Genomic DNA, 128,084 nt, shown 5'->3' on the forward strand with positions numbered 1-128,084 from the left:
AGAGTAAAAGAGAGGCAAGAGTGGATATCGGACCACTGGAAAATGATGCTGGAGAGGTAGTAATGGGGGACAAGGAAACAGCAGATGAACTGAATAAGTATATTTTGCATCAGTCTTCACTGTGGAAGACACTAGCAGCATAGTGGAAGTTCCAGGTGTTACATACCTCAAGGAGATCTTGTGCCTTTCTTGTGTGAATGATGTAATGATCTTTTGGAGGTCACCTGATATAATTTTCCCGCCGATGTGAGGTCACGTGACAGCATGTTCACCACGGGTATAAAAGGGAAGACCTCTGGTGACGCAGTTAGTTTTCCAGCTAGAACATTCGTCAGTGTCTCCGTTCCGTTGCGTATTTGTTTTACGACGCAGTTTCATTTTTACAATGGAGTGTTACGTTCTGTTGCAAGGTACAGTAGTGCTGGACTGGAAATTTCTGCCAGATTTGTTGATGTACCTTTTCTGTAGTATTGGAGAGTGAAGACTTTATCAAAGTACAAGACCTGAAGGACTAAGAGAAGTCTGTAACGTTTGGCAGTTTAACAAAGGATCGACCTTATTGAGTCTTCATTGAAGAAGTAGCAACCTGCATTAAGGATAACTCCTGCCAAAACAGCAAGGTAGTTCATGCAGGATTTACTCTCTAGAAACTAAGGTCAGTTGTTTTAAGCCGTTTATCTCCTTCATCATGAATCCTTTGGACAGAACCAGCAGAAAAGTCGCGTCTATGTAGAAATCCTTCTCCAGAGAAGTCTCTCCCAATTGAATGTATAAATCTGTTGGACTTTCAAATTTACCATTTTAAGAACTGTGTTTGACTTTACCGCTTTAAGAACTGTTTTCGCATTTATCACTTTAAGAACCAGTACCGAGTGACAATTTGTTGAACGGCCGCATAGTGGTTAACTACCAGTTAAGGTTTTCGTTTGTTTTTTATCGTGTATCTGTGTTTAATAAAGGTTTGGTTGTTTTTATATAACCTGACTCGATTGATGTTCACTGTTGCCAGTTACGTAACACAGGTATCATGGGGCCCTGAAGAATGTGAAGTTACCATAACTAGGGAGAAGATCCTTAGGAAACTAGGAAAGATCTGAAGGTAGCTGGCACCTGGACCAGATGGTGTACACCCCAGAGTTCTGAAAGAGGTGACTGAAAAGATTGTGGAGACATTAGTAACGATCTTTCAAGAATCACTAGATCCTGGAATGATTCCGGAAGACTGTAAAATGCAAATGTCACTCTTTTCTTCAAGAAGGGAGAGAGACAGAAGAAAGGAAACTATAGGCTAGTTAGTCTGACCTCAGTGGTTGTGAAGATGTTGGAGTCGGTTATTAAGGATGAGGTCTTAGGGTACTTGGAGGCACATGATAAAAGATTTCCTCAAGGAATTTCCTCTTGCTTGATAAATTTGTTGGAATTCTTTGAAGAAATAACCAACAGGACAGACAAAGGAGAATTGGTTGATATTGTGTACTTAAATTTTCAGAAGGCCTTTGACAAGGTGCCACAATGAGGCTGCTGAACAAGCTATGAGCCTATGGAATTACAGGAAAGATTCTAGCATGCATAAAGCGTGGCTGATTGGCAGGAAGCAAAGAGTGGGAATGAAGGGAGCCTTTTTTTGGCTGGTTGCCAGTGACTAGTGGTGTTCCATAGGGGTCTGTGGCAGGACCAGTTCTTTTTACATTATATGTCAATGATTGAGATAATGGAATTGATGGCTTTGTTGTAAAGTTTGCAGATAATATGAAGAAATCTGGAGGGGCAGGGAGTTTTGAGGAAGTAGAGAGGCTACGGTAGGACTTAGACAGATTAAGAGAATTGGCAAAAAATGGCAGATGGAATACAGGTTGGCGAGTCTATGGTCATGCACTTCAGCAGAAGAAATGAAAAGATTGACTATTTTCTAAATGGAGAGGAAATTCAAAAAACTGAGGTGCAAAGAGATTTAGAAGTCGTTGTGCAGGATTCCCTAAAGGTTAATTTGCAAGTTGACAAAGAACAATGGACAATGCGATGTTAGCATTCATTTCAGGAGGACTAGAATATCAAAGCAAAGATGTAATGTTGAATCTTTATAAAGCACTGGTGAGGCCTCACTTAGAGTATTGTGAGCAGTTTTGGGCCCCTTATCCTGGAAAGGATGTGCTGAAACTGGAGAGGGTTCAAATGAGGTTCATGAAAATGATTCCAGGATTGAATGGCTTGTTATATGAAGAGCGTTTGATGGCTCTGGGCCTGTATTCTCTAGAATTCAGAAGAATGAGGGGTGACATCATTGAAACCTATCGAATGATGAAAGGCCTTGATAAAGTGAATGTGGAGAGGATGCTTCCTATGGTGAGCGAGTCTATGACCAGAGGATACAGCCTCAAAACAGAGGGTGTCCATTTAGAACAGAGGTGAGGAGGAATTTCTTTAGCTAGAGAATGGTGAATCTGTGGAATTCTTTGCCACAGGCAGCTGTGGGGGCCAAGTCTTTATGTATATTTCAGGCAGAGGTTGATAGATTCCTGATTGGTCAGGGCATGAAGGGATACGGGGAGGAGGTATGAAACTGGGGTTGAGCAGGAAATTGGTTTACCCATGATGAAATGGCAGAGCAGTGGCAATCGGCCAAATGGCCTAATCTGCTCTTATATTTTGTGGTCTTATGATCTGATCAGAATCAGGTTTATCATCACTCACATATGTCATGAAATTTGTTTTTCTTTTGTGACAGTAGTACAGTGCAATACATAAAACTACTACAGTGCTGTGCAAAGACTTAGACACCCTGTGCCTCAGACTTTTGCACAGTACTGTAGGAGCAGGATTGGGCCAGTCAGTCTCACGAGCCTGCTCCGACCTTCACTCATGGCTGACTTACTTGCCTTATTATTGCTTTCTGCCCGTAACCTCTGAGGCCCTTACTGTGCCGAAGTTGCCCATTAGCTCTGTTCTGTTCTCCTCGTAATCAGAAGGATGTGAAAGCTTTAGAAAGGATGCAGAGGAGTTTACCAGGATGCTGCCTGGATTAGAGAGCAAGTCTTATGAGGAAATCTTGAGCGAGCTGGGGCGTTTCTCTTTGGAGTGAAGAAAGGTGAGAGCTGACATGATAGACATGTGTAAGATAATAAAAAGCTGGGATAGTCGGGGACTTTTTTTTCTCAGAACAGAAACAGCTAATACAAGAGGCTATAATTTTAAGGTGATTGAAGGAAGCATTGTGGGTGGGGGGGGTGAGGTTGTTAGTTTTTTTTTGCACCGAGAGTGGTGGGTGTGCAGAATGTGCCGTCAGGAGTTGTGGTAGAGGCAGGTACATTCAGGACATTTAAGAGGCACATGGGTGATAGAAAAATGAAGGGTATGAGGGAGGGAAGGGTTAGATTGGAATACATTAAAAGGTTGACACAACATCAGGGGCCCAAGGGCCAAGGGCCTGTCCTGTGCTGTGGTGTTCTATGTTTACCCACAACCAATGTTGGAAAGAGAAGGAAACAAGCCTGCAGAGGGAACGCACATGCAAGAACATGACAATTCCACTCAGACAGCGCCGTACCCAATACAGTTATTCATCCCTTCCTGGCTTAAGATGGCACTGGTGAAGCCTAGTGACTACTTACTGGTGGCGAACAAAACAAGAAATACAATGAAATACTTTATTAAAAAGACCTTTTCTTATAAAACTCATGGTAAACGATTTCCACAAACAATGGGGAGGTGAGGGTAGGTGAGGCTGAGTTGAAGGTCAAAGCGTGTGGATGCAAAGTGAAGTCGAGGCATATTCGAGGCCCGCCCACCTAAACCAAGAGTGAGGTTCGATCAAGAAAAGCGCCAGGCTGATTTGGAAAGGGCAGGTGCACTCCAAAACGTGGAGGCGGGGCCCAGGCCCAGAGTGTATCGACGCGACAGGGCCTGGGTTCTCGTGCGAGGAACAACCCGATGTTTGGTCAATTTAAATGCTGGGCCAGGTGGATTGAAAAGGCAGGGTGTCGGGCCAAGATGTGAGGGTCAGTCTAGATCTGCTCATTGAACTGAGGCTGAGGTTGGGACCTGCTCCGGGTTCCATGTCTGGGGACATTTACTCGGCTCTGCACTGAACCTGCTTTGGCTGCTCCAGGCTTCATGTCTATGGATTCACTTCAGTTCTGAATGGTATTTGCTTCCTTTCATTATTTGCATGATCTGGTTATTTTTGTTCTCTCTGCATATTGGGTGTCTGACGGCCTTTTCTCAATGGGTTCTTTTGGATTTCATTTCTTTGTTTTGTGGCTGCCCGAAATTAGACAACGCATTATACAATGACAAAAAATGTACCTGGAGCTCTGAAGTCACAAGAGCCATGAGGCAGTAGTGCTAACGTTTGACCTGTCATGCTGTTGCCGCAGTCAGCCAAAAAGGGACATTTTTCCTCCAGATTTGGTAAACTTCATAGAAAGAAAAGCCCTATTTGCCAACACATCTGAGTTTACTCACAGGCGTTGCTGGTAGCAGAGTCTAGGATCTTGGTATTAATCCCTGGAAAGTTAGCAACGTCAAACTATTGAGCTTTGCTTCCAACCCAGCAGTACTTAGAATTTGCTGACCTGAAACATTATGACTAAGTGGAAAATTATATTTGACTTTATGTGTCAAGTTGTTTGAAAACTAAAACCAAAATTGTCAGTTGATACAAGATGCACCTCACCATTCACAAACCACAGAGCTATTAAAAGCATGATGGCTAAGAGAGATGACCGCCACAGGAAGGGACCAGTACTGACAGCCCAGGCTAGATAAATATTTTTTCCTGTTTTGTTCTGTGGTTTTATCGAATCTTTAATTGTGTGGGTGGCGGTAGAAAATGGATATTTGGAGTGTAAATTGGAAGGATTCTCAGCTAAATTCAGGAGCATCAGATTTGGGCAGACTCTTCAGTACAGTAACATGCAAACCCAGTGGGTCAAGCAGCATTTTAAAGACCATAAGACATACAAATAGGCCATTAGGACTATTAAGGCTACCCTGCCATTCCAGAATGGCAGATTTATTATCTCGCATCTTCACATTAGTTATTTGAAGAGACAGCTCTGCAAAAGGCCCTTCCGGCCCAACAAGTCTATGCTGCCCAGTCACACCCACATGACTAAATAGCCTAATAACCCTTACATCTTTGGAATGTGGGAGGAAACCAGAGCATCCAAAGGAAACCCAAATGGTCATGGAAAGAACGTACCATCTCCTGACAGACTGAGGCGGGATTTGAAACTGGGTCACTGCTGCTGTAAAAGCATTACACCAACCACTACGCTGGTCGATGACTTGGCCTTCACAGCAGTCTGTGGAAATGAATTCCACAGATTCACCACCCCCTGGCTAAAGGAACTCCTCCTCATCTCTGTTCTAAAGAGATGTTTTTGTAGTCTGAGGCTGTGTTCTGTGGTCCTCGACTCCCTGGCTATAGGAAACATCTGCTCCATGTTCAATCTATAAAAGAAATGGACAGCTGGCATTCTAGGTGTCTCGACAAAGTGCCCCAAGCTGAAACATCGACTGTCCAATTTCCTCCACAGTTGCTGCCTGAACCATTGACTTCCTCCAGCATTTCATGTGTTACCGTACTGAAGTGCCTGCACTAATCTGATGTTCCTAAATTTAGCTGAGTTTTTTTTTCCAACTAACACTGCAGATATCCATGTCCTGCCACCAACACTTGTTCAAAGGTTTTGTGTGTTGATCCACATACCAGACTACAGTCTGTAGTGTCTACTTATCAGTACAATAGCATAGGACTCCTGCATGGTTAGTTTTGCATTCCCATACATTAGGAGGCCATTCCGCCTATTGAGTCCATGCTAGCTCTCAGAGCATTCTCACCAGCCCCACTACACTCCTTCCCTGTAACATCTTCTCTCATCTCACTCATGATCATGACCCCAATTAATTTTCCATCCACCTACATGGGTACAATTAACAGTTAACTTAAGGATGTGGGAGGAAACCAGAGAACCAGAATATCACTTGAATATCTCCAGAAGTTTGTTATCTTTGCAACAGCAGCATAATGTAATATATAAGAATAGAAAAAAAACATGATGTACATACCGTATACATTAAAAAGTTAATGAAATGAATAGTACAAAATAAAAGTAGTGAGGTAGTGTTCATGGGTTCAATGTCCATTCAGAAATTGGGTGGCAGAGGGGAAGAAGCTGTTCCTGAATCATTGAGTGTGCGCCTTCAGGCTTTGTACCTCCTTCCTGATGAACAATGAGAAGAGGGCACGTCCTGAGTGATTGATGCCGCCTTTTTGAGGCACTGCTCTTTGAAAATACCCTGGATGCTATGGAGGCCAGTGCCCAGCATAGAGGGATCAGAAGTGGAGAGAGTGAGCAGTTTCAAGTTCCCGGGTGTCAAGATCTCTGAGGACCTAACTTGGTCCCAACATATCGATGCAGGTATAAAGAAGGCAAGGCAGTGACTGTACTTTATTAGGAGTTTGAAGAGATTTGGTACGTCAACAAATACACTCAAAAACTTCTATAGATGTACAGTGGAGAGCATTCTGACAGGCTGCATCACTGTCTGGTATGGGGCCGTGGGGGGAAGTGTAGGCTACTGCACAGGACCGAAAGAAGCTTCAGAGGGTAGTAAATTTAGTCAGCTCCATCTTGGGTACTAGCCTACAAAGTACCCAGGATATCTTTAGGAAGCGGTGTCTCAGAAAGGCAGCGTCCATTATTAAGGACCTCCAGAACCCAGGGCATGCCCTTTTCTCACTGTTACCATCAGGTAGGAGGTACAGAAGCCTGAAGGCACACACTCAGCGATTCAGGAAGAGCTTCTTCCCCTCTGCCATCCGATTCCTAAATGGACATTGAACCCGTGAACACTACCTCACTTTTTTTTAAATGTATATTATTTTTTGCACAATTTTTAATCTATTCAATATACATATACTGTAATTGATTTACTTATTTATTATTATTACTTTATTTTTTTCCTTCTTCTGTGTTATGTATTGCATTGAACTTGAACAATACAATTGTACCTGCCTCAAATATTTTCTCTGGCAGCTCACCATCCTCTCTGTGAAAATGTTGCCCCTCAGATCTCTTTTAAATCTTTCCCATCTCACCCAGACCTATGCCTTCTAATTTTGGAGCTCCCTACCCTGGAGAAAAAAACCACTCGCACCCACCTTATCTATGTCTGGCATAATTTTAAACACTTGTACAAAATTGCCACTCATTCTCCCATGTTTCAAGGAATAAAGCACTAGCCTGGCCTACCTCTTCCTTTAATAATTACTGGTTTTGACATTTCATTACACAACTTGTTTTATGTGTAAAACCAAAGCCAATTGTAGTGGCCAAAGACCAGAAGATCAAAATAAAATTCCCAATTATTTAACACATTAGTAGTGTGGTCACTTGTAATGTTAGGAAATGTGGCAGCTAACTTGCACACAAGCCCCACAAACTGAAAAGTCACAATGACCAAGCAATCTGCTTTAGTGGTGCCGACTTTCCATCAGAACCTGAAAAGTTACTTGGACAATCTAAACCAGTGCCGCATGAAAAGAGCTACTTTTTAATCAGGACAGCGATCAAGATCTCAAAGGAAGAGTTTCATGGCAGTTTTTCCTGAGTTGAGGAGTGACCGATCAGCAAAAGGGATTTCTGAGAAAGGGCCAATGAGAATAATTCAAGCACAAGCCGAGCGGCCATTTTTAGAGTGGCCATTCATTTGGAGAGTGCCAGTGTTTAGAGTGGCTTTGGGTTATCAGGCTTGGGTGAGATACATTGTCTTGTAAGTTTCTCTCCCTCTGTTCTTATTTGTTCCCTCCTTATTTGTTTGGGCATAGTAGATTAGTGAGAATGGCTCCAGGAACTGTGTTTTGTAGTGAGTGTGGGATGTGGGAAGTCTGGGAGATCTCCAGCCTCCCAGTTAAACACATCTGCACCAGGTGCACCGAACTGCAGATCCTGAGAGAATGAATTAAGGAACTGGAGCTGCAGCTCGACTATCTTCAACTCATACGGGAGAATGAGGAGGTGACAGACCAGACCTACAGGGAGGTAGTCACCCTGAGGTTGCAGGAGACAGGTGACTGTCAGGAGAAGGAGCAGAAATGCACAGCCATTGCAGAATACACCTGTGGCCATTCCCCTCAATAATTAGCATACAATTTTAAATACTATTGAGAGAGACGATCTACTGGGGGGAACCACAGTGACCAGATCTCTGGCACTGTGGCTCAGAAGAGCAGAGAGTTGAAGAGGTCTGAAGTGGTGATAGAAGATTCTCGAGTCAGATGAATGAGGCGAGGTTCTGTGGGCATGACAGAGACACCTGGATGGCATGTTGCCTCCCTGGTGCCAGGATCAGGGATGTTTTGGATCACGTCCATGGCATTCTCAGGGGTGAGGGTGAGCAGCCAGAAGTCTTGGTGCACATTGGCACCAATGACTTAGGTAGACAAGGTGAGGAGGTCCTGAAGAGAGATTTTAAGGAGCTAGGTGGAAAGCTAAGAAACAGGACCTCCTGGATTGCTGCCCGTGAGGGTAAGAATAGAATGATTTGGCAGGTGAATGCCTGGCTGAAGATCAGATGCAGGGGGCAGAGTGAAGATTTATGAATAATTGGGATCTCTTCTGGGGAAGATATGACCTGTTCAAAAGGACAGGTTACACCTGAACCTGAGGGGGTCCAATATCCTTGCAGGCAGGTTGGCTAAAGTTGTCTGGATGGGCTTACACTAATTTGGCAGGGGGAACTGGAGTGATAGTGCTGAAGATGAGGTAGTTGGTTTACAAACAGAGGCAGTGTGTAGTGAGACTCCTAGCAAGGAGAGGCTGATGAGAGGGTAAAATTTCAGTCAACAGGATGAGTTGCAACATAAAAAGTGGACAAAATCAAAAAGGACGAATACAGAGCTAAAAACGTTATATTTGAATGTGCGCAGTATATAGAATAAGGCAGATGAATTTGTAGCAGTTACAGATTGGCAAGTATGATGATGTAAATTTCATTGACTGCAAGATTAGGATTGAAAGAAGATTATAGCTGGGAGCTTAATGTCCAAGGATACTCATTGTATCAAAAGGACAGGCAGGAAGGCAAAGGGGGCAATGTAGTTCTGTTGGTAAAAAAAGACAAAATTAAATCATTAGAAAGAGATGACATAGGTTCAGAAGGTATTGAATCATTATGGATAGAGCTAAGGAACTGCAAGGGTAAAAAGACCTTGATAGGAGTTGTATAGAGGCCCCAAACAGTAATAAGGATGTGGTCTACAACCTACAATGAGAGATAGAAATTGCATGCCAAAAGGGCAATGTTACAATTGTAATGGGGTCTTCAATATGCAGGTAGATTGGGAAAATCAGGTTGGTGCTGGATTCGAAGAGGGGGAATTTCTAGAGTGCCTGCAAGATGGCATTTTAGAATAGGTCATGATTGAGCCCACTAGGGGATCAGCTATTCTGGATTGGGTGTTGTACAATGATCTGGAATTGATTAGAGAGCCAAAGGTAAAAGAACCTTTAGGGGAAAGTGATCATAATATGATCAAATTCACCCTAAATTTTGAGAAGGAGAAGCTAAAGACAGATGTATCAGTATTAAATGGAGTAAAGGAATTACAGAGGCATGAGAGGAGAGTTGACTAGAATTGATTGGAAAAGAACACTGACAGGGATGAGGGCAGAGCAGCAATGGCTAGAATTTCTGGAAGCAATTTGGAAAGCACAGGATATTTTCATCCCAAAGAGGAAGAAGTATTCTAAAGGAAAGATGACACAACCATGACTAACAAGAGAAGCCAAAGCCAACATAAAAGCCAAAGAGAGGGCATATAATAGAGCAAAAATTAGTGGGAAGTTGGAGGATTGGGAAGCTTTTAAAAACCAACGTAAGACAACTAAAAGAAGTTACTCAGAATGTAAAGCTGGGATACAAAAGTAAGTCATCCAAAAATATTAAAGGGGACACCAAAAGTTTCTTCAGATACATAAAGTGTTAAAGAGAGGTGAGTGGATATCAGACCACTGGAAAATTATGCTGGAGAGGTAGTAATGAGGGATAAGGAAATGGCAGATGAACAGAATAAGTATTTTGCATCAGTCTTCATTATGGAAGACACAAGCTGCATAGTGGAAGTTCCAGGTGTCAGGGGTCATGAAGTGTGTGAAATTACCATTATTAGGGAGAAGGTTCTTAAAAAAACTGAAAAATCAGAAGGTAAATAAGTCACCTGGACCAGATTGTGTACACCTCATGATTCTAAAAGTCGTGGCTAAAGAGATTGTGGAGGCATTAATAATGATCTTTTAAGAATAACCAGATTCTGGAATGGTTCCAGAAGACTGAAAAATTGCAGATGACACTCCATTCTTCAAGAAGGGAGGGAGCCAGAAGAAAGGAAACTATAGGCCAGTTAGTCTGACCTCAGTGGATGGGAAGAAGTTGAAGTTGATTTCTAAGGATGTCGTTTTGGGGCACTTGGAGGCATATGATAAAATAGGTCATGGTCAGCATAGTTTCCTCAAGGGAATCTTTCCTGAAAAATCTGTTGGAATTCTTTGAAGACAATACATGCGGGATAGACAAAGGAGAATCACTGGCTATTGTGTACTTGGATTTTCAGAAGGCATTTGACAAGGCTGCTTAACAAGCTATGAGCCCATGATATTACAGGAAAGATTCCAGCATGGATAAAGCAGTGGCTGACTAGCAGGAAGCAAAGAGTGGGAATAAAGGGAACCTTTTATGGTTAGCTGCCAGTGACTAGTGGTGCTCCACAGGGGTCTGTGTTGGGACCAATTCTTTTTACATTATATGTCAATGATTGAGATGATGGAATTGATGGCTTTGTTGTAAAGCTTGCAAATGATATGAAGATAGTTGAAAGGGCATGGAGTTTTGAGGAAATAGAGAGGCTACAGTAGGACTTAGACAGATTGGGAGAATTGGCAAAGAATTTACAAATTGAATACAGTCTCAGGAAATGTATAGTCATGCATTTTGACAGAAGAAATGAAAGGGTTGACTGTTCTCCAAATGGAGAGAAAATATGAAATAACGGAGACGAAAAGGGACTTGGGAGTCCTTGTGTAGGGATTCCCTAAAGATTAATTTGCAGGTTGAGTCTGTGGTGAGGAGGGCAAATGTGAAGGCAGCATTCATTTCAAGAGGACTCGAGTATAAAAGCAAGGATGTAATGTTGAAACTTCATAAAGCACGGGTGAGGCCTTACTTAGATTATTGAGAGCAGTTTTGTGCCCCTTGTCTTAGAAAGGATGTGCTGAAACTGGAGAGGATTCAAAGAAGGTTCACGAAAATGATTCCAGGTTTGAACAGCTTGTCATATGAAGAGCATTTGGTGGTTCTGGGCCTGGATTCATTGGAATTCAGAAGACTGAGGCGGTGACCTCATTGAGATCTATCGAATGTAGAAAGGCCTTGATAGAATGGATGTGGAGAGGATGTTTCCTACATGGGAGAGGCTAAGACCAGAGGACACAGTTTCTGAATAGAGGGGCATCCTTATAGAATGGAGATGAGGAGGAATTTCTTTAGCCATAGAGTGATGAATCTGTGGAATTCGTTCCCATGGCAGCTGTGAAGGCCAAGTCACTGGATATATTTAAGGTAGAAGTTGATAGATTCTTGATTAGCTAGGGCATGAAGGGAGATTGGGAGAAGCCAGGAGATTGGGGCTGAGAGGGAAAACAGATCAGCCATGATGAAATGTCAGAGCAGACTCTATGGGCCAAATGGTATAATTCTGCTCCTATCTTATGGTTAGCTGTAACTACTTCCGCAGAGACAAGTAAGGAGGTCATGGCTGGAAGGGCATATGAAGAGCTCAGAGGACTAAGAGTTTGTGAGTCTGAGCCAGGGACAGGAGGTCAGAGCTCAAAGTTTGAGAGGCTAGGGCCAAGGTCTGGTGGTCAGAATTCCAATGTCTGTGAGCTTGAGTGTCTGGGACCAAGAACTGGTGATGGAGGTCCAGAAGTGGCCTGTCCTGTTGGAGCGAGTGAGTGGGTGTGTGTAGGAGGGTGGGAAAGAAGCTTGTTTTGCTGTTGTTGTTTTTGTTTGTGTTGTTCTGCTGATCATGGTGGGTATGTCATGTTGGCACTGAAACATGTGGTGACACCTGCAGTCTGTCCCCAGAACATCTTTACATTGCGTTGGCTGTTAATGCAAACAATGCATTTCACTGTATGTTTCAATGATCATGTGATAAATAAATGAATCTGCTTCTGACCTGATGAGTGTAACCATCATTTTTTGTTTGTGTTTCTTTCAGGTTTTCAGCAAGTGCACAATTTTACTTCTCTTCACCTGCATTTCACTGACTGTAAACTCATCCACCTTAAAAGTTGCAAGATAACAAACGATTCAAAATGTTCAAGTTTGCTTTGGACCTCAAAGTCCTGACAACATTGCCTTTGGGTTTTCCCAGGACCACTGCAGATGTAGAACAAGGAGATGAATACCAGAGGCATGGAGAAAAATGCATCAAGCAGCATTTGAAGGGAATGGCATCAAGGAACTGAAATCAGTGGATTTGCAGAGAATGGATGGAATGATTGGGAAATGATAATCGTCCCTGGAGATCAAGTGTCCCGTCACTTCAGGAGATCTTCAGGTGCAAAGATTTACAGTTGTGTCAGCATTGATTTTCTCTCTGTGAGTCAGAACATCTGATTTCAAATATCAGAATCAGTATTAGGCTTATCACTGACATGCGTCCTGAAGTTCGCTGCTTTGTGGCAGCAATAAAGTGCAATACATTAAAGTGAATGGAATGTTAAAATAAGAAATTGAAAAGAATAAATAGGTAGAGTAAAAAGAGAGCGAAATAGTCCATGCTCTGTTCAGGACTCTAATGGTGGAGGGGAAGAAGCTGTTCCTAAAGCATTTAGTGTGGGTCTTCAGGCTCCGGAGCCTCCTCCTTGATGGTAGCAATGAGAAGAGGGCACGTCCTGGATGGTGACGGTCTTTATTGAGGGATGCTGCCTCCTGAGGCATCACCTTTTGAATATGCATTACTCAAGTCCATTTACAACAGAAAAACAGGTTAAAAAGAACAATCTATACCTGCATATGGCAAGATCCAAGCAACATTTAGACATGGACATAAATACTGGACAGCATAGCAGTGTAGCAGTTTTACAGCGACAGAGATCAGAAGTTTGGGGTCCTATTTTCACCGGTCTATAAGACAGTACATTCTCCCCCTTGACCACATGGGTTTCCTCCCACGTTCCAAAGATGTACGTGTTAGTAAGCAACAGGCATGCGATGTTGGCGTGGCGCCGCCCATGGGCCGTGTTGGATATTGATACAAAGGACACATTTCACTGTATGTTTCAATGTACATGTGACAAATAAAGCTAATCTTTATAGATAAGCAACAATCACTCACCTGTACATCAAATTTTATAACCACTCATCAATTAACAGTTACTAACTCTTTGTTTAAGCTCCCAGATGCATGAATGCCATCTCCAATACCCACCCATCTTGAACTGGATATACCATAACATCATAAAACACAGGAGCAAAATCAGGCCATTTACCCCATCGAGTCTGGCTGATTTATTTTCCCTCTCAAAGCCCCTCTCCAGCCTTCTCCCCATAACCTTTGACACCCTTACTAAACAAGAATTTATCAGCATCCTGTACCCAATGACTTGGCCTCCACAGCCATCTGTGGCAATGATTTGCACAGAATCACCACCCTCTGGCTAAAGAAATTCACCCTCATCTCTGTTCTGAAGGGACGTGCTTCTGTTCTGATGCTGTGCCCCTGGTCCTGGACTCCCCCACTATAGAAAACATCCACTCTATCGAGACTTTTCAATATTTGATAGGTTTCCATGAGATCTCCCCTCATTCTTCTAAACTCCAGCAAGTACAGGCCCAGAGTCATCAAACACTCTTCATATATTAACCGTTTCATTCCTGCAAACCTCTTCCTGACGCTCTCCATTGCTAGCACATACTCCTCAGATATGGGGTCACAAACCTGTAAGAATGCAGGATATCCTACAAATTCTGGAAATCCAGAGCAACACACACAAAATGCAGGAGTAACTCAACAGGTCAGACAACATCTATGGAAATGAATGAACAGTCAATGGTTTGGGCCAAGATCCTTCATCAGAACTGAAAAGGAAGGAGAAAGATGCCAGAATAATAGGATGCGGGGAAGGGGAAGGGGACAAGCTAGAAGATAATAGGTGAAGTCGGGTGGGTCTGGGGTGGTGGAGGATGAATGTGTTGGTCAGTCTTCATTTCAAAGCCTCAACATTATAACCTTGCTTTTATATTCTAGATCTTTGGAAATGAATGCTAACATGGCATTTATCTTCTTTACCACTGATTCAACCTGCAAGTTAATCTTTAGGGAATCCTGGACAAGGACTCTCAAATCACTTTGCACCTCTGCAAAGGGACTTGGTGAAGAGCCAAGAAACAAGACATTTGAGCAATAAAATCACAATCAGAGACAAGACCATTGTAGTGCAAGAGGCGGTCTAAAGTGTTCTGTTACTCAGGTAGGGTTAGGGTAGTCCAATCACAAATAAGAGAAAATCTGCAGATGTTGGAAATCCAAGCAACACACACACACAAAATGCCGGAGGAACTCAGCAGGCCAGGCAGCATCTATGGAAAAGAGTACAGTCGATGTTTCGGGCCGAGACCCTTCAGCAGTGTTAGGGTACTGGCAGGTCTGTTCAAAAGCTGGTGGATTATTGGATGGTTGCTGTTCTGTAATTAGGCTCAGATTAAATAGGAAGGTTGCTGGCATCTCAAAAAGCCAGAAGGGCCTAATCCACGCTGTATCCCGATAAGTAAATCTTTAGGGAATCCTGTACCATATATCCCCACTCCTTCCTGGACACTGGGCCAGCCTCTGGCACGTTACTGCTCTCTCCTGTGGAGAACCTTCACTAGGACTGTAATGGCTTGCCAACATCTTCTGAAGATGACTCAGTTACCAGCTTGCTAGTGGCGCCACATCCTGAAAAATGACTAAAGTGGTGGCTGTCTACCACTGGGGTTTGGTGTGAGATTTCTTACAACAATGGGATCTCCCCATTTTTCTCCAAAGAGAGCCACAGTTAGTCCTTCATCCTAAGGGTGTTGACAGTCATTTGTCTATCTTGTTTCCAGTTAACTGAGTGGCTACTTTATTACGTACCTCCTGTACCTAATTAATCGACCACTGACTATATACGTGTTGTAGGTCATCCACTTCAAGGCTCGACATGTTGTGCATTTTGAGATGCTCTTCTGCACACCTCTGTTGTAATGTGTGGTTATTTGAGTTACTGTTGCCTTCCCGTCAGCTCGAACGAGTCAGGCCATTCTCCTCTCACCTCTCTCATTAACGAAGTGTTTTCACCTACACAGCTCCACTCAATTATTTTTTTCCTTTTTCTCACTTTTCTCTGTAAACTCTACAGCAAGGGTTCCCAACCTTTTTATGCTGTGGACTCCTACTGTTAACCGAGAGGACCATAGACCCCAGGCTGGGAACCCCAGCTCTAGAGACTGTTGTATGTGAAAATCCCAGGAGATAAAGAGTTTATGAAATACTCAGACCACTTTGTCTGGCCCCAACAATCATTCCATGGCAAAGTCATTTAGATCACATTTCTTCCCCATTCTGTTGTTTGGTTTGAACAACTGAACCTCTTGACCATGTCTGCATGCTTTTATGCATTGAGTTGCTGCCACATGATTGGCTGATAAGATACTTAGTATTAACAAGTGGCCACTGGGTGCATTTACATATTGCAACCTTACAATCTTATTCTTATGTGGTTTACCAGATGAAGCTGTAATCCTGCCTGTCAAGTTATCTTAGATCATTTCACGAGTAGCACGTGTTACAAGGTGCTAGTTACACCAGGAAATACTTCAGTATTTATTAGGTGTTTCTCAGAATACAAAGGAAACAAACACCACACGACTGTCTAAGTGCCAGAATTACCAACTTTCAAGCCAGGCTTCACCATTTGCATGGCTGTATTTGGCAGTGGTGGATGAGGATCCTTTTTGCTGGATCGCCAATAACTCATAGCCACTCTCACCTTAAACTTGAAAACAGACAGACATCTACCCTCAGGTCAGAACTGGTTATTCACTAACACCTGCCATCTGTGCCCTACTTACGAGCAACAATGGAAAAACAGTAAAACAGTAAAACCTCAGTGTAAATATAGTTTGAATATAGTTTTTTTAATGTGTTGCAATGCACTGTTGCCACATAACAACAAATTTCACGACATATGTCAGTGATACTAAACCTGATGCTGATGCTCGAAAAGATGCCATTAAGCTGGAAAGAGCACAGAGGGGATTTGCAAGGATGTTGTCCTCTCATGGGAATGAGGTATGCAGAGAGGTCGAACAGGTTGTTACTCTGATCAGTGGAGTGCTGGAGAATGAGGGGTGACCTTATAGAACCATAGAAAACTACAGCACAGAACAAGGCCTTTTGGCCCTTCTTGGCTGTGTCAAACCATTTTCTGCCTAGTCCCACTGACCTGCACACGGACCATATCCCTCCATTCACCTCCCATCCATGTATCTGTCCAATTTATTCTTAAATGTTAAAAAAGAACTCGCATTTACCACCTCATCTGGCAGCTCATTCCACACTCCCACCACTCTCTGTGTGAAGAAGGCCCCCCCTAATGTTCCCTTTAAACTTTTCCCCCCTCACCCTTAACCCATGTCCTCTGATTTTTTTCTCCCCTTGCCTCAGTGGAAAAAGCCTGCTTGTATTCACTCTATCTATACCCATCATAATTTTATATACCTCTATCAAATCTCCCCTCATTCTTCTACGCTCCAGGGAATAAAGTCCTAACCTATTCAACCTTTCTCTGTAACTGAGTTTCTCAAGTCTCGGCAACATCCTTATAAACCTTCTCTGCACTCTTTCAACCTTATTAATATCCTTCCTGTAATTTGGTGACCATAACATTCCAGCTCTTATACTCAATACTTTGATTAATAAAGGCCAATGTACCAAAAGCTCTCTTTACAACCCTATCTACCTGTGACGCCACTTTTAGGGAATTTTGTATCTGTATTCCCAGATCCCTCTGTTCCACTGCACTCCTCAGTGCTTTAGCATTTACCCTGTATGTTCTACCTTGGTTTGTCCTTCCAAAGTGCAATACCTCACACTTGTCTGTATTAAACTCCATCTGCCATTTTTCAGCCCATTTTTCCAGCTGGTCCAAATCCCTCTGCAAGCTTTGAAAACCTTCCTCACTGTCCACTACACCTCCAATCTTTGTATCATCAGCAAATTTGCTGATCCAATTTACCACATTATCATCCAGATCATTGACATAGATGACAAATAACAATGGACACAGCACTGATCCCTGTGGCACACCACTAGTCACAGGCCTCCACTCTGAGAAGCAATCCTCTACTACCACTCTTTGGCTTCTTCCATTGAGCCAATGTCTAATCCAATTTACCACCTCTCCATGTATACTAGCGACTGAATTTTCCTAACTAACCTCCCATGCGGGACCTTGTCAAAGGCCTTACTGAAGTCCATGTAGACAACATCCACTGACTTCCCTTCATCCACTTTCCTGGTAACCTCCTCGAAAAACTCCAGTAGATTGGTCAAACATGACCTACCACGCACAAAGCCATGTTGACTCTCCCTAATAAGTCCCTGTCTACCCAAATGCTTGTAGATTCTGTCTCTTAGTACTCCCTCCAATAACTTACCCACTACCAACCTCAAACTTACTGGCCTATAATTTCCCAGATTACTTTTCGATCCTGTTTTAAACAACGGAACAACATGAGCCATTCTCCAATCCTCTGGCACCTCACCCGTAGACACCGACATTTTAAACATATCTGCCAGGGCCCCTGCAATTTCAACACTGGTCTCCTTCAAGGTCCGAGGGAATACCCTGTCAGGTCCTGGGGAATTATCCACTTTAATTTGCCTCAAGATAGCAAGCACCTCCTCCTTTTCAATCTGTACAGTTTCCATGATCTCACTACTTGTTTCCCTTAATTCCATAGATTTCATGCCAATTTCCTTAGTAAACACAGACACAAATAACCCATTTAAGATCTCCCCCATTTCTTTGGTTCTGCACATAGCTGACAACTCTGATCTTCAAGAGGACCAATTTTATCCCTTACAATCCTTTTACTCTTAATATACCTGTAAAAGCTCTTTGGATTATCCTTCACTTTGACTGCCAAGGCAACCTCATGTCTTCTTTTAGCCCTCCTGATTTCCTTCTTAAGTATTTTCTTGCACCTTTTATACTCCTCAAGCACTTTATTTACTCCGTTTCCTATACATGCCATACAACTCTCTCTTCTTCTTTATCAGAGTTGCAATATCCCTTGAGAACCAAGGTTCCTTATTCCTATTCACTTTGCCTTTAATCCTGACAGGAACATACAAGCTCTGCGCTCTCAAAATTTCTCCTTTGAAGGCTTCCCACTTACCGATCACATCCTGTCCCAATCCACGTTTTTTAGATCCTTTCTCATTTCTTCAAATTTGGCCTTCTTCCAGTTTAGAACCTCAACCCGAGGACCAGATCTAACTTTATCCATGATTGAGTTGAATCTAATGGTGTTATGATCACTGGAACCAAAGTGCTCCCCTACACACACTTCCGATACTTGTCCTAACTTGTTTCCTCATAGGAGATCTAATATTGCATCCCCTCTAGTTGGTACCTCTATATATTGATTTAGAAAACTTTCCTGAACACATTTTACAGACTCTAGCCCATCTAGACCCCTAACAGTATGGTTTATAAAATCATGAGGGGTGTAGAAAGGGGGAAATGCACTCAGCCTTTATCTCAGGGTTATAGAATCAAGATCAGTTTATGGAATGAGCTGCCAGCGGAACTGTTTGAAGGCAGGGACATTAACAATATTTCAAAGGTATTTGGACAGGTACATGGATAGGAAAGGCTCTAGGGGATGAAAGAAATTAAAGAGAGAGATAAACTATTTGTCACGTGTACATCGAAACATACCGTGAAATGCATTGTTTGTGAATAATCAAATCAGTGAGGCAGCCCACAAGTGTCGTCACGCACTGGTACCAACATAAAATGTGTACAACGTACACGCACTGACCCATGCATTTTTGGAATGTGGGAGGAAACCCATGTAGTTACAAAGTCCTTACTGGCAAGAATCATTGATTGTTGGCACTGTAAAGTGAATATGCTGCTACTCTACCATGCTGCCCTACATGATATGGGCCAAACATGGGCAAATGGGAATCTTAACCAGCATGGAGCAGTTGGGGCAAAGGGCCTGCTCCTGTGCCTATTTCACTCTACGAGTACTGTTACAGTGACTATTGAATGAAAGAATTATAGCAAGTGTTCGTAGAATGATCCACATACTGTAGAAAATAGACATTTCTTAGTTACAGACAATTATCAGGAGCTGAACTCTTACAGCCCAGCCCGGATTGCCAGAGGGTCAGACAGTACATTTCCAATTCAGGACAGTGAGACAAATTCCGAACTGAAGCCCTACTTGTCCTTCTCTATGACATTAGGTCAGGGTTCAAGAATTGGAAAGATAGCCTGCACATTTCTCCATAAGGGGGACAAGAGGGATGAGAAAAGACCAATAAAATGACAGCTCATTATCCCTATTTCATTATCCTCTAACACAAGAGGAAATACCCAATCCAATCCTCTAAACCAATTACCCCTGTTTCATTAACCTCCAAGAACACAAGAGTTAAGACTGGATCCAACCCTCTAATATCATTCAATAGTTTGGTCAATCCTGCACCTCAGCTCTCATCCTATCTCCACATCCCTTCATTCACCAAGGTACAAATGGTCTATTGGTCTTGGCCTAATGTGCTTGGTAACTGAGAATTTATAGCCCGCTAGTGGTTGAGAAACAGTTAGTTTAACAAAAAATGAAAATAAAACTGCAGATTCTAGAATTCTGAAACTATACAAAATACTGAAAAGTTCAGCAGGTCAAATAGCATCCATGGAGAGAAATGTTTATAATTTCAGGTCAAAAAGACTTCATCAGAACAAGTGATAGTACTTACATTAGCCTCCTATCAAGCACCGCAGAGATTTAGAACAGAGACGTGGAGGAATTTCTTTAGCCAGAGGGTGGTGAATCTGTGGAATTCATTACCATGGACAGATGTGGAGGTCAAGTCATTGGATTAACTTAAAGCGAAGGTTGATAGGTGTTTGATTAGTGAGGGCATGGAAGAAGAAAAGAGAATGATGTTGAGAAGGAAATCAGCCATGATGGGATGTCAGTGTAGGCTCAATGGGCCAAATGGCCTAATTCTGTTCCTTTGCCTTCTGATCTCAGAAGTCCAGTGTTCAAGAGCCCAAATAGTAGCCAAAGCAGGAGGGTATTTGTCCTGATGTTGTTTACTGTTCCTCTCAAGGACAATGAAGGCAAAGTTGTAAGGGACAAAGCTGATTGAACAGCGCGAATATTCTAGGGGATCTCCTGCCATTGCTTCTGAGCTTCTTCCTCTCTGCCACCAGATTTCTGCATGGTTTATGTATTGAGATACGGCTTGGAACAGGCACCTCTGCCCAGCGCCCCCTAGTCTAATCACAGGACAAATTACAATGACCAATTAACCTTCTGAGCAGTGCAATTTTTGGATTGTGGGAGGAAACCAGAGCACCCAGAGAAAACCCACACATTCCACAGGGAGGAGGTACAGGCTTTTTATAAATGACATGAAAATTGAACTCCAAAATCTGACGCCCAAACTGTAACAGCATTGCGCTAACTGCTATGCTTCTAGGCTAAGCTGCAGGATGTATATAGCTGGGTGACTGTCAGGAGAGGGTAAGTAATGAGGACAACTACCAGGGTGCAGCCACGGTGACTGGGTCTGTGACAGAGTCTGGGGTGATGGCTCTAATGGAAAGGCGGGCTGGGGAAGAAAAGGACTGCAGTAGTGATAAGGGATTCCATAACCAGAGGAGTAGACATGAGATTCTATGGACGTGACACAAACACCCCGATGGTGTGTTGCCTCCTAGGTGCCAAGGTCAAGGACGTTTCGGATTGGGTCCACGGAATTCTAAAAGGGGAGGGTGAGCAGCCAGAAGTCTTGGGCATGAATGACACAGGTAGGAAAAAAGAGGAGGTCATGAAGAGAGAACTTAGGGAGCTAGATAGAAAGTGGAAAAGCAAGACTCCAGGGTAGTGCCACCTATGATTTGGCAGATGAATGCACAGCTGAGGAACTGGAGCAGGGGACAGTGTTTCAGATTTCTGGATCGTTGGGATTTCTTCTGGGGAAGGCATGACCTGTACAAAAGGGATGAGTTATACCTGAACAAGAGGGGAACTAATATCCTTGTGGGCAGGTTTGCAAGATCTGGCGAGGAGAGTTTATACTAATTTGGCTGGGGGAGGAGAGGTAGGGCTGAGGATGGCGCAGTTGGTATACAGTACAAGCAGCCGTGTCTAATGAGATATCAGCTAGGATAAGCAGAGATAGGGTAAATTTGCAGTTAGTGGGATGAGTTGCAAGGGGGACAAGATCAAAAGTGGGGACAAATACAGAACAGAAAGTGTTTCATTTGAATGCATGCAGTATAGCGAGTAAGGTAGATGATCTTGAGGCACAGTTACAGAATGGCAGGTATCATGTGGGCATCACTCAGTCATGGCTGAAGGAAGATTATAGTTGGGAGCTTAACTTCAAGGATACACATTGTATCCAAAGGGCAGGCAGGTAGGCAGAGGAGTTGGCATCACTCTGCTGGTAAAAAATGAAATCAAATCCTTAGAAAGAGGTGACATAGGGTCAGAAGCAGGGATGATGGCAGAGCACCAATGGCTGGAGTTTCTGAGCGCAATTCGCAAGGCACATGCCAAAGTAGTAGTAGTATTCTGAAGGCAGGATGATGTGACCGTGGCTGACAAGAGAAGCAAAAGAGAGGGAATATAATAGAGCAAAGATTAGTGGTAAATTAGAGGATTGGGAAGCTTTTAGAAACCAACAGAAGTCAACTAAAAAGAACCATTAAGAAAAAGGTAAAATATGAAGGTAAGCTCATCAATAATATCAAAGAGGCCACCGAAAGATTTTTCTGATATATAAAAAGTAAAAGAGAGGCGACAGTAGATACTGGACCACTGGAAAATGATGCTGGTGGGGTAGTAATAAGGACAAGGAAATGGTGGATAAATAAATATTTTGCATCAGTCTTCACCATGGAAGACACTAGAGGTGGAAGTTCAAGAGTGCTAAGGGGCAGAAATAAGTGCAGTTGCGATTATTAGGGAGAAGCTGCTTGGGAAACCGAAAGGTCTGAAGGTAGATAAGTCACATTGACCAAATGGACTACACCCCAGGGATCTGAAAGAGAAGCTGAAGAGATTGTGGAGGCACTAGTAATGACCTTTCAAGAACCAACAGATTTTGGCATGGTTCCAGAAGACTGGAAATTTGCAAATGTCATTCTGCATTTCAAGAATGGATGGAGGCAGAAGAAAGGAAATTATAGGCCAGCTACCCTGACCTCAGTGGTTGAGATGTTGGAGTCAATTGTTAAGGATTAAGTTTCAGGGTACTTGAAGACTCATGATAAAATGGGCCAAAATCGGCATGGTTTTCGTAAGGGAAATTTTTACCTGACAAATCTGTTGGAATTCTTTGAAGAAATAACAAGCAGGATAGACAAAGGTGGTTGTTGTGTACTTGGATTTTCAGAGGGCACTTGACAATGTGCCACATGAGGCTGTTTAGCAAGATAAGGGCCCCTTGAGATTACAGGAAAGATACTAGCATGGATAGAGCATTGGCTGATTGGCAGGAGGTAGAGAGTGAAAATATTGACATATGGTTGAATGATAATTAAAGGTAGCCTTATCTGATTGGCTGCAGGTGACTAGTGGTGTTCCGTGGGGGGTCGTTTGGGACGACTTCTTTTTACGCTGTATGCCAATGATTTGGACGATGGAATTGATGGCCTTGTGGCCAAGTTTCCAGACGATATGTAGGTGGAGGGGCAGGTAGTGTTGACGAAACAGGGAGGCTGCAGAAGTAGTTAGACAGAATGGGAGAATGGGCAAAGAAGTGGCAGATGGAATACAGCGTTGGGAAATGCATGGTCATGCACTTTGGTAGAAGGAATAAAAGCATTGACTATTTTCTAAATGGGGAAAAAATTCAAAAATCTAAGGCGCAGAGGGACTTGGGAATTCTCGTGCAGGAGTGGTTAACTTATAGGTTGAGTTGGTGGTAAGGAAGGCAATTGCAACATTTGCACTCCAGAGGACTAGAATATAAAAGCAAGGAAGTACTGCTGAGACCTAATAAGACACTGCTGAGGCCTCACTTGGAGTATTGTGAGCTTTGGGCCCCTTATCTAAGAAAGGATGTGCTGACTGTGGAGTGGGTTCAAAGTACGTTCACAATTTCAGGAATGAAAGGCATATGAGGAGCGTTTGATGGCTCTGTACCTGTACTCATTGAAATTTAATAGAACGAGAGATCTCATTGAAACACATCAAACGTTCAAAGGCCTAGGTAGTATGGATGTGGAGAGTATGTTTCCTATAGTGCTGGAATCTAGGATCATTGGGCACAACCTCAGAATAGAGGGATGCCCGTTTAGAATGATGATGAGAATTTCTTTAACAGGATGGCAGTGAATCTGTGGAATCCATTGCCACTGGTGGCTGTGGAGGACAAGTCACTGGCTATATTCAAGGCGAAGGTTTGATAGGTTCTTGATTAGTCAGGGCTTGAAAAGTTACAGCAAAGCCGCAGAAGAATGGGGTTGAGAGGGAAATGGATCAGCCATAATCCAATGGTGGAGCAGACTTGATAGGCTGAATTCTGCTATGTCACATGGGTCAACCCCATGGGCACCACCATACTATTCCGCTTTTTCACAATTTTTTTGAAATGTATCACATTCTTGTCTTGCACTGTGCTGCTGCAACCCAACAAATTGTAATGCATATGCCAATGGCAATAAACCTCACTCCAACCAGGTTCAGTGTGTATCATCTACAGGATGTCCTGTAGTTATTGGCCAAGGTTCCTGTGAAAGGACCACACAAACTGATTATTTCTATCCTACCACCCAGACACATAAAACATGACAGCTGTACATTGTACATATGAGTGTAGCTGCTTTTACGTTATCACGGGCTCCGAATCCAGAAACTCAGCACTCACCAATAACATGGGAGTGGATTCATCATCAGCTCTTTAGAAGATGATGGTAGGGACAAAGGCAACAGGATCAAACTCAGTGTAATTAGAAAACTAGGATATTGAATTTGACTGCTGGGGCAGGCTAGACAGGGAGTCAATCTTGTATCTCTGCCTTGGTCAAACCTAGTCTGAATGGAATTTGTCAATGTGGGTGGCTAGGGAGACTGAGAGCCATATTTCTGAAATGTCTCTAGCTGTTCAACTGCCATGGATACTGTACATCCACATAAAGTTTTAGACATAAGCTCAAGAGGTTCCGCAGCAGGTATTATTGTTTGTAAAGAACAGAGATTTTTAGATCAAGCAGGACACACCAGGATACTTGACATCATTTTCGTCAAAGATGGAAGAAATTGTCAGAGATGTACACGTTTCAATTCCCTTGCAATAAACCCTGTAAATATTGTCATCTGGAACCAATCGACAAGGACAATTTAGATGTCTAGTCTTAGGTTTCATCATCATGGAGAACTCCAAAGTCATGAATAATACACACAAAATGCTGGATGAACTCAGCAGGTCAGGCAGCACCTATGGAGGGGAATAACCACTCAATGTTTTGAGCCGAGACTCTTCATCAGAACTGGAAAGGAGGGGGGAAGAAGCCAGAATAAGAAAGTAAGGTTGTGCCACTAAAACAACATGGTCGAGAATTTCAGTCAATAAACCAAGTTTCAGGGCAAATTGTTAGCCAGTGAAGTGGAAGACTGTGGTAAATTTCAAGAAACTTTACCTTGTACCACACTCTGGAGGGAAGGTGCAGCAGACAAAGGTAGAAATGAGGCAACCTTGCAGTTTTTCCCTGTGAATCACAAAGGCAGCCGATTTGAAAACATAATTATGTTCTCACAGTTCCATTGAAATCTTGGAACCCCTTTCCTTGAGCACCACAAGAGAACATTCATCACAGGGGCTCCAGTGGTTCAAGGGAGCTCTAATTATTACCTTTAGGAGGGCAGTTGTAAATTGTATTAAATGTTAGCTTTCCCAGTGATGCCATCACCCCACAGAAGAATTCACCAAGAACCACATTCCTACACATCACAATATAAAACGTACAATTAACTCCCTTCAGCACCAATCTACTAGCGGAACTCAGCGGGCCAAGCACCATCTGTGTGAGGAGGGGAACTGCTGGCATTTTGGATTAAGACCCTGCATCAAGGCGCACCAAAACCTCAATGATTCCTTTCTTCCCACAGATGCTGGACCAATGAGTTTCACCAGATTATTTGTTGTTCCAGATTCTGGCATCTGCAGCTCTCGTGTCTCCACTTAAACTTCTTGGAGTGCAAGTATACAAGTGACTGAACACTACTAAATCCAGGTGGAAGAACAGGGGCTTTGCAATGAAAAGTGGCTGTTTGAAAACAGCAGACTAAGTTGAAGAAGAGGGGAGCCAGAATAGGGAATGGACAAAGAGAGAAGTGGGAGGGTAGAAGTTGGAAGCTGAAGTAATTGCTGTCAGGTTGGAGGCCATCCAGGTAAAATATGAAGTGTTGCTCCTCCAACCTGAGAGTGGTCTCATTGTGGCAGTAGAGGCCATGGACTGGTGTACTGGAATGGGAATACCATGAGGAAATTGGCATTCCTCCAGGATCCTCAATTCCCTTCCTCGCCTTTCCATCGACAAGATTCATGCAGCAGAGGTCTCTGGAGAACTTGGGAAGCCTCGATATCCTGTGAAGATGAAGTGCAAGTGCTGTGGTGTGAGGACAATATGACAGTACAAGTACAGGGGGCAGACTTCACCAAAGGACTGATTACACTGGACAACAAAAATCTTGCTTCCTGAATACTTCTGGGTGTATCTTATAGACTTCAGGCTGCTGATCAGGAAAATCACCATGAAATTTCCGTATCATGCACTATCTTTTGAAATCACCTACATATATTTGCTATTTCAATTCATAATTCAAGTCAGAATAACTAATGCCAGGGTTAAGGAAGGTATTTTTGTTGGTCCACAAATCAAACAGGCCATCAATGACAGGCTATTCAAAGAACTACTAGTGGGACCAAAGAAAATTGCATGGAAGGCATTCAAGAATTTTGCTGAAAAATTTCTTGGCAACTGCAGAGCACCAAACTACATGCAGCTGGTTGGCAACATGCTTCAAACATGAAGTGCGGCGTGTCACTAAAGATTCATTTTCTCCATTCCCATTTAGACTTTTTCCCTGTAAATCTTGGTACCATAAATGACGAGTATGAGCATGGTGAAAGGTTTCACCAGGACATTGAGGTTAAGGAAAAATGGCATCTGGGCAGCTGGAATCCATCAATGTTGGCTGATTATTGTTGGACACTTAAGAGAGAAGACTCAAACACCAAGTACAAATGAAAATCATCAACAAAACATCTTTAGCTTAGTTGAACTACTGCAAAGTGTCAGCTCGCTTACTCAATTAAATGCATTATATTCAATAAAGAATTGTTTTGTTTCTCCAAATTCCTACGTGATACAAGTAGTCTCAAATTGTATTTGTGTTCAGCTGCACTGTAGCTCAAGACCAAAGGATTCTCAAGCCAACAGCAGGCAAGGAGCCTCACTATCTCTACACAGACTTCAAACAGAACTGTGCTCCTTACCTCTGATACGATTCGTTTTCTGTTGGTGCTCTCCCTGTATTAGTAATTCCAACATTTAACTTTCTTCAAAAAATTTTGAGAGAAGGATCGTCCAGGAACAGAGAAACCTTTAATCTAGATCAATCCCTTTTATATTGCTCGGAGTCCTCCAGCAGTTTGTTGCTACAGATTCTGGCACCTACAGACTCCTGTGCCTCTGTTTAACTTCCCAAAGTGTAAACATACAAATGACTGAAAACTATCAAATTTAGGTGAATGATCAGGGGATGATCATTTATTTTTTATTGCATTTTTTTTTAAAAGCTGTTTGATTTTCTGTGTAGACCTCCTTTTCACTTGATCACAACCTGTTCTGGTCTTCTCGATGAGGGACGACTGGGAGGCACCTCTGAGCAGTTGAGAGAGCATGGGGGAGAATTGCAGGGTGATCTGGAGGGACGAGGCCAGGACTCTGGCTGCTCCTGCTCTCCTCCCTGAACCACAGGCCGGTAAACTGCGTTCACTGACCAGCCAAGCCTGAACTGTCAGAAAGCACAGCTGGAACAGGGCTTCTAATAGATTACTGACAATCTGTACACGTCTGTGGACATCTGCAATGCCCGGAGACGGACTGATTTTTGACTGTCTCCAGGGAGGAGTCTTAAGGCGCACGGCTGGGTGGGTAGTCGGGCAGCGGACGGTGGGTGTGACAGGGAGCGCACGGTAAACACACTCATTACCTTGTTATTTTCTGCTGTTGTTGCAGTGAACGTACACACTTTAATGTCTTCCCCGGTACGTTCTCATAATGAGTCCTAAAGGGTTTAGCTTTGTGGAATTTTTCCCACCATACATAGCGAAATATTCCATATCATACACATTCCCATTGCTGAAATGCATTTATGTTATTTGAATACTGTACTTAAGGTAGACATTTCTCTTTATGTTGTAATATGATTGTAACTACATTGTAGGGTGCATCGTATTCTGATTCATGTGCATTCTTACGTTAACTTTGTAGGTAATTAAAGATGGTACATCCTGGTGCCTAATAAACGGAGCTCATCGCTCTCAGCAGGAGAGAGACAGAGAGAGAGAGAGAGAGAGAGAGAGAGAGAGATCAGGGCTGCTGGGAGCTCACACTGGACAAAAATAGTATGGAGCTATTTATTGTGTTTTCTTGTAAATATCTTTTTGTAACTTTGGCAGTTTTCTTTTCACTATTTTTTGATAATTTGAAAGTTTGATTTTTGATACACCTAATAAACACCCTTGCACTGAAGGGTGCAGGGGAGTGCTCCGGCCATTTTTTCCCTTGGTCATTGGACAGAGTCCGAGTTGTACAGTGGGTGGATGGCGGGGGGGGGCGGGGCACAAAGTGCTCAGTTGGCTATGAGCCAAAGGCTGATGTGCCAACAGCTGTAGCCCAGATGTGGAGTGGCCTGAGCACTCCCCTGGTATTTTGCAAGCGACATTCACTGCAGCTGCATCAGGAATTCCATCTCAGATGCCCAGTTATGCACACAGCAGTCAGGCCCAACGGCAGTGGCAAAAAGCAGCAGGTGGGAGCAGAGACTTCAGCCGCGCGCCACCTGCCTGCCTTCCACGTGGGTGAAGCAAGAGACCAGCTCAAGGCACGGCCGAGAAACTGTGACATGAGCCATGTGAAATTAACCATTTGGGGACTGCAGCACTTAACCCCAAGTGCACTGGCAGATCCGAAATTACCATCCCCACACACAGATTCCCTCATTCCTCCCACTGTGTCTACTCCGACCCTCCCTCCACTCGGTGCTTGCAGACTGCGGCGTCTGGCACTTTCACACCCACCCTGCCTCGCCCACACACAAGAACAACACACAACACTAAGAGAGGTTGACACAGGGATTGAAGAAAGTACTAAATTCTTTACAGTGATTTTTCCAGCCTCCCTCCCTTTCATCACTCCTGGACGGCCTGACACAATTGCAAGTTCAGACACAGCTGGACCTAAGCAACACGCGGCATGCGGGAGACGTATGCTGGTTGATGAGTGGCTCACAGACCACTCATTCCACCGAGGCCGAAGCTCCCCGCTTCCTTCCGTCAATATCCAGGAAAACAAAGAAAGGTTCAAAAAGCTCCGAGAACTGATGAAAAACATGAAGCAATACGAATAAAAGTGCAAACTGGTGTCCGGATTCAACATCGGCACCAAAGCCAAATCGCTTCCGTCTGGCGCTGGTCCTGGCTCGCACGGGGAGAGTGACCTGTGGATGGGGAGAGAGTGGGGAAGCCGTTCACGAGCGTTCGAAGCATCGCTCACACAGGACAGTAGGAAGCAATCTGCTGCACCTTGCCCAAGTCTGCGAGGAGCTGCTTCATCCGGTTCTTGAGCTGAGGCAGTCGTGCCAAAGGATCAGGAGGTTCCAGCTCTCCAGAGTAGTCCAGCCAGCTCTCCAATACTAGGGGATCAAACAGAGGAGAAGGAATCACTCAAAAGGAAGTGCTTGCTCCTGCCTACAATCTATTCCCTGGTTTCATCTACACTCTCACATAAGATCTCTTCAACAGGATTGGTTTACTATTGTCACATGTACCAAGCTGCAGTGTATACTGTTCATACAGATCCAGTCACTAAGCATCACACTGAGGTAGACCATAAGACATAGGAGCAGAATCAAGCCATCTGGCCCTTCGAGGCTGCTCTGCCATTTCATCATGGTTGATCTACTTTCCCTCTCAGCCCCAATCTCCTGCCTTCTCCACAACCCTTCATGTCCTCACTAATCAAGAATGTATCAACCTCAGCCTTAAATATACCCAATGAGCTGGCTTCCACAGATGCCTGTGGCAATAAGTTCCACAGATTCATCACCTTCTGGCTAAAGAAATTCCTCCTCATCCCCTTTCTAAATGGACGTCTCTATATTCTGAGGCTGTGCCCTCTGATCCCAGACTCACCACCAACAGGAATAATCCTCTCTACATCCACTCTGTTGAGGCCTCTCAACATTCAATAGGTTTCGATGAGGTCACCCCTCATTCTTCTGAATTCCTTCTGAAGGTAGAACAAGGTAATTTGATGGACTGAAAGGCTTAATTCTGCTCCTACACCTTGTGGCATACAGAAAGCAGGAAAGAGAAGTGCAACAGTTACACAGAAAGTGCAATGCAGGTAGATAATAAGATGCAAGATCTCACAAGGTCAAGAGTCCATCTTGTCTGTTTATTTATTTTACTTAGAGATACAGCATTGTAACATGCCCTTCACAGGCTTCCCACACTAAACTGTGGGCAATTCCTTGCTGCATTGTCAAACAATTCCCAGCACAGTACTGTAGTAATTTTATGTATTGCACTGTACTGCTGCTGCTGCAAAAAAAGCAAATTCCATGACGTATGCGAGTGATGATAAACCTGATTCTGATATGGGTCTCTATTGTGGTCTAAGAATGGGAAGGGGGCAGGGAGAGGGGAATCATGGTCCAGAAAAGGGGAAGGGAAAGGGTAGAGAGTGGGGAGCACCAGAGAGACATTCTGTAATGATCAACAAACCAATTGTTTGAAATCAAATTATTTTATCTGGTGTCTCAAGGCTGGGTGTGTCTGCACCTATGCCACCATCCCCCCCCACCGGGGCAGTCTTTCTCTGACACCTGCCCCACACCCCTCCTGCAGCACTCCACCCTCGTCTTTCAAAACATCCTTTGCTCACACCAGATTAACAAACTCGCTCTCTGCTCCAGATTGACAAATACAGTACTGTGCAGAAGTCTTCGGCATCCTAGCTGTATGTGCCTCAGACTTTTGCACAGTAGTAGCGGGGGATAGGAGTGGCCCTCCTGTTGCTCATTTATTTATATTATTGCTTCTTCTTTTTGCATTTGCACAGCTTGTTGTCTCCTGCACTCTGCTGGAAAGCCCTAGTTTAGCAGTCGTTCACTGACCGTTATATTTACTGTTCTATAGATTTGCTGAGTATGCCCACAGCAAAATGAATCTCAGAGTTGTATGTGGTGCCGTAGATGTACTTTGATAATAAAGTTACTTTAAACTTAGAGTGTAACCTGGCCTCTGGAAAAACAGCAATGTCAGAAATGCATCCCACCCTTTACAAAGCTAGAATGACCCTCTATTTCCTCTCTTTTTGCACTTTTTAAATATATACTTATTGTAATTTAGCTTTTGTTTACATATTGCACTGTACTGCAGCCACAAAACAATAAATTTCATGGCACATGGCAGTGATTTCAACATGGTTCAGATCCTAGCAATGATTCCATAGTTCCCTTATTCCTGCCATATCCTGACCACTGAGTCCACAAGTGCATCATGACTGCTGAACAGAAAGCTGGACAGACTGACTTCTCCGACGTTAAGGGAACAATGGATGTGAAGCTGGTGCAGGAAAGTGTCCCTGTGCCTAATGACGGACTTGAATAGAAGAGCAGACACGAGGGATCAGTCTAATCCTGCTTCTGCAATGTAACTACAATTTCCTGCAGTAAACTGGAGTCTTCAAGCATTACAACACACAAACAGGCCCTTCAGCCCATCTAGTCCGTGCTGAGATGTTATTCTTCCCAGTCCCATTGACCATCACCTGGACCATAGCCCTCCATAACCCCATCCACATAATTGTCCAAGCTTCTGTCAAGTGTTGCAATCGAACCTGCATCCACTGTTTTCTGTGGCAGATCGTCCCACACTTAGTGAGGTTCTAGTTCCACCCAATCTCAGTGGAAATAGCCTGCCTGCATTCACCCTGTCTATACCTCTCATAATTTTCTATATCTCTATCAAATCTGCTCACATTCTTCTATGTTCTAGGGAATAGACCTGACATATTCAACTTTTCCCTGTAACTTAAGTGCAGGTGGAGTAGGAGGAAGAGTATCAGTTTGGGGATTATTCTTGACTGATACGCTAGTCCAACTGATAGGAGTCTGTAACTGCGCAGCTGAATGCTGGACAGAACCGGAAGGGCCAATATTTATATTCCTCAGCAAATACCAAAACTTGGCCTTTAATTTCACCTACAGGCACAATTAAGCCAGATTCCCATAAAGGGATGCCATCTCTGAGCAAGAGAAGGGAGAGGAAAGTGAAATTAATACTAATGACATTGAAACAAAAAATAAAAAAACCTAATTTTAGATGAATGATTTAATCTGGAAACATTCAGAATGTGTACAATGATGGAAGCCTTTTGAGATGGGGAGAGGCATGGAGAGGGATCTCCTACAGCACAGTTCCTCTGAACATGTCCAAAAAGTCTCCCAGAGTCGGTTCTGAGGAAAACAACAGCAGATGCCCCAGTTGAACTTCCTCTTCCCTGTCCTCCAAGCTGACACTGGGCCTTGAAGACACCTCATTTCTCACTCGATACTGTTGGTCATGAAGGAATTAAAATATGGAACAAAACATTTAACTGGAATGAGTCAAGTTCAGCGGAAGTAGATAAACCAAATGTCTTTGCTCTTGCCATGAAAGCTGGCAGCTGCTCTGCAGCCACCATTTTGTGAACTATCTTGTGAACTGGTTTTGCTCAGGAATAACTGGATAAAACAACTTAAAAGAGGACACAATGAGGGCCCTACTGATCATCTGCTGAACTGGAGATCATTTTGAAGAAAGATGTCATTTTTGAGATATTCTTTGGTAAGAAAGAAACTGAAGATTTATGAATGGGACAGTCCATATCTGTGACCCAGGTAACCTGAGCCTAACAACTGGCCGAACTGCTGTCAGTCAGGGAGAACAAAGGAAGAGACATTAATAACAAGCTGTTACTTGCGAGAAGGGCAATAAAATGATGCTGACTTGGACAAGAGCCAATGAGATCACTGGAGACCAACTCGCAAAGAAGGTCCCCATGTGAGGGGCAGGGAGAAGGAAGATCAATTGTTTGGTCAACGGGAGATCCCCTATCTCAGTGTTTTAAGTTAAATGAATGTTGGTACAAAGGTAACAACAAAATTCATGACTTAAGTTAATGGCCTGGGGTCAACATAGTTACGTTGATATTTGTGCAGAGGCAACGAAGTTCAAACTTTGATTAATTAAGAGTCGTGTAGTGAATTGACTAACCTAGATCAGTTGGCAACAGGTCATTAATACTTTCATTTAAAAGGCCAAGGATCTTGAACAGATTTTCTTTAAACCAGTCACTCACTGGAGCACAATAGAAGGAAAAGTAGGCCACTTGGCCTCTTAAGAGTCACAGAAAACTACAGCGCCGAATCAGGCCCTTTGGCCCATCTAGTCTGGCCCAAACTATTAACTTGCCCGTCCCATTAACCTGCACCTAACCATTGCCCTCCACACCCCTCCTAGTCACATACCTATCTTAAGTTTTGAAATCAAACTTGCATCCACAATTTCCGCTGGCAGCTCATTCCACACTCTCAGTGAAGTGGTTCTCCCTCATGTTCCCCTTAAATATTTCACCTTTCATCCTTAACCCATGACCTCTAGTTCTAGTCTCACCCAACCTCAGTGGAGAAACCCTGCTTGCATTCACCCTATCTATACCCCTCATAATTTTGTATACTGTACCTCTGTCAAATCTCCCCTCATTCTTCTACACTCTGAGGAATAAAGCCCTAACCTGTTCAACCATTCCCTACAACTCAAATCCTCAAGTCCTGGGAACTCTTGAGTCAGCCACATTGTTCAATATGAACGTGGCTGACCTACCCCTCTACTGTGCCAGTTCCTCATCATCCTTAGTTCCCCCAAACATTTAAACGTTTTCCACCTTCACTTTAAATACTTCACACTAGAGTCAAACAGCATAGAGATGGGCCCTTTGGCCCAAATGGTTCACGTTGACCAAAAGACCCTGTCCAAGCCAGTCCCATCTGCCAACATTTGGCCCATAAACTTTTAAACTTTCCCCATCAATCTGTACCTGCCTCAACAACTTCCTCATTCCACATTCTAACCACCTTCTGCGTAAAAGAAAAAGTTGCTATCGGGTTCTCATTATCTCTCTCTTCTCTCACCTTTGTTGACTATTCATCAACTGATCTGAGTTAGTCAGCTCTCTACATAACTCTTAATTAATCAAATCTTGCACTTCATTGTCTCTGCATAAAAGACAATATAACTATGTTGACCCCAGGCCAACAGCCTAAGACACGAATTCTACTGTTCCCTCAGACCACTTTTCCAGTTTATAACACCAAAATAGAGAGCTCCCATTGGCCAGATGATCATTTCTTCTCCCAGACTCCGGCCTGGGGCTACTCTTTGTGACATTTAGTCTCCAGAGTGCTCGCCGTTTTGTGTTTGAAGCCCCTAATTCTTCTACTCTTCCCTATCAATTGAAATGTTGCATTTCAATCTCGTAGGCTCGAGCTCATCTGACTGACCGGTGTTAAGATTCCCTCTGGATGTAATCCAAGGGTTACACAGCTTTGTGTCTTAGATAACTTCTACCCCATTGAGTCCTCTCAGGAACCTGTCCCATCTCATTCACTGACACTTGAAAAGTCCATCAGACATAGGAGCGGAACTAGGCTCTGCCATTCGATCCTGGCTGATTAAATTTCCTGTCAACCCTATTCCCCTGCCTCCACACTGTAACCATTGACACCCTTACTAATCAGGAACCTATCAACGTCCATTTAAATCAGGGGCCTCCAATCCTTTTTATGCCATGGACAAATATCATTAAGCAAAGGGTCCTGGTTTAAATATACCCAATGAATTCTACAAATTCATCAACCCCTGGCTAAAAAATTGCTTCTCATCTCTGTTCTGAAGGGATATCATTCTATTGTGAGGCTGTACTCTCTGGTCTGAGACCCCCCAACTATAGGGATCAACCTCTCCATCTCTACTCTATCTAGGTCTTTCAATATCTGGTTGGTTCCAATTAGATATCCTCTCATTCTTCTAAACTCCAGCGAGTACAGGCCCAGAGACATCAAGCTATACTCATATATTAACCCTTTCAGTTCTGGGATCATTCTCAACATAGAACAGTACAGCCCACAGTATCTGTGCTGGTCATTTTGCCAATGTATCTGCCAGAATATGGCCTCTATCCCTCCATTCCCAACTCATTCCTCTAAACTCCAGTAAGCACAGGGAAGGATCAGATCAGGGGGAACTGTTTCTCCTGTTCTGTGTGCTTCATTCCCTGTTGGTCAGGGGAGCTGCTGACTGCCCTCCCATCCACACTGTACAAGCTACGACAGACAAACACCTCTGCTCACCATCCAGCTCCCTCTCGATGAAGTCCATCCGGTGGCATACTTCGTCCTGCAAGGACTCGATGTGTGCCAGCAGGTTGACCTGCCACTGAAGCTGGGGGTCACTGTCTCCCCCATCCTCGGACTCCTTCGGCCCCCGGCTCTCCTCACTCTGCACTTCGGTTGTTGACTCAGTACCCCGGACCTGAGAGGAGACAGAGAGATGAGCTAGAGTGGCAACAGAGTGGAATCATAACAGGACCACAACATTGTTCAGAACTTAGTAAAACTAGTAATTAAGTGCTAGTTAGGGCGTAATGGTTAGTGTAATGATCTACAGTGCCAGTGATCTGGGTTCAATTCCTGGCATTATCTGCAAGGAGTATATATGTTCTCCTCTGGTTTCCTTTCATATTACAAAGACATACAGGTTAGGGTTAGTAAGTTGTGGGTGTGTCAAGCTGGTGCCAGAAAGATGGTGATACTCGAGGGCTATCACCAGCAGATCCTCGGACTGTGTTGGTCACTGATGCATTTCACCATATGTTACAAATAAAGCTCATCTTGAATCTTCTTTCCCTTCTGCCTACTATAGGGTCTTTCAGCACACTCTATGAGCCTTTTAAACACCTCTAGTGTGTCTATCCCCTCTGGTAGAACATTCCATGCACCCACTCTGTGAAAAAAAACTTCCCCACTCATCTCCTTTGAATCTCTCACACTCTTCACTTTTAATGTATGCCCTCTAGGCATTTTGGCCCTGGGCAAAGAATACTGGTCGTCTTCTCAAAGTTTAAAGTAAACTTATTATCAAGGAACATATATGTTACCGTATACTACCCTGACATTCATTAACTTGAGGACAATCACAATAAATACAAAGAAACACAACAGAATCAATGAAAAACTACAGACAATGAAGATGGACAAAGGACCAAAGTGCAAAAGACAACACACTGTACATTTGGCCAGTTTAAAAGTTCATTCATTCATTATGTTCTGTGTCGTATGAAGTAGGTGATCATATATCTTTCCATGACCATGATTGTTCTTGGAAAATTTTTCTGCAGAAGTGGTTTGCCATTGCCTTTTTCTCTGAACAGTGTCTTTACAAGTTGGGTGATCTCAATCATTATCAATGCTCTTCAGAGATTGTCTGCCTGGTGTCAGTGGTTGGATAACCAGGACTTGTGATATGCACCAGCTGCTCATACGACCATCCACCACCTGCTCCCGTGGCTTCACATGACCCTCATCCGGGGGGGGGAAGGGAAGAGTGGGGGGTAAGCAGATGTTACCCCTTGCCCAAGGGTGACCTGCAGGCTAACAGAGGGAAGGAGCACCTTACACCTTCTTTGGTAGAGACATATCTCCACCCGACCACCCCATGATTTAAAAGAACATCACCTAAAGGGAAATTACAGGCTGCATATTGCAGCGATAGTACGTCAGAACAGTATATCCAGAAGTTTAGTGAGATGACGTGTATCATGAGCGCCATCTTGAAATCTCTCTGTACCTCACGTTGGGGCTGTATAGTAGTGTAGTGGTTAGCACAATGCTTTACAGTACCAGCGACCCGGGTTCATTTCCCGCTGCTGTCTATAATGAGTAGGTTCTCCCTGTGACTATGAGGGTTTCCTCCGGGTGCTGTGGTTTCCTCCCACAGTCCAAAGATGTACGGGTCGATAGGTTAATTGGTCACTGTAAATTGACTGTGATCAGGCTAGGGTTCTATCAGGGGAATTGCTGGGCAGGGCAGCTTGAAGGGCCAGAAGGTCCTATTCCACACTGTTTCTCAATCAATAAATACATAGTAAAGCTCCCCTCCAAGATTCTCCCACTCAGCTGCGTATGAAAGGTAGCGTACAGCAGCCGATTAACCTCGCAGCCCGCATGGTTTTGGGATGTGGGAGCACCAAAGCAAAGCTAATACCATTGTTTCTTTAGCTGCTCAATCTCTTGATGTAATTAAGAATCTGGCCTTTAAATATTTGGTAATGAAAAGCAAAGCCCGATTCTGTTTGCCTGCAGCCAACTGAGTCGCTGAACTGTGGCCGTTGTTTTGTTTACAACAGATGCTCGGTTATTAGAATCTGCATCTCTTGTTAATCTCCTGAAGCGACAGGCGGCAGGAGCTACTCATGTAGAACAAATCTCAAGATTTGTTGCCTCAAATCTATTGGCAAATCTCTTACTTGATGTAAACACATTTGCATCCTGTCTGATTTGATCACCGCCTGTGTGCTCACTGACCCACACTAGCTCCTGCTCCAGAAACGCTTTAATTTATTAAATTTTGTTTTTCAATCCCTCCATTGCTACTCCTGACCTCATTCTGTACCTTCCCATGCAGATTCACAAGTCACAGCCACCCAACTTGGCAAAAGGCCCTTCTGCCCAACATGTCCATGCTGACCCAAGACCGTTGAACAAGATGACCATCTAAGCAAATCTCGTTTGACTGCATTGGCCTTATATCCCCTCAGCCTTTCAACTTTCGTTTACCTGCCGAAACACCTTTCAAATGTCATAAAACAAAGATAAAAATTAGTTTTATTTGTCCCATGCACATCGAAAAACTGAAATTTTTGCATCAAACCAAATCAAATCAGCGAGGATTGTCCAAGTGTCGCCACACATCCGGCATCAACAACCGGCAAGCCTTTGGAATATAGGAGGAAACCACAGCACCCAGAGGAAACCCACACATTTGCACAGGAAGAATGTACAAAGCTCCTCACAGAACCCCGATCTTACAGCTGACATTGTAAAGTGATCGTGCTAACTGTTACACTACTGTGCCTTTTAGGTCACTGTGTCCATAGCTAAATGCCCAATTCCATTTCCCGGCACTCAGCACTTGTCCTTATATGCCTTAGTATTTCAAATCAATTGTTCTTGTTTGAGATACAGCACGGTAACAACTCCCTCTGGCCCAATGAGCCAGTGCTGCTCAATTACACCTAGGTGACCAATCAACCTACTAACCCGTACGTGGACAGCATGCAGCGGAGCAGTTAGCGTAATGCTTTACAATGCTAGCAATTGTGATCGGGGTTCAATTCCTGCCACTGTTTGTAAGGGCACACCCTCAGACTGTGTTGGTTGGTAATGCAAACGATGCATTTTACCATATTCCATGTACATGTGACAAGTATAAGAGATGTATAAGATGATGAGAGGCATTGATTGTATGGATAGTCAGGGGCTTTTTCCCAGGGCTGAAATGACTAGCATGAGAGGGCACAGTTTTAAGATGCTTGGTAGTAGGTACAGAGGAGATGTCAGGGATAAGTTTTTTATGCAGAGAGTGGTAAGTGCGTGGCATGGGCTGCCTGCGACAGTGGTGGAGGCGGGTACGATAGGGTCTTTTAAGAGACTCGGGGACAGGTACATAGAGCTCAGAAAAATAGAGGGCTAGGGGTAAACCTGGGTAATATCTAAAGGTAGGGACATGTTCGGCAGAGCTTTGTGGGCCGAAGAGCCTGTATTCTGCTGTAGGTTTTCTCTGTTTCTAAGTAATGCTAATCTTTATCTATGAAACAGGAGCATCTGGAGGAAACCTATGGGGTCACCGGTTCAAATCCCACCGCTGCCTGTAAGGAGTTTGTACATTTGCCCTTACATGGATTTCCTCCGGCCATTCCAGTTTCTTCCCACAGCCCAAAGACCTACCGGCTAGTTGGATAATTGATCACTGTAAACCGTCCCGTGATCAGGCTAAGATTAAACCAGGTGATTTCTGGGCGACGCAGCTCAAGGGGCCTATTCCACGCTGTATCTCAATAAATAAATAAATAAACTTCTTGCAGCATCGGAATTGAAGCCAGGTCACTGGTGTTGCAGTGTTATTCTAACCATCCACACTTGCATGCCGCCCTAACACCGTTCGTAAACACTGTGAGTCTACACACCTTTATCACCACCTCCAGCACTGTGTTCGAGATTTCAACCAACCTCTGGGTGAAATATTTCTTCAAATCCTCCCTAAGTCTACTTACCCATCCGCTCTGTTTATGGACACCTTTGTTATGGGGAACAGTTTCTCATAACCTGCTCACACCATAATTCTGTACACCTCAAGTCGGGTCATGGTAAAACAAGAAAACAAATCCAATCCCCCCTCTTAGCTGGAGCTTACTATCCCGGGTGATAATCCGGGGAAACACGCTCTCAGCGCAATCATCTCCTCCTTTTGTTGCAGTGAGCTGAAGTGTATCTGTGACCGCACTGTGGCTTAGACACATGCCATCACGAGGTAATGAGGGGTTCCATTTTTACAGACACTCATAATCATAAATACACAAAAAACGGTCAATATGGTAACCATAGCTCCACTGTCTTGTTATAGAACAGCATCATACCACTGATAAGTAAGGGCAATTACTAAACAATTTCCCCAGGGGTGATAACTTGAAGGTAATCTAACAAAAGGAGTTAAAGAGAAAGTGGCTGGAAAACAGAACATGCTAATCTCAGGGAATAAAATGGATCCAAAGGGGATAAAAGGGGATCCACAGATTTTTTTTTTTAAATGACACAAAAAGAGTATAACTATGGTCCTATGTGGTTAGTACTGATGGGCAAATTGGATAGCATGAACTAGTGGGCTGAAGGGTCTGTTCAGGGGCAGGTAAGGTTGGCCGATGGACTCTTACCTTGCCAGTGCCGCTCTCACCCTGTAAACAGATAAAGAGCACATCAGCATCTGCTTCAATAGATGGGAGGAAAAAGCCCAGTAACATCATGAAGGATCCCACCCAGCATGCATTGGACTGTTTAGACCAAAGCCATCAGGGGGAGGCTACAGAGCATCCACGCCTGGACCACTAGACTCAAAAACAGATACTGTCCCCAAACAGTAAGGGTGATCAATACCTCTGCCCACTAACCCAGTCCTCCACCTTCCCATCACCATCACTTTATCATTTCTTGTCAGTCACCTTATGTACATAAACTCCTGTGCCTAGTGTTACTTTAAGGACATATCTATCTACACAAGCTATCTTATTGTGTTTTTTTTATTATTGTATTCTTTATCTTCATTATGTTTTTTTGTGCTGCATCAGATTCAGAGTAACAATCATTTCCTTCTCCTTTACACTTGTGTACAGGAAATGACATTTAACAACCCTGAATCTTTCAATAGAACATGAAATAAAGATCCCCCCAGGGGTCACTGACCTTACAGAGGCTGTCTTGCTCTCGAAGATCAAAGTCAGTCCGCCCTGAATCTTCATCAACGTTCCTTCCAAACCTCTCCGCCAGCGCCTCGTCACCATTTTCCCGCATCCGGCCGAAGCCCTCATCCAAGGAGGAATTCCTGGTCTCCACCACCAGCCTCTGCTCCGCGGCAGGGTAGTAGGCTCGGGGTTTCTGGTAGCAATGCTCACTGGTGATATAGGACTCCTCGATAACGGGCATTTGACTCTGCCGCTCAGCCGTGCCGTTAGGGGTCCTTCCCTGCGTGCTCATGCTGGTGCTGAGGCCGCTGTTGCTGTCCTCGCTGGGAGTGAGATGCCTCTCCCACAGCTTTTCGATGGTGGAGGGAGAAACGTGCCAAGGCTTGCACCAGAGTTTCAGGTCTGGTTGATCTTTATTCCTGGGGAATGATTCAGAGAACAGGGCCATTTACAACTCTCTGTATAAAAAAGCCTACCTCTGCATTTCCCCAATGAGTTGGGAGTGAAGTGAGCAGGACTTCTAACAAGAACCCGGCCGTGTAGCATCTACACCAGGACCATCACACTCAAAAACAGTTACTTTCCCCAAGCAATAAGGCTGATCAACACCTCCACCCACTAACCCACACATCCAAGACCCCCCCACCACTACTTTATCACTTCCTGTCAGTCATCTTATGTACAGACACTCTTCTGCCTAGCAACACCTTATGGATATACAATCAATGCATACAAGCTAACTTATGTATGTATATATATATTTTTTTTTAATTACAAGTTGAGCACCACTTATCACAGCTGAGTCTCTGTGGGTGGAAGTTAGAAACAGGAAGGGGTCAATAACTCTACTGGGTGTTTTTTTACAGTAACAGTGACATCAAGAAGCAGATAGGGAGACAGATTCTGGAACTGTGTAGTAATAACAGGGTTGTCATGGTGGGAGATTTTAATTTCCCAAATATTGACTGGCATCTCCCTAGAGCAAGGGGTTTAGATGGGGTAGAGTTTGTTAGGTATGTTCAGGAAGGTTTCCTGACACAGTATGTGATAATCCTACAAGAGGTCAAGTGGTTAAAGCATTCATCTAGTGATCTGAAGGTTGCTAGTTCGAGCCTTGGCTGAGGCAGCGTGTGTGTCCTTGAGCAAGGCACTTAACCACACAATGCTCTGCAATGACACCGGTGCCAAGCTGTAGGGGTCCTAATGCCCTTCCCTTGGACAACATCGGTGGGGTGGAGAGGAGAGACTTGCAGCATGGGCAACTGCTGGTCTTCCATACAACTTTGCCCAGGCCTGCATCCTGGAAACTTTCCAAGGTGCAAATCCATGGTCTCACGAGACTAACAGATGCCTATAAAACAAGAGGAAAGTCTATACTTGATCTGCTATTGGGAAATGAACTTGGTCAGGTGCGAGTCTCTCGGTGGGAAAGCATTTTGGAGATAGTGATCATAATTCTATCTCTTTTACCATAGCATTGGAGAGGGATTGGAACAGACAAGTTAGAAAAGGGGAAATTGGAGTTAGGGGAAATCTGAAACTATTAGGCAGGAATTTGGAAGTATAAATTGGGAACAAATGTTCTCAGGTAAACGTATCGCAGAAATGTAGCAAATGTTCAGGGGATATTTGCGAGGACTTTTGCATAGGTACGTTCCAATGAGACAGGGAAAGGATGGTAGGGTACAGGAACCATGGTGTACAACAGCAGTTGAAAATCTAGTCAAGAAGAAAAGCTTACAAGAGGTTCAAAAAACTAGGTAATGATAAAGATCTATAAAATTATAAGGTAAGCAGGAAGGAGCTTAAGAATGAAATTAGGAGAGCCAGAAGGGGCCATGAGAAGGTCTTGGCAAGCAGGATTAAGGAAAACCCCAAGGCATTCGACAGGACCAATCAAGTGTAACAGTGGAAAAGTGTGTACGGGACCGGAGGAGATAGCAGAGGTACTTAATGAGTACTTTGCTTCAGTATTCACTATGAAAAAGGATCTTGGCGATTGTACGGATAACTTACAGCAGACTGAAAAGCTTGAGCATATAGACATTAAGAAACAGAATGTGCTGGAGCTTTTAGAAAGCATCAAGTTAGATAAGTCTCCAGGACTGGACAAGATATACCCCAGGCTACGGTGGGAGGCGAGGGAGGAGATTGCTGAGTCTCTGGCAATGATCTTTGCATCATCAATGGGGACAGAAGAGGTTCCAGAAGACTGGAGGGTTGCAGATGTTGTTCCTTTACTCAAGAAAGGGAGTAGAGATAGCCCAGGAATTTACAGACCAGTGAGTCTTACTTCAGTGGTTGGTAAGCTGATGGAGAAGATCCTGAGAGGCAGGATTTATGAACATTTGGAGAAGCATAATATGATTAGGAATAGTCAGAATCGCTTTGTCAAAGGCAGGTCATGCCTTAGGAGCCTGATTGAATTTTTTGCGGATGTGACTAAATACACTGATGAGTGTAGAGCAGTAGATGTAGTGTATATGGATTTCAGCAAGGCATTTGATAAGGTACCCCATGCAAGGCTTATTGAGAAAGTAAGGAGGCATGGGATCTTCATGGATCCAGAACTGGCTTGCCCACCGAGGCAAAGAGTGGTTGTGGACGGGTCATATTCTGCATGGAGGCCGGTGACCAGTGGTGTGCCTCAGGGATCTGTTCTGGGACCCCTTCTCTTTGTGATTTTTATAAATGACCTGGATGAGGAAGTGGAGGGATCAGTTAGTAAGTTTGCTGATGACACAAAGGTTGGGGGTGTTGTGAATAGTGTGGAGGGCTGTCAGAAGTTACAACAGGACATTGACAGGATGCAAAACTGGGCTGAGAAGTGGCAGATGGAGTTCAACCCAGATAAGTGTGAGGTGGTTCATTTTGGTAGGTCAAATATGGTGGCAGAATATGGTATTAATGGTAAAACTCTTGGCAGTGTGGAGGATCAGAGGGATCTTGGGGTCCGAGTACATAGGACACTCAAAGCTGCTGCGCAGGTTGACTCTGTGGTTAAGAAGGCATACGGTGCATTGGCCTTCATCAATCGTGGGATTGAGTTCAAGAGCAGAGAGGTAATGTTACAGGTATATAGGACCCTGGTCAGACCCCACTTGGAGTACTGTGCTCAGTTCTGGTCACCTCACTACAGGAAGGATGTAGAAACTATAGAAGGAGTGCACAGGAGATTTACAAGGATGTTGCTTGGATTGGGGAGCATGCCTTATGAGAATAGGTTGAATGAACTCAGCCTTTTTTCCTTGGAGCGACAGAGGATGAGAGGTGACCTGATAGGGGTGTACAAGGTGATGAGGGGCATTGATCGTGTGGATAGTCAGAGGCTTTACCAGGGCTGAATTGGCTAGCACGAGAGGGCACAGTTTTAAGGTGCTTGGAAGTAGGTACAGAGGAGAGGTCAGGGGTAAGCTTTTTTAAACGCAGAGAGTGGTGAGTGCATGGAGGCGGAAACGATAGGGTCTTTTAAGAGACTCCTGGATGGCTACACGGAGCTTAGAAAAATAGAGGGCTATGGGTAAGCCTAGGTAGTTCTAAGGTAGGGACATGTTCAGCACAGCTTTGTGGGCCGAAGGGCCTGTATTGTGCTGTATGTTTTCTATGTTTTTAATAATGAGGTGACCAGAACTGAACACAACATTCCAAGTGTGGCCTAACCAGGTTAATTGTTAAAATTTCCAGAACCTGCAGAATATCGTGTGTTTAATAAAAAATGCAGTGGTCAGGCATTTTGGACAATAGATCCTGACCTTTCCTTCGCATAATGATCCACCCACATGACGGGAGGCTTTGCTGGGTTTAACACGGAGCCACGCCTCTACTCACTGTAGGATGTATATCTTCAGCTGCAGCCCATGCAGCAGCTCGATGACCTTGTGAACGTCTCCCAGCAGCTGGTGTGTTGCCACTATCTTGCCGCTGTTCTGGTGGGAATAATTCTCTTTGAGAAAGGCCAGGCCATGCATGTGGCCACTGGTCAGCCACTCCTTGTCGTACCAGTAGCGAGAACTCAAGCGGTGCTCTAGGGCAGAAAGGACAGAACTATTAACCACAACAGGGGTAAGTCAAGAACGGAACATATTCCGCAGTCAAATGGGCATGCGAAAGGTCAGATTCATGGTTAAGTTCTTTACAAACAGCACACTGACCTCTGTTGAAAGAAGGTGCCCCAGTAGCTCGCTGGTTAGTACAAAACTTTGCAGCCCCATCGATTTGTGTTCAATTCCTGCCATTTGGAGTTTGTACACTCTCCATGAGACGGCATGGTTCCATCACACTTTGCAAAGAGTGCAAGTTAGGGTTAGTAAGTTGTTGGCACGCTACATTGGCACTGGAAGCTTGGCAACACTTGCGCGCTTCCTCCAGCACATCTGCACAGTGTGTTGGTGGTTGATGCAAACGACACATTTCACTGTTTGTTTCTATGAACATGGGACAAATACAGCTCATCTTAGAAATGAGCAAGTGTTGTAACAATTGTACAGACGATATCAAACTAGGAGTACTGTTCCTAGTTCTGGTCGCCTTATCCAAGATCTACTGGTATTGAAGGCTCACTAGGTTGTCCCATCGCAGGCAGCTGAAGAAATTAAAGCTATATTCTATAGCTTATAAGAATGAGGAGAAGTTTTAACGCAACATAAAAAGATCTTGAGGGCCTAACAGGGTAGCTATCGAGGTCATAAACACAGAGATGCTGGAAATCCAGAGCAACACACAAATGTTAGAGGACTCAGCAAGTCAGGCAGCGTCTATGGAGAGGAATGAACATTTGATGCTTCGGGCCAAGACTCTCCATCAGGACTGGAAAGAAACAGGGGAGAAGCTAGAATAAGAAAGTGGGGAAGGGCAAGGTGTACAAGATGGCAGGTGATAGGTGAAACTAGGTGAGGGAAGGGTGAAGTATCAAATGAAGGAGGGGATAGGTGGAAGAGGTAAGTGGCTGATAAAGGAAGAATCCGATAGGCATAAGGGTTCAGGAGAGTAAGCCATTGACTTTGAGAAGGAAGTAGATACCTCCCATCCTTTTCATTTGGTAGAAAATACAAAAGCCTGAAAGCATGTATCACTCTAAACAAACCTATTGATGATTCAAGATCCATTTACACCATCCAAAGCACAGCAAGTCTTCCTGTCTAATAATCTTCCCTCAACTAATACATCTACCACAGGTGAACCTGATGCCAGACTAGTTAGGGCTCAGCCAAAGGGTTGCTTACTGTCCACTCTGTTGGACCAAGAAACTAAACTGTTACTTTTATTGCACTTAGCTTACTTTATGCTTGTTTGCATTTTTATATAGTCACCTGTTTGTCTGTAATTGTTTAAAGAATTTTCAGTAATTGTAGTGGTTAGTTCTGTATTTTTCTAGCCATTTCTCTGCAGTCTGAGGAGGGGAGGGAGGGAGGGGGGAAGGAACGTCGACTCAGACCATGAGAGGCCTGCTTCAGGCATTTTCATGCCCTCAAGGTGCAGATTGGAAGTCTGTGTGGGGCGCCACTCCTCGCACAGAGACTAGAGCAATGTGTGGTTAAGTGCCTTGCTCAAGGACACAAACACACTGCCACAGCTGAGGCTCAAACTAGCAACCTTCAGATCACTAGACGAACGTCTTATCCACTTGGCCACATGCAGTCTGAGTCACACTTAATCTGTCTCATAGATTGTTCCTTATCAATGGAAGGTTCCTTATTTGTCTAGCTCAAGGGTTCCAACTTTTTTTATGCCATGGAGCCTTACCATTAACTGAGGGGTGGACCCCAGATTGGGAACTCCTGGTCTAGTTTGTATTAGATGACCAGGACTTCTTGTGTTTGCACACTTCCTCGTTCTTTCTCCACTCTCACACTTCACTCTCCCTCCCGACACAGTGGAGTGAATTGGCTATTATTTCTTTATTACGAAGACCAAATACAATGACTATAACCACAAGTTTTATGTCCCATTCTTGACTTCTGAAGAACCCCTGGATTATAAACTCTCCAGATCCAACAACGCCATCCTCCATTCCTGTGCATTTAAGAGGTTTATGCGAAACAAGCCACTTGGCAGCAAACACTCACCTGGCGGTTCACGGCACATGTAACAGGTGTAGATCTCGGGAACGCTATCTTCCAGCAAACCCATGCAGACACCGTGCTGCCAGCACAGACACTCCTCACACTGTCAAACAGCAGAACAACGTGGAAATGAGATACACCACTCATCCGCTCTCCCTCACTAATTAGCCTGGAGATTTATTGCAAACGACCCCCATATAGGATAGGGCAATACAGTAGTGTAACAGTTGGCGTAATCGCTTTAATGGTCAGTGCCAGCGATCACCGTTTGGATTCTCCCTTCTCCCATTAGGGAGAAGGTACAAGAGTTCGAAAGCACATACCACCAGTCACAATGACAGTCTCTATCACATTGTTTGTTATAAGACTACTGAACAGTTCCCTGCTATGATAAATTGGACTCTGGACCTCAGAATCTGCCTCATTATGGCCTTGCACCTCAGAATCAGGTTTATTATCACCGGCATGTGACGTGAAATTTGTTAGCTTAACAGCAGCAGTTCAATGCAATACATAATCCAGCAGAAAAAAAAATAATAATAAATGAGTAAATCAATTACATATATTGAATAGATTTTTTTAAATGTGCAAAAACAGAAATACTGTATATTTAAAAAAAAGTGAGGTAGTGTCCAAAGATTTTACGTCCATTTAGGAATCGGATGGCAGAGGGGAAGAAACTGTTCCTGAATTGCTGAGCGTGTGCCTTCAGGCTCCTGTACCTCCTACCTGATGGTAACAGTGAGAAAAGGGCATGCCCTGGGTGCTGGAGGTCCTTAATGATGGACGCTGCCTTTCTGAGACACCACCCCTTAAAGATGTACTGGGTACTTCGTTGGCTAGTGCCCAAGATGGAGCTGACTAGATTTACAACTGTCTGCAGCTTCTTTCGGTCCTGTGCAGTAGCCCCTCCATACCAGACAGTGATGCAGCCTGTCAGAATGCTCTCCATAGTACAACTATAGAAGTTTTTGAGTGTATTTGTTGACATGCCAAATCTCTTCAAACTCCTGAAGTATAGCCGCTGTCTTGCTTTCTTTATAACTACCTCCATATGTTGGGACCAGGTTAGATTCTCAGAGATCTTGACACCCAGGAATGTGAAGCTGCTCACTCTCTCCACTTCTGATCCTTCTATGAGTTTCTACGTCTTACCCTTCCTGAAGTCCACAATCAGCTCTTTCGTCTCACTGACATTGAGTGCCAGGTTGTTGCTGTGGCACCACTCCACTAGTTGGCATATCTCACTCCTGTACGCCCTCTTGTCACCACCTGAGATTCTACCAACAATGGGTGTGTCATCAGCAAATTTATAGATGGTATTTGAGCTATGCCTAGACACACAGTCATGTATACATAGAGAGTAGGGCAGTGGGCTAAGCACACACCCCTGAGGTGTGGCAGTGTTGGTCGTCAGCAAGGATATGTTATCACCAATCTGCACAGATTGTGGTCTTCTGGTTAGGAAGTCGAGGATCCAATTGCAGAGGGAGGTACAGAGGCCCAGGTTCTGCAATTTCTCAATCAGGATTGTTGGAATGATGGTATTAAATGCTGAGTTATAGCCAATGAACAGCATCCTGACATAGATGTTTGCATTGTCCAGGTGGTCTAAAGCCATGTGAAGAGCCATTGAGGTTGTGTCTGCCGTTGACCTATTGTGGCGACAGGCAAATTGCAATGGGTCCAGGTCCTTGCTGAGGCAGGAGTTCAGTCTAGTCATTACCAACCTCTCAAAGCATTTCATCACTGTAGATGTGAGTGCTACCGGGCGATAGTCATTAAGGCAGCCCACATTATTCTTCTTAGGCACTGGTATAATTGTTGCCTTTTTGAAGCAAGTGGAAACTTCCACTTGTAGCAGTGAGAAGTTAAAAATGTTCTTGAATACTCCCGCTAGTTGCTTGGCACAGGTTTTCAGAGCCTTACCAGGTACTCCATCTGGACCTTTCGCCTTGCGAGGGTTCACTCTCTTAAAGACAGCCTAACATCGGCCTCTGAGACAGAGATCACGGGGTCATCGGGTGCAGCAGGGATCTTCACAGCGTAATTGTGTTCTCCTTTTCAAAGCGTGCCTAGAAGGCGTTGAGTTCATCGTTGTCTGCCTAGACTGCACTTTCTCTGTAACATTCCATTCTGCATTCCTTTATTGTTTTCTTGTACTACCTCAATACATGGATATGATGAAATCGTCTAGAATCAACCTCTTTTATGCCATGGACCCATAGACCATAAGACATAGGAGTAGAATTAGGTCATCTGGCCCATCGAGTCTGTTCCACCATTCAATCATGGCTGATCTTTTTTTTCTATCTCCTCCTCAACCCCAGTTCCAGCCTTCGCCCCGTAACCTTTGATGCCATGTCCGATCAAAAACCTATCAATCTCTGCCTTAAATACACCCAACGACCTGGCCTCCACAGCTGCCTGTGGCAACAAATTCACTACCTTTTGGTTAAAGAAATTTCTCTGCATCTCTGTTTTGATAGTGTGCCCTCTGTCTAGACTCCCCTATCATGGGAAACATCCTTTCCACATCTACACTGACTGGGCCTTTCAACATTTGAAAGGTTTCAATGAGATCCCCCCCTCATAGATTGTCTGTATTGAACCCTACCATTAACTGAGGGGTCTGTGAACCCCAGGTTGGAAACTCCTGATCTAGAATGTTGGCAGAGCAAAATCTCTCAATAATAAACCAATTTACTAATTGTGCCAATGATCGTCATTATAGAAATATTGTAATACAGATGGTTTTCTGGGAACACAATCCATTTATAACATGGGGATGCAGGGTACGGATTACAAATTGCACTCGTTACACAACATGTAATACCTGAATCATGAATTCATTCTCCTCCTCTACTTCACAGACGCAGCGCACGATCTCCATCTGGCTGTCTTCGCCGTCCCCGGTGTCGTCAGGATTCGTGGTCACATCTACGTCCTGACTGTAATCGTCGTCACTCCAGAGGAGACTGTCTGTGGATGAGTCGCTCGTGGGGTCGTCATCTGAAACATCTGACACATCAGCACTGCTGTCAGACTCGGCCAGTGTTAGGGACCAAGCAAAGAAAATCAAAAAGACACCAACTCACTTGTCCCCTTGAGTGAAAAGTGAGCTGAACTCACTTGGAAAAACACAAGGGGAGATTGAATGTCCCCCAGGTGAGAGTGAACAAGAGCAAGATCAAGAAAGGGCAAATTAAAGCATGCCAGTGTCTGACATGGGGCAGGGTGAATAAGGAGAGATAGTGAAAGACAATACATTACTGATACAGTGTGACAGTAAGAACAGGAGTGTGAAAGACCAGAGAGCACACTAAAGTGAAGGTTGGTGTCAATATAGAGGACTGTCTTCATTCTTTCTTGAGAAGTACACAAAATGAGGTCAATGCACTGAAGGCACTTCTCTCAACACCACACTTGGGCATATACAATAAATAGCATTCATAGGATGAGTTTATTCAGGTGCATCAGTGCAGTGCTCACGTGGATTTTAATTGTCTTCTAATCTATGCACTGCAAAAGGTTCATTTCATTTACCTACTGCAGAGCCACTGAAATCTCCCAATGTCCATGACTTTTCCTACATTAATCTCTCAGCCCAGCTCATCTCCTGAACCTACACTGGAGGTTTCCTTCTCTGTAATTCTACTCCACATTTCCATACAGCGCCACAGCACAGAAACAGGCTCTTCAGCCCATCTACTCTGTGCTGAACAGTTATTCTGCCTAGTCCCATCTACCTGGACCATAGCCCTCCATGCCCTTTCTATACACGTACTTATCCCAACTTCTCTTAAATGTTGAAATCAAACCACTTCCACTGGCAGCTATGGCCCCTCAGGTGCCCCTTAAATATTTTACCTTCAATCCTTAACCCATGACCTCTAGGTCTAATCTAATCCAGCCTCAGTCAAAAAAAAAACCTGCTTGCATTTATCCCATCTATACCTCATAATTTCATACATCTTTATTAAATTTCTCTTCAGTCTCCTACATGCCATGAATAGAGTCCTAACCTATTCAACCTTTCCCTATAACTCAGGTCCTCAAATCCCAGCAACATCCCTGTAAATTTTCTCTGTACTCTTTCAAACTTATTGATATCATTCCTGTAGGAAGTAGACCAGAACTCACACAATATTCCAAATTTGAGCTTGCCAATATCTTATACAACTTCAACATAACATCCCTATCCCAATTCCTGTACTCAACACCCTGATTTATGAAGGCCAATGTGCCAAAAGCTCTCTTTACGATCCAATCTACCTGTGACGCCACTTTCAAGAAATTATGGATCTGTATTCCCAGATCCCTTTGTTCTACCACACATGTCAGAGCCCTACCATTCACTGTGCAAGTCCTCAACCCACATTTTAACCATGTTTTTAGCTATCTAGATGATCTCTCCTCGGCAAGTTTTCTATCACCTGTTTTAAACTGACTGTACAAAGATCTCAAATACTCAACGACCTTTAATAAAATTACCTCATTGAAGAATTCCTCCTGCTTCTCTCCCCAGTACTGTTTCAACCTTAGTTTTTGTTTTCCGCATTAACAGCCATTTGATTATTTTTGATTAAAAAAATCAGAATTGTAATTGATGGACCTTGTATGTGAGTATTGACTTTGTTTTAAACTGAGAGGGGAATATCCCCCGTCTTCCCCTATCACCTTTCACCCCCTCGAAATCCGTCCCAGTTACTTAATCTTCCCACTTTGTGCATTATCTCCGTAAAAGCTATTGGCAAACTTTTTCAAAGCAAAATAGTTTTCAATGAACATTCTGGTACAACATCGCATTGTAACTGTGACAACGTTAGAGAATATTTCACTCCAATAGTCTTGGGGTGAACTGGGTTCAAGTATTACATTAAATTAATTGTTTTCATACATGCAGGGCAGAAAAATAAATGAAAGGAAAACAGATGAATGTAACAAGACCTCTGATTATTTGTGTGCATGTTGCTCTGTCAAATTGTAAACTTGCTATCCAAAGCTCTGGAACTCCAAGGATGGACAGGCTAGTGTTGCTCTTGCTGTCTGCTGCCTCTGCATAACACAGCAAGGAAGTCCCACATGCAGTAAATTGTACTTTCAGCCAACACACTCCACTGGACTGTACTAACCTATATTCACGAGCCACTTTCCCCAAATCTCTCAACTTTACTTTGAAGTCAACTGCCAATCATTTGAAATCACCTGCAACTCTGCTTCTGCAAGTACTTTCTACTGCCCTCATCTTGTTACCCCATCAGACACAAAGCTCATGTGCAGATCAACTATCAAGAGGAAATTGGGACTGGCTAGGTGGTCACCTTGGCCTGGTCAGGCCAAAGAGAGCCTGTATTTGTGCAGTATTGTTCTGCATCTCTACAAAACCTTCGACTTGATCACATTAAGCAGCTAAGTCTGAACTCTTGACCAATCCTGCACTAAAAATACTCTGCTGTCACTGAGGCTATAAACACATTAGTCACTTCGCGCCAGTTCCTTTACCTTAATACACAAAACCTCCTTGGTGCACTTTCAGGATTGTTATTAATTATAATCTAGCCTCTGATCTAAATCGCTATGTCCAAAACCATAATTCATAGTCGCTTAAGTATTCTGACAACCTTATGTAATGCCAGCCTCAATAGTCCAAGCTGGTGTTTGTGGTCCAAATTGCCCTTGCCTTACCCAACCCTTTCTCTCTCACCTTAAATCCACCTGCGCTATTCATCTCAACTGGTTCTGGTCGTTGACAAGTTCCACCTTCTCTGGGTAATGGAGATGTTCCCTTAGATGGGCTTGTCAGCACCAACTTAAACATGTGTCCTGCCAGCTTCATCTCCCCTACACAAACTGAAACATCTTCGCTACGATCCATTCTGTCAACGTGTCTCAGCCTTCTCTCCCTGCAGTGACTGCACCTCGAAGAGATCTTACTGTCTGTAGGCTGGCCTGACACTTTTTCCAAGGCTTTCTTTCCTGTCCCAGAATATGTTAAATACATCAGAGGACACTGCATTAGTGCATTTTGGAGAGAAGGTTGGGGAGGGAAAGGGGGGGAATGGAAAAATAAAAGGTCACCAACCGTCAAATTTCAGTCCATCCATGTGGTATCCCGAGTCAGAACTGCATAAGGATGTGTATTTATGGGAGAAGGGAAATTTGTAAGAGGAGGAAGATCTGGTTGAAAGGAATGTGGATTTTTTGGGTGGGTAATCTCTGGAGACATCTATGTTCTCTTCACTGTCAGAAAACTCTGCGATCAAAGAATTCAAAGACGTCAGCACAACGCGCTCAACGACATTGCACAACCCGGGCTGAAGCAAGATTATTAAACAGACACCAAGACGAGCGAGAGGATAAACCAGCGTTGAGTCGGCAGATCATGAGAGGGTTGAGGTATCTTGTGGAAAAGGAGGGCTGAGGGAGAGACACCTCCCTCTGAGCAGAGGCTGTTCTGCTTGTTCCTGGGATGTCCACATCTCTGAGGGAGACCAATGTGTCTTATTTTAGATCACCGCTCCACAATTCCCACCCCTTCCTGAACAGGGTGGTACATTGAGTCACTTTGGGACATAGCTAGGATTCGAGGGAGAACATGAAGGAGCCCATCCTCGTCGGGTATGCCAGCTGCTGAAAGATAAGAAGCTGCAGGTGCCTGTTGCACATTCAATTAGTGGCAAACAGTTACCTAACAAAGTCCCTGGCTAACGTGCAATCCTTTCACCAGCATAAGAACAGACTCTCTATTTTAGATTGGGTTTGGCTCTGCTCACTCCTTGGGAGAGTGATCGCCTTCCTCCCTCTTTCTGTACCCTCACTCCCCAAGACTGCGCTCATCTACACCACTCAGAGCTGAATCCACAACTCGGAACTAGTGAAGGTCTCAGCCCAGAACTTCAACAAGCTGCAGAACCACTTTCAAAGACTCGACAACTCATGTTCTCGGCATCAATTTTATATTTGCAAACTTCCTCTTCTTCTGCATATCGTTTGTCAGTCTTTATGTACAGTTTTTCATAAATTTTACTGTATTTCTGTATTTTTCTATAAAAGACTGCAAGAAAACTGACCTCAGGGTAGTACTTGACGACATATATGTACTTTCAAAATAAATTTACTTTGACTTAACCCTGCATGTCTTCACAGATCTGTAATGAGATCAGAAACTTAGTGGCACCACCTTGATTTGAAGTATTAATGTGACAAGCATTTCAGAAATTGTCAGTCTGATATTTTTGCTCAGCTGACTGAGTAGAACTTCAATTTCCTCATCCACAATCAGCATGAAACATATGAAGAACTTCATATGAAACATATGCACACATAACGCTTCAACTGTAGCCTTAGTCCATAAGGCCTTAAGATGTAGGAGCAGAATTAGGCCATTTAGCGCATCGAGTCTGCTCTATCATTTCATCGTGGCTGATTTATTATCCCACTCAACCTCATTCACTTACCTTCTCCCCATAACCTTCGACATCCTTACTAATGAAGAAGCTATCAACCTCCACTTTAAATATACCAAACAACCTGGCCTCACAGCTGTCTGTGGCAATGAGTTCCACAGACTCACCACCCCCTGACCCCCTGGCTAAAGAAATTCCTCCTCATCCCTGTTCTAAAGGGACGTCCTTCTATTCTAAGGCTGCGTCCTCTGGTCCTAGACCTCCCCCACTGTAAGAAACACCCTCTCCACATCCACTTTGTCTTGGCCTTTTAAGTATTTGATAGGTTTTAATGAGATTCCCTCCTCATTCTTCTAAACTCCAGTGAGTACAGGCCCAGAGCCTTGGGAAGGCAATCCTTGCTGGCAGCAGACAGGGTAGTTTATCTGCCCCTTCTATCCGGGGTGTGGATGGGGAGCGCGGAGGAGGATCCAAGGGAACAATGTGCTGTCCATTATGTTAAGCAATCAACCATCTGCCTGGAAACAAATAACTGGTGCTCCAGAGACAAACTGCAAAATTCAGAGGCAATCTTACCGACAGAAGGGAACATAATTCGGGGGCTCGGTTAGGACCTGATGCCAAACTTGTTTAATGCAAACACTCACGCAGCCATGCACACAGAGACTTGCATGTTTGTATACACACACTCACACTCATGCCCATGCTACACAATTGCCATCTGCTGTCAGAGTACTGGAACTGCATAATTAAATCCATTTCTTATTTTCCCTCTGTTCTTGGGCTCAAAGACGTGCAGACCAGCTCAGACGTAGAAACGTACTGAGTTACAATATCCAGTCTGGTCTGCAAGCGGCTGTCCGTGCAGACCATTAATAGCATTTGATTATCTTCTTCCTTCATCCTTTCTTCTCTTTCTTTCATCCACCTGGCCACACTACTCCTTGCATCGGCCTCAGCTGGGAGTGGCATCCAGGCCTCTCTCAGAGGGTGGTGAGAGAGAGGAACGAGCTGCTAGCACAAGGTGGTGCATACAAGCTGATTTCAACACTTTAAAGAAGTTTGGATAGATACATGGATGGTTGGGGTATAGAGGGCAGATCAGAGGGAAGAGGCAGTTTAAATGGATCAGCACAGACTAGATGGGCCAAAGGGCCTGTTTCTGTGCTGTACTTTCCTATGTCTATGTTTATCCAGCTCCAAGATTCAATGGGTACCCAATAACTGGAATCGCTCACCTTCCATCTAATTTGACCCAAGCTAAACAGTGTTTTAATTCCTGCTCTCATAGCACAGAAACAATTGTTACTGTACGTGTATGTTTCGTGTAATTGTTCTTTTTCATGTCTGTTGAGCAACGCTGTGACTCTGCACTGTAACCTCACTATAGCTTTGACAAATCAATGGGCCACTGTACTTTGAAGTTTTACTCTTAAATTTAACTATTTAGTGACATATTGTGGGGTAGGCCCTTCTGGCACTTCCATCTACGCCACCTCACCAACTCCCAACAAGCCCGATTAGCCCTAACCTAACCACAGGACAATTTACAATGACCAATTAACCTACCCGGTATGTACTTGGACTGTGGACGGAAACTGGCGATCCCAGAGAAAACCCACGCACTCCACAAGGAGAACGTCCATACTTACAGTGCCAGAACTGAACTCTGAGCTCCAGAACACTCCAGACTGTAATCGCACCATACTAACCGCTACGCTCCTGGGCTTTCAGGGCTTATGCAGACTCTTCATTTTCACGTCCTATATCTCTCATGATGAAAGCTGAAGTTTGCTTTACACCTTGGTCAACGTAAAGGTGCTGCCTCTAGTAACATCTTGTGGGCCTGAATCTACACTGAATTACTTTACACTCCCAAAACTTCTGACAACTCCAACATCCACCTCCCTTCCTTCCTCAGTGACGCCTTGAAGCAGGCAGCAAGATGATCCACTTTGGGAGACGGTGAAGAGTCATGAATTTGGAGTTCTACACAGGCCAGGCAAGAAGAGAGATTACTTTCTCTAAAGGACCAGATGGGCTTTACGACAATCAATTGGGAATAGGCCCTTCCGGCCCTTAGAGTTGCCTCTACCCAGCAACCCCAATTTAACCCTAACCTAATCATGGGACAATATACAATGGTTAATTAACCTACTATCAGGATGTCTTTGGACTGTGGGAAGAAACTGGAGCATCTGAAGAAAACCCACACATTCCATGGGGAGGACATACAAGCTCCTTACAGTGTTTGTCCTTACAGCACTAACAGCCGCACTACTGAGATTCACTATTAAATCTGAAGTTAACTTTATTCATTGAACTTAAATTCTCTAGTTCACAGGGTGAGGATTAAATCTGTACGTCCTGATCACAGTTTAGTCCTGTAACACAATCGCCACAACACTCCACCCAACTGGATCACGCTAGATTCCATTTGCTGTTTTTTAACCCTTTGTCTCACTTCAACTACACCTCACTCACCTACTTCGGGCAGTCTTTACCTCATACTAATACCTACCCAGTGTTAGGGAGAGACCTCCCCCCTTCCTCTCCCCTCCAGAACTGGGTGTGGATGAGGAGTGGTAGTGTGTTCACAGCAGGTGGGAGACCTTGATCTTTGCTTGCGTGAGGGCAGGGTCAACAAGGTCAACCGTTAGACGCGAGACTGTGCAACACTCAAAATGCTGCAGTACCGAAACGAAACTTCAGCTGTTGTTTTACCTTCACAGATGCTGCCTGGCCCAGTGAGCCCCTCCAGCGCTCTGTGTGGTGCCTCAGCTGGTAGCCCAGGCAAGCACCGTGAAAGATGCTGGGATCTGGAGCAACAAAGGTCCGCTGGAAGAACTCAGCGGCTCGAGCAGCATCTGTGGGAGAAAAGGAATTGTCGCCAATTCAGGTTGAAAACTGGATGTCAACAATTCTATTCCTCTCAGAGAGGCTGCTCCATCCATTGAATTCTTCTAGCAGATTCTTAGTTGCTTATGAAAGTTAGGGAAGTCATCAGCTCCGTGACTAGCTACCTGTGTCGCCAATTCCAAACATTTCCCATGCAGTAAAATCCTCTCACCAGACTTCACTTTCTTTTTCTTTTTTTTCTTTTTCTTCAGTTTAACCTTGAGGAAATCTCGTAGCTTTTTCTCCTTGGTCCTCTCTTTCGTTCCTGCGTGCAGCCACAGCAGAGAAATGAGACAATATATGTCATTTTAGAAAACTGACAAGGACACTGGTTAATTATTCAACTTCTCAATGCTGGCGTGTTAATGGAAGAGCACAAGGGATGGTGTGTGCGGTGAGTTGCAGTCTGCCCACAGACCTGGTACAAGGTACAAGGCTGCATGCAAACACTCGGTGTTCAAGAACATAAACTGAACTGCATACATACATGGAGCTTGTGCATAGGAAACCGGCACAGAGTTCAGAATTTGGTTTATTACTACTGACCTACACCAAGAAATTTGATGTTTTTTGGTAACCTGTATACAAGTAATAGTAAGAAATATTAAACAAATAAATAAGTGAACAAATAGTTCAAAAAGAGAGCAAATGAGTGAGGTGGTGTTCATGGTCCATTCATAAATCTGATGGTGGAAGGGAAGAAGCTGTTCCTAAAGCATTGAGAGTGTGTCTTCAGGCTCCTGTACCTCCTCCCTGATGGTAGTAATGAGAAGAGGATTTGACCCAGATGGTGAGGGTCCTTAATGATGAAGGCCACCTTCGTGAGGCATCGCCTTTTGAGGATGTCCTCGATGGTGGGCAGGTTTGTGCCCATGATGGCGCTGGTTGAGTCTACAACCCTCTGTAGCTTTTGCCGATCCTGTGCAGTGGAGCTTCCACGCCAGATGGTGGTGCACCCAGTCTCCGTGCTTCATGCATTCTCTCTTGGAAAAACTGGGCAGGTAGAGTCATACAGCACAGAAATGGGCCCTTTGGCCCAAATGGTCAATGCTAGCCATGATTCCCATCTTAAGCTGGTCCCACGCCTGTATTTGGCCCACTATCTTTCTCAACCTCTCCTAAATCCCTCTAACCTAGAATATGGGCCAAACACGGGTACTAGTCCAAGTCCCTTTTAAATGTTGTAACTCTACTTGCCTCAACCACCTCCTTTGGCGATGCATTCTATATACTGGCCACCCTCTGAGTAAAAAGGTTACCTCTCAGGTTCCTATTAAATCTCTCCCCTCTCACCATAATCCCTGGCCCTCTACTTTGTGATTTCCCAGCCCTGGGAAAAAGGCATTCTTCCTTTCTCTGCCCCTCATGATTATATTGTTGTTATTGTCGTCGACTCATGGTGACCCGATGGATTGTGTAGTTTTCGTGGCAAGATGCAGAAGTATATTATCAGGCCTTTCTTCATGCAGATACTGCTGTTGCCCAGGTTGGGACCTGGCCAGATTCGAACTCAGGACCATCCGCTTCGAAGTCCAGTGCCGATGCCACTACACCACCCACCGGCCGATGATATCACACACTCCTATAAGATCACCCCACACTTTCCTACACTCCAATGAAGCAAGTCCCAAGCTACCCAAGCTCTCTCCAAAGCTCACTCTCTAGTCCAGCCAACGTCCTCTTAATCTTCTCAGCTATCTTTCCAGCTTAATAATATCTTTTCGCTAGCAGAGTGACCAAAACTGGACACAAGATTACAATTACATTCACAACACTTCGAAGGCACTTTGAGAGGTACGTGGACAGGAATAGACAAGGGGAATAAGTGTCAAACACCACCAACCACTCTCCTCCCCCAGGTTCACAAATCAGTGAGACCAGAGTTTGAGGCTTAGTGCTTGGTGATAGGGGTTGATTATGAGGATTGAGGGTTGAATTGGCAGTACAATGTCGAGGCCTTGACCTTCCTGAGGTTAGAGGACTGTGTACGTGTGTGGGTGGGAGGGGGGAAACGGGGCTTGTTCTGTTTTTGTTCTGTTGCTTGTTGTGTTCTGTGTTGTTCTGCCGAGCATTGTGGGTGTACTATGTTGGCACTGGAACTTGTGGCAAGTCCTGCGTTCGGGCTGTCCCCAGCACATCCTCAGATGTGTTGTTCCTTAACGTAAACTATGCATTTCACTGTTTGTTTCAATGTTCATGTGATAAATCAATCTGAATCTTGATCTCTGAGGGGCACAGCAGCCATATATTCCTGATGTGTCAGGACAAGACCACAGTAACTGGAAACAATTCCGTTATCTACCAAAAGGATAATGATCAGTTGCTGATGGTCATCAGAAATGAGACCCAGCAGCCCAAGGGAAACATCTTAGGCCCTTCTCTAACCATGAGACCATAAGAAATACAGTATGGTGCAAAAGTCTTAGGCACCAGGGTACCTAGGCCTTTTACACAGTACTGTAGCATTTTTATGTGTTACACTGTACTGCTGCTACAAAATAAAAACAGATTTCATGACACATGCAGGTGATGATAAAGCGATTCTGAGATGGGTCCCTTTCGTGGACTGAGAGTGGGAAGGGGGCAGGGAAAGGGGAGGGAGCGAGAAGCACCAGAGAGACATTCCGTAATAATCAATAAACTAATTGTTTGGAATCAAATGACCTTGCCCGGTGTCTCAGGGCTGGGTGTGCCTGCATTTGCGCCACCTCCCGTCCCTGGCACTCTTTTGCCACGTGTCCCCCACCTCTCCAGTGTTGCTTCACCTTCATCATTCCCAACATCCTTTGCCCCTGCCAGATTTACAAATTCACTCTCTGCTCCACAATCAGGAACGTATCAACTTCCATTTTAATTGCACCCACAGACTTGGCCTCCACCTCAGTCTGTGGCAGAGCATTTCACAGATTCACCACTCTGGCTAAAAAAAAATCCTCCTTACTTCTGTTCTAAAAGGTCGCCCCTGAATTTTGAGGCTGTGCCCATCAGTTCTGGAGACCCCCACCATAGGAAACATCCTCTCCACATCCACCCTATTTAGTCCTTTCAACATTCAGTAGGTTTCAATGAGGTACCTGTGCATTCTTCTCAATTCCAGTGAGTACAGGCCCCAAGCTGCCAAACACTCTACGTATGTTACACTTTCTTTCCCAAAATCATCCTTGTGAACCTCTTCTCCAATGGGAGCCCAAAACTGTTGATGATACTCCAAGTGTGGCCTGATCAGTGTCCTATAAAGCCTCAGCATTACGCCCTTGCAGTTATATTCTATTCCTCTTCAAATAAATGCCAATATTGCATTTGCCTTCTTTTACCACAGACTCAACCTGTGAATTAACCTTCAGGGAGTCTTGCACGAGGACTCTCAAGTCCCTCTACACATCTGATGTTTGAATTTTCTCCCCGTTTAGATAATAGTCTGCAGGATTGTTCCTTTTACTAAAATGCATTCTCATACATTTCCCAACACTGAATTCCATCTGTCACTTTTTGCCCATTCTTCCAATATGTCTCAGCCCTGCTGTAATCGCATTGCTTCCTCAGCACTACCTAACCCTCCACCTATTTTCGTATCATCCGCAAATTTTGCCACAAAGTCATCAATTCCATTATCTAAATCATCGACAAACAATGTGAAAAGCAACAGTCCCAATACTGACCCCTGAAGAACACCACTAGTCACTGGCAGCCAACCAGAAAGGTCCTTTTTATTCCCGCTCTCTGTCTCCTGCCTGTCAGCCATTCCTCTATCCATGAAAGTATCTTTCCTGTAACACACCAGGATTTTATCTTATTAAGCAGCCTCATGTGTGGCACTTCATCAAATGCCTTCTAAAAATCTAAGTAAATGACATCCACTGCCTCTTCTTTGTCCACTCTGTTTGTTACTTCTCGAAGAACTCTAGCAGATTTTTCAGGCAGAATTTCCCTTTACAGAAACAATACTGACTTTGACATATTTATCATCGGTCTCCAAGTACCCCGAAACTTTGTCCTTAATACTGGACTCCAACACTTTCCCAACCACTGAGGTTAGGCTATCTGGACCATAATTTCCTCTCTTGCCTTCTTCCCTTCTTAAAGAATGGAGTGACATTTGCAATTTTCCAGTCCTCCAGGACCATGCAAGAGTCAGGTGATTCTTGAAAGATCATGACCAATGCATCCATATCTCTTCAGCAACCTCTCTCAGGACTCTGGGATGTAGCCCATCTGGACAGGTGACTTATCCACTTTAAGACCTTTGAGATTGCCTAGCATTTTTACCTTTGTAATAACAATGGCACTCACTTCTGCTCCCTGACTCTCACAGACCTCTGGTATATAGCTTATAGCTAGTGTCTTCCACAATAAAGACTGAAACAAAGTACTTGTTAAGTTCATCTGCTATTTCTTTGTCCCCTATTACTACCTTATCATTTTCCAGTGGTCCAGTATCTCACCATCCTTTTACTCTTTATATAACAGAAAAAAAACTTTCAGTATCCTGCTTTATATTATCAGCTAGTTTGCCCTCATATTTCACCTTTTCCCTTCTTATAGCTTTTTTAGTTGCCTTTTGTTGGATTTTAAAAGCTTCCCAATCATTCAACTGCCCGCTCACTTTTGCTACCCTATATGGTCTCTTCCTTGGCTTTTATGCAGTCCTTAACTTCCTTTATCAGCCACGGTTGCCTAACCCTGCCATTTGAGAACTACTTCTTCTGAGGGACATATCTATCCTGCGCCTCGTGAACTATTCCCAGAGACTTCAGCCAACTCTGCTCTACCATCATCCCCACTGTATCCTCCTCCAATCCACCTGGGCAAGCTCCTCTCTCATGCCTCTGTAATTCCCTTTATTCCACTGTGACACTGATACATGTGAGTTATGCTTCTCCCTCTCAAACTGCAGTACAAATTCAATTCTATTATGATTACTTCCTAAGGGTTCCTTTATGTTAAACTGACTAATAAGATCTGGATTATTACATAACACCCAATCTAAGATAGCCTTTCCCCCAGTAGGCTCAAGGACAAGTTGCTTTATAAAGCCACCTTGTGGCATTCAACAAATTCCCTCGCTTGTGATCCGACACCAACCTGATTTTCCCAATCCCCTTGCATACTGAAGTCCCCCATTACAATTGTGTCATTACCCTTACTACATGGCTTTTTCTTCTCCCTTTGCAATCTCAACACCATATCCTGGCTACTATTGAGGCCTATAAATAATTACCTTTTTTTTTGCCTTCTTCCTATAACCTTGGATGCCCTTACTAATCAAGAAACTATCAACCTCCACTTTAAACATACCAAGTGACTTGGCCTCCACGGTCATCTGAGCCAATGAATTACACAGACTCACCACCTTTTGACTAAAGAAATTCCTCCTCATGTCTGTTCTAAAGGGACGTTCCTCTATTCTGAGACAGTGTCCTCTGGTCCATGAGCCCCCACTACAGGAAGCATCCTCTCCAGATCCTTTCAATATACAACAGGTTTCAGTGAGATCCTCCCTCATTCTTTTACACTCCAGCAGGCCCAGCGCCTTCAAACACTTCTCGTATGTTAACCATTTCATTCTGGGGATAATTCTCACGAATATGCAGTAGAGGCAGCTTCTCCAAGGTGGAAAATTCTCCGGGTACAAACTCATCCCCTCTTCCTCACCACTGTCCATGAAGCCCCTTTCCCGATCCTGCAGCTTCCTGTGGGACCTCTCCAGCTGGTTGTCCTTGCTCTTGTCCCGCAGGGACAGCCTCGTCTGAGCAGCCAAGTCAAGGGAGGACGGGGCTGAAATGCGCCTCTTCTCGTTCAGCTTCGCGGCTTTCAGGTCAACGCTGGAAGATGGGGTGTCCCGCTGGGACGTGCTCTGGGATCCATCTGAAAGGGAACACAAACATCGCCTTTGAGACCTGCATTCCTACTGGGGTGATTGACCAAATGACAGGCAGCACCTTCAGTGTTCACATTGGACGTACATTAATAGGCAAAGACGTGGCAGATGGAATACAATGTCAGGAAGTGCATGCCCATGCACTTTGGTAGAAGGAATAAAGGACTATGTTCTAAACGAGGAGAAAATTCAGAACTTGGGGGTGCAAAGGGACTTGGGAGTCCTAGTGCAGGATTCCCTAAACATTAACTTGCGGGTTGAGTCAGCGGTGAGGAAGGCAAATGCAATGCTAGCATTCATTTCAAGAGGACAAGAATATAAAAGGATGTAATGCTGAGGTTCTATAAGGCATCTATAGACTGCACTTGGAGTACTGTGAGCAGTTCTGGGCCCTTATCGAGGAAAGGGTGTGCTGGAATTGGAGAGGATCCAGAGGCCGTTCACGAGAATGATCACAGGTATGAAACTATGAGGAGCATTTGATGGTTCTGGACCTGTACTTGCTGGAGTCTAAGAGAATGGGTGGGGTGAGAGTGAAACCTATCAAATATTGAAAGGCCTGGAAGAGTGAACGTGGAGAAGATGTTTCCAATAGTGATGGAGTCTAGGCCCAGAGGGCACAGCCTCAGAATAGAGATGAGGAAGAATTTCCTTAGCTAGAGGGGATTGAATCTGTGGAATTCATTGCCACAGGTTGATAGGTACATTAAAACATGAGAAAGTCTGCAGAGTCTTACTTCAGTGGTTGGTAAGTTGATGGAGAAGATCCTGAGGGGCAGGATTTATGGACATTTGGAGAGGTATAATATGATTAGGAATAGTCAGCATGGCTTTGTCAAAGGCAGGTCATGCCTTATGAGCCTGATTGAATTTTTTTGAGGATGTGACTAAACACATTGATGAATGTAGAGCCGTAGATGTAGTGTATATGGATTTCAGCAAGGCATTTGATAAGGTACCCCATTCAAGGCTTATTGAGAAAGTAAGGAGGTATGGGATCCAAGGGGATATTGCTTTGTGGATCCAGAACTGGCTTGCCCACAGAAGGCAAAGAGTGGTTGTAGACAGGTCATATCCTGCATGGAGGTCAGTGACCAGTGGTGTGCCTCAAGGATCTGTTCTGGGACCCTTACTCTTTGTGATTTTTACAAATGACCTGGATGAGGAAGTGGAGGGATGGGTTTGTAAGTCTGCTGATGACAAAGGTTGGAGGTGTTGTGGATAGTGTGGAGGGCTATCAACCCAGATAAGTGTGAAGTGGTTCATTTTGGTAGGTCAAATATGATGGCAGAATATAGTACTAATGACTCTTGGCAGTGTGGAGGATCAGAGGGATCTTGGGGTCCCAGTCCATAGGACACTCAAAGCAGCTGCACAGGTTGACTCTGTGGTTAAGAAGGCATACGGTGCATTGGCCTTCATCAATTGTGGGATTGAATTTAGGAGCCAAGGGGTAATGTTGCAGCTACAGGTTTCCCCCGCTATCCGAATGTAGAGAGTTCCTAGGAAACCATTCATAAGCCGAAATGGTGTAAAGTGAAGAAGCAATTAGCATTAATTTATATGGGAAAACTTATTGAGCGTTCCCAGACCTAAAAAATAACCTACCAAATCATAAACAACAGGAATTCTGCAGATGCTGGAAAGTCAAGCAACACACATCAAAGTTGCTGGTGAACGCAGCAGGCCGGGCAGCATCTCTAGGAAGAGGTACAGTCGACGTTTCAGGCCGAGACCCTTTGTTAGGACTAACTGAAGGAAGAGTTAGTAAGAGTTAGTCCTCTTACTAACTCTTCCTTCAGTTAGTCCTGACGAAGGGTCTCGGCCTGAAACGTCGACTGTACCTCTTCCTAGAGATGCTGCCTGGCCTGCTGCGTTCACCAGCAACTTTGATGTGTGTTGCTACCAAATCATACCAAATAGCACATAAAACGTAAAATAACACTAACATATAGTAAAATCAGGAATGATATGATAAATACACAGCTGATATAAAGTAGAAATAATGTATGTACAGTGTAGTTTCACTTATCAAAATTGGGAAGTTTGAGCCAAAATCGATTTGTTGAAAAAAAATCCGCACGTACACGCATGTGCACATCACACATTCGCACGTCACGCATGCACACACACCTGCTTGGAAGTAGGTACAGAGGAGATGTCAAGGGTAAGTTTCTTTACTCAGAGAGTGGTGAGTGTGTGGAATGGGCTGCCAGCAATGGTGATGGAGGCAGATACAACAGGGTCTTTTAAGAGACTTTCGGATAGGTATATGGAGCTTAGAAAAATAGAGGGTTATGGGTAAGCCTAAAATTTCTAAGGTAGGGTCATGTTCGGCACAACTTTGTGGGCCAAAGGGCCTGTATTGTGCTGTAGGTTTTCTATGTTGGAAATCCAAAGCAACACATACTAGATGCCGGAGAAACTCAGTAGGTCAGGCAGCATCTTGGGGCGCTTCAGGCCAAGAACCTTCTTCAGGACTTTATAGGTATATTATTAGTAACGCTGTATATTATTAGAAGGCAGGAGAATGGGGTTGCAAGGGTTAATAAATCAGCCCATGACCGAATGGCAGAGCAGGCTTGATGTGCCAAATGGCCTAATTTGTTCCTATATCTTATGGTTGTATGACATGATAGCAAATTGACTGCCTGTCTCCAGCAGAAGCCAGAGTTCAGGGCTAGTCAGCTGGACACGTGTGTTCCAATCCCACGACAACCAGGCAATTTAAATACATTAAACATTTCTGCAATTTGAAGCAAAACCTAATCACAAAACAACAATCTGTAGCAAAGTAGTTGATGAAGGGCCAGCACAGTTTCGACGGACCGAACTGCCCGCTTCTGCGACACGCACTCAACCCCACGGCTAGATACTCACGCAAGGATCCTGAGGTGGTGCGGCGTCTCTTGGGACTGTCCAGGAGCGATTCTGTTTCCGAGGGGCAGGAGCCGCGGGTCTGCATGCTCCGCTTGGGGGACCCCTGCTCCGACTCTGCCTTCTCAATGCCGTGGTAGTATTTCATGTGGTAGTGCAGCATCTTGGCCTTGCGGAACGCCTTCGAGCACTCAGCAATCTTGCACTTGAACTTGTTGTGGTCCAGGTCGATGATCAACGCCTTGGGTGGGAGCTGTTCCTCAGGGCTCTGGGCAGCATTGGTTACTGAGGGAGTATCGGGGTAGGAGAGGGTAAGAGGAGAGAAGTAAGAAAAAAACATTTCTAAAATCATTTGACAAAGCTCTTGCCCTACACTACCCTCCACCGCCCCCCCCCCCCATACATCAGCAGTTCAGAGCGGAGTTACCGTTATGTTAAGCTAGTGCAGTGCCAGCAAGATCCGCTTGGCTGTTATGCTCTGAGTGTGAAGCAAGGCAAAGCACCCTGCTGGTTATGTCAATAATACCATCATGGAGTGTTAGAACAGCGGGGATCAGCAATCCTAGCCACAATCGTGCCTTTAAGTTTCCAAACAAACTGCAAGGAATTATGAGGGCATAGATAGGGTAAATGCAAGCAGGCTTTTTCCACTGAGGTTGGTGTGAGACTAGAACCAAAGATCATGGGTTAAGGGTGAAAGGTGAAGAGTTTAGGGTGCACTTCTTCACTCAGAGGGTAGGGAGAGTGTGGAAGGAGCTGCCAGTGGAAGTGGTCGATACGGATTTAATTTCACCACTTGAGAGAAGTTTGGATAAATACATGGATGGGGGAGGTTCAGAAGGCTACCGTCTGGGTGTGGGCCGATAGCAGAATACATCTGGCGTGGCCTAGGTGGGCTGAAGGGGCTGTTTCTGTGCTGTAGTGTCCTCTCTCTCTCTCTCTAAGAAAGCTGCAATCTACTGGAGGAACTCAGTGGGTCAAATGGTGTCTGTGTGGGGTGAGGTGGGAAAGAACTACCAACACTTTGGGTCAAAAATCCCTGCATTAAGACTTGTCCAGGCAGGGTAACGAGATCATAGACAAAAGGTCTAAGTAGGAGGAAACGGTTAGATCGAAAGAGAGGAGGTTACAAGTTCGACACAACATTGTTGGCCGAAGGGTCTGTACTGTGTCATTGTGTTCTACGTTCTAATTAATTTCCCTCCCGCAGACGCTGCTCAGCCCAAGTTCCTCCAGCAGATTCCAGCATCTGCAATCTCTAGTGACTGCCGGAGATGAAGGGTGGGATGGGCTTCGTTTGGAAGGCCGGGGTCTCGGTGTGTGACATAGAGCAATTCACCGTGGAAACTTGCCCATGGGCTTAACCAGCCCACCTAGGGGCAAAAATCCACATAGTGACGGGGAGAATGTACGAACTCATTATAGACAGAGGCAGAGCTGAGCCTGGGTCACTGGCACAGAATTACACTCAAAGTGACTGACTGCTGGACAATGAATGGCTTCAGTCACACAAGTGGGTTTGTTCTTCAGGAGTACGGTAGGGCAGGCTCCAGGAAGAAGGGGTATGAACCACTGGTGTTCAACGTGGCCTTGAACAAGGTTGGTTATATACAATGTAGGAAGATGTCACCCCCAGCTTCTGACCGGGGCCACTGACTTGGCTCTTCATTCACCTGCCTGTCAAGGGCAAGGCTACGTGGGAAGAAAGTGACTCAACACGCATCATCCATGGATGTCAACAGGAAAATCGCCTGCACAGGAGGGACTGAGTGGACAGGACTGAATTCCTCACAGCATGAGCATTTCTTGAGCAGGTGGCCTGAACGGCAGCATCTGTGAAGAGGAATGAACAGTCAATGGTTTGGGCCTTCATCCAGTCCCGATGAAGTGGCTTGGACCCAAAACGTCAACTGTCCATTCCCCTCCGTAGATGCTGCCTGACCTGCTGAGCTCCTATAGCATCTTGTGCGCAGTGGTTAAGATTTCCATGTCCAAATCTCGAGTCCAGAAACATTTCTCATAGTGACCCAATAGTAACCCACGAGGGTTCTGTTGAAAGTCCATTGAATCACTGTTAACTCAAGCATTTCTCTCTACAGATGCCACCCGGCTTGTGAGGTATTGTTTCCATTTCATTTCCACTGCCTGCGTAAGCCGCAACTAGAGCCTTCTGGTGAACAAACAAGGCCTGTCTCTATCTCCTCCTCCTCCGCCACTCGGGCCCGCCCCTGTCTGCCCCGCCACTCGGCCCATCCCCCACTGCTCTGCCACTCGGGTCTGCCGCAGTACTGACAAGAAACTGGAACTGAGACAAGCACCGTTTCCCTGTCATTACTTACGAGAATCTGGAACTTAAACAAGCCCTGTTAGTCTGTAATTTAGGCACGTCCCATTATTCTGGAAGCTAACCCGCGATAAAGTTCTCCTGCTCGTGCTTCACACAGCCCGTACACAAGCGTTGTTAGCGTGGATAAGCAGAAAGACACATAGATGCACGCTCGCACTCCCACCCACGGTCACACCTGCCCCCCCCCACACACACACACACTCTCACACATGTGCACGCACACACGCGCGCGCACCCACAGAGGCAGCAGGCGGACGGATAGGGACGTTGCAGCAGCAAGCTCTTCCTGGGCTCGCTATATCAGAAACATACAGGGTTCCCTACTGTATCTGTTTGGGTTCTGGGATCGAGGCACACGCTTCACAACAGGAGCTGAGAAGAGGAAAACAGAAGAGAATTACTTGTGGATCTTGTGCACTGTCAGAAAGTGTCTTTCCTAAATGTGCGAGAGAGGGGTGATGCTTCTGAAGGGAGGTGGGGGGGGGGGGGAGTGTGAGAAGGTGCCCTCTCTTCCACGTTCCAAAAAAAAAATTGCCTTTAAAGAGCAACGTTATTGCTGAAAACAGTGATGAAGTCACAATTTTATTTTAAAGATAGAGCAAGGCTCTTGCTGCCCGCTTACACCCATATGACCAATTAATCTACTAACCATCTTTCGAACGTGGAAGGAAACAGGAGGAACGTACAAACTCAGTACAGGCAACAGCGGGAATTGAACCCAGATCGCTGATACTGTAATAGCGTCAGGCTACTGTGCCATCCCGAACCAATTTTGTAGAAACCGAGGCGCATTAGGCTCCTGGTATTAACTATTTGAATGAACCCAGTTCGGAGCGGGAGCCTTGGCACTGTTCCTGGGGGAGGGAGGGTGGGGAGACAACAGAAGGGCAGAGGATGACTGACCTCTGCCCATGGTGTTACCTGACAGCCCCACAGTGAAGCATCACATCACTAGATACTAATGCGTTTAGCAGTCGCCTAGGGAGCCAGAGGAGAGGTTCTCTCTCCAAGTGAGGTGAGAAAAGTGACGGAGGAACAGCACGCATGAGACACCTTTCTAGTTCCATCCCAAATAACCATTTAGCATGGTAACAGCTCAATTAACCCGTACGTCTTTGGAACGTGGGAGGAAACCGACAAGGTTACAGGGAGAATGAACAAACTCCTTACAGATAGTGGCGAGAATTGAACCCTGGTTGCTGGTGCTGTAACAGTGTCACGCTACCCACTGCGCTTCCATTGCGCCCCAATTATAATGGACCTCCTTGTGGAACACATGACTAATGCACACCAAGCACCTTCAAATGTATTGAAGACCAAATTCAGCTGATCAAGAGATCCAGGTAACCTTTACCAGCTCATACTTTTCACATCCTTTCTCATAAACCACACCAACGCAGTCGGCGCACCGTCCTCAGCACACGCTATCTGTGCAATACCACCACCCATTTCCATCTTACCAGCTTCGGGTGGAGCCTCTCTTGGCTCAGAGCTTGGCTCGGGGGAGTCGGCTTTGGCTGTCTCTTTGGCCTGGGGCTCCGGGGCGGCAGCAGCAACTTCGGGCGCCAAAGGGGTGGCTGGAGCTTCGGAGGAACACCGAGCTTGGACAGCGGGGGCTTGCTGGGCCTCGGCTGGGGGTTCGGACGCTGCTGCGGCTGTGAGAAGCAAACACAGTCACAGAGCTTGTAAGCAGTGCAGCACACCAACACGATGCAGCTCACAAAATCTCGGCAACACACACACACAAAATGCTGGAGGAACTCAGCAGGTCCGGCAGCATCCATGCAAAAGAATAAACAGTCAGCGTTTCAGGCTGAGACCTTTATTCAAGGCACTGCATCCTTTGCTGAGAGAGAGCAAATCACAGAGTCGTGGAGTCCCTCTTCCCTCCAGGAGAAGGCTCAGGAGCTTGAAGACTCATACAGCCAGATTTGGGAACAGCTTCTTTCTAACTGTGATAAGACTGCTGAACGGATCCTGATCCGGATCTGGGCCGTACCCTCCAAATATCCGGACCTGCATCTCGGTTTTTTTTTTGCACTACCTTACTTTCCATTTTTATATTTTCTTTTTTTTTAATATAATTTTTATTGAGTTTTCAAAATGATTACATTTTTATATTTTCTATTTATGATTTATAATTAAAATTCTAGTACTTACAATCGATTTGTAATCCAGGGAGCGGGAAGCGCAGAATCAAATATCGCTGTGATGATTGTACGTTCAAGTATCAATTGTTTGGCGACAATAAAGTATAAAATGCTGCAGTGAAACTGGAACTTCAGGACACTGCGGGCATGCTGATCATCCTAATCTTAACCGCTCTCGTTTTGTTCCCCTCACGCAGAAATTCAGCACGTTCCTGGCAACTTTACTCATTTTTAAATCAGTGTACCATTCTGTCTGGATGTACAGCAGTTCGGTGTGACCACCGTTGTGCATGTGACTACAAGAAACCGCAGAGTTGTGGACATCACTCCATGCCATGGGCCCCTCAGTTAATGGTAGGGGTCCTGGGCATAAAAAAGGTTGGAAATCCCTGCTCTGTGGACTCTTGTCTACGCTTCCCATCGCCTCAGTAAAGTAGCCAGCATAATCAAAGACCCCACCCATATGGGTGATTCTCTCTGCTCCCCTCTCAATATACTGAGTACAGGAGATGGGATGTTATGATGAAGTTGCATAAGACATTGGTGAGGCCTCATCTGAAGTACTGGGTGCAGTTTTGGTCACCTACCTCCAGAGGAAATTTATAAGGATGTTGCTGGGTCTGGAGGACCCCAGTAACAGGGATAGATTGAATAGGTGAGGACTTCATTCTTTAGAGCGTAGAAGATTGAGAGGAGATTTGATAGAAGTATACAAATTATTAGGGGTGTAGATAGGGTAAATGCAAGCAGGCTTTTTCCACTGAGGATGGGAAGAACTATAACCAGAGGTCGGGGTTAATGGTGAAAAGTGAGAAGTTCAAGGGGAAGACAAGGGGAAACTTCTTCACTCAGAGGTCATGAGAGTGTGGACTGAGCTGCCAGCACAAGTGGTGCATGAGAGCTCGATTTCAATGTTTAAGAGAAGTTTGGATGTTGGGAACGGCGAGGTGGAGCGCTGCAGGAGTGGTGGCAGAGAAGGAGTGCCGGGGTGGGGTTGGCACGTATGCAGACATGGACATATTAAGACCATAAAACCATGAGAGAAAGGAGCAGTGTAGGCCATTCGGCCCATCAAGTCTGCTCCGCCATTCAATCATGGGCTGATCCAATTCTTCCAGTCATCCCCACTCCCCTGCTTTCACCCCATACCCTTTGATGCCCTGGCTAATCAAGAACTTGCCTATCTCTGCCTTAAATGAACCCAGTGGCTTGGCCTCCACAGCCGCTCGTGGCAACAAATTCCTGAGATTTACCAACCTCTGACTAAAGTAATTTCTCCGCATCTCTATTCTAAATGGACATCCTTCAATCCTGAAGTCGTGCCCTCTTGTCCTAGAATTCCCTACCATGGGAAATAACTTTGCTATATCTAATCTGTTCAGGCCTTTTAACATTCGGAATGTTTCTATGAGATCCCCCCTCAATCTCATGAACTCCAGGAATACAGTCCAAGAGCTGCCAGACGTTCCTCATACGGTAATCCTTTCATTCCTGGAATCATTCTCGTGAGTCTTCTCTGAACCCTTTCCAATGTCAGTACATCCTTTCTGAAATAAGGAGCCCCAAACTGCACGCAACATGCCAAGTGTGGCCTTATAGAGCCTCAACATCACATCCCTTATAGAGCTTCGACATCACGTTTCTGCTCTTATTTTCTATACCTCTAGAAATGAATGCCAACATTGCATTTGCCTTCTTCACAACTGAATTAACTTGGAGGTTAACCTTTAGGGTATTTTGCACAAGGACTCCCAAGTTCCTTTGCATCTCTGCATTTTGAATTCTCTCCCCATCTAAATAATAGTCTGCCCATTTACTTCTTCCAACTAAGTGCATGACTATACACTTTCCAACATTGTATTTAATTTGCCACCTCTTTGCCCAGTCCCCTAAACCAGGGGTCCCCAACCTTTTAGGAACTGCGGGCCGGTTTCATATTGACAATATTCTTGCGGACCGGCCGACCGGTGAGGGGGATAGTTGCCAATGGACAAGAGTCAAGTACGTTGTGTTTACCCAGAGAAAAGACTACAATGACCATGAAGCCTTGCGCGGGCACCAGTGTGCATGTGTGACTTGCGCATGCGTGCACGTGCCGATTATTTTTCTACAAATCGTTTTTGGTGATTCTGTTCGGGCGGGGGTGTTAATCATGACCGGAATATCGGTGATAAGTGGCTAATACACTCAATTTCGTTTCTAAAAGGGTTTATCTAACGAACTTAATATTAAACACACAACGCATATTTTCCTCGCATGAATATAGCGATAAGTCAATTATCAGGGGAGGACAGGGGAGCTTGAAGTAAGTGTTGAACGAACTTCCAGTAGAAGTGGCAGAAGCAGGTTCGATATTATCATTTCAAGTTAAACTGGACAGCTATATGGACAGGAGAGGAAAGCAGGGTTATGGGCTGAGTGCAGGTCGGTGGGACTAGGTGAGAGTAGCATTCGGCACGGACTAGAAGGGCAGAGATGGCCTGTTTCCGTGCTGTAATTGTTATATGGTTATATAAGTCAATAGCATCATAACATTTTAAGTAACGTTTGGATATTAAACGCACAGCGCATATTTTCCCCATATGAACATATAAAATCATTGCAATGCACCAATATCGCTGAATCAGTGGGAGCCCTGGGCTTGTTTTCCTGCAACAAGATGGTCCTATCGAGGAGTGATGGGAGACAGCGATACTCGAAGGGGGTTCCTTATGTCCAGTCTATTCCACAATTTAGTTTTTGTTACATTCATCGCAGAGATATGTTGGAAATGGAAGCAACGTTTTCAGTGCTTTCGTGGCTATCTCAGGATATTAAGCCTTGACTTTGATCCAGAATGCCAGCAGAGATGTTATGTCAAACATACTTTTCAGCCCGTCATCATTTGCAAGCTCGAGGAGTTGATCTCCTTCCCGCGCTGACATGGACAACGTGCGCGCAATGGCTCAACAGTTGGCGTGACAGGGAATGAGGAAAGGTACAGCTAACTCATATCGCCAAATCACATCGTTTCCTTGTGGCCCGGTAGTGCATGCTCTGCAGCCCGGTACCGGTCCGCGGCCCGGTGGTTGGGGACCGCTGCCCTAATCTACCTAAGACTCTCTGCAGTGGCCAAGTGGTTAAGGCATTCGTCTAGTGATCTGAAGGTCGCTAGTTCGAGCCTCAGCTGCAGCAGCATGTCTGTGTCCTTGAGCAAGGCACTTAACCATACATTGCTCTAGTGTCTGTGCGAGGAGTGGCGCCCCACACAGACTTCCAATCTGTGCCTTGTAAGGCATGAAAATGCCCGACGCAGGCCTCTCACGGTCTGAGTCGACGTTCCCTCCCCTCCTCTCTGTAGACTCTGTTTCCTCAACATTAAATGAGTGAACACTTGGTGGAAGCAGAGCAGTACAGGCAGCATCGAATACTTCACCTTCCTCTGCTTTCTCCGGCTCCTTTGCTTTGCCTCGGGGCTCCACTCCGTCACTCGGTGTGTTGGTGGTTGAAGGGTTGCTGTCACCAGAAGCAAGACGCAAGGACCGCCTCCTATTCTGCCCCTGGCTGCCCGCGGGCAGGCCCTGGTCTGTCCAAGCAACACAAAAGTACATGCGTTAGTGACAAAACTCAAGAGGTTCTGCAGATGCTGGAAATCCAGTTACACATGCAAAATGTTGGAGGAACTCAGCAGGTCAGTCAGCATCTGTGGAAGTAAACAGTCGTTTTCGGGCCTAGACCCTCCATCAGGACTGATGAAGGATCTCAGCCCAAACTGTTAACTCTTTATTCCTCTCCACAGATGCTGTCCGACTTGCTGAGTTCCCCCAGCATTTGGCATGTGTTGCTCTGGATTTCCAGCATTAAAAACTTCAAACAGTGTTAGATCGGAGATGGAGCGGAATTTCTTTAGCCAGAGGGTGGTGAACGTGTGGACTATGAACCAACCCATAAACAGTACCTATTTTTGCTCTTTTTGCATTACTTCTTCAGATATATGTATATACATACACACACACACACTCTATTTATGTACACGTGTGCGCGTATAGTATCTCATTGTACTGCTGCCACAAAACAACAAATTTCATGACATACAGTATGTAGGTGATAATAAACCTGATTCTGAACTCATTACCACAGACGTCTGCAGAAGTCAAGTCAGTGGGTATATGTAAGGCAGAGGTTGATAGGTTCTTCATCTGTAAGGGCACCAGAGGTTACAGAGAAGAAAACAGGATTGAGGGGGATAATAAATCAGCCATGATGGAATGGCCGAGCAGACTCCGAGTTGCCTAATTCTAATCCTATGTCTTATGCACAAAGGCTGTCTGCAGAATGTGATTCTTAGCTGATCATTAACCATAAAATAATGACCTGAGAAATAAATGTAAAGGAGAAGAGAGTGGAGATGGAGGGAATTTCACACACAAGGCCTGGACATGGCTGTGACGACAGAAGATGAGATAAATAATCAGAGATGTGCAAGGGACAATAAGCAGCTAAGGCTGGCCAGGGCAATTCCTGGGATTGGAATTAGCACAGAGAAGAAGCAAACCATTCTTTTGAGCGTACAGTGACTAGAGCAGCTGGACCGCGACATCATAGGGATAAAGGAAGGATTGGCCATTCAGGGCAGTGACACTAAACTTCTTTAGAGTTAGCATAAAGGGCTGTGGTGGCACAGTTTCTGAACATATTCAGGATGGATACTGTTTAAAATTTTTGTGTGTTAAGTGAATCTAGGGATTATGGTGTTTGAACAGAGCACTGAAAGGATGCAGAGCTGGGCTCAGAAGTAGCAAATGGAGTTCAATCTGGAAAAGTATGAAGTGATACACTTTGGAAGGTCGAACTTGAAGGCAGAGTACAAGATTAACGGCAGAATCCTTAGTAGTGTAGAGGAACAGAGAGACTTTGCGGTCCACGTCCATAAATTCCTCAAAGTTGCCGTGCAAGTTGATAGAGTGGTTCAGAAGGTGTATAGTGTGATGGCCTTCATTAGTCAGGGCATTGATTTCAAGAGCTGTGAGAAAATATTGCAGCTCTGTAAAACCCTGGTTCAACCCCACATGGAATATTGTGTTGAGTTCTGGTCACCTTGTTATAGGAAGGATGTGGAAGCTTTAAAGAGGGTAAAGAGGTGATTTACCAGGACGTTGCCGGATTGCAGAACATACTTTATGAGGATAGGTTGAGCAAGCTAAGGCTTTTCTCTTTGGAGCAAAGGAGGAGAAGATGTAATTTGACAGAGGTGTATCAGATGATAAGAGGCACAGATCGAGTGGATAGCCACAGACTTTTTCCACAAGACACGAATGACTAATAGGGGAGGGCATAATTTTGATTGGAAGAAAGTGCAAGGGGGAGCTTTCTTTTATATGCACAGAGTGGTGAGTTTGTGGAATGCACTGCCAGGAGAGGTGACAGAGGCAGATACATTCAGAACATTTAACAGACTGTTAGATGGTTAGATGGTACTTGGATGAAGGGTAAATGGAGGGCTATGTAGGAGGGAAGAGTTAGATTAATCTTGGATAAGTTAAAGGGTCGACACAACATCGGGGGCTGAAGGGCGTTATACTGTTCTATGTTCTGGGTAACAGGAGAGTGATACTGAGCAGCCAGAGGACAGGCTGAATGGCCTACTCCCACTCCCACTCATTGCAAATCTGAAGTTTGGCTGCATTTTCCCTCTTGACCTTCAGACGGGACACTGACCCGAGGCTTTGCTGAACTTCATTTGCTTGGGCAGCATTGAGGCAGCCGAGGCACATTTCCTCTTCCCAGTTCCAGAGCCTCCTTGACGTGATGGCAGTAACCGGCGATCCTGGGATGCTGCCCCTTTAGAATGGCTACCTGGCGGGGCGAAGACACAGGGAGGGAGGTTAGCTGCGAGTTACACCCAGCCTGCCCCAACGCCCGGAAGCCCGGCCGATGCTGCGTCTCACCTGCGTGCCCGGAGGAAGGGGGTCTCCCGCGTTTCCGCTTCTCCTCTGGCTTGTGGGGCTGCGGGGCAGGGGGCGGGGTCCCCGGCGGCGGAGAACTCGCTGCTGTCTTCGGCTCCGCGGCCTTTGGCTCCGCAGCCGGTTCCTGGGGCAGCTTGCGTTGCCCCTGCTCCATCTCCTTCTGGACAGGCTTGGCCTCTTCCTCCCCTCCCTCCTTCTCAGCCAGCTTGCTTTCACTGGCCTGCTGACCAACGAGAGACTGCAAGCTCTTCTCTCTGAACCTCTCCCTTCGCCGGCCGCTCCCGGAACCGTTCTCCTTGTTCCGCCCACTCGCTGCATTCTGAAAATAACAGCAGGTGTGAGGCGCACATTCAAGCCCAGTTTAATGTTCAGTTCACGAATACAGTGAGGCAAAGCTACAAAGCAAATCTTGCTTGCAGCAGAATCACAGACAAATATAGATTCAGACTACATAGAATTGCTCAGAAGAACAAGAGGTCATCGCATTATACTAAGCAACACACACAAAATGCACAAGGAACTGAGCAGGTCAGGCAGCATCTATGGAGAGGAATATACAGACGGCATTCTCATGAGGACTGGGAAGGAAGGGGGAAGGTGCCAGAATAAGGAAATGCGAGGAGGGCAAGGAGGCTAGCTGGAAGGTGACAGGTGAAGCCAGGTGGGTGGGAAAGGTCAAGGGCTGGAGAGGAAGGAATCCGATAGGAGAGGAGACTGGACTATAGGAAAAAGGGAAGGAGGAGGGGAAAGGCAGCTGAGAAGAAGTAAATGGACAGAGTAGGGAACAGAGGAAGAGGCGGGGGAAACTTTTTTTTGTCATTAAGAGAAATCGATATTCACGCCCAGACAAAATATAAGGTTTTGCTCCTCCGCCCCGAGGGTGTCCTCATCTTGGCGTAAGAGGAGGCCAGGATCAACATGTCAGAACGGGAGTGGGAATCGGAATTAAAATATTACATCACATTATACTACCTCAACTTTGAAGATGGCAACCTATAGGTCAAAACAAAACATTTTGTCTATTGAGCAGTAGGTGCTTTCTACATTACTGTATGGAACTGCATCATGAACCACCCTCAGTAGACATCTGACATCCCTGGACAATACCACCAAAGATCCTTAGGAAAGATTTTAAGGATCATCTGGAAGGACAGACACACTAACACCAGTGTACTGGAGGAGGCCAACATGAACAGTATCTCCACCACAATAAAGCGATATCAAATCCGATGAACAGGGATGTGATTTGGATGCCTAACTGTTTCCTCAACAAATCTTTTCCTCCCAGTTGAAGTAACCTGATGGGCAAAGGGAACGCTTCAAAGTTAACATCAAAGTCAGCCTGAACAAATTCAACATGACACCTAAAAGCTGGGAGGACACTGCACAAACAGACACACCTAGAGGAAATCTGGTCGAGAGGGAGCTGTGCTACATGAGAACAAGCAGCAGCTGCGAAAGGAGAGAATGAACAGCCCAAAGACCCAACCACTGACCACAGCCACCACTTACTCGTACCCACACTGCACCAGAATATGTGGATCCCGGATCGGCCTCTACAGACACCTGAGAACCCACCAATAGCCAACTCCTTAGGAGAACATCATACTCGACTCGAGTGATAGCACTACCATTGCCTCAATGCACTGTGCAATAATTTTATCTGTACGAACAGTACATGGAAATGACTTGATCATTTGAAGCATCATCCAATCCAGCCTTTTTCTAGATAGTTCCCCTGCTCTACAGCCAGCAGGAACAAGCAAAATGTTTAAACTCTTCTGCAAAATACTTTAGACCAAGGGCTCCCAAACTTTTTTATGCCATGGACCAATACCATTAAGCAAGCAGGTTTGTGAGCCCCCAGGCTGGGAAAACCCTGCTTTACACCATAAAACAATAGAACAGAATTAGGCCATTCAGCCCATTGAGTCTGCTCCGCCATTTCGTCATGGTTCATCTATTATTCTTTTCAAAGCCATTCTACCTTCGACACCAAGAACTAATCAAGAACTAAACTCCACTTTAAATATAGCTTAGTGTCTCCAGCTGTCTATGGCAATGAATTCCACAGATTCACCACCCTCTGTCTGAAGAAATCCCTCATCTCTTTTCTAAAAGGACAACCCTCTTTTCTGAGGTTGTGGCCTCTGATTCTAGGCTTCCCCACCATTGGAAACATCCTCTCAAAATTCATTCCAGGGCCACGCTTGGGAGTACTGTGCGCAGTTTTGGGACCCTTATCTAAAAGAAGATGTCCTGGCATTGGAGAGGATCCCGAGGAGGTTCACAAGAATGATGCTGGGAATGAGAGGGTCAATGTTCGAGGAGTGTCTGATGGCTCTGGGCTGTGCTCACTGGAGTTTAGAAGAATGAGAGGGATCTCAATGAAAGCTGAAAGGGCTAGATAGTGGACGTGGAGAGGATGTTCCCTATAGTAGGGAGATCTAGGACGAGGGGCCACAGCCTCAAAATAGAGGGATGTCCATTTAAAACAGAGGTGAGGAGGAATTTCTTTAGCCAGATGTTGATGAATCTGTGGAGGCCAAGTCACTTGGTATATTTTGTGGAGGTTGATACGTTCTTGATTAGTAACGGCATCAAAAGGTTACTGGGAAAAGGCAGGGGAATGGGTTTGAGAGGGGTAATAAATCAGCCATGATAGAATGGCAGAGCAGATCCAATGGGCTGAATGGCCTAATTCTGCTCCTACGTCTTATGGCTTTTCAATATTCGATAGATTTCAATAAGACCCCCTCCCCCCCATTCTTATAAACTCCAGTGAGTACAGGCACAGAGCCAAACTCTCCACATACATTAACTCTTTTATACCTGGGATCATTCTCTTGAACCTCATCAATGCCACAACATCCTTTCTTAGATAAGGAGCCCAAGACTGCTCAAAGTACGTGTTGCTTGAAATTCCAGCATCCGCAGATTTCCTTCTGTTTGCAAAGTACGCCAAATGCGGTTTATGTAAAGCCTCAGCGTACATCCTTGCTTTTACTATATTCCAGTTTTGTTATGCTAACATTCATTTCAAGAAAGGTTAACATTTACACGTGAATGATTTTCAGCGCGCAGAGGTTGGGCTTACAAGGACCGGAGACATACCTTCTCCCTGGAGGATTTAGGAATGGACTTGACGTGGATTTTCTTCACAGTCTGAACAACTCCATCGTAGAACTCAACCGTGTAAGAAGCTGAAACACAAAATTTACAATCGATCAGAGACCAGCTCATGTCCCAAACACCAGAACATTGAAGAAGAGCAAGACACCATCTGTCTCCTACATGCTAACTGATTCCATTGTTTTATAGTCATTCACAGGATGAGCCGACCCAATGTCCTGGAAATCTCCTGGCTTGATGGTCACTTCCAAAAACACCACTTCACAGACATAGAGAACAGGATCAACAAAGACAACCAATTCCTTTAACATCAAGTTCAAGTTGAAATTTATCATTATTCAACCATAAACCACCAAATGAAACGTTCCTCCAGACCAATGTGCAAAATATAGTACATATAACTCACTTAACACTAAGTAATATTACTACAAATAAATTTTTAAAATTATAAAATATATTCCAGAAGTCTGACATTAGGTGCCTTTATGACACAAGTAAACAGACAGTCCCAGCTCTGACACCAGGAATGGTCATTTGATTCCAAACAAATGGTTTATTGATCATTATAGATCGTCTTTCTAGTGCTTCCCCTCTCCCTGTCCCCTTCCCACTCTCAGTTCACAATAAAGACCCATATCAGAATTCTTTTGAAGAATACATCTCACGATGCTCTGAACATATCATCAGTGATGTATCCAGAGGTCATCGGGTATTTTAGGTCTTTCAACATCAGACACCCTCACCAATGCTCCCTCTAAGGTGTCCACACGTCTTTCGCTACTAGCACACAAAGAATTTACATCGTGATGGACTTTTGGACCCGGGGGAGTGGACGAGCTCAGGAGCTGCCGCCCGCAGCTGCTGCTGAGTCCTGAGTCAGGAGTAAGTAAACGTAAATGTAAACTTGCAGTGAGTGAAATAATCACGATTTGAGAATTATCGATCCATTAATTTTAATATGTTAACTGCCTCCATCATGGAACAGCGATATGGTGGGTTCAGCAGCAGCCTTGGGTGGCAGTTCCTGAGCTCCCTGGCTCCTCCAGGTCCTAAAGTCGTTCCTCACAATACAAGTTCTTAGTGCAATTCCTTGTGTGCTAGTAGCAAAAGATGTGTACATGGCAAACACCTTAGAGGGAAAATGACCCCCACCCAGGCAACCACCTGTGGTTGATCAAGTGACCACGTGTGTTCAGGTAGCATGTGCTGCAGATCCCCATGGACTGGCTCTCTTCATCCAGAACCATCTTGAGGATTTCTCTGATGCCTCAGTGATGCTGCCATTGGCTCCCTGCCTCCTTGTACCAGTGATGCCCAATCACTGAGGGCTCTGTGAAGCCCCGGCTGCCCACTTCGACGGCCATGCGCTTTGCCTTCTATCCCTACCATGTACAGTCGCTGGCCAATTCCTCGTACCCTGGCAAGCTTCCTCTCGTGGACCTCCTCCCACGGCACTGGCGGCTCCAGCAGAGTGATGTGTTTTGCTGCCTCCGAGACCAGCAGGACGTCTGGTCTCAGTTCCAGCAGGATGATGTGTTTTGCTGCGTCCGAGACCAGCAGGACATCTGGTCTCAGTTCCAGCAGGGTGATGTGCTTTGCTGCCTCCGAGACCAGCAGGACGTCTGGTCTCAGTTCCAGCAGGGTGATGTGTTTCGCTGCCTCTGAGACCAGGAGGACATCTGGTCTCAGTTCCAGCAGGGTGATGTGTTTCGCTGCCTCTGAGACCAGGAGGACGTCTGGTCTCAGTTCCAGCAGGATGATGTGTTTCGCTGCCTCTGAGACCAGGAGGACGTCTGGTCTCAGTTCCAGCAGGATGATGTGTTTCGCTGCCTCTGAGACCAGCAGGACGTCTGGTCTCAGTTCCAGCAGGGTGAGGTGTTTTGCTACCCCTGATACAAGGAGGACGTCTGGTCTCAGTTCCAGCAGGGTGACATGTTTTGCTGCCTCCGAGACCAGCAGGACGTCTGGTCTCAGTTCCAGCAGGATGATATGTTTTGCTGCGTCCGAGACCAGGAGGACATCTGGTGTCAAGGTGGTCTGTGGGAACTTCAGTTGTTTCTGCTGGTCAGTCGTGAGCAGGTGCCAGAATCCCCGTGGGTGGCTTTACTCTTGCCTCTGGTTGCTCTTCAGCTTGCACAGAAATGATGGCTCATATCATGCTTATCATCACTCACATACGTCATGAAATTTAGGGTTTTTTTCTGGCAGTGCAACACATAAAATTTCTAATTACTATAGTACTGTGCAAATGTCTTAGGCTCCCGAGCAATATATACGTGCCTAAGAATTGTGCATAGTACTGTAACTCACCCACAACATAGAAAGTAACATTACCACAAAAAAATTAACAAATAAAAAAAATCCACACTATCGACAATTAGATCACTGAACAGAAAAGGTGTTGTATGACAACTTAGCAGTTTCTTCAGTGTTGCAATTGACAGTATAAATTCCCCAGCCCCTGCTGCAAGATTCAAACTCTGCTTGAAATGACAATGTTGCATTGCGAGCAACGAAGATCCTCACAACCTGGAGTCAGATCTACAATGGCTCACTCCACAAGAACTTTAGGTATTGCGTGTAGTCCTGCTCACCCAGTTATGGAGAACTTTAGGTATTGAGTGTAGTCCTGCTCACTCAGGTATGGAGTGGATGCAGAGAGAGTGCAGAAGCACTTCTCCGCCAGGCCCCTCTCTGCCCGCCAGGCACTCACTCCCATCCCCTAAATCTACCCCAACCCTAACCTCCACGGCGCTCCCTCCCCCAGAACTGCTTCCCCATCTCCATCCCCTATCATCCTAATCCCTCCCTGCCCTGAAAGCCCCCCCCCCACTAAAGGAACCCCTAATCCAGCCTGGCTGGATTAGAATCAGAATCAAATTTAATATCACCGGCATATGTCATGAAATTTGTTAACGTTATGGCAGCAGTACAATGAAATTGTACATGAAAAATAAATATAGAGAAGAAAACTCAATTGCATTCAGTATATACTTTTGTCTATTAAATAATTAAAATTAGTGCAAAACAACAGAGATAAAAATGCATTGAGGTAGTGATCATGGGTTCAATGACCATTCAGAAATCAGATGGCAGAGGGGAAGAAGCTGTTCCTAAATCGCTGAGTGGGTGTCTTCAGGATTCTGCACCTGCTTCCCAATGAGTTGAAGGTATTTGAAGATTGTACAAACTTGGGTTGTTTTCTCTAGAGCATCAGAGGCTGACGGGAGACCTAACAGAGGTGTTTTTTTTAATTAGAGAGGCATAGATAGGACGGTCAGAATTCTTTCCCCATGGTAGAAATGTCAAACACATGAGGACACGCTTTTACAGCTGGGGTGGGGAAATTTATATGTAACGTTAGGGGTAGGTTTAAAAAAATCATCAGGGTGGTAGGTACTTGGAATAGGTTATCAGAGGTAGTAATGAAAAGCAGGCAGTCTGGTGGAGTATAAACGGGTTGTAGACTTTGTTGCCTCTAAGCTGCGTGTGCGTGCGGCAATGCTCCCGCGCACATAGTCTTTGTTGCCCTGCAGCTGAAGTGAAGGCAAACGAGAAAAAAGTTTACAAAATGTGAAAGGTTTTCTTTGTTGTAGTGTATTTCATCATACACTTTAATTAATAAAGTCAAAAGTATGTGATTTTTCAATCTTCATTCTAAATATTCATAGCGTACATATTACAAAAAAAACACAAAACATATGAAGTTTTCAAGCTATGGAAAAATTTCCTGCTCAGAGCAATGGTTGGTCTGTGCGGGGGTAAAATAAAAATCAGAGAGAACGTTGTTTATAGATAAACACATGAACACAAAGGGAATGGAGGTCTATGGAGCACAGAGGACACCAACACTGTGGACCCAATAACCTGTCTAGTGCTGTACGTTCTATGTCTTATGTTGGTACAAAAGCTGCCACACCACTGGGTGGGTTCAGGAACTGTTATTACCCGACAACCAACAGTCTCTGAATCAGCTTGGATAACTTCACACATCACAACTCTCAGCTGAATCCACTACCTGCAGACTCATTTTCCAAGACTCTCATCTCAAGATCTCAGTATTGTTTTTGCACAATTGTCTCCTTTTACACATTGGCTGTTTATCAGTCATCGTTTGTGTATAGGTTTTCATAAATTTCATTTTTTTAAAAATTTCCTGTAAATGCCAGCAAGAAAATGAATCACATGGTAGAATATGTTAACAGATATATACCTCTTGATAATAAATTTACTTTGAACTTTGAGAAAGATGTCACCATGCAGAGACAGCAGATATCTTCTGCTGGTGATAAGCGTGTTTGTTCCATTAATTGTTTCTGTATGCCATTCAATACAAAGATTTGGTTCTTGTTATTCTTATATAACTTATTATTTAATTAGTTTACTTATTTAACTTATTTATTTATTTAACCCTTACTGAACTAATAAACTTAGTTATCCTTTCACATGTATCCAACCAACATATATCTGCACGTTCCAGGCTCTAGCAAATGCCTCATTTTCTTTGCTCCCCTCTCCCTGGCACATTCAGAAGCAAAGACCCCAAATCTCCTTCCTTAGAATTTCCGCCTCTCCCCTTTAAGAACTGCCTCACCCTTCTGAATTCCTTTCCTTTCGGTCCTCCTCTTGCATTACCCGCAATTCCCCCTCCCTTGTCTTCCCCTCTCTTCTATTCCCATCTTAAAGTCATTCTGCTTTCAGCAACAAAAAACCCTCAGTTCCAGAGTAACGCACACAAAATGCTGAAGGAACTCAGCAGGTCAGGCTATATCTACGGAGAGAAATAAACAGTCAACTTTGCAAGCCAGGAACCTTCATCAAGACTGTAAAGGAAGGGCGAAAGAAGCCAGACTTTCAAGGACTCTTTAAACTCAAGATCTCAGCTTTATTTTATGGTTTCTTCCCTGTTCCTTTTCAGTGCTGACACAGGGTCTCAGCCCAAAACACTGATGGCTATTCCCCTCCATAGATGCTGCCTGACTGGGGGGAGGGCTGCGTGTGTGTGTGTGTGTGTGTGTGTGTGTGTGTGTGTGTGTGTGTGTGTGTGTGTGTGTGTGTGTGTGTGTGTGTGTGTGTGTCTCTGTCTGTCTGTCTCTGGATTTCCAGCAGCTGCAGAATCTCGGAACAGGCCTGCGTCACCTCGCCCACTTACCATCCTTGTTGACTGAAATGACTTTGGCTGGATAAAACCTGCAATCTGACCAACACGCCAGCACCTGCTCACTGGGCCGGAACTCCTAAACACAGGAGAAACAATCAAGATTAAATGTGCTGCCACTGATGCCAAGAAAAACACAGAGAGCTGCACTCTCTTGTACAGCGTATACAAAAGTTTAAAGAAAACAATACTGCAATAAAAACAAGTTGCAGGAGACACTCGATGGTGATGGATGTTGTGACTGCAGTTGCACTCTATCTTGTTACTGAGAATTTCAACAAAGTTTTGGTAAGAATATTATATTCAATATGTTATAACTATATGCTCCTCTTTTAACAATCAACATCTGCATTTTGTTTGTGGGTGGTTTTCCCTAAAGATATATCCTTTTGATACCTATTCCAGATAGCCATAGAACACTGTAGAACAGACAGGCCCTTCGGCCCATCTAGTCCATATTAACCTTTCTAGTCCCATAGTCTTTCATACCCCTCCCATCCACCCATTCAAATCTCTCTTAAATGTTGAAATCGAACCCACATCCACTGTCAGCTCATTCCACACACTCACCACCCTCTGAGTGAAGTTGCTCCCCCTCATGTTCTCCTTAAACATTTCAGCTCTTCCCCCCCCCCACTTAACCCATGGCGTCTAGATATTTCAAAAACTCCCTTTTCATATCTTAGCAAAAACCAACCACAGATGTTCACCACGGCCCATTATCTTTCCACTTTAGAAATTGGGGGCAGCTATCTATGGCTTTTGTTAGATCCATCAATTTCTTGTTTGTTTGTAATTTTTGTCCTCAGTGTGACAGTAATGGATAATGGTACGGCTAGCTGCAAACTGGCAGGTTCTATTTTTAGTTTGAAAAGTGGTTACTCACGTAGCAGCATCTCCTTTTAATAGGAGATGTTTATCCCATACTCTGAGGGTGAGAACTGGGTGGCAGAAAGTGACTTGGTGAGGCTAGGGCCAGAGGACTCAGCCACAGAACAGAAGGATGCCATTTTAGAACACAGATCGGGGAGAACTTATTTTGCCAGAGAAGGCAAATCTGTGGAATTCATTGCTGCAGATGGCTGTGGAGGCCAAGTCATTGGGTATATTTAAAGTGAAGGGTGATAGGTTTTTGATTAGACAGGGCATTAAAGGGTTAGGGGAAATGGCAGGAGAATAGGGTTGAGAGGGCAGCGTAGTGTTAACACAACGCTTTACAGTACAGGTGACCAGGGTTCAATTCCTGCCGCTGCCTGTAAGGCATTTGTACGTGCTCCCCGTGACCAAGTGGGTTTCCTACGGGTGCTCCGGGCTCCTCCCACAATCCAAAGATGTAAATTGGCTCGTCATTAGGCTAGGGTTACATCAGGGAATTGCTGGGCGGCATGGCTCGAAGGGCTGGAAAGGCCTACTCCGCAATCTATCTCAGTAAATAAATAAATCAGCCAGCCATGATGGAATAGCAAAGCAGGTTCAAGGGACGAATGGCCTAATTCTGCTCCTACGCCTGAAGGTCTATGGGTCAGGTAGCATCCAGGGACAGAGAATCAGAGTGAATTTTCAGGCCCATGACTTTTCATCAAAACGAGGAATGTTTTAATGTGCATTAAAGGGGAGGGAAGCAGTTTCAAGTTCCTGGGTGTCAAGATCTCTGAGGTTCTGACCTGGTCCCAACATATGGACGTAATTATAAAGAAGGCAAGACAGCAGCTATACTCCATTAGGAGTTTGAAGAGATTTGGTACGTCAACAAATGCACTCAAAAACTTATAGTTGTACCTTGGAGAGCATTCTGACAGGCTACATCACTGTCTGGTATGGGGGCGGGGGGGGCTACTGCACAGAACCGAAAGAAGCTGCAGGGGTTGTAAATTTAGTTGGCTCCATCTTGGGTACTAGCCTACAAAGTACCCAGGACATCTTCAAGGAGCGGTGTCTCAGAAAGGCAGCGTCCATTATTAAGGACCTCCAGCACCCAGGGCATGCTCTTTTACATAGAAACATAGAAAATAGGTGCAGGAGTAGGCCATTTGGCCCTTCGAGCCTGCACCGCCATTCAGTATGATCATGGCTGATCATCCAACTCAGAACCCCGTACCTGCCTTCTCTCCATACCCCCTGATCCCTTTAGCCACAAGGGCCATATCTAACTCCCTCTTAAATATAGCCAATGAACTGGCCTCAACTGTTTCCTGTGGCAGAGAATTCCACAGATTCACCACTCTCTGTGTGAAGAAGTTTTTCCTCATCTCGGTCCTAAAAGGCTTCCCCTTTACCCTCAAACTGTGACCCCTTGTTCTGGACTTCCCCAACATTGGGAACAATCTTCCTGCATCTAGCCTGTCCAATCCCTTTAGGATTTTATACGTTTCAATAAGATCCCCCCTCAATCTTCTAAGTTCCAGAGAGTATAAGCCTAGTCCATCCAGTCTTTCATCATATGAAAGCCCTGCCATCCCAGGACTCAATCTGGTGAACCTTCTTTGTATTCCCTCTATAGTAAGGATGTCTTTCCTCAGATTAGGGGACCAAAACTGCACACAGTACTCCAGGTGTGGTCTCACCAAGGCCTTGTACAACTGCAGTATTACCTCCCTGCTCCTGCTCAAATCCTCTTGCTATGAATGCCAGCATACCATTTGCCTTTTTCACCGCCTGCTGTACCTGCATGCCCACTTTCAATGACTGGTGTATAATGACACCCAGGTCTCGTTGCACCTCCCCTTTTCCTAATCGGCCACCATTCAGATAACAATCTGTTTTCCTGTTCTTGCCACCAAAGTGGATAACCTCACGTTTATCCACATTAAATTACATCTGCCATGAATTTGCCCACTCACCTAACTTATCCAAGTCACCCTGCACCCTCTTAGTATCCTCCTCAGAGCTAACACTGCCGCCCAGCTTCATACCATCCGCAAACTTGGAGATGCTGCATTTAATTCCCTCGTCTAAGTCATTAATATATATTGTAAACAACTGGGGTCCCAGCACTGAGCCTTGCGGTTCCCCACTAGTTACTGCCTGCCATTCTGAAAAAGTCCCGTTTATTCCCACTCTTTGCTTCCTGTCTGCCAACCAATTCTCTATCCACATCAATACCTTACCCCCAATACTGTGTGCTTTAAGTTTGCACACTAATCTCCTGTGTGGGACCTTGTCAAAAGCCTTTTGAGAATCCAAATATCTCACTGTTACCATCAGGTAGGAGGTACAGGAGCCTGAAGGCACACACTTAGCGATTCAGGAACAGTTTCTTCCCCTCTGCCATCCGATTCCTAAATGGACATTGAATCTTTGGACATCACCTCACTTTTTTAAAAATATACATTACTTCTGATTTTTGCACAATCTTTAATCGATTCAATACACGTATACTGTAATTGATTTATCTTGTGTTTTTTTTTCTTCTATATTGTGTATTGCATTGAACTGCTGCTACTAAGCTAACAAATTTCACGTCACATGCTGGTGATTATAAACCTGATTCTGATTCTGAACAAAGGGAATGGCTGTGACGGGGTGGAGTCAGGAGGATCGGGACCAAAAACAGTAACAATATTTTCCCCAATGATATTGCTCGAACTACTGAGTTACTCTAGCAGATTGTTTGTCGCTCCAGATTCCACACTGCCATCTGTTTACCCATACGAAAATGCACTGTTTAATTAGACTAGACTAATACACACGAAATGCTGGAGGAATTCAGCAGGCCATGCAGCATCTATGGAAAACAGTAAACAGTCAGCATTTCTCAACCCAAAACAATGACTGCTTATGCTTTTCCACAAACGCTGCCAGACCTGCTGAGCTCCTCCAGCATTTCGTGTGTATTACTTGGATTTCCAGCATCAGCAGATTTTCTTGGCTGTTTAATTAGATCCTGCTTACTAAGCATAGACTTTACAGAAAAATACATCTTTTGCTGCGAGTCCTTGGCTTCCAAGGCACTGACTGATAAACTTGCTGCTGTTGTTTTATACATAATGTCAGCTCTAACAACTTGTTGCTGTTTATTTCCCCATAGACAACATCGCCACCTCTTGGACAAACTGCTGTACAGCAGGAAAAGCAACAACATGCTGAAGATGTTGGATTATCTTGAGCAACACAGAAACACACACACACAGTGCTGGAGGAACTCAGCAAGCCAGCAGCATCTCTGGAGGGGAATAAACAGTCACATTTTAGGTTGAGACCCTTCATCAGGCCTGGAAAGGAAGGAGGAAAGAAGCCAGAATAATTAGGTGAGAGAGAGGAAGGAGTACAAGCTGGCAGCTGATAGGTGAGTCGAGGTGAGGGGGAAGTGGGTGGGTGGGGAAGAGGGGATGAAGTAAGAAGCTGAAAGGGAATAGATGGAAGAGGTAAAGGATTGGAGATGAAAGAATATGTTAGAAGAGGGGAGTGGTAGAAAGGAAAGGAGGAGAGGCACCAGACGGAGGCAATGAGCAGGTAAGGAAAAGAGTAACACACAAAATACCGGAGAAACTCGGCAGATCAGGCAGCATCTATGAGAAGGAATAAAGAGTCAACATTACAAGCCAAGAACCTTCAAAGGCGTTCATCATCAGGTGAGGAGTAGAAAAAGGGTGAGGAGGGAAAACAGAATAAAGCAGCACAGTACAGGCCTTCTGGACAACAATATCATGCTGACTCCTTCATCTACTCCAAGAGCAACCTAACCCTTCCATCCAATATAACACCACCAGTTTTCATTCACCCATGAGCCTATCAAACAGTTTCATAAATGTCCGTAATGTATCTGCCTGTACCACCACCCTGGCAGTACACTCCACAATAAAAATAAACTTACCTCCAACATCTCCCCCTATACTTTTCACCAATCAACTTAAAATTGTGCACCCATATTATGACTTGAAATGGAAAACGAGGGAAGGGGGAGTGGGGAGAAACTACCAGAAGTTAAAAATGGCCCCACCTTGACGGACTGCACGAGGATTCTGGAATCATTCGAAGAGGCAGGAAGTTGCTATCACCTTCCTTCCCCTCCTCCACCTTCTTATTCTGGTTTCTTCCCCTTTCCTTTCCAACCTGATAAAGGTCTCAGCCCAAAACGTCGACTGTTTATACCCCTCCCCTGACACTGCCTGGCCTGCTGAGTTTCTTCAGCACCTCGTGCACATCACTCTAGATTTCCTTCATCCGTAGAATCTCGTGTTTATGGACAGAATGCTCTTGTTCTGTAATTTAAGGTGGTAAAAGATCCCAAAGCATTTCAGGGAAATCAAAAAGAGGAGAACCGTGCTAAAGGTAGCAACAGTGACGAAATGATTGCTGAAAGGCATAGGTCCCAATGGGGACCTTGAGAGAGGAGTAGGAGATGGAGCACAATTGGGAAGAATGGCAGGTTCCGAGGGCTCCAAGGCTATAGACAGAGCTGGGAGAGTACTGGTGAATTAGTGGGGGGGTTCCAGCTGGAGCAGCACGGTATCATAGCAGTTGGCACAACGGTTTACTGTACCAGTGACGTGGGTTCAATTCCTGCCACCGCCCGTAAGTAGTTTGTACGTTCTCCCCGTGACCGTGTGGGTTTCCTCCAAATGCCCCGCTTTCCTCCAGAGTACAAAGATGTACCAGTTGATAGGTTAATTGGTCACTGTAAATTGTCCTGTGATTAGGCTAGGATTAAATTGGGGGTTTGCTGGGCGGCATGGCTCGAAGGGCTTATTCCACGCTGTACGTCAATAAAATAATCAGAATTAAGTTCATTATCACGATCTGGAAAAACAAGTAAAATGTCTGCGATACAGTAGAGACAATGAGCACTGCACAAAAGAGATGGCGGCTAGCCAAAGATGACTGGAGAAAGCTTGTTCATTGCCACTAATCAGTCTAGAGCAGGAGTTCCTAACCTGGGGTCCACAAACCCCTTGCTTAACGGTACTGGTCCACAGCAGAAAAACAATGCGAACTCCTGGTCTAGGAGAAATAAATGGGAGCTAAAGGCAAATAAAGGATTTTTAAATCAATGTGCAACCCATCACCATTTTCTCCATATTTTATTGATTGGCGATTACCATTAGTGATTCTCTGAGATGTTTCTGTGTTTCCTGTGGAGAATCCCTCCTACATTTGACTAAAGCTGTAAGACTCTCCCCAGTGGAGAACAGAGTGGAAAGTGACCAGCAACTCACCACAGTTGGTTCGTCCAGCTTAGCCCCCTCCTTCCGCAGGAGGGGTCTTTCCAGGGGTCGCAGATACACGCTATCCCAGCTGAACCACTCATCGTACCGATGGTTCCAACGCTTGAAGTGAATCAATACCTTTCCCTCCTCATAATCAATCTTCTCTATGTGTGCCGTATACCTGTGGGGAAACACATGGAAACCAAAGTTCATGGTCAGTGCTAGCCTATTCTCGGCATGTCACTGGCTAGTCCAGGGGTCAATACTGGAAAATCAGAGCCCAAAGGTTAATTGGAAGTCCATAAGTTGAAGGCCGAAGGCAGAGACTGGATTTTGGAGGCCTGAGCCCTGTCCTGTTGTTGATAGCCTGGATATATGAATGGGTGGGTTGCTGCGGCTGTTCTGCTGCTATTGTGTTCTGCGCTGCTCTGCCGAGGATTGTGGGCACATAATGTATGGTGATACATGCAGGCTGCCCCCAGCACATCCTTAGGTGTGTTGGCTGTTAGCTCAAATGATGTGTATTCTGATGTACACTCAGTGGCCACTTTATTAGGTAAATCTGTCACCTGCTCATTAATGCAAATATCTAATTAGCCAATCATGTGGCAGCATCTCAATGCATAAAAGCATGCAGACGTGGTCAAGAGGTTTAGTTGTTGTGCAGACCAAACAACGGAATGGGGAAGAAATGTGATCTAAGTGACTTTGACCATGGAATGATTGTTGGTGCAAGACGGCGTGGTTTGAGTATCTCAGAAACTGCTGAACTCCACACACAACCATCTCTAGTTTACAGAGAATGGTGCAGCAAACAAAACATCCAGTGAGCAGCAGCTCTCTGTGTGTGGGTAGGGCTAGAGTGAATGTTCTATAAAACCAAAGGAAGATAGAAAGCCTATGTTCAATGATATGACATGTTGCTGTAGAAAACAGACATTGCTGACTTATGAAGAAATTAGCAGTTCCCAGGGATGGATCCTGCGTATGTGAGTGAGTGGGTGGGTGGGTGGGAAATGGGCTTGTTTTGCTGTTGTTAACATGTTTTCTGGTTATTGTTGCTCTTCGTGTTGTTCTGTAGAATATTTTGAGCACACTGTGCCAGCGCCACAACATATGATGACACTTGTCCTTGGATATGCTGGTTGTTAAAGCAAACAATGCATTTCACCACGTTTCACTGGACCTGATGTGAATAATAATGGACAACAAAGACTGTGTTTCCCGAATACTTTTGGGTATATCTTAGGGATTTTGGGCTGGGGATTATGGAAATCACTATGAAATTTCCCTACCACACACCATTTTTTTTGAAGTTGCCTGTATTTGTTATTTCAATTCATAACTCAAATCAGAATAACTGATGCCAGGGTTAAGGAAGGCATTTTTGTTGGTCCACAAATCAAACAGGTCATCAATGACAGGCAATTCAAAGAACTTCGAGTGGGACTGGAGAAAATCACACGGAAGGTATTCAAGGAAGTTGCTGTAAATTTCCTTCACAACTACAGAGCACCAAACTACACGCAGCTGGTTGACAACAAGCAGACAAAACCATGAAGTGCAAAATGTTACTGAAGATATATTTTCTGCATTCCCATTTAGACTTATTCCCCACAAATCTTGGCACTGTCAGTGATGAGCACGGTGAAAGGTTTCACAAGGACATTGTGGTCATGGAGAAACAATATCAAGGCAACTGGAATCCATCAGTGCTGACTGATTATTGTTGGACACTTAAGCGAGAAGCCTCAGACACTGAGTACAAAGAAAAATCATCAACAAAAACTTTTAGCTTAGTTGAACTATTGCAAAGCATCAGCACTGTTATACAATTAAACATATTATATTCAATAAAAGTTAATTTTTTTGTTTCTCCAAATTCCTACCTGATACAAGTACTCTGAAATTATATTTGTGTTCAGCTTAAAAAGGCTCAAAGGTTCACCTATTATCAAAGTGTACAACTCTCAAATTTGTCTTCTTTAGAGCTCTATCAACAGACAATAGATGCAGGAGTAGACCATTCGGCCCTTCAAGCCAGCACCGCCATTCACACTGATCATGGCTGATCATTCACAATCAGTACCCCATTCCTGCCTTCTCCCCATATCCCTTGACTCCACTATCTTTAAGAGCTCTATCTAACTCTTTCTTGAAAGCATCCAGAGAATTGGCCTCCACTGTCTTCTGAGGCAGAGCATTCCACAGATCCACAACTCTCTGGGTGGAAAAAGTTTTTCCTCAACTCCATTCTAAATGGCCTACCTCTTATTCTCAAATTGTGGCCTCTGGTCCTGGACTCCCCCAACATCGGGAACATGTTTCCTGCCTCTAGCATGTCCAATCCCTTAATAATCTTATGTTTCAATCATAATCAGGAAGACTGTCTGAGGAAGCAACATTTTTGAAAAAATTTGTCGTCCAGTATAACCTGCCTGCACTCAGTCCTTCTCGCTTGCCTTTTACTTATAAATCATCTTTAGTGTAGACAAAATCTGCTGGTTTAAGGTGGCGCTGGTGAATCTCAGCAACATCTGACTGGTAGCTAATAAAACAAGGAAAGCAACTTAATACTTTGTTAACCACACTTTTTCATGCAAACGATCATTGCAAGTAATAGTCAGTAACTTCCCTTTGGGCCTGCAGGCAATTTGATGTGACAGAACCAAGTCAAGGTGAGGTGGAGGGCCTGTTGACAAGAGCATGGGAAAGGTCAGGCACAGGCCAAATCGAAGCCCTGGGGTCCAGGCCCCAGAGTGTGTCAATGCTACTGGACACAATGTTTGGACAGAGATTTACAGACCGAATCAAGGCAGTGAAATCTGGCGTTTCCAAGCGGCAAAACTTGCTGTATGGACAGAAATTTAAGCGCCAGGCCAGTTTGAAAAGATCAGGGTGTCGAGGTCCGAGGTGAGGAACGGGCTGGTTCAGATCCCTGCTCTAAGCTGCAGAACCTAATGATCAGCCAGATTGAAAAGGTCAGGGTTTCGAGGTCCGAGGCGAGAGATGGGCCGGTTCAGATCCCTGCTCTAAGCAGCAGAACCCAATGATTGGTCAGATTGAAAAGGTCAGGGTGGAGGGGCCCCAAGGTGAGGTGGAGGCCAGTTCAGATCGGTGCTCCACGCCATTTACTCAGCTCTATGCTGAACTATAGGACTCTCTTTGCAGACTTCAGCTCAGAAACACTATTTGCTTGTGGTTACTGTCTGCATGAGGTTTCTTTTTCATTATACATCAGGTGTTCGGTGTTCTTTTTTTTATGGGTTGTTTTATTTTTTATATATATATATATTTTTTTTTTGTGTGTGCCTTTGTTTTGTGGCTGCCTGTTAGGAGACGAATCTCAAAAGATTGTAAAAGGTATACATACTTCGATAATAAGGGCACTTTGAACTTTGAAATAAAATGTCATAAATAAATGTTTCAGTATCACCCACTTCTCATTCAGTTACTAATTCGATTTACAATGTCCCACTGGTGTTCAGAACTAGACAGTGACTCAAAAGTAAAAACGTCTGGTTGAATAACATTACTATTTCACAATCCCAGGACACCCTTGCATGCTAACACAGAGATGGGGACAAGGAATCACTGTTCCTGTCACACACCATTGTGAACGTGCAGCTGAGCAGCAGACTTGGTTAATAGGACCATAAGACACAGGAGCAGAATTAGGCCATTCGGCCTAATTAGTCTGCTCCACCAGTCAGTCATGGCTGATTTATTATCCCTCTCAAGCCCCTTCTTCTGCCTCCCCCCCCCCCCCCCAACCTCTGGCGCCCTTACTAATCAAGAGAAAAGGACAGGAGAAATCTGAAAAAAAAACAGGTTCAGAGAACTTCTGCCCAGGGGAAATGCATGACTCAATCAGCAGTCTCGATGTAACAAGGACCTCACTGACACACTGCATTGTGTATACTAAACACAAACAGAAACGCATATAATACACAGGAGCAAAATTAGGCCATTCCGCCCATTGAGTCTGTTCCGCCATTCCATCATGGCTGATTCATTACCCCTCTCAACCCCATTCTCCTGCCTTCTCCCCGTAACCTTCGACACCCTTACTATCAACCTCTGCTTTAAATATTCCCAATGACTTGGCCTCTACAGCTGACTATGGCAATGAATTCCACAGATTCAACCCCCTCTGACTGAAGAAATTCCTCCTCATCTAAAGGGAGATCCCTGTATTCTGAGGCTGTGCCCTCTGGTCCTGGACTCCCCCAGTACAGAAAACATCCTCTCCACATCCACTCGATCTTGGCCTTTCAATATTCAGTTTACCTCATATTTAAGATTGACTGACATGCTATTTGTGGAAACCTTACAACTGTCCACAGTGTGTATATGTATGTGCTCTCAAGTGTTTCCTGATTTTACCATTGAAAGATCTGACTCTAATATTCTGCACCCACATTCCACTGACCTACACTCTACAAACTACAAAAACAGTTTCTACTTACCCCTCCTCCTGCAACTTGCCTTAGTTTCTTAGAGAAATTTATCAAACCTTTAAAACCTGAAAGAGTTGAAGGGTTAAGGACTCCTACCAGCCAGGACATACCCTTTACTCGGTGTACCAACACAGGAACATCCAGAATAACACACACAAAATGCTGGAGCAACTCAGCAAATTCTGCTGATGAAGGGTCTCGGCCCGAAACGTTGACTGTTCATTCCTCTCCATAGATACTGACTGACCTGCTGAGTTTGTCCAGCATTTTGTGTGTGCAGTGATAATTCTGATGCTGAATGCAGCTCTCACTTGTGAAGAACAGCTGCATACAAAGCAGGATTCAAATAAATTTTAACTTCGAATGTCGAGACAGGGTAGATGAACTGACTGTGCAGATTGGGAAAAAATATATATCACAGTGAGTACTTTACTTTCTGACAGGAGCCAATCTTACTTTTGTGCAAGGCCTTAGGTTTTGAGCAGAACAACCCACAACACTCACCATTTCTTAAGTCGATCTCGTGCCTCGAGGCGAGCGCCCACTTCAAACGTAATACCCCGCCTACTCGGAGGCTTCTTGGACATCTTCAACACACTTTATTCCCTGTACAGAACAGACAAACCTTTGTAAGTTAATGATGTGCCAGTGCCAAAACAGACCCCACATAGTGTCCCTGCAAACCAGAAGCTATAGTATGGGCAGCTCCAGCTGCTTTCTCTCTGCTCCAGCACCTGGGCTCAGCTCTGACCTCTGGCACTGCTTGAATCTTCTCCCCGTAACAAGCCGCACCTACTCCCCATAACCACGTGGCCTTCTTCCAGGCGATCTGTTTCTTCCCCACATCCCAAGGACCTGCGGGCTAGTAGGGTGATTGGCCGCATTAAATTGCCCCTAATATGTATAGCTGAGTTAACACCATAAAGACACAGGAGCAAATTAAGCCATTCAGCCCATCCAATCTGCACCACCATTTATTATCCCTCTTAACCCCATTCTCCTGCTTTCTCCCTGTAACCTTTGACACGTTGATTGCTGGTGCTATAAAGCGTTATGCTAGTCATATGCTACCGTGCCGCCCATCTTGTGGTGTGCTGTCACTGAAATAACGTGGAGAGGAGCAGGGCATCTAATTTGTGCCCGCAAAGCGGCAGCAATTCTTAAGGATTAGAGATTAGCCTCATTTGTCATACGGTAAAACAGTGAAATGCATCGTTTGCAACAAGTCCCAACACCGTCCAAGGATGTGCTGGGGGCAGCCTGCGAGTGTCATCGTGCCTCTGGCCACAACTTACTAACCTTCACACGTACATCTAGGAACGTGGGAAGAAACCAGAGCACCCAAAGGAAACCATGCGATCAGAGTGAAAATGTACAAACTCCTTACAGACAGTGGTGTTAGGGCCTGTACTGTGCTGGGGTGTCAGGGAGGGGTAGCACCTCTGGTGGGGGAACATGTCGCGTCCTTTTCAAGGCGGTTAGTCCACCTTTGGTCCCCACCTGGCACTCAGCTCTCACCTGTGGCTCCTCGTAGCTGTTTGCATGCAACAGCGGCCACACCCCGGGCAACAGCTTCAACAAGCCGGCTAAACCAGGTGAGGGTAGCCGACTGGTCTCAAAATCTCGGTGAGATAGGGAGTTGTCTATCCCAGCATGTGAAGACAGACTCCGGCGGATTGAGCGGACGAGACCAATGGAAGGTCCAATGGTCAAGAAGGTGGTCTCTGCAAGCATTGTGGAACGTGTAGAGCAGGACAAGACACAGAAGACGTCCTGGTCATCCACTGCGCCTAGTTCCATCTCTAGCCGTTTCGACCCTGTCTTGCCACTGGATCCAGATGGGAACTGGGAAGAGAGAGTGAGGCTGACGCTGCGCAACTTTCTCTTACTTAAATCCAAATCACGCGCTAGTCTCAAACCAACATAACGGTGTCGAGGTCCTTATCGACGTCCATGATGGAAGAACACAGTTAGGGCATATTCTGCAGTTAGGGTATATAGCAAATATTGATTGCACCAGCAACCAATCTTCAGACATGAGCGTGGATTGAATTTAAAATGCAGCCCTGAAACAACAGTCATTCTGAAGCTGTGTTCTCGAGTTGATTGACAACCAGATGATGCTGATTAATATTCATTTTGGGTGTCCGGAGTGTGGGTGCGAAGCAGGTTTGTGAAAACTATATGTAATTCAAAGGAAGCATTGTAGATACAATGTAACTAGAGAACTGTCCTGCTGCTGTGTTGATCTTTAGCACAAGTAAAATTGGGTCGGGAGGCCTCTTCCTCCAAGTGTCTCAATATGATGCCTGCTGCTCGTTCTTGTTGAATAAAACACTTCTACATCCACCATCTTCAGTGTCTCTCCAGTAATTCTGTTCACGTTACAACAGGCGGCGGGAATTCAACTATCTTCTGATCGCAGCTGCTGTAAAGCGTTACCCTAACCGCTATTCCACTGTGCCGCCTTTCAATGATACAGTAACCTACTCTTTGGAAATCCCAGTGGTTCAGCTCCTGGCTCGCCAGTGCTGATTCCAACATTCCCTCTAGACTCTCCAGGGTTAGGGTTCAAAGCACACCTGCACTCCCCTTAATCTCACTGGAACACGTAATGTACAGCTCTGTTGTGTAACGTCTGGAAGACCAGGGAATTAAGGCTTCAGGTGTACTAGCCCTGACAAATATCATGAAATTTGTTGTCAAATATAAATACGTGAGGAAAGTACAAAATCCTTTACACAAGAGATTCTGTAGATGTTGGAAATCTTAGCAACACACACAAAATGCTGGAAGAACTCGGCAAGTCGGCCAGTGTTTATCAAGAGAAATAAACATGTTTATTTCCCTTTCACTCATCGCTATGACATGGTCTTGACCATGATTGTTCTTAGCAATTTTTTTTTCCTACAGAAGTGGTTTGCCATTGCCTTCTTCTGAGCATTACAAGACCTCAGCCATTATCAATACTCTTCAGAGATTGTCTGCACGTTGTCAGTGGTCACGTAACCAGAACCTGTGATGTGACCAGCTGCTTATACAACTACCCACCACCTGCACTGAATTAAAAATGCTGGTGTTATTCATTGGAATACCATTCAACAAGCTGAACAGTACGATCTGTAAAAGCCCGAGCATGTCAAATAATCCGTTTCACTGTTCTGTAAAACAGGGAACTTGTTTTATCCAAGAATAGCATTGTGACTCGATGAGCTCAGAGTTCAAGACTGCAGTCATTTGGAGTATTACATAAAGTTCTGGTCACCCCACTACAAGAAGGATATTGAGGATTTGGAAAGGGTAAAGAAGAGGCTGACCAGGAAGCTGCCTGGTTTAGAGGGCATGCAAGGTTAAACAAACTTGGGTTGTTTTTTCTGAAGCACTGGAAGCCGAGGGGAGATCTGGTAGAGATTTATAAGATTATGAGAGGCATAGATAAGAGTGGACAGGCAGTACCTGTTACCCAGGGTTAAAATGTCTAATACCAGAGGACATGCATCGAAAGGTGAGAGTGTGAAGGTTCAAAGGGGATGTGAGGGGTAAGTTTTTTCACTCAGAGTATGGTAGATGCTTTGAATGTGCTGCCTGGTATGCTGGTAGAGGCAAGTACATCAGAGGCTTTTCAGAGACATTTAGATAGGCACAGGGACGTGAGGAAGATGGGGGGACATGGACATTTTGTAAGTAGGTAGCTCTCGGGGGCTTTTTAGCTGGAATGGCACAACACTGTGGGCCGAAAGGCCTGTTTCTGTGCTGTACTGTTCTATGTATATATCATACACAGCACATAAACAAAAATATTACCAGATACTAGTTAATAAATTAGAATTCAAATAGTGTACCTGTGCATGGAACAGGTAAACACTAAACTGTCTGCTGTACTAGTGATGAGAGCTCAGTGGTGGCAGGGTATTCATTAGTCTCACACCTCGAGGGAGAAAGCTGTTACCAGTCTGGCAGTCCTAGTTCTGATGCTCCTGTACCTCCTTCCTGGACAGCAGTGGGTCAGAGTTTGTGGGATGGGTGGTAGGGATCCTCAATGGTGCCTTGAGCCCTTTGGCTACAATGCTCCCAGTAACTGTCATAGATGGGGGGGGGGGGGGGCGGGGGAGGGAGACGCTGGTGGTCCTCCCAGGGGATTCTACTCTCCTCTGTAGGGTGCTACGGTCTGACGCCTTGCAGCTTCTCTTCCACACAACTCACCACTGAAACCTCTGCAACACCTCACGGTTAAAGCCGGGAGGATTCACCTGCAAGTACACTGAGTGACAGACAGACATGCTGGTGTCAGCTGTGTGCCCCTGATCCTTAGTCAGAAGGTTGAGTGTTCAAGTCCTGGAGCAGGAGAAACTGAGGGACGGCTGCAGTTGGAAATGCCGATGAGAAGGAAACAGCACTCCCGAGTGTATTTAAAATAATTCCAACACTCTACGGTGCAGGGGGAGTGTACTGAGTCGACATTCAAGTCTCAATCAACATCACTCAAGTGAGGTCCGATTGTGATTTATACATGGGGAAGATCACCATCATACCTATCTTGGTCTCAGGGTGTACAACCATGACAGATTGAGGAATACGAACGATAAATACAGCAGAATGTCTGACAACACTGCAGGCTATCCCACCCCTTCCCCGCCCCAACCCCAGCACACCCTTGGGTATGCTGGTTGTTAATGCAAACAACACATTTTCCACTGTATACTGAGATGTAAACACCACGAGTAAACTTGAATCTTGTAAAGCGTGTGTGACACTTGTCAGAAATTTCTGCAAATCCTAAAAGAGTTAAACAGCACGGAGACAGGCCCTTCTGCCCAACTCGTCCATACTGACCAAAATATCCGCCACAACTAGTTAGTCCTGGTTTTGCCTGCGTTCGGCCAGGATCTGTTTAAACCTTTCCTATCCACATACCCGTCTTTCAAAATGTCATACGTCAAAGGACTAGGCCTTTAAACCCACCGAGTCTGTACCTCAAATCCAATTCTGTCCCCCAGCACTCATGTGAACCTATGTCCCCTCCTGCATAGAACATAACCCTCCACTTTTCTTTCATCCATGTCTCTCTGTTATATCGGCCTCACAGTGGGGAAGATCGAGTCGATTGTGAACGTAGTACAGAGAGCAGGACAAAATAGAGCAGTGTTGTAAATCTGGTGTGACCTGAGCATTACTGGCAAGACCACAGCACTGTGCACCATCTTGGACTACATACCCCGAGAAGGAAACTCACCAGGATATGCAGATAGGGAGGTATCTGGTCTCTCTAACCAAGGAAAGGCATGATTACAATACAGGGAGTGCAGTGAAGATTCACGAGATTGGGCGGCTCAGTAGGTAGGGCTGCTGCCTCTCAGCTCCACGGACCAACCCCAGGTGATGTCTGCATGTGGCTCTGACTGTGGGGAGGTGGAAGATCCAGGCAATGCATAACTCAGTCAGTGCCAGTCTGTGGGCACAAGGATAATGGACAATGGACAGATGAGATCTTGGCATGAAGGCAGCAGAGTTTGAAATTCACAGAGACAAGCAATGACAATGATAAAGATTAGATTTGCTTTGTCACACGTACATCGAAACATACAGCGGAAAGTGATGTTTGTGTCGACAACTGACTCGGCCAGAAGCTGCGCTGGGGGCAGCCTGCAAGTGTCGCCAGGCTCCTGACGGCAAACACAGCGCGCCCACAACTTACTGACCCTAACTCGTACGTCTCGGAAATGTGGGAGGAAACCGGAGCACCCGGAGCAAACCCATGCGGTCACGGGGAGAGCGTGCAGAGTCCATACAGACAGCAGCTCGAATTGAACCCTAGTTTTTCATCGCCTGCGCAGATTCCTAACTGCTATGTTACCGTGCTGTGCCACCCAACAGGAAATGGGTCAAGGCAGAGAAAGGTGATACCCACAGGACTGATCATGGATAGCAGATAAAATTCAACTGACCTGCATAATTCCAGTAACGTCTCAGTAATGGACCACCACTTAGACTACCATAGACATGTCTCTGATTATAGCTTTTTTTGCACTGGGGCCTTGTTTAACAGTCTTTTCCCTTCACTGTCTTGTATGACTTGTGTATAACTTATGCCCTGGGTGCTGTGGTTTGAGTCTGTGCCTATAATGCTGCTCCAAGCAAGTTTTTCATTGCAGCTGTACCCAACAATAAACAGCGTGAGATTGGAGCTGCAGATCCTCACATGGGTTGTTCACTGGTGCCAGCTGCACTGAAGTTAAAAGTCTCCTTTTCCCCTGTGACGGACGTCCAATACTCAACAGCACTTACACACCAATGCCGCAATGCTTCACTTTTCATCCACCAGCACGATGGGCAAGAACTCACTGTGCATTTCCTCCAACAACACATTAAATAAGAGAGACCAACTTGAGCTTTTTGTCACATTGGAACATATACCCAGTGCCCACTTCATTAGATACCTCCTGTACCTAATAAAGTGGCCACCGAGTGTACATTCGTGGTCTGCTGCCGTAAGTCAAGTCAAGTCATGTCGCTTTTTATTGTCATTTCGACCATAAATTGCTGGTAAAGTACACAGTAAAAACGAAACAACATTCCTCCAGGACCATGGTGCTACATGAAGCAACACAAAACTACACTGGACTAAGTGAGACAACACAAAAACTACACTAGACTACAGACCTACACAGGACTACATAGAGTGCACAAAACAGTGCAGGGCAGTACAATAAATAATAAACAAGACAATAGGCACAGTAGAGGACAAATTACAATATAATAATAAATGATGTAGATGTCAGTCTAGTCTCTGGGTATTGAGGAGTCTGATGGCCTGAGGGAAGTAACTGTTGCACAGTCTGGTCGTGAGAGCCCAAATGCTTCGGTACCTTTTGCCAAATGGCAGGAGGGAGAAGAGTTTGTATGAAGGGTGCGTGGGGTCCTTCACAATGCTGTTGGCTTTACAGGTGCAGCGTGTGGTGTAAATGTCTGTAATGGCGGGAACAGAGACCCCGATGATCTTCTCAGCTGACCTCACTATCCACTGCAAGGTCTTGCAATCTGAGATGGTGCAATTTCTGAACCAGGCAGTGATGCAGCTGCTCAGGATGCTCTCAATACAACCTCTGTAGAACATGGTGAGGATGGGGTGGGGGGGGTTGGAAATGGACTTTTCTCAGCCTTCGCAGAAAGTAGAGACGCTGCTGTGCTTTCTTGGCTATGGGGCTGGTGTTGAGGGACCAGGTGAGATTCTCCACCAGGTGAACACCAAGAAATTTGGTGCTCTTAATGATCTAACAGAGGAGCCGTCAATGTTCAGCGGTGAGTGGTACCTCCGTGCTCTCCTGAAATCAACAACTATCTCTTTTGTTCACATTCAGAGACAGGTTGTTGGCTCTGCACCAGTCCATTAGCCGCTGCACCTCCTCTCTGTATGCTGACTCATCATTCTTGCTGATGAGACCCACCACGGTCGTGTCATCGGCGAACTTGATGATGTGGTTCGAGCTGTGTGTTATAGCAGTTGTGGGTCAGCAGAGTGAACAGCAGTGGACTGAGCACACAGCCCTGGGGGGCCCCCGTGCTCAGCGTGATGGTGTTGGAGATGCTGCCCCCAATCCGGACTGACTGAGGTCTCCCAGTCAGGAAGTCTAGGATCCAGTTGCAGAGGGAGGTGTTCAGGCCCAGCAGTTTCAGCTTTCCAATCAGGTGCTGAGGAATGGTTGTGTTGAATGCTGAACTGAAGTCTATGAACAGCATTCCAACGTACGTTCAAACCCATCCACTTCAAGCTTCAACGTGCTGTGCATTCAGAAATGCTCTTCTGCCCACCACTGTTGTAACGTGTGGTTACTTGAGTTACTGTTGCCTTTCTGTCAACTTGAACTGGTCTGGCCATTCTCTCTGACCTCTCTCATTAACAAGGCGCTTTTTACCCACAGATGTGCTGTTGACTAGCTGCTTTCTGTTCTTCGTCAGTCCTCTGTAAACTCTGGATCAGGGGCTGCCAACTTCCTTCACGCCACAGACCAGTCCTATTAACCAAGCGGTGCGTGGACCCCACGTTAGGAACCCTTGCTCTAGAGTTCTGGTCACCGAGTTATAGGAAAGATGTCAACAAATTGCAGAGAGTAGAGAAGATTTACTAGAATGTTACCTGGGTTTCATCATCTAAGTTACAGAGAAAGGTTGAACAAGTTGGGTCTTTATTCTCTGGAGCGTAGAAGGTTGAGGGGGGACTTGATAGAGGTATTTAAAATTATGAGGGGGATAGATAGAATTGATGTGGATAGGCTTTTTCCATTGAGAGTGAGGGAGATTCAAACAAGACGACATGAGTTGAGAGTTAAAGGGCAAAAGTTTAGGGGTAACATGAGGGGGAACTTCTTTACTCAGACAGTGGTAGCTGTGTGGAACGAGCTTCCAGCAGAAGTGATTGAGGCAGGTTTGATGTTGTCATTTAAAGTTAATTTGGACAGCTATATGGACAGGAAAGGAATGGAGGGTTATGGGCTGAGTGCAGGTCAGTGGGACTAGGTGAGAGTAAGAGTTCGGCACGGACTAGAAGGGCCGAGATGGCCTGTTTCCGTGCTGTAATTGTTATATGGTTATAGAGACTGTTGTAAATGAAAGCCCCAGGCAATTAGCAGTTTCCGAGATACTCAAACCACCCCATCTGGCACCAACAATCATTCCATGGTCAAAGTCACTTAGATCACATTTCTTCCCCATTTTGATGTTTGGTCTTAACAACAACTGCATCTCTTGACTGTGACTGCATGCTTTTATGCATTGAGTCGCTGCCACACGACTACCTGATTAGATATTTGCATTAATGAGGTATGCGAGTGTACCCAATAAAGTGGCCACTGAGCATCCAGTGAAATGCATCATTTGTTTCAATGACCACGGTCCCTGGACGTGATGGGGACAGCTGGCTAGTGTCGCCACGCTCCCAGCACCAATAGAATGCCCACAACTTACTAACCCTAACCGTATGTCATTTGAATATGGGAGGAAACCAGAGCACCCAGAGGAAACCCACGTGGTCATGGGGAGAAAACAAAAACTCCTTAACCAGCAGCAGAAATTGAACCCCGATCAGTGACACTCCTGAACCTGAGTGGATAACTTCACTCACCTCAACACTGAACTGATTCCACAACCTATGGACTCACTTCCAAAGATTCTACAACTCATGTTCAGTATTATTTATTATTAGTCTTTTTTTCTATTGACACAAATAGTCTTCTTTTCCATATTGGTTGCCAATCCTTGGGTGTAGCTTTTCATTGATTCTATTGTTTTTTGTTCTACTGTGGATAGCCAGAGGCTTTTTCCCCAGAGCTGAAATGGCTAACATGAGGGGGCATAGTTTTAAGGTGCTCAAAGGCAGGTACGGGGGCGGGGGGGGGGGGGGAGGTGTCAGGAGTAAGTTTTCCACAAAGAGAGTGTAGGTACGTGGAATGCAAGGCCAGTGACGGTGGTGGACGCGTGGAGCTCTGATAAAAAGAGGGCTACGCGGTAGGGTAATTCTGGGCCGTTTCTAGAATAGGTTACATGGCCAGTACAACATTGTGGGCCAAAGAGCTTGTATTGTGCTGAAGACTTCTATGTTCCATGTTCCATGTGAATGCCCTGAAGAAAATGAATCTCAGGGTTGTACATGGTGACATTTATGTACTTTGATAATAAGTTTACTTTGAATTTTGTAAAGTGTTGTGCTATCCACTCTGTTAACATGCCGCAGAATAAATTATACTGTCAGAAGAGTGAAAAAAATTATACCTTAACCAGATCTTGACTTTACTTAGTCACCAAAATCAACAAAGAAATCTAATTGAGCATAGCCACTAACCAGCCAAGGCTTTCTTTGCCCAACTCAATCAGAAAGTGCCTAGTAACCGCTACCTTATAGTAAGCTGACAGTAGATGTCAGGAATCTTATAAAATCAATCACAGCATCCTATAAACCAGATACAAAATGCCGGAGTAACTCAGCAGATCAGGCAGCGTCTATGGAAATGAATAAATAGTCGACGCTTCGGGACGAGACTGTTCATCAGAACTGGAAAGGAAGGGGGAAAGATACCAGAATAAAAAGGCGGTGGGGGGGGGGGGGTGGGAAGGGGAAGGAGGACTAATTAGAAGGTGATAGGTGAAGCCTGGTTAGGAAAGGAAGGAATCTGATAGGAGAGGTTGAGTGGACCATAGGAGAAAAGGAAAGAGGAGGGAACCCGGGGCGGGGGGTGATAGGCAGGTGAGAAGTGATTAAGGGGCCAGAGTGGGGAATAGAATAAACATTTTGTGTGTGTGTTGTTTTGCAGTTCCAGCATCTGCAGAATTTACTACAAATGAGACCCAGTAAAAAGAAAAAAAATCACTACTGGAGGGACATCCTCTATCTTAAACCTTCAATAAACAATCAGTAAGCAGGTAAATGATAATGACCATATCCAGAGCTGCAGCCTTCTGACCAATGTCTCAAAGAACAAGGAGACTCAGGTCTGATCACACACTACAGTGCCCAAAGCAAGCAAGGGCAAACAGAATCAACTGCAAGTGACCCGGTCTGTATCAAGTTCCAGTAAATGCATTTCTGCATCTCAGAATTGACTAGGCAAGAAAATACTCTGACAATCACAGACGCATCAGACCCAACACCACAACCAAAGAGGGAACTACAAGCATTCTTAAAAGACAGGAACACACACTAAATGCTGGAGAAACTCAGCAGGTCAGGCTGTTCTGCACAGAGAGGAATAAACGGCTGATGTTTTGGGCCGAGAAACACACATGTAATGCAGGAGAAACTCAGCAGGTCCAGTGGCTCTGAATGGGCTGGAATAAACAGCTGATGTTTTGGGTTGAGAAACACTCACGATACTGGAGGAACTCAGCAGGTCAGGCTGTTCTGCACGGAGAGGAATAAACGGCTGATGTTTTGGGCCGAGAAACACACATGTAATGCGGGAGAAACTCAGCAGGTCCAGTGGCTCTGAATGGGCTGGAATAAACAGCTGATGTTTTGGGTTGAGAAACACTCACGATACTGGAGGAACTCAGCAGGTCAGGCTGTTCTGTACAGACTGGAATAAACAGTAATTTTGGGCCGAGACCCTTCCTCAGGGCTCAAAGAGTCATAGAAAAGTACAGCACAGAAACAGGTCCTTCGGCCCACCTAGTCCATACCAAACCATTTAAACTGCCTAGTCACATCGACTTGCACCTGAACCATAGCCCTCCATACCCCTACCATCCATGTACTTTTCTGAACTACTCTTAAACATTAAAAATACGCCTGTAAACATCACTTGTGCTGGCAGCTTGTTCCACAGTCTCACGACTCTCTGAGTGGAGAAGTCTTCCTTCATGTTCCCCTTAAATTTTTCACCTTTCACCCTTAACCCATGACCTCTGGTTGTAGTCCCACCCAACCTCAGTGGAAAAGGTCTCCTTACAGTTACTCTATCGATACAATCATGGTGCGTAAAAAGAGGTACTTTTTATTCAAGAAGGTGATCGAGATTTTAAAGGCAGAGTTTCACGTAAGTTTCTATGAGTTGAGCCGCAACCAATCAGCAAGAGGGATTCATCAGAAAGGGCCAATAAGAATAGTTCAAGTGCAAGTGGAGCGGCCATCTTGTGAGCGTGCCAGTCTTCAGAGTGGCTTGGGTGAGGTAAAGCAGCTTGTAAGTTACTCTCTTTCTGTCCTTACTTCTTCATTCCTCATCTGCTAGGGTGTAATAATTTAGTGAGAATGGCTCCAGGGGCAGTGTTTGGTACTCTGTGCGGGATGTGGGAAGGCTCGGAGATATCCAGTTGCAGCGCCTGAGAGAACGTAATAAGGAACTGGAGCTGCAGCTTGATGACCTTCAACTCATATGGGAGAATGAGGGGGTAATAGACAGGAGCTGCAGGGAGGTAGTTACCCCTGGGTTGCAGAAGACAGGTAAATAGGTGACTGGCAGGAGGAGGGGAAATGCACAGCCATTGCAAGGAACACTTATGACCATTCCCCTTAAGTATACAACCTTACAGATACTATTGAGGGAGACAAGAGACAACGTACCGGGGGGGGGAGCCACAGTGACCAGGTCTCTGGCACGGAGTCTGCTGCTGTGGCTCAGAAGGGCAGAGAGGTGAAGAGGAGATTTACTCAGAGGAACAGAGATGAGGTTCTGTGGGCGCAATAGACACACCCACATGCATTGTTACTTCCCTGGTGCCAGGATCAGTGAAGTCTTGGGTGGGTCCGTGGCATTCTGGCATTGATGTGGAAACCATAGAAAGGGTGCAGAGGAGATTTACAAGGATGTTGCCTGGATTGGGGAACATGCCCTATGAAAACAGGTTGAGTGAACTCGGCCTTTTCTCCTTTAAGTGATGGAGGATGAGAGGTGACCTGATAGAGGTGTATAAGATGATGAGAGGCATTGATCGTGTGGATAGTCAGAGACTTTTTCCCAGAGCTGAAATGGCTGCCACAAGAAGGCACAGGTTTAAGGTGCTTGGGAGTAGGTACAGAGGAAACGTCAGGATAAGTATTTTTACACAGAGTGGTTAGTGTGTGGAATGGGCTGCCGGCAACGGTGGTGGAGGTGGATACGATAGGGTCTTTTAAGAGACTTTTGGATAGGTACATGGAGCTTAGTAAAATAGAGGGCTATGGGTAAGCTTAGTAATTTCTACGGTAGGGACATGTTCGGCACAGCTCTGTGGGCCAAAGGGCCTGTATTGCGCTGTAGGTTTCCTATGGTTCTATGTGTCTATTCTCAAGGGCGACGGTGAGCAACCAGAAGTCTTGGTACATATTGGAACCAATGACACAGGGAGACAAAGTGAGGAGGTCCTGAGGAGATATTTTAGGGAGCCAGGTAGAAAGCTGAGAAACAGGACCTCCAGGGTAGTAATATTTGGATTACTGCTTGTGCCACCTGCCAGTGAGGATAAGAAAAGAATGATTTGGCAGATGAATGGATGGCTGAGGAACTGGCGCAGGGGGCAGGGGTTCAAATCTATGGATCATTGGGATCTCTTCTGGGATTGGTATGATCTGTACAAAAGGGACAGGTTATACCTAATCCCGAGGGGTCCAATATCTTTGCGGGCAGGTTGGCTAGATGCGTTGAAACTAATTTGGCACAGAGATGGGAATTGGAGTGATAGTGCAGAAGATGAGATAGTTGGTTTACAAACAGAAGCAATGTATAATGAGACTCCTAGTAAGGAGAGGCTGATGATTGGCCAAAATTGCAGTCAAAAGGATGAGCTGCAACATAAAAGGCGGACAAAATTGAAGAGTGTAAATACAGGGCTAAAGTTGTTATATTTGTGTGTGTGCAGTATACGGCATAAGGTAGATGACCTGTAGCACAGTTACAGACTGGCATCACTGTATCATGGCTGAAAGAAGATTAAAGCTGGAAGCTTAATGACCAAGGATACACACTGTATCGAAAGGACAGGCAGGAAGGCAGCGGGGTTGACGTGGCTCTGTTGATAAAAAATGAAATTAAATCATTAGAAGGAGATGAGATAGGGTCAGAAGGCGCTGAATTGTTGTGGATAGAACCAATGAACTGTAAGGGTAAAAAGACCCTGATGGGAGACCCCTCCCAAACAGTCATAAGAATGTAGCCTACAAGTTACAATGGGAGATAGGAAATGCATGCCAAAAGGGCAATATTACAATAGTCATGAGGAATTTCAATATGCAAGTAGATTGCAAAAAATCAGGTTAGTGCTAGATTCCAAGAGGGAAAATTTCTAGAATGCCTACAAGATGATTTTTTAGAGCAACTCATGGTTGAGCCCACTATGGGATCAACTATTCTGGATTGGATGCTGAATGAACCAGAATTAATTACAGAGCTTAAGGTAAAGGAGTCCTTAGGGATGAATGATAGTATGATTGAAGTCAGCCCGAAATTTGAGAAGGAAAAGATAAGGTTAGTTGTATCGGTATTACAGTAAAGGGAATTTCAGGGGCATGAGAGAGAAGCTAGCCAGAAATGATTGAAAAAGAACACTGGCAGGAATGATGGCAGAGCAGCAATGGCTGGAATCTCTGGAAGCAATTCAAAAAGCACGGGATATATACATCCCAAAGAGGAAGAAGTATTCCAAAGGAAAGATAACAGAACCACGGCTAACAAGAGAAGTCAAAGCCAATATAAAAGCCAAAGAAAAGGCATATAATAGAGCAAAATTTAGTCAGAAATTTGAGGATTGGAAAACCTTTAAATACCAACAGAAAGCAACTAAAAAAGTCATCAAGGTGGTAAAGATAGAAAACGAAAGTAAGCTAGCCAGTAATAGTAAAGAGGAAACCAGAAGTGTCTTTAGATACATAAAAAAGAGTGACATGAGTGAATATCAGATCACCAGAAAACGATGCTGGAGATGTAGTAATGGGGGACAAGACAATGGTGGACAAATTGAATAAGTATTTTGCATCAGTCTTCACTGTGGAAGACACCAGCATTATTGTGGAAGCTCCAGGTGTCAGGGGGCATGAAGTGTGTGAAGTTACCATTACTTGGGAGAAGATTCTTGGGAATCTGAAAGGTCTGAAGGTATACATCATCTGGACAAGATGGTGTACACCCCACAGTTCTTAAAGAGGTGGCCAAAGAGATTGTGGCGGCATTAGTAATGATCTTTCAAGAAACATTAAAAATTGAAAAACTGGAAAATTGCACCACTCTTCAAGAAGGGAGAGAGGCACAAGAAAGGAAATTATAGGCCACTTAGTCTATCCTGAATGGTTGGCAAGATGTTGGAGTCGATCGTTAAGGATGTGGTTTCAGGGTACTTGGAGGCGCATGATAAAATAGGTCATAGTCAGCATGGTTTCCTTAAGGCAAAATCTTGCCTGACAAATCTGTTGGAATTCTTTGAAGAAATAACAAACAGGATAGACAAAGGAGAATTGGTTGATGTTGTGTACTTCGATTTTCAGAAGGCCTTTGACAAGGTGCCACACTTGAGGCTGCTTTCGAAACTATGAGTCCACGGGATTACAGGAAGGATTCTAGCGTGGATAAAGCAGAGGCTGACTGGCAAGAGGCAAACAGTGGGAATAAAGAGAGCCTTTTGTTGCTAGCTCCCAGTGACTAGTGGTGTTCCACAGGGGTCTGTGTTGGGACTGATCCTTTTTACATTATATGATGGAATGTTACAAAGTTTGCAGACAGTATGAGGACAGGGAGAGGGGCAGGTAGCCCTGGGAAAGTAGAGGCTACGGAATGACTTAGACGGATTAGGAGAATGGACAAAGAAGTGGCAATGTTGGGAAGTGTATGGTCATGCACTTTGGTAGAAAAAATAAAAGGGTTGACTATTTTCTAAATGGAGAGAAAATATAAAAAACTAAGACGCATCAACTTGCCTTTCACACCAACAGGTCAACAGAGGACACCACCTCCACGGCACTTCACTCTGCCCTGACCCACCTGGACAGCCCCAACTCTTACGTCAGAAAGCTGTTCATTGACTTCAGTTCGGCATTCAATACTGTAATCCCCTCCAAGCCGATCGCCAAACTTCACCAGCTTGGTATCAGCTCATCCCTCTGCAATTGGACCTTGGACTTTCTGACTAACAGACCCCAATCAGTTAAGTTAGACAACCTCTCCTCCTCCACTCTCACCCTGAACACCGGCATGCCTCAAGGCTGTGCTGAGCCCTCTTCTGTACTCCCTTTTCACCTATGACTGCGTTCCTATACATGGTTCTAACTCCATAATCAAGTTCGCAGACAACAGCACAGTGGTTGGTCTGATCAGAGGGGATGACGAGACAGCCTACAGGGACGAGGTCTAGCACCTGGCCGTGTGGTGTGCCGACAACAACCTGGCCCTTAACACCCAGAAGACCAAGGAGATCACTGTGGACTTCAGGCATGCTAGGAGCCACACTCATGTCCCCATCTACATCAACAGAGCTGTAGTGGAGCATGTATCAAGCTTCAAATTCCTTGGTATCCACATTTCCAAGGATCTCACCTGGTCCCTGAACTCTTCCATCCTGATCAAAAAGGTGTAACAGCGCCTTTATTTCCTGTGGAGCATCAAGAAAGCTCACCTCTGTCCCAGGATACTGACGGACTGTTATCACTGTACCACTGAGAGTATACTCACCCACTGCATCTCAGTGTGGTATGGCAATTGTCCCGTTTTGGACCACAAAGCACTCCAGCGTGTGGTGAAAACTGCCCAGCCGATTATCGGCACCCAATTGCCCACCATTGAGAATATCTACCATAAACGCTGCCTGGGCAGGGCGAAAAGCATTATCAAGGATGCATCTCATCCTAACCATGGACTTTTTACTCTCCTCCCATCCGGTAGACGCTACAGGAGCCTCTGCTCCCGCACCAGCAGGCACAGGAAGAGCTTCTTCCCTGAGGCTATGACCCTGCTGAACCTCTCATCACAGCGCTAAGTAGTATTGCACCCATACTGGACTGTTTCAGTACTTTTATATTTGTGTGCTGTAGCACTTACTTTTTATTCTGTTACATGCTCAAGGAGATCTGTTTTTTTTGTGAGAATGATGTAATGGTCTTTTGGAGGTCACCTGATGTGATTTTCCCGCCATTGAGGTCACGATGACATGTGCCCCGTGACTATATAAGGGTCAACTCAGGTGACGTAGGGGGATTTTTGAGTTTGTAGATTTCCAGGTAGAACGTGTTGTATCTTCGTTTCTGTTGTGTTTGTTTTTGTGACGCAGTTTCATTTTTAAAACGGTTGTATGTTCTGTTGAAAGATTCCATATTACTTGGACTGGGAATTTGTGGCTGGAAGTGCCAATTTACTCAATTCCGACAGTTTTGAAGGGAGAGTGAAGAATTCGTCGAAGTGAAGGATCGAGAGAAGTCGGCATCTATTGGCAGTTTAATAAAGGATCGACCTTATTGAGTCTTCGTTGAAGAGAAGCTGCATTGAGATAACTCTTGCAACACAGCAATGAGTTCATGCAAAGGCTCGCTCTAAAAGGAATTTAAGGTCAGTTGATTTAAACTGTTTATTTTCAGCATCGGGAATCCTGTGGACAGAACTGGCAGTAAAAGTGCGTCAGTGAAGAAATCGTTCTCCAGAGAAGACTCTCCCAATTGAATGTGTAAAACTGTTGGACTTTAAGTTATCGCTTTAAGAACTGTATATAACTGTATCGCTTTAAGAACTGTTTCCGCATTTAACGCTTTTAAGAACCAGAGCCGAGTCGAGTTGATGAACAATTGCGTACCTGTTAACCTCCGGTTAAAGTTTGCCTTTGTTTTTTTTCCCCCTTATCGTTTATACATGTTTAATAAATGTTCAGTTGTTTTTATAAAACCTGTCTCGATTAATATTCATTGTTGCCGGTTATGTAACAATTCGCAGTTATTTTGAAAATAACACTATTCTTTGCATTTCTGGTCAGATGCTAACTGCATTTCATTGGCTTTGTATCTGTACTCGGCACAATGACAATAAAATTGAATCTAATCTAATCTAATCTAATCAAAACTTGGGAGTCCTTGTGCAGGATTCCCTAAGGATTAATTTACAGGTTGAGTCTGTGGTGAGGAAGGCAAATGCAATGTTAACATTCATTTCAAGAGGACTAGGATGTAATGTTGAAACTTCATAAAGCCCTGGTAAGGCCTCACTTGAAGCATTGAGAGCAGTTTTGGGCCACCTATCTTAGAAAGGACATGCTGATACTTGAGAGGGTTCAAAGGAGGTTCACAAAATTTTTTCCAGGATTATACAGCTTGTCACCTGAACAGTGTTTGATGGCTCTGGTCCTGAATTCAGAAGAATGAGGGGTGACGTCACTGAAACCTATCGAATAGTGAAGGGCCTTGACAGAGTGAATGTGAAGAGGATGTTCTCTGTGGTGGGAAAACCCAACACCAGAGGAAACAGTCTCAGAATAGATGGGCCTCCTTTTAGAATGGAGATGAGAAGGAATTTCTTTAATCAGAGGGTGGTGAATCTGTGGAATCCTTTGCCACAGGCAGCTGTGGAACTTCAATCGTTATGTGTATTTAAGGCATAGGATGATAGCTGGTCAGGGCATGAAGCGATACGGGCTGGAGCTGAGAAGGAATTGGATCAGCCATGATGAAATGCTGGAGCAGACTAGATCGGCCAAATGACCTAATTGTGCTCCCATATCTTATGATCGACCCCTCTCATGACTCAAAAGAAAGAGGCTGACAATCAGTTATATAACACTTAACACACTTGCAAAATGCTCTGTAAACTTGCCAATTTACATTGGCCTAAGCCCTAATGAAGGGTTTCAGCCTGAAACATCAACTGTTCATTTCCACTCATAGATGCTGCTTGACCTGTTGAGTTCCTCCAGGATTTTGCGTGTGTTAAGCTGCTGTGTGAACTCAGCAAGTCAGGCAGCATGGGGAGAGTGGAGGGCAGTGGGGAAGAAACTTCAGGGTTCTGGGGGAAGAAACCCTGCGTTGTCCTGAGGGCTTTGACCTGAGACATTGATGATTCCTCACCCCCCCCCATGCCCCCTCACAAATGCAGCTACACCCACTGAGCGCCTCCAGCAGAGCCTGTTTGTTCCTCTGGGAATGCAAGTGTATTTCAGCAATGAAAGCCGTACATGGACTGAGAGCAAACTGACACATAGGAGACAAAGGGCCAAGTCACACAGAGCAAAAAAGTCAATAAATAAAATAGCAAACTGCTGCTGATATGGGTAGTGGGGTGGAGATACTGTACGTCTCTACCAAAGGAGGTGTAAGGCACTCCTTCCCTCCGCTAGCCTGCAGATCACCCTTGGGCAAGAGGAAGCACCTACCTAACCCCCTGATCAGGGTCACATGAAGCCATGGGAGCAGGTGGTGGATGGTCGTACGAGCAACCAGTGCGTACCACAAGTCCTGTTAATGTGACCACTGACGCCAAGCAGACAATCTCTGAAGAGTATTGATAATGGCTGGGGTCACCTGTATTATAAAGACACTGCCCAGAAGGAGGCAATGGCAACCACTTCTGTAGAAAAATTTGCCAAGTGCAATCGTGGCCAAAGATCCTGATCGCTTACGACACGGCATATAATGATGATGAAACAGGTTCATCATTACCATACGTACCAGGAGAGTGAAGAAGCACTGAGAGTGAATCAAATCGCCCTCCTGTATGATAAGATGATGGACATTTGTCCTCATAACCCACCTCAAATGGCCTTGCACCTTGCAGCCTGTCTGCACTGAACTTTCTCTGTAAGTGTAACATTCCATTCTGCATTGTTATGTCTTTTCCCTTTGTACTGTCTCAATACACTCATGCCGTGAAATGATCTGTATGGACGGCATGCAAAACAAAAGGTTTTCACTGACAGACTTTTTTCCCCAGGGTAGAAATGGTTAACATGAGCATAGTTTTAAGGTGACTGGATGTCAGACGTTTGTTTATCATTACAGAGTGGTGGGGGCATGCAATGCCCTGCCAGGAGAGCTGGCAGAGGCACATACATTAGGGACATTTTAAAGAACTCTTAGATAGTTATATGGATACTAGAAAATGGAGGTTTATTTAGGAGGGAAGGGTGGTGTTAAGAGTAGGTTATAAGCTCAGCACAATACAGCATGGTATTATACTGGTTAGCACAACACTTTACAGTGCAGGTGACCCAAGTTTAATTCCCACCACTGCCTGTAGTTTGTACGTTCTCCCCGTGACTACCTGGGTTTCCTCTGGGTGCTCAGGTTTCCTCCCACAGTCCAAAGACATATCAGTTGGTATGTGCTGTAGTGTTCTATGTTTTATCAATCAGTCCAGTGGGGATGCTCTGACGCTTTGCTAAAGCTATTTACCCCAGTTTCCTATTTTTTGCCTCATTAACCTTCCAAATCTCTGCCCATACATGTTTAACTTTTGATAATCACACTCAGTGGCCACTTTACAAATACTGAATCAGCCAATCATGTGGCAGCAACTCAATGCATAAAAGCATGTGACATGGTCAAGCGGTTCAGATCAAACATCAGAATGGGGGAGGAAATGTGATCAAAGTGACTTTGACCATGGAAGAATTGTTGGTGCCTGATGGGGTGGTATGAGTATCTCAGAAACTGCTAATTTCCTGGGATTTTCACGCATAACAGTCTCTAAGGTTTACAGAGAATGGTGTGAAAAACAAAAAAAAATCCAGTGAGGGGCAAAAACACCTTATAAATGAGAGAAGTCAGAGGAAAATGGCCAGACTGGCTCAAGCTGACAGGAAGGTGACAATAACTCAAATAACCATGTGTTACAACAGTGGTGTGCTAGGAGCATCTCTGAATGCACAGCATATCAAACCCTGAAGTGGATGGGTTACAGCAGCAGATGACCACACCGGTTCTACTCCTGCACCTAATAAACTGGCCACTGAATGTTCATAAACTTTTGCATCTACCTCTACAGAGAAAACTACGAACGAAGTGAGCAATGGTTGGTTGTCTGGTGATAGCAGGAAGCCTGTGCAGGAGCGTTTTTAAAGTGGAAAAGCTGTTGCACAGGGAGCAGTTCCACTCTCTTGACCTCGGAAGTCCGAGTCCAGGGTGCCAATAGTCATCACAGACTGGGGTCTTCCTTGGTTGCAGTGGATGACCATGATGTCTCCTGTACCTTGTCATGCCCTTCGTTCTCCACAGAATCTTGCAGAACCACCTTCCTGGCTGCTGGATCTCACTGTTGATCTCATCCGCCCAGTCCACCAAACCTGACTTAGCATGCTAGGACAGACACATCCCTATCTCACCGCCAGCTACCCTCACCTGGTTCAGACCACCTGTCGAAGCGGTGTACCAGGGTGTAGCCATTCTCACATGCAAATGGCTCCTTGGAGCCACAGATGAGAGCTGAGCATCCAGTGGGGACCAAAGATAATTGGGGTGTCCCGTAATGGACATGACAAGCCCCTTCACCAGAGTTGTTACCAGAGTGAGCAATAGTTTCCAATTTCCATGGTAAAGAAAGGACATTCAGGCCTCCGAGGGGGCAGATATCCAACCAGGATGCTGGGCTCCTGTAACGGTGAGACTAGAAAACCAGGCTAGTCCCAAAGAGTGAAGGTTGGAAGGAGATTTCAACCATACTGATGGAATAAACAAACAGAAACTGCTTCCACCTGCAGGATAAGCAAAGTCAGTCTCTGGGTTACTACCGGGGTTCTATTCCTCAGAACTGTCCGTCACCTGTTTGTTCATTATGTGCTGTATCGTATGACATAGGTAATCATGGTCTTTGATTGCTCTTGGCAAGTTTTTCTGCAGAAGTGGTTTGCCACTGCCCTTTCCTGGGCAGTGTCATTTAAAGACGGGTGACCCCAGCCATTATCAATACTCTTCAGAGACTGTCTGTCTGGTGTCAGTGGTCACATAACCAGGACTTGTGATATGCACCAACTGCTCATACGACCATCCACCACCTGCTCCCATGACCCTGATCAGGAGGCTAAGCAGGTGCTACACCTTACCCAAGGGTGACCTGCAGGCTGGCAGAGGGAAGGAGCCCCTTCTTTGGTAGAGACTTACCTCCACCTCAGCCACCCACCACAACCTGTACTGTCTGTATTTGGAATGAGAGATTGTGAGTGAGGATCACAGAAACAGCTGTGACTGGGAGTGTGAGCAGATGTGGGAAGAGCAGGCCTCAGTGACTCCAGTGAGAGACCCAAGTCAAAGGCCGAGTGAGACTCGGCCCCCAGTTATAGTGTGTCCACAAATAGGGTGTATGTAACCTGGGCAACACCTACAGCTGGAAGGCATGGGTTTTTACAGAAGATACAGATGAAACACTTCATTCGAAACTCAAGAGAGATACTTAGCACAGGGGTCAGAGTGGTTAATAGGTTGATTCATAACGCTCGACAGAGAAATGTGTAAACACAAAACAGTCCAGCCCCAGCCTTTCAGTCCACAGTGTGCTGAACTATTTAAACCAATGACTGATTAATCTAATCGCTCTTCCCCTGGCACTGATCATGTTTTTCCCATCTCTGAAGATTAGGGGAAAAGGAAGACAAAACATTTGTCTACAGGGCCAGAGGGACTCATTGGAGAAATTGTCCAGAGAGCCAGCACTGGCACGTGAGCAAAATGGATTCTTTCTTTATTGCAGAGAACATCAACAGATCCTCTGAACCTGGGGCTGAAAACCAAGAAGTGAGGGTTTGTGTTGGTAGTTTACAACCCTAGCAATTAGGGAAATAGAGTGAGTGTCTGAATACCAGGCAGAAAGAAGTGGGGGGGGGGGCTGGTACAGGATGGATGGGTGAATTGCTAGACAAGTCCAGAGGGAGTGAATTGGAGGTCTGGAGGGAAATCAATAAATAGAGGGGTGTGGGATGGGGGAGGGGTGATGTGGGCAGGATTAAAATCAGCTGGGGGTGAGTGGAGGAAGCTGAAGCCCATCTGAGATGGGAGGAAGAGGGGTAGATTTAATCCCGAGGGGGGAGGGGGAGGACGTGCATGGAGAAAAAGGACTGACCGAGTGTGAGAATGGAGACTGGATAACTCCCCAGGGCTGGAGAAATCTGGGTGTAGCCATGATGGAATTAAACCATCTTAACCAGGGAGAGTGGGCAACCATTGCAGAGGGGAGCGAAAAGCCCAAGAGGTGGGGGTCAACCGATCCCAAGGGCAAGGAGCAACCCCTTGCATTGAGGGAGTCACATCCTAAGGGGTTGGAACAGCCCCAAGTGGGAGGTGTTGAACCCCCAGCAGAGGGAAGAGTGATGTTAACTGACAGGGATGGAGTAAAGGTGGGGGAGAGGAGAGAATTACAGAAGGGTGAGGAAGAAGCCCAGAGAAGACACTGGCAGCGATTGGATGGGGTGGAGGGGGCTACTATAGTAAATCTTCAAGGAAAGGCAGAAAAAGGACCCCCAAAGGAGAGAGCAAACACGAGGAAATCTGCAGATGCTGGAATTTCAAGCAACACACATAAAAGTTGCTGGTGAACGCAGCAGGCCAGGCAGCATCTATAGGAAGAGGTACAGTCGACATTTCGGGCCGAGACCCTTCGTCAGGACCAACTGAAGGAAAAGCTAGTAAGAGATTTGAAAGTGGGAGGGGGAGGGGGAGATCCAAAATGATAGAAGACAGGAGAGGGAGGGATGGAACCAAGAGCTGGACAGTTAATTGGCAAAAGGGATCTGAGAGCATTATGCCCCACCTCCCCCCATACCCTATCCGTTATTTATTTATTTATATACACACTTTCTTTTTCTCTCTCTGTCCTTCTCACTATACCCCTTGTCCATCCTCTGGGTTACCCCCTCCCCCTTTTCTTTCTCCCTCAGCCTCCTGTCCCATGATCCTCTCATATCCCTTTTGCCAATCACCTGTCCAGCTCTTGGCTCCATCCCTCCCCCTCCTGTCTTCTCCTATCATTTTGGATCTCCCCCTCCTCTTCTCAAATCTCTTACTAGCTCTTTCAGTTAGTCTGACGAAGGGTCTCGACCCGAAACGTCGACTGTACCTCTTCCGAGAGATGCTGCCTGGCCTGCTGTGTTCACCAGCAACTTTTATGTGTGTTGCCCAAAGGAGAGAGGATTGTTTCGGTGCAGTGGATGAAGGAGGGCTCGAAGGAGTGGGATAAACTCCAAAAGATGGGGCGGCCCCAGTGGAGGGGGAGTGAAACCCAAGGGCGGGGGAGAGGAAAGAGAGCAGCAAGCCAGCTCTCCATGCACTGGGCAGGTGCTGCAAACAGTGGACAGGAATGTTGGATTTTTATTGAAACAGACCGGAGGGAGGATGATGGGCTCACATTGAACCTGGGGACACAGCCAGTCGGAACCTCTCGAATTCTCTACCCAGCGGAGAGAGGCATGGAGGGGTTGGGTGGGGAGAGAGGTTTGAAGCAATTAGTAGTGAAGTCCTGCGAGGGTGTAAAGCCCCCAGAGGTAGGGTGTTGGGGGAGGGAAACAATGGAAGGAAAGTCCCGTACTGCCCCACAGGAGGAGTGAAGAGGGAAGGGGTTCGGAGTGAAGTATGAGAATGAGTGAGGGGAGTGAGAGGATTAGAGTGAGGGGATGACAATGGGAGGGGGAGGAGGGGGCAAGAGGGAAGGGGTGTGAGGGGTAAGGAAGTGGGTATGGTGGGGGGAGGTGAGGGAGGGTGCTGAGGGGGTGATGAGGAGGGGAGGAGGTAGTGGAGTGGTGTTGGGGGGTAGTGGGGTGGTGTTGGGGGTAGTGGAGTGGGGGGTGGGGGGTAGTGCAGTGGGGAGTGGGGGGTGGGAGTGGAGGGTAGTGGAGTGGGAGTGGGGGTGGGGGGTATTAGAGTGGGGAGTGGGGGTAATGGAGCAGGGAGTGGGGGGTAGTGGAGTGGGAAGTGGGGAGTGGGAGTGGGGGTAGTGGAGTGGGGGGTAGGGGATAGTGGAGTGGGGGGTGGGGTCAGAGTGGGGGATGGGGGGGCTGGTAGTGGAAAGGGAGTGGGGAGGGTAATGGGGTGGTGGGGGGCAGGTAGTGGAAAGGGAGTGGGGGTAGTGGGGTGGGGGTGGGGGGAGGGTAATGGGATGGTGCGGCGGGTAGTGGAGTGGGGGTGGGGGGTGGGGAGGGTAATGGGGTGGTGAGGGGCGGATAGTGGAAAGGGGGCGGGGGTAGTGGAGTGGGGGGTGGGGCAGGTAGTGGATTGGGGGGTGGGGTGGGGGTAGTGGAGTGGGGGGTGGGGCGGGTAGTGGAGTGGGGGTGGGGAGGGTAATGGGGTGATGAGGGGCGGATAGTGGAAAGGGGGTGGGGGTAGTGGAGTGGGGGGTGGGGGAGGGTAATGGGGTGTTGGCGACAGTAGAGTGGTGTGGGGGGACAAAGCTGTTGAGGGGAGGGGGAGGTGGCGGTGGAAAGCGGTTTGGGGTGAAACTAGTGAGCAGTGGGGGAAGGGGTCGGGTGAGGGTGAGCAGGCGGGGACGGGGATGAAGGGTGGAGGTGGAGGGGGTGAAGATGAGCGGTGGTGGCGGGGAGGGGACATGCCCGTGGGTGGGGACGGGGGGAGGGGAAGCCGTACTCCCGACCGGTGACAGTGCCGGTGCGTCCAGCGGCCGCGCTCATAAACAAATAAACGGGCAGCGAGCCCGCGGGCACCGGCGGACCCGCTCCCGGGGCGATCGGCAGCGGCGACGGGCCGATCACCCACGCAGCAGCCGTTCCTCGCTCGCTCGCTCGCTCCCTCCCCGCGGCATCCTGCCCCCCACCCCCGCCGCCTCCGCCGGGGCCGTCGCCGCTCGGTATACCTCGCTCCGTTCATGCCGCCTTCGCTGTGACGACTCTCTTTTTCCCTCTCGCCTCCCTCATGTACAAACTCCACGGCGGTGGGGGGGGCAAAATACAGATCCTGCTGTCTTTCCTGCTTCCCTTTCTCGGGAGGGTGAGAGTGAAAACTTCCCAAAATATGCAAATCAGCGGCAGAGGGGGGATTTTTAAAACAGAAAAGGCAATAAACACACAACCCGGGTGGGATTCGGCTGCGCGCCGCATCCACACTAGGGGCGGGGCCGAGCTGCCGCGGGACCGCCTACCGCATTTCCTGATTGGCGCGCCGGCCCGGGATTTGTTTTTCATTGGCTGGAATTCCGCCGTCAATCAGAAGCAAGTTGGAGTGCGCCGCGTTTTTTTCCGCCGCCCCGGTTTTTTCCTCTCCCTCTACGCCTGGCGGGGTCGGAGAGGCCGGACCCGGCGCCGGAGGCGGGAGGCGGGAGGGGAGCGGCGAGCCAGCCAGCCGGCCGGGGTTCCCGGGGCAGGGAGGGAACGTGGATACAATGAGCGAAACGAACAGTGAATCGTCTACTGCCGGTGTACTCCGCGCCCCGACTGATTGAGCTCCATCGGCGCTCTAACCCCCGCCTTGGACTCCGCGCTCTTTCCAGTGTTATTTACACCGGCCGGCGGTGCCCTTCCTCCCTTTCAGCGTCTCCTAACCCTCCCCCGCCTGACTCCCGGGCGCATGCGCGCAGCGGATGGAACGTCGGTACAAGGAAATGTAGACCTCGTGTATCGACTGGAAAGGAAGGGAGAGGAGGGCTGAGTAGAAGATATTATTCCATACGAATAGTGATAATAGCTGCACATCTTTATGGTCCCGCTTGGGTTTCATTCCCTTTATTACTTACTATTGATCAAATCGTGTAGTTGCGTTCTCCTGAAAAACTTTAATCGTACTTTCAAAGTGGGAACAGGAGAGGCGGTTGAGGAAAAGTTATTTAATATTTACTGTTTTTTTATTTCAACAATAAAGGTTTATGAAATGTATTATAAACACACGAAATACAAAGGGAAGTTGCAAGCTGTTTAGTCTATACACCCATCGGTTCGATATAATTTATAGTGTTAGCAGCTTTGACTGTCACGTAGCCTCTCTGACCCATACAAACTTCAAGTGTTCAAAAGGCTTTTGCACGGGGTTTAGTCCTTCGACATCGAGAGGCAGCAGGAACTTGGATTAATGTAAAGCAGGGTTCCTAACCTTTGGTATGCCATGGACCAACAGCAAGGGGTCCGTGGACCCCAGATTAGGGTTCCCTGCTCTACAGAAGGTCCTAGGAGTTTGACGCGCCAGGCAACATCTACGGAAGGGAGTAAACCGTCGACGTTTCAGCCACAGACCCTTCATCGGGAAATTGCTTCAACCGTGATGTGTAAAAGCGCCATATAAATGCAGGCGTTTTATTGGCTACGTTCAAGGCTGAACACGTGCACGCAAAATGCCGATTTAAATAACAGATTTGGATGATTGAAATAAACATGATATTTGAATACGCGTTATGCAATATTGTCCCGAGATCTCTTAAAACCAATAGTGACAGACATATTTTTGCAACGTGGACAAATTCTGTGTGTAATAAATTTATAAACGAGATTTTGCAGATGCTGGAAATCCAGAGCAACAGCACATGAAATACTGGAGGAACTCAGCAAGTCAGGCAGTATCTATGGAATGGACAGGAAAGGAAAGGGGCAGAAACCAGGATCACCTCTTATCTGGCACCGCTCGTACTTCCCCTTTTTTCCATGGTCCACCATCCTTTTCTATCAGATTACTTCCTCGTCAGTCCTCCCAGCTTCTTACTTCATTCCCCCTCCAACCCATCTTCCCCATCACCTGCCAGCTTGTCCTCCACCTCCTTATTCTGGCTCTTCCCCTTTCCTTTCCAGTATTAATGAAGGGTCTCGACCCAAAAAGTTGACTCTATATATCTTCCACAGATGTTGCCTGACATGCCGAGATCCTGCCACATTTAGTATGTGTTGTTATGTATAATAAGGCGCCACTAACCACGAGGTTATGTTACGAAGTCATTTTGTAACCGGTTGTGCGATATAATGGTGTGGCCTGCTGACCCAGACACGTGTTCAAACCCCAAGGTAACAGCGAATTTTCCAACCAGGGTGCCAGTACTTTCGCAAGAGACTAGAGGGAAATAACAGCATATGTATTGTATCAGCGTAAAAAAAAACAAGATGAAGGGAGAGATTTTAACGTCAAAGTAAATCTATTTTGTTTTATTATTATTTATTGAGATACAGCGCAGAATAGTCCCTTCCGGCCCTTCGAGCCGCCCAGCAACCCCTGATTTAACCTAAGCCTAATAATGGAAAATCTTGCCTGACATACCTGTTGGAATTCTTTGAAGAAATAACAAGCAGGATAGACAAAGGAGAATCGGTTGATATTGTGCATTTGGATCTTCAGAAAGCCTTTAACAAGGTGCCACGCAAGAGGCTGCTTAACAGGTTATGAGCTCGTGGTATTACATAAAAGATAATGCAGTGGCTGATTGGCGGGAGGAAACGAGTAAAAATAAAGGGAGCCTCTTTTGTTTGGCATATAGTGACCAGTGATGTTCCACAGGGGTCTGTGTTAGAACAGATTCTTTTTCCGTTATATGTCAATGATGGATGATGGAATTGATTGTTTGTTGCAAACTTTGCAGGCGATATGAAGGTAGGTGGAGGGGTAAGTATTTTGAGGAAGTAGAAAGGCTACAGGATTTAGATTAAGAGAATGGGTAAAGAAATGGCAGATGGAATACAATGTCAGGAAGTGTATGATCTGGCACTTTGGTAGAAGAAACGAAAGGGTTGATTATTTTATAAACGGAGAGAAAATACAAAAAACTGAGGTGCAAAGGGATTTGGGAGTCTTTGTGCTGGATTCCCTAAAGGTTTATTTGCAGGTTGAGTCTGTGGTGAGGGACGCAAATGCAATGTTAGCGTTCATTTCAAGAGGACTTAAATATAAAAGTAAGGATGTAATGTTGAAATAATATAAAGCACTGGTGAAGCCTCACTTGGAGTATTGTCAGCAGGTCTGAGCCCTTATCTTAGAAAGGGTGTACTGAAACTGGAGAGGGTTCAAATGAGGTTCACAAAAATGATCCAGGATTGAATGGCTTGTCATGAAGAGCGTTTAATGACTCTGGGCCCGTAGTCACTGGAATTGAGAAGAATGAGGGGTGACCTTATTGAAACCTGTCAAATGGTGAAAGGCCTTGACAGAGTAGGTGTAGAGAGGATGTTTCCTATGATGGGGGAGTCAAAGACGAGAGGCCACAGCCTCAGAATAGAGGTGCGTTCTTTTAGAACAGAAATGAAGAGTTATTTCTTTAGCCTGAGAGTGGTGAATCTATGGAATTCTTTGCCACAGGCAGCTGTGGAGGCCAAATCTTTATATATATTTAAGGCAGAGGTTGATAGATTCTTGACTGGTCAGGGCATGAAGGATTACGGGAGAAGGCAGGAGCTTGGGGCTGAGCGGAAAATTGGATCAGCCATGATGAAATGGCAGAGTAGATTCGATGGGCCAAATGGCCTAATTTTGCTCCTATATCTTGTGGTCTTTGGACTTTTGTCCATGTGTGTTGACCAGATCCTGTGGGAGGTGCGTTTGTCTCTCTACCCAGTTGTTCCGAGTTTTTCTGGCTATTTTCACGACGGACTTTTGTTTAAAGTTATTAAAAGAAGGAAGGTCCCTCTACGTAAAAGCTCTGTCGCTGCCGTGGATCTGTTATGCCAGTAGTAAATTGATGCGTGCAGTGAGGCACCAGAGAGCGGCCCCGAGCGGGCGGCTGTTTATTCCTCTCGATCGATCTGCCTGAGCTGTCAAGTTCCTCCAGCATTTACGTGCGTTTCTCTGGGTTCAGCTCTGCAATTTCCCACTCTTCTCCCCCAAATATTGGACCTTAGCACTGAATAAACTAAAGACGACCGAATTCTGCATTCAGTACAGTGCCAGAGAACCGACTTCAATCCGGACCGCCGTGTGTGGAGTATGGACCGTGCTCCCTCCAACTACGCGTTTCTCCAACTGTTCCAACCTCCGTATTTCCCATGAGACATGCAGGATTGGTCGGGAAATCGATCACTTTTTATCAATTGATTAGGGAATGCAGGAACCGGGATCCTGGCGATTAAACCAGGATCAAACAGGTTTACTAACACTGTCATACGTCGTGAAATGCGTTCTTTTGTGACAGCAGTAGAGTACAAGGCATAAAAATACTATAAATTTACTAACGATGAATAAATAGCGCAAAAGAGGAATAGTGAGTTAATGTTCGTGGATCGTTCAGAAATCTGATGCCCAAGGGGAAGAAACTGTTCCTGAAACGTTGTGTAATTATTTAAATAATTCATGACGCATAAATGCATATATTATATACATCATCACGCTACCCCACGTGATACGTGCGCACCGCGCTTAAAGTCAACTCCAAGTTCCCTCCGGAGTCCTGTGTCGTCTCTTGAATTCGCTTAATGACAGTAAGGAGCGTCCTGAGAGTGTAGAATCTCGGAGACTTGGAGAAAATAGAATGGAACACTTTCAGTACGCTGGGTGAACTCAGCAGGTCGGGCAGCATCAGTCAGAACCATGAGGGAGCTGGGGGTGGGGGCAGAGTGACATAGGGATAGGGGAAGAGAGGGGGAGGGAATTACTGGAAGTTGGAGAATTCTATGTTCATACCAAGGGGCTGGAGACTACCTGGACGGTATATGAGGTGTTGCTCCTCCAACCTGAATTTGGCCTCCTCATGGCAGTAGAGGAGTCCATGTATGGACATATCTGAATGGGAGTGGGAAGCAGAGTTGAAGTGGGTGGGTACCGGGAGATCCTGTCTGTTGTGGCGGATGGAGCACTGGATCTCGACGAAGCGGTCCCCCAATCTGCGTCGGGTTTCACCGATGTAGAGGAGGCCGCACCGGGAGCACCGGATGCAATAGATGACCCCAACAGACTCACAAGTGAAGTGTTGCCTCACTTGGAAGGACTGTTTGGGGCCCAGAATGGTTGCAAGAGAGGAGGTGTAGGAACAGGTGTAGCACTTGCGCTTACAGGGATAAGTGCCGGGTGGGAGATCCGTGGGGATGGACGTGTGGACCAGGGAGTCGCGGAGGGACTAATCCCTGCGAAAGGCGGAGAGGGGTGGAGAGGGAAAGATGTGCTTAGTGGTGGGGTCCTGTTGAAGGTGGCGGAAGTTGCGGAGCATAATGTAATGGATCCGGAGGCTGGTGAGGTGGTAGGTGAGGAGAAGGAGAACTCTGTCCCTGTTGTGGTGGCGGGAGGATGGGGTGAGGGCCGAAGTGCGGGAAATGGAGGAGATGCAGGTGAGGGCATCATTGATGACGGTAGAAGGGAAACCACGATCCTTAAAGAAAGAGGACATTTGAGATGTCCTGGAACGGAAAGCCTCATCCTCAGAGCAGATGCGGCGGGGATGGAGGAACTGGGAATAGGGAATGGCATTTTTGCATGTGGCGGGGTGGGAAGAGGTATAGTCAAGGTAGTTATGAGAGTCAGTGGGCTTGTAGAAGATGTCAGTGGACAGTCTCTCCAGAGATGGAGACCGAGACATCGAGAAAGGGGAGAGAAGTGTCCGAGATAGAGTAAGTAAATTTGAGGGCTGGGCGGAAGTTTGAAGTAAAATCGATGAAATTGACAAGCTCAGCATAGGTGCAGGAAGCAGCACCAATGTAGTCGTCAATGTACCGAAGGAAAAGTTGGGGAGCAGTACCAGAATAGGTCTGGAGCACAGACTGTTCCACATAACCAATGGAGAGGCAGGTGTAGCTGGGTCCCATGCCAGTTCCCATAGCTACACCCTTAGTCTGAAGAAAGTGGGAAGAGCCAAAAGAGAAGTTATTAAGTGTGAGAACCAGTTCTGCCAACTGGAGGAGGGTAGTGGTGGTGGGGAACTGGTGAGGTCTATTATCCAGGAAGTAGCGGAGGGCTTTGAGGCCTTCTTGATGGGGAATGGAGGTGTATAAGGATTGGACATCCACTGCCATGCTCCAGACCGCCACATGCAAAAATGCCATTCCCTGTTCCCAGTTCCTTCATCTCCGCCGCATCTGCTCTGAGGATGAGGCTTTCCGTTCCAGAACATCTCAAACGTCCTCTTTCTTTAAGGATCGTGGTTTCTCTTCTACTGTCATCAATGATGCCCTCACCCGCATCTCCTCCATTTCCCACACTTCGGCCCTCACCCCATCCTCCCGCAACCACAACAGGGACAGAGTTCCCCTTGTCCTTACCTACCACCTCACCAGCCTCCGGATCCAGCACATTATCCTCTGCAACTTCCGCCACCTTCAACAGGACCACACCACTAAGCAAATCTTTCCCTCTCCACCCCTCTCCGCTTTCCACAGGGATCAGTCCCTCCGCAACTCCCTTATCCACACGTCCATCCCCACTGATCTCCCACCCGGCACTTATCCCTGTAAGCGTAAGTGCTACATCTGTCCCTACACCTCACCTCTTGCAACCATTCAGGGCCCCAAACAGTCCTTCCAGGTGAGACAACACTTCACTTGTGAGTCTGTTGGGGTCATCTATTGCATCCGGTGCTCCCGGTGCGGCCTCCTCTACATCGGTGAAACCCGACGCAGATTGGGGGACCGCTTCATCGAGCACCTCCACTCCGTCTGCCACAACAGACAGGATCTCCCGGTAGCCACCCACTTCAACTCTGCTTCCCACCCCATTCTGATATGTCCATACTTGGCCTCCTCTACTGCCATGATGAGGCTAAACTCAGGTTGGAGGAGCAACACCTCATATACCATCTAGGTAGTCTCCAGCCCCTTGGTATGAACATAGAATTCTCCAACTTCCGGTAATTCCCTCCCCCTCCCTTCTCTATCCCTATGCCACTTACCCCCTCCCCCAGCTTCCTCGTGGTTCCGCCTCCTTCTACTACCCATTGTTTTCAGGGCTATGACATCAATGCTTTCCCTCCCCCACCCTTTGTCTTTCAAATTACTGGTCTTTCAACTGAAGCTACAAGCATTCTTCAGATCCTTCCCCATCTTTCATTCTTCAGTCTTGACGAAGGGTTCTGGCCCGAAACGTCGACTCATCGTTTCTGACTGATGCTGCCCGACCTGCTGAGTTCATCCAGCGTACTGAAAGTGTTGCTTTGATCACAGCATCTGCAGATTATTTTGTGTTGAAAATAAAATGGGTGGTTGATGACATCATAACATTTCCCGTTTAACTAGCCTCATCGGCTCTTTAAAAGAAACACGTAACCCCTCCCATGCATGATAGTTTGTATACAATTGTGGCTTCAGAACAACTTCGCACTTGATCAGTAAGACCAAGGAAATGACTGGGGACTTCAGTAAGTGGAGGCGAGAGAACACACCCCAGTCCTCATAGAGGGATCAGAAGTGGAAAGCATGAGCAGTTTCAAGTTCCTGAGTGTCAACATCTCTGAAGATGGATCCTGGGAGAAACATATTGATAGAAACATAGAAAATAGGTGCAGGAGTAGGCCATTCGGCCCTTCGAGCCTGCACCGCCATTTATTATGATCATGGCTGATCATCCAACTCAGAACTCCACCCCAGCCTTCCCTCCATACCCCCTGATCCCCGTAGCCACAACGGCCATATCTAACTCCCTCTTAAATATAGCCAATGAACTGGCCTCAACTGTTTCCTGTGGCAGAGAATTCCACAGATTCACCACTCTCTGTTTTTCCTCATCTCAGTCCTAAAAGGCTTCCCCTTTATCCTCAAACTGTGACCCCTTGTTCTGGACTTCCCCAACATCGGGAACAATCTTCCTGCATCTAGCCTGTCCAATCCCTTTAGGATTTTATACATTTCAATCAGATCCCCCCCTCAATCTTCTAAATTCCAAAGAGTACAAGCCCAGTTCATCCAGTCTTTCTTCATATGAAAGTCCTGCCATCCCAGGAATCAATCTGGTGAACCTTCTTTGTACTCCCTCTATGGCAAGGATGACTTTCCTCAGATTAGGGGACCAAAACTGCACACAATACTCCAGGTGTGGTCTCACCAAGGCCTTGTACAACTGCAGTAGTACCTCCCTGCTCCTGTACTCGAATCCTCTCGCTATAAATGCCAGCATACCATTCGCCTTTTTCACCGCCTACTGTACCTGCATGCCCACTTTCAATGACTGGTGTATAATGACACCCA

At 45.5% G+C, this 128,084-nt stretch overlaps 1 protein-coding gene across 8 annotated transcripts; it reads right to left on the minus strand.

The window, feature by feature from the left end:
- Window positions 1–28,714: 28,714 nt before the first annotated feature.
- Window positions 28,715–120,529, minus strand: phf20b (PHD finger protein 20, b). 8 transcript variants are annotated; one of them, XM_072243473.1, is made up of 21 exons: window positions 120,158–120,529; window positions 95,163–95,264; window positions 90,208–90,379; window positions 84,047–84,131; window positions 78,877–78,965; window positions 75,745–76,081; window positions 75,515–75,652; window positions 73,233–73,382; window positions 69,128–69,322; window positions 67,980–68,039; window positions 65,324–65,605; window positions 62,218–62,430; window positions 56,738–56,830; window positions 52,344–52,514; window positions 49,095–49,279; window positions 46,262–46,361; window positions 44,025–44,220; window positions 40,198–40,615; window positions 39,672–39,692; window positions 35,035–35,215; window positions 28,715–29,271 (listed from the first exon to the last, which is right to left on the minus strand). In XM_072243473.1, the coding sequence occupies exons 2-21, from the start codon at window positions 95,243–95,245 to the stop codon at window positions 29,129–29,131; spliced, it is 3,312 nt and encodes a 1,103-aa protein (XP_072099574.1). In that variant the 5' UTR covers window positions 95,246–95,264; window positions 120,158–120,529; the 3' UTR covers window positions 28,715–29,128. The 8 variants fall into 8 exon arrangements, with proteins under 8 accessions (XP_072099574.1, XP_072099585.1, XP_072099565.1 ...); XM_072243484.1 differs by lacking the exon at window positions 120,158–120,529 and adding an exon at window positions 119,873–120,141 and having other exon boundaries at window positions 67,992–68,039; XM_072243464.1 differs by lacking the exon at window positions 120,158–120,529 and adding an exon at window positions 119,873–120,141.
- Between the last annotated feature and the right edge of the window lie 7,555 nt (window positions 120,530–128,084).

The sequence above is a fragment of the Mobula birostris genome, chromosome 2 (assembly GCF_030028105.1).
Source record: "Mobula birostris isolate sMobBir1 chromosome 2, sMobBir1.hap1, whole genome shotgun sequence".
In the NCBI taxonomy this organism is placed as follows: domain Eukaryota; kingdom Metazoa; phylum Chordata; class Chondrichthyes; order Myliobatiformes; family Myliobatidae; genus Mobula; species Mobula birostris.

Excerpts from the sequence above, each read along its gene's own strand:
- phf20b (XM_072243473.1), bottom strand. The coding sequence starts at position 95,245 with ATGTCCAAGAAGCCTCCGAGTAGGCGGGGTATTACGTTTGAAGTGGGC. Across the intron at positions 84,132-90,207 it reads AGCTGGACGAACCAACTGTG|GAGTTCCGGCCCAGTGAGCA; the intron begins GTGAGTTGCTGG and ends TCCTGTGTTTAG. Across the intron at positions 69,323-73,232 it reads GCCGGAGAAAGCAGAGGAAG|CCGCAGCAGCGTCCGAACCC; the intron begins GTGAAGTATTCG and ends TGCTTCTCACAG.